The 140,004-nt window shown below is 46.2% G+C and overlaps 1 protein-coding gene and 42 non-coding genes across 43 annotated transcripts; 42 read left to right on the top strand and 1 right to left on the bottom strand.

The window, feature by feature from the left end:
- Positions 1-3,977: 3,977 nt before the first annotated feature.
- On the bottom strand, positions 3,978-32,416 carry LOC122547956 (cathepsin K-like). Its single transcript, XM_087976250.1, has 8 exons — positions 32,352-32,416; positions 27,267-27,443; positions 23,688-23,801; positions 17,393-17,551; positions 13,717-13,941; positions 12,253-12,421; positions 7,329-7,434; positions 3,978-4,077 (listed from the first exon to the last, which is right to left on the bottom strand). The coding sequence occupies exons 2-8, from the start codon at positions 27,411-27,413 to the stop codon at positions 3,978-3,980; spliced, it is 1,020 nt and encodes a 339-aa protein (XP_087832376.1). The 5' UTR covers positions 27,414-27,443; positions 32,352-32,416.
- A 36,021-nt stretch (positions 32,417-68,437) lies between these two features.
- Positions 68,438-68,510, top strand: trnak-uuu (transfer RNA lysine (anticodon UUU)). The gene has a single exon. It is a non-coding gene; the product is annotated as a tRNA-Lys (tRNA).
- A 1,095-nt stretch (positions 68,511-69,605) lies between these two features.
- Positions 69,606-69,678, top strand: trnak-uuu (transfer RNA lysine (anticodon UUU)). Its single transcript has one exon. It is a non-coding gene; the product is annotated as a tRNA-Lys (tRNA).
- A 1,093-nt stretch (positions 69,679-70,771) lies between these two features.
- trnak-uuu (transfer RNA lysine (anticodon UUU)) lies at positions 70,772-70,844 on the top strand. Its single transcript has one exon. It is a non-coding gene; the product is annotated as a tRNA-Lys (tRNA).
- Positions 70,845-71,938: 1,094 nt separating this feature from the next.
- Positions 71,939-72,011, top strand: trnak-uuu (transfer RNA lysine (anticodon UUU)). The gene has a single exon. It is a non-coding gene; the product is annotated as a tRNA-Lys (tRNA).
- A 1,094-nt stretch (positions 72,012-73,105) lies between these two features.
- trnak-uuu (transfer RNA lysine (anticodon UUU)) lies at positions 73,106-73,178 on the top strand. Its single transcript has one exon. It is a non-coding gene; the product is annotated as a tRNA-Lys (tRNA).
- Positions 73,179-74,272: 1,094 nt separating this feature from the next.
- On the top strand, positions 74,273-74,345 carry trnak-uuu (transfer RNA lysine (anticodon UUU)). The gene has a single exon. It is a non-coding gene; the product is annotated as a tRNA-Lys (tRNA).
- Positions 74,346-75,438: 1,093 nt separating this feature from the next.
- trnak-cuu (transfer RNA lysine (anticodon CUU)) lies at positions 75,439-75,511 on the top strand. The gene has a single exon. It is a non-coding gene; the product is annotated as a tRNA-Lys (tRNA).
- Positions 75,512-76,605: 1,094 nt separating this feature from the next.
- On the top strand, positions 76,606-76,678 carry trnak-uuu (transfer RNA lysine (anticodon UUU)). Its single transcript has one exon. It is a non-coding gene; the product is annotated as a tRNA-Lys (tRNA).
- Positions 76,679-77,771: 1,093 nt separating this feature from the next.
- Positions 77,772-77,844, top strand: trnak-uuu (transfer RNA lysine (anticodon UUU)). Its single transcript has one exon. It is a non-coding gene; the product is annotated as a tRNA-Lys (tRNA).
- A 1,093-nt stretch (positions 77,845-78,937) lies between these two features.
- trnak-uuu (transfer RNA lysine (anticodon UUU)) lies at positions 78,938-79,010 on the top strand. The gene has a single exon. It is a non-coding gene; the product is annotated as a tRNA-Lys (tRNA).
- Positions 79,011-80,103: 1,093 nt separating this feature from the next.
- On the top strand, positions 80,104-80,176 carry trnak-cuu (transfer RNA lysine (anticodon CUU)). Its single transcript has one exon. It is a non-coding gene; the product is annotated as a tRNA-Lys (tRNA).
- A 1,094-nt stretch (positions 80,177-81,270) lies between these two features.
- trnak-cuu (transfer RNA lysine (anticodon CUU)) lies at positions 81,271-81,343 on the top strand. Its single transcript has one exon. It is a non-coding gene; the product is annotated as a tRNA-Lys (tRNA).
- A 1,094-nt stretch (positions 81,344-82,437) lies between these two features.
- On the top strand, positions 82,438-82,510 carry trnak-uuu (transfer RNA lysine (anticodon UUU)). Its single transcript has one exon. It is a non-coding gene; the product is annotated as a tRNA-Lys (tRNA).
- Positions 82,511-83,604: 1,094 nt separating this feature from the next.
- On the top strand, positions 83,605-83,677 carry trnak-cuu (transfer RNA lysine (anticodon CUU)). Its single transcript has one exon. It is a non-coding gene; the product is annotated as a tRNA-Lys (tRNA).
- Positions 83,678-84,771: 1,094 nt separating this feature from the next.
- trnak-cuu (transfer RNA lysine (anticodon CUU)) lies at positions 84,772-84,844 on the top strand. Its single transcript has one exon. It is a non-coding gene; the product is annotated as a tRNA-Lys (tRNA).
- Positions 84,845-85,938: 1,094 nt separating this feature from the next.
- trnak-uuu (transfer RNA lysine (anticodon UUU)) lies at positions 85,939-86,011 on the top strand. The gene has a single exon. It is a non-coding gene; the product is annotated as a tRNA-Lys (tRNA).
- Positions 86,012-87,105: 1,094 nt separating this feature from the next.
- On the top strand, positions 87,106-87,178 carry trnak-cuu (transfer RNA lysine (anticodon CUU)). Its single transcript has one exon. It is a non-coding gene; the product is annotated as a tRNA-Lys (tRNA).
- Positions 87,179-88,272: 1,094 nt separating this feature from the next.
- On the top strand, positions 88,273-88,345 carry trnak-uuu (transfer RNA lysine (anticodon UUU)). Its single transcript has one exon. It is a non-coding gene; the product is annotated as a tRNA-Lys (tRNA).
- Positions 88,346-89,439: 1,094 nt separating this feature from the next.
- trnak-cuu (transfer RNA lysine (anticodon CUU)) lies at positions 89,440-89,512 on the top strand. The gene has a single exon. It is a non-coding gene; the product is annotated as a tRNA-Lys (tRNA).
- Positions 89,513-90,606: 1,094 nt separating this feature from the next.
- On the top strand, positions 90,607-90,679 carry trnak-cuu (transfer RNA lysine (anticodon CUU)). The gene has a single exon. It is a non-coding gene; the product is annotated as a tRNA-Lys (tRNA).
- Positions 90,680-91,773: 1,094 nt separating this feature from the next.
- Positions 91,774-91,846, top strand: trnak-uuu (transfer RNA lysine (anticodon UUU)). The gene has a single exon. It is a non-coding gene; the product is annotated as a tRNA-Lys (tRNA).
- A 1,094-nt stretch (positions 91,847-92,940) lies between these two features.
- On the top strand, positions 92,941-93,013 carry trnak-cuu (transfer RNA lysine (anticodon CUU)). Its single transcript has one exon. It is a non-coding gene; the product is annotated as a tRNA-Lys (tRNA).
- Positions 93,014-94,107: 1,094 nt separating this feature from the next.
- Positions 94,108-94,180, top strand: trnak-cuu (transfer RNA lysine (anticodon CUU)). The gene has a single exon. It is a non-coding gene; the product is annotated as a tRNA-Lys (tRNA).
- Positions 94,181-95,274: 1,094 nt separating this feature from the next.
- On the top strand, positions 95,275-95,347 carry trnak-cuu (transfer RNA lysine (anticodon CUU)). The gene has a single exon. It is a non-coding gene; the product is annotated as a tRNA-Lys (tRNA).
- A 1,094-nt stretch (positions 95,348-96,441) lies between these two features.
- Positions 96,442-96,514, top strand: trnak-cuu (transfer RNA lysine (anticodon CUU)). The gene has a single exon. It is a non-coding gene; the product is annotated as a tRNA-Lys (tRNA).
- Positions 96,515-97,608: 1,094 nt separating this feature from the next.
- On the top strand, positions 97,609-97,681 carry trnak-cuu (transfer RNA lysine (anticodon CUU)). Its single transcript has one exon. It is a non-coding gene; the product is annotated as a tRNA-Lys (tRNA).
- A 1,094-nt stretch (positions 97,682-98,775) lies between these two features.
- trnak-uuu (transfer RNA lysine (anticodon UUU)) lies at positions 98,776-98,848 on the top strand. The gene has a single exon. It is a non-coding gene; the product is annotated as a tRNA-Lys (tRNA).
- Positions 98,849-99,942: 1,094 nt separating this feature from the next.
- trnak-uuu (transfer RNA lysine (anticodon UUU)) lies at positions 99,943-100,015 on the top strand. The gene has a single exon. It is a non-coding gene; the product is annotated as a tRNA-Lys (tRNA).
- A 1,094-nt stretch (positions 100,016-101,109) lies between these two features.
- Positions 101,110-101,182, top strand: trnak-cuu (transfer RNA lysine (anticodon CUU)). Its single transcript has one exon. It is a non-coding gene; the product is annotated as a tRNA-Lys (tRNA).
- A 1,094-nt stretch (positions 101,183-102,276) lies between these two features.
- On the top strand, positions 102,277-102,349 carry trnak-uuu (transfer RNA lysine (anticodon UUU)). The gene has a single exon. It is a non-coding gene; the product is annotated as a tRNA-Lys (tRNA).
- Positions 102,350-103,443: 1,094 nt separating this feature from the next.
- Positions 103,444-103,516, top strand: trnak-cuu (transfer RNA lysine (anticodon CUU)). Its single transcript has one exon. It is a non-coding gene; the product is annotated as a tRNA-Lys (tRNA).
- A 1,094-nt stretch (positions 103,517-104,610) lies between these two features.
- Positions 104,611-104,683, top strand: trnak-uuu (transfer RNA lysine (anticodon UUU)). Its single transcript has one exon. It is a non-coding gene; the product is annotated as a tRNA-Lys (tRNA).
- A 1,094-nt stretch (positions 104,684-105,777) lies between these two features.
- On the top strand, positions 105,778-105,850 carry trnak-cuu (transfer RNA lysine (anticodon CUU)). The gene has a single exon. It is a non-coding gene; the product is annotated as a tRNA-Lys (tRNA).
- Positions 105,851-106,944: 1,094 nt separating this feature from the next.
- Positions 106,945-107,017, top strand: trnak-cuu (transfer RNA lysine (anticodon CUU)). Its single transcript has one exon. It is a non-coding gene; the product is annotated as a tRNA-Lys (tRNA).
- A 1,094-nt stretch (positions 107,018-108,111) lies between these two features.
- trnak-cuu (transfer RNA lysine (anticodon CUU)) lies at positions 108,112-108,184 on the top strand. The gene has a single exon. It is a non-coding gene; the product is annotated as a tRNA-Lys (tRNA).
- A 1,094-nt stretch (positions 108,185-109,278) lies between these two features.
- Positions 109,279-109,351, top strand: trnak-cuu (transfer RNA lysine (anticodon CUU)). The gene has a single exon. It is a non-coding gene; the product is annotated as a tRNA-Lys (tRNA).
- A 1,094-nt stretch (positions 109,352-110,445) lies between these two features.
- trnan-auu (transfer RNA asparagine (anticodon AUU)) lies at positions 110,446-110,518 on the top strand. The gene has a single exon. It is a non-coding gene; the product is annotated as a tRNA-Asn (tRNA).
- A 1,094-nt stretch (positions 110,519-111,612) lies between these two features.
- trnak-cuu (transfer RNA lysine (anticodon CUU)) lies at positions 111,613-111,685 on the top strand. Its single transcript has one exon. It is a non-coding gene; the product is annotated as a tRNA-Lys (tRNA).
- A 1,093-nt stretch (positions 111,686-112,778) lies between these two features.
- On the top strand, positions 112,779-112,851 carry trnak-cuu (transfer RNA lysine (anticodon CUU)). Its single transcript has one exon. It is a non-coding gene; the product is annotated as a tRNA-Lys (tRNA).
- Positions 112,852-113,944: 1,093 nt separating this feature from the next.
- trnak-uuu (transfer RNA lysine (anticodon UUU)) lies at positions 113,945-114,017 on the top strand. The gene has a single exon. It is a non-coding gene; the product is annotated as a tRNA-Lys (tRNA).
- Positions 114,018-115,104: 1,087 nt separating this feature from the next.
- Positions 115,105-115,184, top strand: trnak-cuu (transfer RNA lysine (anticodon CUU)). Its single transcript has one exon. It is a non-coding gene; the product is annotated as a tRNA-Lys (tRNA).
- A 1,093-nt stretch (positions 115,185-116,277) lies between these two features.
- Positions 116,278-116,350, top strand: trnak-uuu (transfer RNA lysine (anticodon UUU)). Its single transcript has one exon. It is a non-coding gene; the product is annotated as a tRNA-Lys (tRNA).
- Positions 116,351-140,004: the final 23,654 nt, after the last annotated feature.

Here is a 140,004-nt window from a genome sequence, read left to right on the forward strand (position 1 = left end):
ATGAGCATCATACAGCCATTGCTCCGTAGGTGGGCAAGAGAGGAGGCCACAATATAGGAAAGATATTACTAAATTGGAAAGCGTTCAAAAAAGATTTACTAAGATGTTGCCAGGACTGGAGGGTTTGAGATTTAAGAAGAGGCTGGGACTTTTTTCACTGGAGTGTAGGAGGTTGAGGGGTGATCTTATAGAGTTTTATAATATAATGAGGGGCATTGATATGGTGAAAAACCAAACATATTTCCCTGGGCTGGGGGAGTTCAAAGCTATAAGGCACATTTTTAAGGTGAGAGGAGGAAGATTTAAAAGGGCATGAGGGGCAACCTTTTCACACAGAGGGTAGTTTGTATGTGGAATGAACTGCCAGAGAAGTGGTACACTTGTATAGTCATAGAGTCACAGAGATATACAGCACGGAAACAGATCTTTGTGTTTAACTCATCCATGCCAACCAGATATCATAAATAAATCTAGTCCCATTTGCCACCATTTAACCCACATCCCTTGGAACCCTTCTTCTTCATATACCCATCCAGATGCCTTTGAAACACTGTAATTGTACCAGCCTCCACAATTTCCTCTGGCAGCTCATTGCATACACACACCACCCTCTTCATGAAAACGTTGCCCTTTAGGTCACTTTTAAATCTTTCCCCTCTCACTTTAAACCTATGCCTTCTTGTTTTGGACTCACCCACCCCACTCATGATTTTTTATTGACCTCTATAAGGCCACTCCTCAGCCTCTGACGCTCCAGGGAAAATAGCCCCAGTCTATTCAGCCTCTCCCTATAGTTCACACCCTCCAACCCCGGAAACATTCTCATAAATCTTTTCTGAACCCCTTCAAGTTTCACAAGATCCTTCCTATAGCAGGGAGTCAAGAGTGTGTTGCTGGAAAAGCACAGCAGGTCTGACAGCACCAACTCTGACCTCCAGCATCTGCAGTCCTCAATTTCTCCTATAGCAGTGAGTTAAATCATTTAAAAGACACTTGGACAAGTACAGTATAGGAAAGGTTTGGAGGAATATGGGCTGAATGCAGGCAAATGGGACTAGTTCAGTTTGGGAAAACTGGTTCATCATGAACCGAAGGGTCTGCTTCATGTTACATGACTCTGTGACTCTATGACTCTAGAGCTATGGCAGATAGATATCAATGTAAACAAGTATGGGGTTATCAATTTTGGACCAAAGAAGGATAGATCAGGGCATTTTCTAGATGGTATAAATTTAAACACACTGAATGTCCAAAGAGATTTGGATGGTTCAGTTGCATAGATCCTTAAAATGTCACAAACAAGTGCAGAAAATAATCGAAGAGTTAACAGAATACCGGTCTTTATATATATAGAGGACTGAAGTACCAGGATATAGAAGTTATGCTGCATGTTTTACAAAACCCTGGTTAGACTCCACATACAGTGCTGTGAGCAGATCTGAGCATCACACCTTAGGAAGGATATATTGGCCTTGGAGTGAGTACAACGTAGTTTTTTCAAGAATGATACCAGGACTTCAGCAATTAAGTATTGAGGAGAGATTATACAAAGTAGGCCTATTTTCTCTAGAATTTAGAAGGTAAAGTAGTGATCTACTCAAAGTCTTCAAGATGTTAACAGAAAAAGGCAGGGTAGATGAAGGTAAACTACCCCCATTGGTTGGCAATTCTAGAACTAGGGGACATTGTCTGAGAATTAGGGCCAGGCTGTTTAAGAGAAATGTTAGGAAGCATTCTGCACACAAAGGGTGAGAAAGGTTTGGAACTCTGTTCCACAAGTGGCAGTGGATGCTGACTCGCTTGTTAATTTTAAATCTGAGATTTTTTCACAAAACAAAATTTGAGGCATTAAGGGATGTGGACCATACACAGGTAGATGGACTTAGGCCACAGATCAGCCATGTTCTCACTGGATGGTGGAACAGGCTCGAGGGGCTGAATGGTCTGATCCTATTTTCAAATGTTTAATGAAAGCAAAGTGTTTTTAAAATTGTTTTAAGCATAGCACAGATTTCTGGAGCAAAGGGTCGAGATGAAACAAAGCAGCAGATAGATAAATGCTTACGGAGTCTGAATAAAGGCAGATAAAGAACCATGGCAAGTGGATAAAGGAGTTTGGGAGCTGGCATAAGGAGCTCTGGGGATGGTGTAAGAAGCTCAGTGTTTGGTTTATGGAGCATGGGGGTGATGTAATGAACTCGGGAGATGCAGTAAGGATATCAGGGAGTTGGATGTGGAGTTTGGGTGTGGAATAAGGAGCTCAGGAGATGGTATGTAGAGCTCAGGAGATGGTAAATGGAGCTCAGGATGGTATATAGACCTCCAGGGAGTGGTACATAGAACTCAGTGGGATGGTATAGGGAATGCAGGGGTCAGGAGATGGTATCGAGAACTCAGGGGGATTGTATATAGAGCTCAGGATGGTGAAATACAGACCTCCGGATGTGATATATAAAGGGGATGGTATATGGTGCTCAGTGGGGTGGTATATGGAGCTCAGGGGTGTGGTATATAGAGCTCAGGGGATGATATATGGAGTTTTGTGGGGAGCTGGTATTTGGAGCTCAGGGCATGGTAAATGGAGTTTGGGGGGGTGGTATATGGAAGTCAGAGGGATGATTTGGAGTTCAGCGGATGGTATATAAAGCTCGGAGGGGGATGGTGTACGGGAGTGAGAGTCCCTTGTAGATTCCTGGTCTCGGACACCATACTCTGGATGTCACAAGTGTGAGTGTCTCAATATGGAATAATGATTGATAAAAGGAAAGAGAAAAGATAATAAAAGGAAGAGGAAATCATTTTATGTACAGATATTAAAAGAACAAAATACAACTTTCTTCTGGAATAAATGGCAGATTCGAACGAGTCAATTCAAAACAGCTCCCCCTGGTCGATACAACATCCAGTCTCTGAATAACCTTGCACAGGGTGGATCCCACAACACTAATCTCCCTTTCTCTATAATCGTCAGTGGTTGACTTCTCCACTCCAGCTGCAGCATTGAATGCTGGGTCCTGTGTCCATTTAAATCCAATAACTCGCTCCATTCCAGCCTTCTGAGGTCTCCATTCAGACTTTCAAACAACACAAACCTGACAAGCACAATTTCTTGTCAAATGTTTCGCAGAGGGACTGTGATGCCTCCAGACTGAACAGGACTCATACTGTTTACCCATTTTTGTCTCCATCAGTCAGGCTGCACTGGTCATTGAACTAACAATCTCCCCTGACTCCACATCATCACTGACCAGCCTTTGTGAAAGGTTATCCATTGTCCGAGTTTGTAGTTCAAAGGTCAGTGAATACAATAAGAATTGATTCTTGTTCAGCAATAAAAAAAACACATTGCATTTTTTCAAATCCATTGAGATCTAGAAACAGTGATATAGACAAATCAACAGCCATGGATGTAATCTGCTTTGACCAGCATCAAAACAACGAGGAGTCGTTTGAAATTCCATGGTTTATGATATTACTACTGATTGCATGAATAATTAATTAAAGCAAAGGACAAATTAAAGCAAAATTTTAAATCCTTGTCTACAAAGTAGCATTTTAAAAATTCAATACTGGTTTAACACAGTTTGTATTAATAATAGAAGCAAAGCAAAAATAAAATAGGAAAGTACAAAATTCAAATATTAGTGGTTAAGGGTTGGGCATATATTGAATACAGCATTGGATAAAGGAGTACAGGAGTTGAAAAATGTAATCCAGGGGTTGGATAAAGAAACACAGGGACCTCCACACTAAAACCTCCAAATGAAGTCTTTTACGCAGTAAGTAGTGCATACCAGTCAGAGGTACTGAACTCTTAAATCGGGGAGAGGGTGGAGAATGAGATCTGGGGTAAACTGTAAGGATGTCTTACAGACTGATGCAAGGGATAACATTGCTAAACAGCTTCACTGTCTTACTAATTCTGAAAGGATGGCCTGATATTGAAGTTGCACTTGGACCTTCTGAAGCCTAGCTTCTTAGACAAGAGCATAAATGGGGAAACCTGCAATTCCACAGTTGTTGTTTCTTCCCCTGGCCATCAGGATGTAGCCAGACTGGCCCCAGTGTTGTCCCCAGCTGAAAGAGAAATGTAGACAGAAAGGAATTATAAAGGAAGGATGAAAAAAATCAAACATAAAAAAGTTCACTCTTTGCTATCACAGGTTCGGGATATTTTCTTCTCAGGGAGAATTTCCGCATTTTTTCACAATTTCTGACTGCCTGCTGTAACAATGTGGGATGAAATGGTGACACTCAGTTGCATCAAGATTATGGTACAGAAACAGTTGCTGCAATGTGTCTCATTCTAATTCATCAACAATAACCTTTTATTCCTTTCTCCCTCATATGATTATCTAGCCACAGAGTCATACAGCAAGGAAACAAACCCTTCTGTCCAACTCATCCATGCTGACCATGTTTCCCAAGCTAACTTAGTCCCATTTGCCTGCATTTGTTCAGTATCCTTCTAAACCTTTCTTATTCACGGACCTGTTCAAATGTCTTTTAAATGTTGTAAATGTACTTGTCTCTACCACTTCCTCTGTTAGTTCATTCCACATACAAACCTCCCTCTTTATGAAAAAGTTGCCTCTTTGGTTGCTTTTAAGTCAATCTCCACTCATCTTAAAAATATGCCTCCAGGATTTGAACTGACCCATACTAAGGAAAAGACCTTTGCTATTCACCTTATCTATGCCGCTATTGATTTTATGAAACAGCTGTAAGGTCACTCCCCAATCTCCTATGCTCCAGTGAAAACAGTTTCAGACTATCCAGCCTCTGATTATAACTCAAAACTTCTAGTCCTGACAACATCCTGGTAAATCTTTTCTGAACCCCCACCAATTTAATAACATCCTCCAGTTCCCAAGATGCACAATGCTATTCAGCTTATCTGTTCTGTTTGATAACAAGTTCCACCTTCTCACCACATTCTGTAGTCAGGCTGACCCTCGTGAGGGTCATAGGGGTGTGGGCTGGGTTTGTGGGAGGAGCAAGCATGACTGGGTATGTGGAGATACCTGAAAAAAAGAGGGTATCCCCTGCCTAGATTCATAGAATCATAGAGATGTAGAGCACAGAAATTTAGACCCTTCGGTCTAATCGATTCCCATTTGCCAGCACTTGGCTCATATCCCTCCAAAACCCCGTATTCATGTGCCCATCCAGATGCCTTTTAAATGTTGCAATTGTACCAGCCTCCACCACTTCCTCTGCCAGCTCATTCCATAAACACACCACGCTCTTCATGAAAAAGTTGCCCCTTAGGTCTCTTTTATATCTTTCCCCTCTCACCCTAAACCTATGCCCTCTAGTTCAGATCTCCCTCACCCCAGGGAAAAGACGTTGTCTATTTAGCCTATCCATGTCCTTCATGATTTTATAAACCTCTATAAGCTCACCCCTCAGCTTCCAACAGTCCAGGGAAAACAGTCCCAGCCTGTTCAACCTCTCCCTATTGCTCAAACCCTCCAACCCTGACAACATCCTTGTAAATCTTTTCTGAACCATTTCAAGTTTCACAACATCTTTCCAATTGGAAGGAGACCAGAATTGCATGCAATATTCCAAAAGTGACCTAACCAATGTCCTGTACAGCTGCAACATGACCTCCCAACTCCAATACTCAATACTCTGACCAATAAAGGAAAGCATACCAAATGCCTTCTTCTCTATCCTATCTACCTGCAACTCTATATTCAAGGAACTTTAACCTGCACTCTAAGGTCTGTTTGTTCAGCAACACTCCCTAGGACCTTACCATTAATTGTATAAGTCCAGCTAAGATTTGCTTTCCCAAAATGCAACATCTTGTATTTATCTAAATTAAACTCCATCTGCCACTCCTCAGCCCATTGGCCCATCTGATGGAAGATCTCATTGTAATCTGAGGTAACCTTCTTCACTGTCCACTATACCTCCAATTTTGTGTCATCTTCACACTTACTAACTATACCTCCTATGTTCATGTCCAAATCATTTATATAAATGATGAAAAATAGTGAGCCCAGCACCAATCCTTATGGCTCCACTGGTTACAGGCCTCCAGTCTGAAAAACAACCCTCCACCACCACCCTCTGTCTTCTACCTTCGAGCTAGTACTGTATCCAAATGAGATATTCCATGAGATTTAACCTTGCTAACCAGTCTCCCATTACTGTCAAACACCTTACTGAAGTCCACCTAGATCACATCCACCACTCTGTCCTCATCTTCGTTACTTATTCAAAAAACTCAATCAAGTTTGTGGGACATGATTTCCCACACACAAAGCCATGTTGACTATCCCTAATCAGTCCTTGCCTTTCTGAATATTTGTAAATCCTGTCCCTCAGGATTCCCTCCAATAACTTGCCCACCACCAACGTCAAGCTCACCCTGGCTTGTCCTTACCACTTTTCTTAAACAGTGGCACCACTTTAGCCAACCTCCATCTTCCAGCACCTCACCTGTGACTATTAATGATACAAATTTCTCAGTAAGAGGCCCAGCAATCACTTCCCTAGCTTCCCACAGAGTTTGAGGGTACACCTGATCAGATCCTGGGGATTTATCCACCTTTATGCATTTCAAGACATCCAGCACTTTCTCCTCTGTAATATGGACATTTTCAAGATGTCACCATCTATTTTCCCACATTCTATATCTTCCATGTCCTTTTCCACAGTAAACACTGATGCAAAATACTTATTTATTATCTCCACCATCTCCTGCGGCTTCACACAAAGGCCGCCTTGCTGATCTTTGAGGGGCCCTGCTCTCTCCACAGTTACCCTTTTGTCCTTAATGTATTTGTAAAAGCCTGTAGGATTCTCCTTAACTCTATTTGCCAAAGCTATCTTATGTCCCCTTTCTGCCCTGTTGATTTCCCTCTTAAGTATATTCCTACTGTCTTTACACTCTTCTAGGCATCCACTCAATCTATCCTGTCTATACCTGACATATGATTCCTTTTTTTTCTTAACCAAACTCTCAATGTCTTTAGTCATCCAGCATTCTCTATGCCTACCAGCCTTTCCTTTCACCCTAACTGGAATATACTGTCTCTGGACTCTCGTTACCTCATTTTTGAAGGCTTCCCATTTTCGAGCCATCCCTTTACCTGCGAACATCTGCCCCCAATCAGTTTTTGAAAGTTCTTGCCTAATACCATCAAAATTAGCCTTTCTCCAATTTAGAATCCCAGTGGCAGTGGGAAGAATTCAGGAAGATTTGAGGAGGCAATAGGCCACAATGTCCATTTTACATTCTACCTGCTCCCTAATCCCTACAACCCAACCATATCCACACAGTCTGGGAGAATGTAATGTTCCAGCCACCTTACCTGTTTTTAACAATATAGAACTTCATTCCTGATTGAATGCCGTATCCCACCACAAGTACAGCATGGTTAAAGGTGTTAGTCCTGCATCTGGGATCATAATAAACACCTGGAAAATGAGACATACTGTTATCACCATTGCAAGAATTTAATCAAACTCTCCTCGGAAAGCCTTGGAGATTAATTGATTATCTAATTAACGCATTTAGGAGATTGGTGAGTGCTGAGGTGAAAAGATTTCTTCTCGTAGTAGAATCCAGAAGAAATGGGCTGAATTTTAAAATTATGGGCAGAGGCTATTCAGGAGTAATTTCCAGAAATATTTCTCCATAAGTTGGGGCAAAACGGAAAGTTTAAAAACTAAATGAGGCTGGTCTTTTTTTATGGGAGAAAGTGAGGACGGCAGATGCTGGAGATCAGAGCTGAAAATGTGTTGATGGAAAAGCGCAGCAGGTCAGGCAGCATCCAAGGAGCAGGAGAATCAACATTTCGGGCATGAGCCCTTCTTCAGGAAAGAGGAGAGTGTGCTAATCAGGCTAAGATAAAAGGTATGGAGGAGGGACTTGGGGGAGGGGCATTGGAAATGCGATAGGTGGAAGGAGGTTAAGGTGAGGGTGATAAGAGGAACGTGATAGGCCGGAGTGAGGGTGGGGGTTGGAGGGGTCAGGACGAAGATTGCAGGTTAGGAAGTTGGTGCTGAGTTTGAGGGTTGGGACTGAGGCAAGGTGGGAGGAGGGGAAATGAGGAAACTGGAGAAATCTGAGTTCATCCCTTGTGGTTGGAGGGTTCCCAGGCAGAAGATGAGGCGCTCTTCCTCCAGCCGTCATGTTGCTATGGTCGGGCGATGGAGGAGTCCAAGGACCCACATGTTCTTGGTGGAGTGGGAGGGGGAGTTGAAGTGTTGAGCCACGGCCTGGTTGGGTTGGTTGGTCCTGGTGTCCCAGAGATGTTCTCTGAAACGTTCCGCAAGTAGGCGGCCTGTCTCCCCAATATAGAGGAGGCCACATCAGGTGCAGCGGATGCAGTAAATGATGTGTGTGGAGGTGCAGGTGAATTTGTGGTGGATATGGAAGGATCCCTTGGGGCCTTGGAGGGAAGTAAGGGGGGAGGTATGGGCGCAAGTTTTGCATTTCTTGCAGTTGCAGGAGAAGGTGCCACCCCTCCAATCGCCACCAGGACAGAACCCCACTGGTCCTCACCTACCACCCCACCAACCTCCATATACATCGTATCATCCGTCGTCATTTCCGCCACCTCCAAATGGACCCCACCACCAGGGATATATTTCCCTCCCCTCCCCTATCAGCGTTCCGAAAAGACCATTCCCTCCGCGACTCCCTCGTCAGGTCCACACCCCTTCACCAACCCACCCTCCACTCCCGGCACCTTCCCCTGCAACTGCAAGAAATGCAAAACTTGCGCCCACACCTCCCCCCTTATTTCCCTCCAAGGCCCCAAGGGATCCTTCCATATCCACCACAAATTCACCTACACCTCCACACACATCATTTACTGCATCCACTGCACCTGATGTGGCCTCCTCTATATTGGGGAGACAGGCCGCCTACTTGCGGAATGTTTCAGAGAACACCTCTGGGACACCCAGACCAACCAACCCAACCGCCCGGTGGCTCAACACTTCAACTCCCCCTCCCACTCCACCAAGGACATGCAGGTCCTTGGACTCCTCCATCGCCAGACCATAGCAACACGACGGCTGGAGGAAGAGCGCCTCATCTTCCGCCTAGGAACCCTCCAACCACAAGGGATGAACTCAGATTTCTCCAGTTTCCTCATTTCCCCTCCCTCCACCTTGTCTCAGTCCCAACCCTCAAACTCAGCACCAACTTCCTAACCTGCAATCTTCTTCCTGACCTCTCTGCCCCCACCCCCACTCCAGCCTATCACGTTCACCTTATCACCCTCACCTTAACCTCCTTCCAGCTATCGCATTTCCAATGCCCCTCCCCCAAGTCCCTCCTCCCTACCTTTTATCTTAGCCTGCTTGGCACACTTTCCTCATTCCTGAAGAAGGGCTCATGCCCGAAATGTCGATTCTCCTGCTCCTTGGATGCTGCCTGACTGCTGGTCTTTTTTTATGGCAAGGACATAATGGATTATGGGGTAAAGGGCTAAATTTTATTCTCCCCACCCTGGATCTTTCTATTTGGATGGAAAGATGCAAGATGGAGACTCCACTGCCTTCCTGCAATTGAGACTTTAATCAACTTCAGGGCTTCATCCAATCACCATGACTTTTGTACCAGAGATGGATGGGGATCAACTACGTAACAAACCCTGTCGGGCCTGAGTGGTAAACATGGAGGTCCTTTGTTTTAAGGGACTCGGACCATTCAAATGCTCTGACTTTGGGAAGAGGGTTTCTCAGGAACCTCTACCCTTCCTTTTCTATTTACCTTCAGCCCAACCCTGAAAGTGCCACCCTCCCAAGAATCCCTTCCCTACCCATTTACTTCTCTCCACAGTGTCCAGCATTGGAGGTCACTGGCATTAACAACAGTGCAGTACATGCAGTGGCCTCCCCTCCCAGTGGCACTGTTGATCTTGGACAGCTGCTGATCTCTGGTTGGATTGCAGCTCTTGAAGACTCACTTTCTACCCACTAGTTGGCACAGTGCAGTTTTGTTCTCTTTATCTGAGTAAGGATGTTCTGGCTATGGAGGGAGTGTAATGAAGGCTTACCAGATTGATTCCTGGATTGGCAGGCCTGATGTGTGAAAAGAGATTGGATTGGTTAATTCTATATTCATTGGAGTTTAGAAGAATAACAGCCATGACCATATTGAATGGTGGAGCAGAGACAAACAGCAGAGTGGCCCACACCTGCTCCTATTTTCTATGTTTCTGTTTTGTTTCACAGATCAGGAATGTAGCACCTATATTATTGCTACCCAAGGCATATTTATAGAGTTTGTTATTGACCAGGCCAAACCCCCTCAAAATATTTTATGAAGGTCGCCTAGACTCTAACTTTTTCTTATTTTAAAGGCAAATGTGAAGTGGATATTCCAGGAGTGAGGCAGCTGGTCAACTCACCCGGCTTTGAGCAAAACAGAATTTATTTAAACACTGCAGTTGAAACATAAACAAAGAAAGCAGAATTTAGAATAATTTGACTTTTGGAAAACTTAATTTCTACAGTAACTATTACTAATTAACTGTTCCAATCCAGTAACATTCCATGAATACACCCCTTGGCAAAAAGGTAAACTCAAACACAAATTCTTACAGACAGGAAGGAACAAAATCCAAAGAAAAGTCTGAGAAGAAAATGAGCAGAGTTTTTTTTTTACTAAAGCTTGCAACTCCCCTGGTTTCTCACATTTTGTGACTGCTACAGCTAAAACGAACTAGAAAAAAATCTGAACTGGGAGAACTGGCCACTCTCTTCCTAGATTCTTCAGCATCTCTGCCCTTATGACCTCTCTTCAAAACATCCAAGGGTAAAATAACCTTTTTAAAGTGACAGCATCATCACAAGTTAAAGTGCAGTTGAGCGGTGATCTACTTGACTAGCAGAACAGGCTCAATGGGCTGAATAGTCTACTTTTGTTTCAATGTTGCTATTTACTTCTGCTTTAAGCCTATTGGTGCAGTGGCTCTGAACCCAAAGGTCAAGTTCTACTCCAGGAGTTTATTGTCAGGAAAGGTGCATTTACAACATGGCTAGACATATTCATTTACAAAACTTTCTGAGACAGCCAACAAGAACGGGACTGATTCCTGGTCAGCCATGTGATAAAAAGTCTCCATTATCACTACCTATAACTCCATGCTGCAATGTGCAAAGTGCAGGAGACTAATTCTCAGTTTGAGGAGTCTGAGTTATGAGGAAAAAGCTGGAAAGCGTTAGAATGAACCTCAACATAAATTTATGAAGGTATATAAAGGAATAAACAGCATAGTGAAGGTGGAACACCATTTGAAGTAAGTGATGAATATCAAATTCTAAGGAAAAGGTTCAACAAGTGAATAGTTGCATTAGGAAGCTCCTCTTCATACAGAGGGAGATTAAAGTTTGAGTCATATTGGAGGCTATTACATATTCTGCAATTCTTTAATAAAGAGTCTCTTGATAATACAGAATCAGCATATTGCTGAAGTATAAGGTATATCACTGAAGCTTTCCATCTTGCACTCATCCGGACAGAATTGCAAGAATACCAAATCTCAAAAGGAACAATTTATACTCCATGAGAAGAGTGTGTCGATTGGTTGGCAAGTGGGCTCTGATTGATAAAGCTGTTGTCATAGACAATGCAGTAGGAAACACCTAGCTGCCAAGCATTTGTTTAAAGTTAAGTTGACTCAAATTGTCTCTCAACGACAACCCAGAAGTTGCTGCCAACTTTGGTTTTGTTGAAAAGGCGCAATATGTGGACATCCAAGGATCAAATTAAATTGAGAATTTAACATTCTGAGTATGTTTTGGAACGTTAAACAAATAATTTGATGCACCAATAGGGAGGAAACATAGGGACACATTTCTGATGGTTTTTCATGAAGGAAATATGAGGTCTAGATCCATCACTATTCCACACTCTCCCAGCAGCATTTTAAATTCCAAATCCTTAGACAGACTGTTTGCTTGTCACACTTACTTTCCAGCTTTTACCATGTGTCAGGGAGAGGGCAAGTGATTCACCATAGAAAGGTCAACCATATTGACCCCTTCCATTCAATAGTTCCTGAATCTGCTGATCCAGGAGGTTTTGATTATTTGCGAATGGGTGGTCAATTGAGCTCTATAAGCCAGTGGAAGTCAAACATTGTTCACTTGCATTGTTTATTCAGTAAGGGCCCAGTGATCCACCTCCCAAGTGCCACTTGAAGCACCTGTTGAAATCAGATTGTCTGTTACAGTTAGAGATGTTGTGGTTGGCTGGAAAACTAGTAGGGTCCTCACCTGAGCTGTAAAACTGCCAAGATTCCAGTCCTGCATCAATCACCACAGCTATGGGTCCAATTTCAGCCACTGCTCTGGTCAAAGCTTCTTCATCTCCATAAGGAAGGGTTTTATAGCTCGATACAGAAACCACACTCTTAGAAGTGTTGTATTTGCAAGATTTGCCTTCCTGTGTGGAAGAAAAACAGGCAGGAAAATATACACAGTGGACCAGCTAGCCTTTAGGTTAGTGCAAGCTGTGGATAACACACAAACCTTTGCACAGCACAATGTTGTAACTTAGGATATAAAATTTGGCCTGATACTTCAGTGAGCAGCGCGCTGTTGAGGTGCTGTCTGTTGGATGTGATGTTAAAGCAAGACATTGCCTGCTCTCTTTGGTGATGTAAATGATGTTGAGCAATGGCTAAGAATCTCACTACACCATATAGCCTCAGGACATCTCAAAGCACTTTCCAGACAATGAGTCTTTTTTTTCAAATTTGACCTTCAGCAACACAACCATCTGATTTGCACAGACAAGATCCCAAATGTAACATGGTGATAACAGCACTTTGATCTGGGTGAGGGATAAATATTAGCCAGAAATTAGAGGGAATGAATCTCCTCTTCAGCAACATGGTGCCATGGGATCAGTCATGTCCACCTAATGCGAATCCTCATCTTACATTCTTACAAAGATCGTACCTCAAACAGTGCACCAGTGTTTCCCGTATTGCAGTGAAGCCATAATATTGTATTTCTTGCTCTGTTCTATTTCGCTTATACTCTTTGTATGGCATGATCTGCCTGTACTGCACACAAAACAAAACTTCTCACTGTACTGAGGTACATGGGACTATAATAAATCAAACCAAAAAAAAGGAGAGTCAGAGGTAAGAGTCACAAGTGATACACAGAAAAAAGCAAGTGTTAGATTCCACCTTTACATATTGCTATGTAAAAATGTTTTATTCCACACAGCAACAGGACCACTCCTTGAACAAGCAGATTGGACCTTGATTTAACATTTCTGAGAGACAGCAGCCGTAATGGTGAAATAAATGGGCAGTTTCAGTGAGAGGTTCAAGTACTTGAATGGCCCATAAATTCTGACATTTCTTTGCCTGTGGTGGGATTGAACCAAGTAACAATTATGTCAGTGCTGTCTATGAACCCAGCTATGCTGCATTGGCTGCCTCTTATTTACCTGTGTAACAGATGCTGTAAATCATTGACCTTGAGGCGTTTGAGATAACGAACCTTAAAAATGTCCAATGTTATTACTGACATATTTGAAATTTTAATTGGAGAGACGTTTATTTCATTCAGAATTGCAATGCACAATAAGCAATGTTAACTAAAAGAGGGAGGTGGTGAGCTGAATTTTAATAAATTAATGGAGGTTGAAAAGAGCTACCTATGTTTAACCATATTTGAAGTGTGGCTCAATGACAGAATGGTGAAACCAGGAAGGAGATGTACCTTTGCAGTGTAGACATAGGTGGACTCAGCTTCAATTCCTCCATTCTCATATACGTATTCAAAGGCATTCAAAGACCAGCCTCCATTGCATCCAAAAGCTCCATGACTCCTTGAACAGTCAATGAGGTTCTGTTCACTCAAGGTGATGAGTTTGCCTGTCTTCTTAAACAATTGTCCCTCCAGCACCCCAGTGGCACTGAATGCCCAGCAACTATTGCACTGACCCTGATGAGGAAGATTAAGAGTTTCAGTTTCCACACTGAGACTTGAGCAATTAGTTCAAATTATCTGTACAGCTCAGCACTGAAAGAGAACTATATAAACCCAAGTATCATCTTTCAGATGAGGCATTAAACTAATGTCCTATCTGCTTGTTTTAGAATCATAGAATTCCTATAGTGTGGAAATAGGCCCTTCAGCCCAACAAGTCCACACTGACCATCCCAAGAGTATCCCACCCAGACCCATTCCCCTACCCTATTACTCTACATTTCCCATCACATGCACCTAACCTACATGCCTCTGAACACTAATGTCAATTTAGATTACATTAGATTAGATTCCCTACAGTGTGGAAACAGACCCTTCGGCCCAACAAGTTCACACCGACCCTCCAAAGAGTAACCCACCCAGACCCATTTCCCTCTGACTAATGCACCTAACACTATGGGCAATTTAGCATGGCCAATTCACCTGACCTGCACATCTTTGGACTGTGGGAGGAAACCGAAGCATTCGAAGGAAACACACACAGACGTGGGGAGAATGTGCAAACTCCACACAGACAGTCGCCTGAGGCTGGCATCAAACACAAGTCCCTGGTGTTGTGAGGCAGCAGTGCTAACCACTGAGCCACCGTAACGTTTTTCAGGGAAAATTTAATGAATAAAATCCATGGATGGACAATAGACATGGATGGAACAAAATGAGGTTAATTAGTCCATAATATTTGTGCCGTTGTCTTCTTAGAGAATCCAACGACTTTGTTTTCCTTTTCTACTCCTTCTACTTCAGTTTAATCCCGTGTTCCCTTAAAAGTTGCAATGGTCTCTTCCTTAACCATCCCTCTATCAAAAACTGACAATGACATTTCTTTCTGTATATGTAGAACCTTTATCATATTAAATTGTTTTAAAGTAGTTTTGAAGTCATTCACAGGAGTGTGTTCAAGCAAATTTACACTGAGCTATGTTCAGGAGGTTTATGGAGGTTCTAAGTGGAAGAAAATGATGAAGATCGCTGGACAGGTTTAGAGAGTGAGAGAGATAGAAACAGAGAGAGAGTGAGAGAGGGAGAGAGAGGGAGAGCTGTAGCATTTAGGACCTTAGTAACTAAAGACCTGGATATCAGTGACATTAAAATCAGGGATGCTCAAGAGACCTGAGTTGGTGAAGTTACGTCAAAGGACTGGAACAGGTTATAGCAATCAGGTGAGTTAAGTCCATGGAAAGCTTTTAAAATCAAGGCGTAGTTAAAGTAGGAGTTAATGTGAGTCAGTAAGCATAAGAGCTGTGTAAAGTGATTCCTTGTGATTTAGGACATTGATAACAGAGTTTGGTTGATCTCAAGATTGGATCCAACCTTGAGTGCATTGGAATAATCAAATCTACGAGTAACAAAGGCATGGATGAGAGTTTCAGCAGCAGATCAGCTGAGACAGGAGTAGAATTGAGCAAAGTTACAAAGATTGAAATAAATCATTTTAATGAATGACATGGATATGTGTTCAGGAACTCAATGTGGGATCAAATCTCAGACTTCTTGAATAAGCTGATTCAGATCAGACAATGACCAGGAGAGGGCTCGAGCTGGTAATGGATCTAGTGGCTAGAGAATGAAGTTTGTGGTGGGCACCACACTCGATATTTAAATGTGAAGAAAATGCACTATAATAAGATGGGATGGTGTTCTAGTAGCTTTGTTTAAATCCAACACTCTTGGCATAAGAAGAACAGGGGAAATAGGAGCATGAGAAGTCTCTTCAGCTCCTCAGTCCTGTTTTCCAACAAGATCGGGACTGCCCCGCTTCACAACTCTGTTCCTTTTTCATACCAGCTCCTCATAGATCTCAACTCCCTGATATTTCAAAAATCGACTCACCACCTCTTTCGATACTTTTAGTTCGTTATCTTTGCAGCTCTTTGGACTGCATTCTCCATACATTCTGGGAGAAGAAATGCTTTCACTTCTTAGTTCTACATGAGTGCCTCCCTTATTCTGTAACTGTGTCCACCAGTAGTGGAATCATCTTCTCAACTTTCACCCTTTCAAGCTCCCACAGAATTTGTATGATTCAACAAGATCATCCTTAACTCTAATGAAAGAAGACCTAGCCCATTTAACCGTTCATTATAAATCAACCGCTATATCCCAAGAATCAGCCTTGTGAATCTCTCTTGAGCAGCCTCTCATGCTATACATTAGCTTTTCTGAAACACAAGGGTCAAAACTGTACACAGTTCTCCAGATGCAGCCTGACCAACAGCCTGTACAGTTATAATAAGAATTCCTTAATTTTAATTCCAAGTTACCATCAATAAAAGCCAAATTCTATTTCCCTTTTTAATTTAATTACTTGCTGAACCCAAACACTAACTGCTTTTGTTTTGAGAACTCCAAAATCCTTTTGTGCTGGTCTTTTTAGACTGTCTCTCCATTTAAATAATAGCAGCATTTTGGTTCTTCCGACCAAAGTGCATGGCCTCACACTTTACTAAATTAAAAACAATACCTCCATTATCTCTGCAGCCACTTCCTTTAAAACCCTTGGATGTAAGCCATCAGGTTCTGGCAAATTGTCTGACTTTTATCCAATTCGTTTGTCCAATGCTTTTCTCCTCATGATACAGAGTATTGCCAGATCTTTCCAGAAATTAGCACTTTGCTTATCTGTTAACTTTGGGCTATTTATCGTGTCCTTGATCATGAAGATCAAAATATGGGTTTCAACCATCTGTAGTTTCCCTGTAATTATTTAGTCACATCTTCCACACACTTAGTTCAGTTACTTCCTTGCTTTTTATATGCCCATAAACATTCTTGCTATATATTTTGTTATATTTATCCAATTTACATTCATAGTAAATGTTCTCAACCTTTATTAGCTTAGTCCCAAAGTCTGGTTCAAATGAATCCTGTCCCCACAACACAGCGCTGTCTTTACTCAATACTGGAGCCAGAATCCCATGTACAGAGCCCATTGCTCCCACAACAATCTTTGAATCACATATTTATCTCTTGAAACTTATTTACCCTACACCAATTTGCACTTGGCTCCGATAGTAACCTGACAAAAATTCCATTTGGTTCTGCTCTTTTATTTAGCTTTGAGCAGTTTGCAATCCCTCAGCACAAATCTTTCTCAGTCCTGTCTGTATTGTCAATACCTACATGGACCATGACAACTACAGATTTACAACTACAACCTTCCCCTACCACTGCAAATTGTTATCCAGCCCTGAAGAGTTGTCCTGAATCTTGCTATCAATGTAGCCTTCGGGACTCTACATTTTGTTGCACAGAACAGTATTTCTTCCTCAACTACACTATTCTGCTGTGGAATTTCCCTACTCTTAGAATAAGGACACATTACTGATCCAAACAATAATACAATAATGATTGAGGAATTTTGAAGCAATACTCATGCATGGTAGAAACAAATAAGAAGATTAGGAACCTGGTTCTTTGGTGGGGTAACATAACCAGCTGTGCGCCAGTCCACACTCTCTGGAATACGGTAATAGTGTCGAGCCTTCATTGGCTCTCGTGTCTGGTTATTCATTGGCACAGCTTTCCTCTCATATGTGTTGAATAATTCAGCAAATTCTTTTAGTGTCTGAAGAAAAAGAAAGAATTAGATTTTCTACAGTATGTCTCACAGACTCAGGCCATCTAATGCAATAGGGATTTAGCAAACACAGCTGCCAATTTGTACATAGGAAATTGCATGGACAGTAATGTGGTAAATGACCAGATAGTCTTCTGCTAATGCTATCTGGAAAGTCAACATTTACCAGGAAACTGCCCCAATGCTTTCTGGTGTTTGTACATGATGCTGTTTGGGATGCAGTATTCTATTATAGAGACAGGACAACATTTGTATCTGCGCCTTCATTTTTTTTTTATTTGCACTATGCTATGTCTAAACATTTGAACTCAGGTCAAAATCTAAGCTTGTGTTTCTCTCGCATTTCATCACTCTGGATCATGGTAGCTGTGGGTGGAGGTTGTTGCCTAGTGGTATTATCACTGGACAGTTAATCCAAAGACTCAGGTAATGTTCTGGGGGACTGGGTTTGAAAGTCTTCATGGTCGATGGCAGAATTTGAATTCAACAGAAATTTGGAGTTACAAATTGAATGATGATTATGAAACTATTGTCAGAAAAGAAATGCAACTGGTTCACAAATATCCTTTAGAAAAGAAAACTGCCATCCTTACCTGGTCGGGACTACATATGATTCCAGACTTATAGCAATGTGGCTGACTCTTAACTAGCCTCTGGCAAAACATTCTGGCCTAGCCAGCAATGTCTTCATCTTGTAAATGCATTACAAAAAGCAGATTTTGTGGTGATTTATTACTTGAACATGTGGGCCCTCAAGATATAAACAATGCTGTTAAAACAACATTTGGAGTCAGAAAGTCATAGAGATATACAGAACAGAGACAATTCCTTCAGTCCATTTCATCCATGCCGACCTTATATCATAAATTAATCTCGTCCCATTTGCCAGCACTTGGGCCATATCCCTTAACCCTTTCCTATACATCCAAGTGCCTTTTAAATGTTGTAATTGTACCAGCCTCCACCACTTCCTCTGGCAACTCATTCCATACGTGCACCACTGTCTGCATGAAAATGTTGTCCTTTAGATCCCATTCAAATCTTTCCCCTCTCACCTTAAACCTATGTCCTCTAGTCTTGAACTCTCCCAGCCTGGGGAAAAGACCTTGGCTATTCAAACTATCCATGCCCCTCGTGATTTTATAAACCTCTATAAGATCACCCCTCAGCCTCCGATGCTCCAGGGAAAACAGCCCCAGTCTATTCAGCCTCTCCGTATAGCTCAAACCTCCCAACCCTGGCAACATCCTTATAAATCTTTTCTGAATCCTTTCACGTTTCACAACATTCTTCCTACTGCATGCATGATTCCAAAAGTGGACTAATCAATGTTCTGTACAGCCACAACATGATCTGCCAACTCCTATACTCAATGTACTGACCAATAAAAGCAAGCATACCAAATGCCATCTTCACTATTCTCTCAACCTGGCAGTCCACTTTCAAGGAACTATGAACCTCCACTCCAAGCTGTCTTTGTTCAGCAACACTCCCCAGGACCTTACTATTAAGTGTATAGGTCCTGCCCTGATTTGCCTTTACAAAATGCAACACTTCACAGTTATCTAAATTAAACTCTATCTGACACTCCTCAGCCCATTTGCCTATCTGATCAAGGTCATATTGTACTATGAGGTAACCTTCTTCATTGTCCATTACACCTCCAATTTTGGTGTCATCTGCAAACTTATGAACCTCCTATGTTCGCATCCAAACCATTTATATAAATAATGAAAAGCAGTGGACCCAGCGCCGATCCTTGTGGCATTCCACTTGTCACAGTCCTCCAATCTGACAAGCAACCCTCCACCACCACCATCTGTCTGCTTCCTTTGAGCCAGTCTGTATCCAAATGGCTAATTCTCACTATATTCCATGAGATCTAACCTTGCTAACCAATCTACCATGATCAAAATTGTCGAATGCCATACTGAAGTCTATATAGATCACGTCCACCACTCATCAATCCCCTTAATTACTTCTTCAAAAAACTCAAATCAAGTTAATGAGTTGTGATTTCCCACGCACAAAGCCATGTTGACTATCCCTAATCAGTTTTTGCATTTCCAAATACATGTAAATCCTATCCCTCCAGATTCCCTCCAACAACTTACCCACCACGGACTTTTACTATAAACCCACAGACTCGCATAACTACCTGGACAATACCTCCACCCACCCCAGTAGCCTGCAAGAATGCTATCCCATTTTTCCAATTCCTCTGCCTTTGTTGCATCTCCTCAGACGAGGAGAACTTCCACTCCCAAGCATCCCAGATGTCTACCCATTTTGAACAACATGCTTTCCCCCCTCTGTCATCCAGACAGCCCTCCTCTGCACTTACTCCATTCCCTGCTCCACTGCTTTAAACCCCCACCCTTCCAAACACCATAAAGTAAGAGTCCCCCAGTCCTCGCCTACCACCCAATCAGTCTCTGCATCCAATGTATATCCTTAAACACTTCTGCCAACTCCAACTAGACCCCACCACCAAGAACATCTTCGTCTCCCCACCCATTTCTGCCTTCCGCAAGGACTACTCCCTTTGCCAATCCTTTGTTTGCACCACTCTCCCCACTGACCCCCCGAATCCCCACGGACCTTCCCCTGTAACCGTAAAAGATGCAAAACCTGCTGGTACACCCCCCCCAACAAACCTCCATCCAGGGCCCTAAACAATCCTTCCATGTGAGACAGGGGTTCACCTGCCTCGCCTCCAACCTAGTTTACTGTATCTGGTGCTCCCGATGTGGTTTTCTCTACGTCGAGGACACCAAACGTTAACTAAGGGAACGTTTCGCCGAGCATTTCAGCAGCGCCTGAAGGGGCCAACCTGACCACCCATTTTAATTCTCCTTCCCACTCCCTTTCTGACATGACCATCCTTGGCCTCCTCCATTGCCATCATGAACCAAACCACAAATTGGAGGAACAACACCTCATCTTTTGTCTGGGCAGCCTTCAGCTGGGGGGACTCAACTTTGAATTCTTCAACATGAAGCAACCTCCCTTCTCATCCCCCAACTCTCTTCCCAGCCCCTAACCCCCTTCCATTCCTCTCATTGACCCTTCCTTCCAGCTACAAACAGACTCAATCTTCCTATTGACCAACCAGGTCGTACCCTCTACCTGTGTTCACCTATCACTACCTCACCACCCCGTCCCTCTCCTGCCTGCTCCTCAGATGCTGCCTGACCTGCAATGTTTTTCCAGCACCACTCTAATCTAGACTCTGGTTTCCAGCACCTGCAGTCCTCACTTTTGCTAAGCTCTCCTTACCCCCACCCCCAGTCCTGAAGATGGATTATGCTTGAAGTGTTGACTTCTCTACCTCCTGATGCTGCCTGGCTTGCAGTGTTCTTCCAGTCTCCATCTTGTCTACCTTGGATTCCAGCATCTTCAGTTCTTTTGTCTCTCACCACTGATGTCAGGCTCACCGGTTCCCTCGCTTTTCCTTACCAGCTTTCTTAAATAATGGCATGACGTTAGCCAACCTCCAGTCTTCTGGCACCTCCCCTGTAGCTACTAGTGATACAAATATTTCAGTAAGAGGCCCCGCAATCACTTCCTTAGCTTCCCACAGAGTTTGAAGTACACCTGATCAGGTCCCTAAGGTTTATCCACCTTTATGTGTTTTAAGTAATCCAGCACCTCCTCCTCTGTAATATGGACACTTTTCAAGCTGTTGTTATTTATTTCTCCATGCTTTCTATCTTCCATATCCTTTTCCAGGATGCAAACTACTCATTTAGTATCTCCTGCAGTTCCACTATTAGGAAACTTTGCTAATCTTTAAGGGACTCTATTCTCTCCATTGTTACTCTTCCAGCTTTAGTATATTTGTAGAATCCCTTTGGAGTGTCCTAAACCTATTTGCCAAAGCTACTTCATGTCCCCTTTTTGCCTTCCTGATTTCCCTCTTAAGTCTACTCCTACTGCCTTTATACTCTTCTAGGCATCCACTCTGTCCCTGCTGTCTATACCTGACATAACCTTCCTTCTTTCTCTTAGCTAAAGCCTCAATTTCTCAATTCATCAGCATTCCCTACACCTACCAGCCTTTCCTTTCACCCTAACAGGAATATACTGTCCCTGGACTCTCGTCATCTCATTTATCAAGGTTTCCCAATGTCCTACTGTCCCTTACCTGTGAACATCTGCCCCCATTCAACTTTTGAAAGTTCTTGCCAAATTCCATCAAAATCACCCTTCCTGCAATTTAGAATTTTGACTTTTAGATTCGATCGATCCTTTTCCATCTCTATTTCAAAACTAATACAATTATGGTCATTGGCCCCAAAGTGCTTCCCCACTGACACCTCAGTCACCTGCTCTGCCTTATTGCTCAAGAGTAGGTCATGTTTTGCACCTTCTCGAGTAGGTACATCCACATCCTGACTCAGAACATTTTCTTGTAGACACTTCACAAAGTCTTGTCCATCTAAGCCCTTAACACTATGGCAGACCCAATCTACTTTTGGAAAGTTAAAGCCTCCTACAATAACCACCCTATTATTCTGACAGATAACTGAGATCTCCTTACAAGTTCTTTTCTCAATTTTCCCACTGACTATTGGAGGGTCAATAGTACAATCCCTGTAAGATGATCATCCCTTTTTTTATTTCTCAGTTCCACCAAAATACCTTCCCTGGACATATTCCCTGGGATACCTTCCCTAAGTACAGCTAACTTAACCTTAATCAAGAATGCCACTCCCCCTCGTCTCTTGCCCCCTTTCTATTCTTCCGATAGCATCTATACCTTGGAACATTAAACTGCCAGTCCTGTCCACAACTGAGCCACATGTTAGTAACTGCTATGATGTTCGGTACCAGAAACCTGGCTGTCAGTGCTACATATCCCTGAGAGTCCATCATTCCCTAATTTTCCAAAACAGCATACTTGTTCAAGTTGGGGATAGCCACAGGAGATGCCTGCACTACCTGCCTCCCTCTCCTACCTTTCCTGGAGGTAATCTATCCACCTGAATGTATCTGTGGTTTATCTCCCTTCCTGCAACTACCATCTATCACACCCTCCTTGCTTCTGTAAACTCTTCATTGCCTCCAGCTGCCATTCCAACTGCTCCATGTGATCCAATAGGATTCACAACCAGACACACTTCATGCAGATATAATCATCAGTAACATGGAAACTCTCTCTAATCTTCCACATCCGACAGGAAGAGCACATCACTCTACTAAAGGCCACCTTTGCACATTAACAATCTGCAGACCCAGAAAATAGCCCAGTCTTCCTGCTGTAAAAACACTTCTCCAGGCCAACTTAGTATCTATGTTTTATATTTTTAAAGTTTAATCAAGACACAGACCTCAAGAAAAACACTTAATCAAAAATAAAACCACTCTACTCACTGTTGTAGATTTATATTTTAAAAAAGTGAGGTTACACTTTAAAAACTAGCCACTGAGCTGTTCCCATGCTGTGAGCTCCCCTAAACAGGTTAGCTGTGAACTTCACTCTTTATTTTTCTTAGAAGAACTCTGATGTCCAAAGATACTTGAAACCAAACAGCAGAGGCAGTCAGCTGTGCAGGTTCATTGCTGGGTCAGACAGTTGTGCTGACTGATTTCTCCGATTGTTTCACCTCCCACGTCGTCGTTAGCTGTCTCTCTTCTTTCTTTTACAAGTGCTGTTGTTTTGATCTCTTTTTTTCCAAATTTCTAAAACAATATAACAGCTTATTAAACACTAACTACTGCTCCTAGAATTTGAGGAAATCAGCTCCAACATCGAAAAATCTCATAAAAGGAACAGTTCTTACAGCCACAATTTCTTTCCTGTCCTCCATCTTGGATTAACCACATGGGGTATTTATTGCTCATTGACCTGAGTTGACCTGAGTAGTTGACTTGAGAACATTAAGAGCCAATTATGTAGTATAGGACAGAATGATAGGTGACTCCGTCAGGTTTATGTAGCAGATCCCCATTCTTGTGCTGGGCTTTCACAATAAAACCAGGAATGCATTTATCCGACATTAACCAACAAATACCAGATTCTGTCGAGTTTCATTTCTCAGCTTGTCTTGGTAGAATTTAAGTTCTAAGCACTGGATTATGTATGTAACCAATAGGCCACCTTAACCAAGACATCACTCACCAAATCACCAAAACTATTCATGACCATCATAAACGTTGAATTTTGATGTTCATTATGCTCCTTAATTTTCTTCAGATTTTGCAGCCAGATTCCTTTTCTGAGAGCCTCTGTTTTCTGGACACAGAACAGTGAGAAATTAAAGTGTTGTCATCATGAAGATGTGTCTGCATTTCAATAGCACCTCTGGAGACCTCAGAATGTCCCAAAGTGTTTTACAGCTATTAGTTTTGAAGTGTAGCTGCTTGAATATTGGTGAGGGAATCTTGCTGTGGGAAGTGTCAATGTTTCATGGGCTCTGATCTGGCATTGGTCTGAAATGTACCCAATCTCAGCTCGAAGTGGGTCAAATGACACACACACACACACACACACACACACACACACACACACACACACACACACACACACACACACACACACACACACACACACACACACACACACACTCAAATTGAAATATAGAAGTGTAGCTGCTTCAATAATGGTGAGGGAACATTGCTTCATCTTGGTGCATCTAGTAGGTTTACCCTGACGACACCCCAGGTTATGTGGGATCTGCATGTCAGGAACCAGCAGAAATTGTACTGCACCCCTGGTTTGTTAAAGTTTAATCTGTCCGTCCTTGCAATGTCCATTAATTGCACCTTTTAGGAACTTGGCCAAATAGTGTTGAAAATATGACCTTTTAACCAAGGAGTTGAATCCATGGGAAAATGGATCTGGGAGCAAAAGATGAGAAGGAGTGTCTGTAGCAATCTGTTCCGGATAATAAAAGATAATTTGACGTTCTTGTGATCATGAAACTTCTCACTGACAGAATTCTATTCACCTGAACTCATTGTGGAGTGTGCCTGCTGGATTCCAGTCTTGGGTAAGTTTGACTCAAAGGTGAACTGAAGTCAAGACCACCAGGAAGTTGTGCCCTAGGTCGAAGGCCAAAATTCAGAGACCAATTTCTTAGTAAGTAATTCTGAAAACGCTACTTCTACCTCTATCAAGGAGCTATTCAGAAGGAAGTGAAAGCATTTGGTGAGGTCATGGGTTGTACGGATAAAGCCCCCACCTCCTTGTCGATATGGTTGGAGGTTTCCAAACCTGGGCCCTGGACTCGCTACATTGCAATCTGAGGCATTCAGCTCATCAAGTCCATGCCACTTCTATGGGTATGGTTTACAATTGCAGTCTTTGAGATGGTTTCCATTGTAAACAGTAACCATCTTTAATGTTTCTTTAATTTGGATTGGGATCACATTGGGAAAAGGCTACTGCTGTAAACCAAGGACTGTGGAAGGAGTCACTATTCTTTTAAGAATAAGGTCAAAAATCACACGACATCAGATTATAGTCCAATGGGTTTATTTGAAAACACTAGCTTTTGGAGTGCTGCTCCTTCATCAGGTGTTAGTGAGAGAGGAAGGCCTTAGACACAGAATTTATAAGGAAAGGTTCAAAGGATCATACAACTCATGAGAATGAATTGAACACACATAAGATGACTTTTAAATCTTTAATCAGTTAGAATGGAGTTGCAGGTTTCAGTTGATTAATATGCAATTCCCAGGATTTCTTTCAAGTCAATGCCCTGAGACAACTTAAGGTGTTATCAATATGAAGGAGGTGACACCTCCGGTCAGACAATGTAATTGAGGCGTGAAGTCTTGTTTAGGGTCTGATTAGAGGTGTCACCTCCTTTATATTGAGAAATTTTCTCAGATATTCTGGAATTTGCATATTAATCAATTGACACCCATACCTCCAATCTAACCGATTAAAGATTTAAGAGATATCTTACGTGTGTTCAATTCATTTTCAAGAGTGGTATGACACTTTGATCTTTTCCTTATAAATTCTGTGTCTAAAGTCTTCCTCTCTCACTAACACCTGATGAAAGAGCAGTGCTCTGGAAGCTAATGTTTTCAAATAAACCCATTGGACTATGACCTGGTGTCATGTAATTTTTGACCTTGTCCAATTGAGTCTAACACTGGCACCTCCACATCATGGCTTTTAAAAACAAGAGACTGGAACTCTTTGAGTGTCGCATTTACACTGTTCCTTTATTCACACACTGCATTCATGGGCTTTCGGACTTTTCAGCATAAGTAAAGCTTAGGTTAAGCATGAGGTTAATTACATGAAGCGTTTTATTGTTTACAAGTTAATCTGGGGCAAATTTACCTAAAGACGTAAGTGAAAATGTTCAGAAATTAATCCAAACTTCAGCCAATGATCGGGTGAGATCTTACAATTCAATAAGGACTAAAAGCATCTCAACCTCAAATCCTTGTGAATCCTAGATCTGAGACCTGCCTCATCTCTGCTCATGTACTCTGCTTTGCACATTTTAAACTTTAGCATTCCCCTTTGTAACTCCTCAGATGCCGAAGCAATTTGTGTTCCTTCTGCAAGACCTGGACAAAATCCTATCTTGGGCTGATAAATAGCCTGTAATATGTGCACCACACGGTACCAGGTAATGGCCATAGAAACATAGAATCACTCTGTCAACCCAGCAGCTGAGATTCCAATCATCTCTCCTTCAATGACTTTACCATCATGAATCCTACAGTATTAGCATCGCATGGTTTATCATTGATCAGAAACTGAATTGAACCAGCTCTATAATCACTCTGGCTGAAGCAGTAAGTCAAAGGCTAAAACTTCTGCAGTGAGTAATTAACCTCCTAACTCCTAGATGGCATGGTGGCTCAGTACCAGGGTTCCAGGTTCGATTCTAGCCTCGGATAACTGTATGTGTGGAATTTGCACATTCCACCCGAGTCTGCGTGAGTTTCCTCCGGGTGCTCCAGTTTCCTCCCACAGTCACAAAGATGTGCAGGTTAGGTGAATTGGCCATGTTAAATTGCTCATAGTGTGCAGAGATGTGTCGGCTCGGTCCACTAGTCAGAGGAAATGTAGAGTAATAGGGTAGGGGAAAGAGTCTGGGTGGGCTACTCTTCTGAGGGTCAGTGTGGGCTTCTTGGGCCAAATGGCCTGTTCCACACTGCAGGGATTCAATGAGATATATCCAAAGGCCTGTATAAAAAGGACAATCCAGGAGCCTGAAAGAATACTCTCCCATTGGACAGATGAGTGCAAGATTTCAACAACACTGAGAAAACTTGTCACCTTCCAGAACAAAACAGCCCACTTTAAATTTTGTTTTAGAGTCATAGAGTCACTCAGCATGGAAACATACTCTTATGTCCAATCAATCCATGCCTACCATGCTCCCAAATTAAACTAGTTGCACTTGCCTGCATTTGGGCCTATCCCTTCATACCTTTTCAATCCTTGTACTTATCCAAATGTCCTTTAAATATTAAAACTGTGCATCCACTACTTCTTCTGGCAGTTCATTCCACATATGAGCCAATCTCTGTGTCAAAACATTGCACCTCATGTCCTTTTAAAATCTTTAAAATGCGTGCTAAGTGCCTTCTCGACCACCCTGCCTATATGTGATGCAAACTTCAAAGAATTATGTACCTGAACACTGTTTTGTCAGATATTTATCCAATTCTAAAGGAAAAAGAAGCATCCTGGATAAGTATTCTTCACCTCTGAGACCTTTCTTACCTTACTGTTGTACTTTTTCCCATGGATAGTCTTCCAGGTTTCCCAGTCTATATTTGAACTTGGAGTGGTTGACAAGGCGCATATTGTGATCACGGAACATGCCATGAGCAAGCCCAACTCCAACATCAGGTACTGAGTCGGTGTCATGACACAGTGCAGCCACTCTTATGAAAACCTCTAAAATGAGAGGGTGAAATCAGTGTCTCTCAAATCAAGAACTCAGAAGCTTAATTTCTTTATCTGCTCCTCCTTTCCACTTCTAAATGCCTTATGGTTCTGAGGACATTGTAGTTCATAGGTCCTTCTCTAAGGAAGAAACTGGATGTACAATGTCTGATATAACACTGTATGAAAGCTTCAAATCAGAAAAGACTATTTGGCTGCTTGGACCCTTTAGCACATCATGCAGGACATCCTCGATCATGTAGGCATTCCTAAAATTAAAAATAGTGGGCAATTTATCTGGAATCAAAAGTATCATGAACTTGGTGTTCACCAGCCTCCATCTTCACTGACTTTCTCGAGTTAGTATTAATTTGTTATTGTAAGGGGTTTCCCATAGTTGCCAAGGAGTAAATTCACAGAGGTACTCATTTCTAATTACAGTGTGAAATAAGACCATAAGGGGGTAAGTTGGAATTAATAGATCTGGAGCTGGGAGGTTACATGATGCAAGATCAAAACTTTAATCCACCTAGTGATATTTGGTTGCCCAGCCTGGAAAGAGGGTGTAGCTTGGTACACAAGGCATTCACCCTCCAAGGCTGGGAATAGCAGCCTGCCCAGAGCTGTTGGTCTCCACGTGAGGTCAATCTCAGAATGATACAGAGATATATGCTTCAGTTTATGGACATGACAATGGTAAAGCAGCCTGACAGGGAAATGTACCCAAATTTATCAAGTGCTCTCTGTAATTGCCACTCTGACAAGCCTTCAGGTCATTTGCAGCTGTTGTTGCTGATCTAGCATTTCAATACAAATACAAGATATACATTCATACTGTAACATACAACTCCCATTGACATTATAACTCCTGGGACATTTCATAAATCTTTACACTGACAAGCAGTGTGGGCTAATGTGCACTGCATCAACACTTGAAATCTGAAGAGTAATTCTTTAGGATATTGGAACAGAGCTTGACCATTTAGTCCCTTGAACATATTCCGCTATCCAACAAGATCATGGTTGATCTGTGACTCAACTCAACACATCTACCTATCCCTATATTCCTTAATACCACTGGATAACAAAAACCTAGCAAGTTTACATTTCACATTCACAATATCAATTATTATTTGGGAAAAATGCTCCAATTTCTGACACCATTGATATGAAGGATCAATAGGTGTGGAGCTGGAAAAGCACAGCAGGTCACACAGCATCTGAGGAGCAGGAAAGTCAATGTTTTGGGCCAAAACCCTTTGTCAGGACATACGGTGGCTCAGTGGTTAGCACTGCTGCCTCACAGCACCAGGGTACCAGGTTTGATTCCAGCCTTGGGCGGCTTCCTATGTGGAATTTGCATATTTCTCCCCATGTCTGTGAGGGTTTCCTCCTGCAGGTTAGGTGAATTGGCCTTGCTAAATTAGGTGCATTAATCAGAGGGAAATGGTCTGACTGGGTTACTCTATGGAGGGTCAGTGTGGACTGGTTGGGCCAAAGAGCCTGTTTCCACACTGTAGGGAATCTAATCATTTATGTGAAGATGCATGTCCTGATTTCACTCATACAAAATCAGGCTCTAATCATTTAGACGAGTCTTAAACTTCCAGGAAATAGTTTATCTCCATTGAACTAACCTGTTCCTCCAAACTGCTTGAAAACTCTAAACTATTCATCAAATTCCAGCAAGGCAGGGCCATCTGGTGCAATCACACCTTTTAATTAAACCTTTGCAGTGCAGATATTCACCCATTAAATCTAAACTCTTTCCAAGGCACATTTATCCTTTTTTAAGGATGGTGGCTAAAACTGCTGACCGTAGAAACATAAAGACTCAGAAATATGTGCAAGTGTAGTCCATTTGGCCCGTCAAGCCCACTCTGCATTCAACATGACCACTGCTGATTGTCTATCTCAACACCATACTCTGTGTCTATACCCTTTGACACCTGCAACCTCTAGAAATTTATCTTTTGCTTCAATATATTCAGTGACTTAGGCTCCACAGACTTTTATAGGAGAGACTTCCACGGGTTCGCCACCCTCTGAGTGAAGAAATTTCTCATCATCTCAGTTGGAAAAGGATAGAATTAACGTATATCTTGATACTGTTGCCTCTCCTTCTGGAACACCCCTCCCCACTGCTGGTCAGGGGAAATATCATCCTCACTTCCAGTCTGTCCAGCACCCTTAGAGTTTTCGACATTTTAACAAGATTCCTGTTCATTCCTCTAAACTCCAGTGAATATAAAATCAGTTGACCAATTGCTCCTGATAAGACAAACCTGTCATCCCAGGAATCAATCTGGTCAACTTTAGGCATAGTTTAACACAGGCTTTGCATAACTGGAACATACTCATTAACGAGATGGACCGAAAACAAGGGGTGGACAGGGTTGAGATGCTACATGCATTACATTTCCTCAAAGGAGGTCAACATAGGTTTCTTTACCAATGAGGGCAGGGTGAAGGTAACCTCAGAGTACAACGGGATCTTGATCAGATGGGGCTTAATGCAAATAAATGTGAGGTGCTGCATTTTGGAAAGACAAATCAGGGCAGCACTTCTACACTTAATCATAACGTCCTGGGGAGTGTTACTGAACAAATACATTGAAGAAAGGTTCATAGTTCTTTGACAGTGAAATCATAGGTAGATAGGAGAGTGAAGAAGTCATTTGTATGCTTGTTTTTAATTGGGCAATGCATTGAGTATCGGAGTTGGCAGGTCATGTTGCAGCTGTACAGGACATTGTTTGGGCCACTTTTGTAATATTGTGTGCAATACTGGTCTTGATGCTATAGGAAGGATGTTGTAAAACTGGAAAGGGTTTAGAAAAGATTTACAAGGATGTTACAAAGGTTGGAGGGTTTGAGCTACAAGGAGAGGCTGAATATGCTGTGAATATTTTCCCTGGAGCATTCGAGGCTGAGGGGTGACCATATGGAGGTTTATAAACTCATGAGGGAGGCTGATATAATTACAAAATTTAAAAGGGGTCTGGATAGGTTTATGAATAGGAATGATTTAGAGTGATATGGGCTACATGCTGGCAAATGGGACTAGATTAATTTAGCATATCTGGTCAGCTTGAACAAGTTGGACCAAAGGGTCTGTTTTCGTGCTATGAAATTCTATGACTCTATGATAACTTACAAACACTATTGCTCTGGAAACATAGAAGGGCCTCTCAAATAGAAATGAATAAAGAACCATATGCAAATGAGGTAAGGACCACAAATTTCCTTCCCTAAAAGAATAAATTTCTTTACTATAATTGATAATAGATGGAATGGTCATCACAGACTAGTTTTCAACTTAGATTCTCGATCAAATTCAAACTCTTTGCTATTTGAGCTCATATCCCTGCAGCAATAGTCTGTCTTACTAGCCCAGTACATTTTCATTATGTCACTGGCTCCCTGTCAGTTGGTTTTGAGCCTGGTTTTATTTGCTGTGAGGTGATGCACTGGCAACAGAGTGATAATCTTTGTTGAGGGATAGGATGTTGAAGTCCCTCTCATCCAGCTTCCTAACCCAGGATGGCCAAACATGTTCTGGCAGCCTATTGCCCCCTGTGAAGAAGTTTCTTGGGGTGCCAATCCACTGCCATCTTCTGGCCAACAACAGGAGTGAGGCTGCATAAATAATTTCAAAATTACGTTACAAATATTGTCCTGAGGAGAAAGGAATACAGGACAATAGTGATCCCATGAAAAAAAAGTGGTCCAGTTGATCACCTTGACCTGTGAACTGGTGCAGGTGATCACCTTGATCTGTGAACTGGTGCAGGTGACTGGTCCTATCAGAGACGTATCTCCCATGACTCCCACTTTTAGCCTTCACATCCCTGAGTTCTGCTTCCATACTGCACACTAAATGCTGGAGCTGACTCATGCTGTGCCCTAACCTGTCAGTAGGTAGCAGATTCCTGTCAGTAAAGCAGGTTATGTTTACATTCTAAAAGACAATCTGCACATCTCCATCAATTGGATCCCTTTGCTATAATAGTGTTTCCAGTTAACTTGCCTGATCAACTGCAATATAGCTCCCATCAGACACATCATTCATGTCTTTCACAAAAAGCTGTCTGTGTTGTGTGAAAAATATAAAACCCTCTCAATGCTACAGATAGTAAAACTGTGTCCCCTCTAATGATATAATCAGGTAAATTGTTTGAACAATTCGTTGGTTGGGGAGGCATGGTAGCTCAGTGATAAGACCCACTGCCTCACAGCACTCGTTACCCGCGTTTGATTCCCACCTCATCTATCTGCGTGGAGCTTGCATATTCTCCCTGTGTCTGTGTGGGGTTCCTTTGGGTGCTTCGGTTTCCTCCCACAGTCCAAAGATATACAGATTGCCCATAGCATGGAGAGGTATGCAGGCTAGGTGGGTTAGACCTGGGAAATGCTGGGTTACAGGGATAGCATAGGGGAAGATGGGTCTGGGAGGGTGTTCTTCAGAAGGTCAGTGTGGACTCGATGAGCTAAATGGCTTGTTTCTGCACTGTAGGGATTCTATGAATAGGCATCTTCAGTATTCCATACTGTAGGGAATCTAATCTAATCTAATCTAATCAGTCTTCACAAAATTAGCCCTTGGTTAACCGCTATATTAGTGAGATGACCCTTTAGTTTGGCAACAGAATGAATCTAATGTTTTGAAATAGAACTACAAAGTGAGCGGAAGGACATAAATACACAATGAACATGTCCATTAATTTCTAAACTGCAATTTATCCTCAGCCAGAATATTGCAATAAACCTGCTAGCTCACTTCAGTCTGTTAGGGAAATGAAATGAGGGAACCTAACATTGAAATACAAATGGAGACATTTAATACAGACTGGGAACGTTAAACAGTTTATACACATCATTGGATCTGAATGTAAGTAAACAAAATGACTGTAGCCTCACCTCATTTGCTGAGTCCCGGAGTTTCTTCTAAATTGTTCTGATTGAGGGTTGGGATTTATATACCAGTAACTGTAAGACAGAAGGTTCAGAAGATTCTCAAATAGTTTGGTTATAGCCTTAAGGCAAATGTTAAATTTCTGCTAAGTGAACTAAGATGACCTGAGATTCTGTCATGAGCTGACCATTCATCATCAGTAATCCCATTGTGCATAAATGCCTGAAACCATGTGTTAAGACACTGTTCGTAAACTCAAATTAAGTGAGCAGTTAATGGAAGGGGCCTTAGGCTGCTAGAGTACTGCAGCCTAGTCAGAATGTTTGCCATCTTTCACACCAAGAAAGCATCAGAGAATCTCTGGAAGAAGCATGAACAGTTACAATGCAGCAAAAAGAAAAGCGTCAAGAATTTTCAAATTAGCTTTTGTCCTGTTTTTTGTTTTTAGATTGGATGCTTCAAATGATTGAGCCTTTTAACCTGGTGATTTCCATTTTACTTTTGTGTAGTTATCACAATATAGGAATCAGACAGTATGTGTTAGACTCATCAAACAGTGTTACTCACCAGCTCTTACACTTGTACCCTGTTCATTTTTGTCACCAATATGCCATGTTGAAAGTTACTTCATGCAGTACATATTCTGCAACCTGTGAGAACCTGCTATGTAAAAAGATTTCGCTTCAGCCTCAATCCCTAGATTTTAGGCAAATAATCTCTGATCATCAGTTCTCTCACCAGTGGAAACTATTTCTGCTTATTTACTCAATCAAATCCTTCATGATTTTAATATGTATATTAAATCTTTGCTTTAATCATTAATCAATCCCAACTGTCCATGTGACTGAAGTTCCTCATGCCTCACAATATTCCAGTAAATCTCTTGTGTGGCCTCTTTAAATACTCAATGTTTTTTTCAAGGTATGATGACCCATACTTCAGATGTGGCTAATCCAGTATTGTATATAAGTTCAACATAGCAGTCTTGCTTTTGTATTTTATACCTCTATTTACAGTCATCTATATAATTGTAGAAAGAGGTTTATTCACATGGGTCTTGAAGGCTTGGAATTCTAATATGTTATTTTGGTTCTCTAATAATGGGTGGATACAGTTTCCAGTTGTATTTCCTTTCACTGGGAAGAGTCGGTATTCCTTGTGGATTCCTGCTCACTCCTTGAAATTTTCACCTAGGTCAGCCTGAGGTGGGTCACATGTTAGCTGATGGATGTTTGGCCTGAAGGTCAGACCGAGGGCAACTCCCTCTACCTTTTCAAATAGTCCCATGGGGTCATTCATATTGACTAATGCCTGCCACCTCTTTAATGTCTCAACAAAAAGACAGCACCACTAACAGTGCCTCAGTATGACAGTCAAGTTTTCAGTCTCTGGAGTGGGACTTGAACCAGGAAACTTCTGGAGTTTGTCTGCAGTTTGGGTCTCACCATAGGAAAAGTGTTCTGGTGTAAAGGGAAGATTTATCAGACTGATTCCTGGGATGGCAGATCTGACATATGAAGAGAGACTGGATCATCAGACTGTGTGTGTGTGTGTGTGAGAGACAGAAACCTACAAAATTCTCACAGGGTTATGGGAAAAGTCTGGAAGAATGGCACAAAGCTAAAATGTTCCGAGAGTCAGTCCAGACATGATGGATCAAATGGTCTTCTTCTGTAATAACAATTCTGTGATTCTGTAAAGTTGACATGATCATGACCCCATTCCTGCTGGGCTGGCTGTCCATTGACTTGCATATCCCTCCCTCGAGCTAATCTCTAAAGTATGTCTGTGTCTGAACTGGTTCCTTTGTCATGTCTTGCTCTTGCATCACTGTCAGACAAAATTGCAGTTCTTCACCATCTGAAGGTGTTGCAGTGAAGGGAGTAAATGCTGGAATTATGTTCCTGAATTGACTGGAGAGTCCCAACCCAGGGCTCACAGGTAGGCCATGTTGGATTAAGGAGAAATGTCTTCATCCACAGAGTGGTGAGTTTAAGGGACTCTCTCGTCAAAAAAACGATCGAGGCCAAAACATTGAATGCTTTGAAGAAGGAGTTAGATATAGTACTTAGGACTAAAGGGATCATCGAGTATGAGAAACAGGGCAGTGAATTGGATGAGAGACCATGATCATATTGAAAGATGCAGTAGGGTTGAATGGCCTACTCTGTGCTTCTCCTTATACAAATTGGATTGAATTTGAGGCCAGGACGACCTGTGCAATTTTCGACATTGTCATGCAGATTTCATTGGACTAGAGCTCCCTTCAAAACTGCAACCTCTACCATCTAGAAAGATAAGGGCATTAGGTAGATGGGTCCCCATCACCTGCAAGTTCCCCTCAGACTCACATCCCAACCTGATTTGAAACTATGTCACAGTTCCTTCACTTCCAGCAGGTTAAATTCCTGGAACTCACTTTTAAACTGCACTGTGGGTATACAGTGGGTGTACAGCTACAGTTCAAGAAGGTAAGTGAACTCGACATTCTGAAGGTCAATTAGGGATGGGCAACAAATACTTGCCAATGTGAATTCATAACTAGCTGCATGCCTCAATAGGATGAGAGAAGTCCTGATAGGTTAGCACATGTTCACGGAAGCTATGGCTTAAAAAATAAATAATCCCAAGAAGAAGATGCTTTTGGAAACAGTGCATGCTGTCACTGGGGTGGCCATGCTGAGGCTGTGGCCAGTGACAGGATGAAAATGTCAGAATGTTCTTATCCTTTTTTGCCTCATCCCCCCAATCTCCTCTGATTACAAGCTGCAGACAGTTTAAGGTTTTATTTTTGCATACATTTGTCCACTCCCTTCACTGCAACACCTTCAGATGGTGAAGAACTGCAATTTTGTCTGACAGTGATACAAGAGCAAGACATGACAAAGGAACCAGTTCAGACACAGACATACTTTAGAGATTAGCTCGAGGGAGGGATATGCAAGTCAATGGACTCCCAGCCCAGCAGGAATGGGGTCATGATCATGTCAACTTTACAGAATCACAGAATTGTTATTACAGAAGAAGACCATTTGATCCATCATGTCTGGACTGACTCTCGGAACATTTTAGCTTTGTGCCATTCTTCCAGACTTTTCCCATAACCCTGCACAATGTTTCTATGTAAATAATCATCTGATGCCACTCCCAGGCAGTACATTCCTTGCTTTATGAAAAACATTTTCTTCCCGCATATTGGCTTCTTTTGCAAAACACTTTAAAACCGTTCCCTTTGTGTACTCAATCCACTTATGAGCAGGAACAGGTTTCTGTCTATCCACTCTGTCTAGACCCTCCATGATAAACCTTCTGAAGATTTGACTAGACCCCTGACTGTAGAGGCAATGTTAGAGAAGAGGTTAAAAGGGAAATTAGAGGCACAATGAATAAAGGTACAGCTGTAATTATCAATTATTTTAATCTGTTTTTAGATTGGGCAAATCAAATTAGTAATAATATGGTAGAGGAGAAATTCATGAAGTGTGCACCAGATGGTGTTCTGGCTCTCTACGCTGAAGATTTAATTAGAGAACAGGCTATCCTCAATTTGTTATTGCGTAATGAGAAAGGAGTACTTGGCAAATTAGCTGTGCAGCACCCCTTACGGATGAGTGACCATAATATAATAGAATTCCTCATCAGAATGAGAGGCATGCAAGTGATTCTGAGGCTAAGGTTCTGAATCAAGGTAGAGGAAACTACAATGGTATGAGGCAAAAGCTGGCTATGATAAGTTGAGAAAGTTTATTAAAAGGGATGGGCAATGACAAACATTGAAGAGTGTATGGAGGAATTGGAACAAGTGTTCATCCCTGTTTGGATCAAAAATGCAATGGAAAACAATGGCATGACCATGGTAACAAGGGAAATTAGAGATAATATTAGATCCAAGTAAGAGACACAGACATTAGCCAAAAAAGTAGGAGAGCTAAGGATTGGGAACAGTTTAAATACCAGCAAAGAAGGACAAAACAATTGATTGAGAGAGGGAAAATAGATTATGAATGGAAGCTTGCCAAGGATACGTGTAAGTGAATATGCTTACTACCTTCTTGTAGAGCCATGTGATATTCCTGCTTTAAGTTGTCTAAGTCTCTGAATAGCTTTGGAATTTCATGCTGATAGCATCCCTGAAAGGTCCTTACCCCTTGTGAGAGGTTGAGGATCATAGGACATAATAAAGGGTCAAGAGTTTAAGACAGAGATGAGGAGAAATTTCTTCCCTCATAGGGTTGTGAATCTGTGGAATTCTTTACCACAGAGAATTGCTAAATTGCTTGGTCACTAAGTGTGTTCAAGGCTGAGATAGTCAGGTTTTTAATCAATAAGTGAAGTGAGGGTTCCGGGGAAAAAGCAGAAAAGTGGAGTTGGTGATTATTGGATCTGCCATGATTTTGTTCAATGGTGGGGCAGACATGATGGGCTGAATGGATGATTTCTGCTCCTATGGCTCATGGTCTTACTGTAATAGACAATATAAACCTGTTAAAAATGCCTGTATTTATTCACTCAAATGCTGAGATTACTGACTGAATCTCACCTTTTCGATAAGAAAGTGCTTGTCGGAGCTTAATCTATGAGTTGAATGTTTCAATCAAAAAATCATACTCTGTCATATTTTCTTTCACCTTTGGTTTGACACAACATCATCAGTTATTAGACCTAGGGTTTCCCTTCTTTCTCTGAAAGTGTTTTTGTTTCTGTGTTTTTACCCTTTGGAATATTGCTAGTTGTGGCATGGCAATGAAATTACCGGAAGTTCTTTATTTTGCTGTTTGGAGTCCTTCCACACTGTCACCTTCTGTTCTAAGTTTCCTCCTTTTCCAAGTTTCTACTTGAATGCTTCCAAGATATTTTCCTGACTTCAGAGTCTCCCCTTCTTTAGCTGCATCTTGTGGAACGTCTCATCTCACCATGGATCCTGAATTTGGAGGGCCCTAGTTGCCACTATGCTTAATTTTCTGCTTAAAGTAATGATGCTTCCAGCAGAATTGGATAGTTCTTAGTAGCTCTGAGACGTGGATTTCTCAACATTCCCTTTGTGTGAGGCTGGAGGCCAATGTTCCCTCGAGAGTGTACGGATGTGCTGGAATGGCCCATGCATGACCTCCGTTTCCAGACACAACTGCTTTGGATGTGAGCATAAGACGTATAGTTACTAAGTTTGCAGATGACACCAAAACTGGAGGTATTGTGGACAGCAAAGAAGGTTATCTCAGATTACAACAGGATCTTGAACACATGGGCCAATGGGCTGAGAAGAGGCAGATGGAGTTGAATTTAGATAAATGTGAGTGTTGCATTTTGGGAAAGCAAATCTTGGCAGGACTTATACACTTAATGGTAAGGTCCTAGGGAGTGTTGCTAAACAAAGAGACCTTGGAGTGCATATTCGTAGCTCCTTGAAAGTGGAGTCACAGGTAGATAGGATAGTGAAGAAGGCATTTGGTATGCTTTCCTTTGTTGGTCAGAGTATTGAGTACAGTAATTGGGAGGACATGTTGTGGCTGTACAGGACATTGGTTAGGCCACTGTTGGAATATTGCATGCAATTCTGGTCTCCTTCTTATTGGAAAGATGTTGTGAAACCTGAAAGGGTCCAGAAAAAGTTTACAAGGATATTGCCAGGGTTGGAGGATTTGAGCTATAGGGAGAGGTTGAATAGGCTAGGGCTGTTTTCCCTGCAGTGTCGGAGGCTGAGGGGTGACTTTATAGAGGTTTACAAAATTATGAGGGGCATGGATGGGGTAAATAGGCAAAGTCTTTTCCCTGGGGTCGGGAAGTCCAGAACTAGAGGGCATAGGTTTAGGATGAAAATGGAAAGATATAAAAGAGACCTAAGAGACAACGTTTTCACTCAGAGAATGGTGCATGTATGGAATGAACTGCCAACTCACTGGAGGAGAAAGCTCCACAAACACTCTCATCTCTCAATGCGAAAGATAAAGCTGAATCATTTGCGGCAATCTTCAGCCAGCAATGGTGAATCCAGCAAGAGAGTGGTAAGTGTATGGGATTGAGCTGCCAGAGAAAGTGGTGGAGGCTGGTACAATTGTAACATTTAAGAGGCATTTGGATGGGTATATTAATAGGAAGGGTTTGGAGGGATATGGGCCGGGTGCTAGCAGGTGGGACTAGATTGGGTTGGGATATCTCGTTGGCATGGATGAGTTGATCCAAAGGGTCTGTTTCCATGCTGTACATCTCAATGATTCTATGTTGAATACCAACCCTGGAGATCCACAGAGGAGGAGGAAAAAGAGAGGAAACATTGCAAGTGTCTCCTTATCCTTAGATAATGCCCTTCAACTCCTGATGTATAACATTATAGAGTCATATAACCTCACAGAAACAGAATCTTTGGTCCAATCAGTTCATGCCAATCATAATCATAACCAAACTCATCCCACCTGCCTGCACCTGCTCCAAACATTTCTTATTCATGTAGTTATCCAAATATCATTTAAACTTCATAACTATGCCCGCATCCACCACTTTCCTCTGGAATTTCATTCCACACACAAACCACTCTCTGTGTAAAACCAAATTGCCACATCTTCATAAAATCTTTCTCCTCTCACTTAAAAAAAAACCTTTGTTTTGACATCCCCCGTCCTAGGGAAAATACACCAGCTATTCACCTTATCTGTAACCTCCATGATTTCATAGACCTCTATAAGGTCACTGAAGAAGGGCCATTCCTGAAGAAGGGCCTGTGCCCGAAACGTCGAATCTCCTGTTCCCTGGATGCTGCCTGACCTGCTGTGCTGTTCCAGCAATAAAGTTTCAACTTTGATCTCCAGCATCTGCAGACCTCACTTTCTCCTCTATAAGGTCACACCTCAACCTCCTGTATTCCTGAGAAAAAAAGTCCCAGCCTAAGCAGCCTTCCTTCATAACTCAGACCCTCCATTCCTGGCAACATTGTGGTAAATTTCTTCGGAGCTCCCTCCAGCTTAACAATATAGCTTCCTGTAACAGTTAGTGGGGGTCTGTTTGCTGAATGGCTGGTTTGTAATGCAGAGTGATTTCAACAACATAGATTCAATTCCCGCACCTGCGGAGGTTACCGGGAAAGATTCTCCTTCTCAATTTCACCCCTCACCTGAGGCGTGGTGACCCTTAGGCTAAACCACCACGAGACATTTCTCTCTCTGCAACAACAGAGCAGCCCTTTGGTCTGATAAAACAAAGGGCTGACTTTACCTTACTCTTTTATTACATCTATGCATTGCAGGTTACTAAATACAGTAGTCTGAGACCTCTCTATGTACTTCTTCCAGTTTGATGCTTTATTTCAATCTCTAATACTAATATTAGTTATGCCTTCATCATTTGCATATTATTATGGTACAGATCTACTTTGCTGTAGTCTACGTCTCACATGGCAGTGTCACCTAAGCCCCCTCTCCCCTCTACTGACCCTGAAACACTCTGGCTACCGTGTTAACAATCTCTCCCTCTTCAGAACTAGCTCTGGGAAAGATGTAATGGACTGGATTGCCTTATTTTCACTGTCTGTTTTCTGCTAATGTTCACAATCTCTGTACACCCCTGATCATTCGAACACTGTGTGTATATGACATTGATGTACAGATTTCAGACCAAGTGGGGCATCTTTGGTTTACAGGTTCTCCAAGTGGCAGGTGACTGCAAGGTAAACATTTGCCATGGTGACTGCAGAAAGATATTTTGGGAGTAGGTAGTTTCTAGGTTTTAATTGTGAAAATTATAGATCAGGAACATAAATCACTTCTCACATTGGATAGGCAATAAACATTGGGAGGTTATAGCATCTGAGAGAGAGCACAGGTTAGCAAATCTCCACCAGTAATGGACTGATGAGTTAGGGTTACAACTGAAATCCTGACATAGCTTTGATCCTTGCAGACTCTGATTGATCACTCTTTCCTTTGGGAGTTATTATTCACCTGTTATCTCTATTCAAAGGGTTTTGGTGGCCTCTGAGTTATAAATGTCATTGGAATAGTTCAAAAGCTCTCCATTCAGCCAAAGTATTCCAGCAATCCCACATGTGGTCCATGAAAACGGCATACGAAATTAGCAAGTACGAATTGAAAATCACTTTCTTATCAGAAAGCAGATGATAAAGGAACTATGTCATCTGTTCTGTAAATTTTATGTTAAATTCCCATTGACTACATCACAAATGCATGGGCCTTGCTTTTGTTGACTCCTGTTTAGATTTCCCTGTTCTTCTATGTTTTTGAATGTTGCAAATGTCCTTGAAAAAACCATGATAAAATGAGAGTGTGTCTAATTTAGCCAGCAAATTGTGCCACACAAATGCCAGGCTATGACTATCATCAAGAAGAGATAGTCTAACTACCACCCCTGGATATTCAATGGTGTTTTCATCACTGAATCCCCAACTAACAACATCCTGGGGTTTATCGTTGACCAGAAACTGAAATGGACTCACCACGTAAACACAGCAACTACAAGAGCATGTCAGAGGCAAGGAATACCATAATGTATAACTCACCTCTGATTCACCAAAACCAGTCCACTATTAGCAAAGCACAAGTCAGGAGTATGATGGAATACGCCCCACTTGCCTGAATGAGTGAAGCTCCAACACCAATGCTCAGTAGGAGCAGAGCACACTATCTATAAGATGCACTGTAGAAATTCACCAAAAATCATCACACAGCACCTTCTGAACCCATAACCACTTCCATTTGGAAGGACAAGGCCTGCAGGTGCATGGGGTCACCACCTCTTTCAAGTTCCCATCCGAGCCACTCACCATCCTGACTCGGAAATATATCACTGTTCCTTCACTGCCGCTGGGTCAACACCCTGACATTCACTCCCTCATGGCATTGTGGGTCAACTCACAGCAAGTTGACTGTAGCGGTTCAAGAAGCATGCAGGTTCATAGTTCCTTGAAAGTGGAGTGTCAGGTAGATAGGATAGTGAAGAAGGTGTTTTGTATGTTTTCCTTTATAGATCAGAACATTGAGTTAACATGTCATGTTGCAGCTGTACAGAACAATGGTTAGGCCACTTTTGGAATATTGTGTGCAATTCTGGTTTCCCTCCTATAGAAAGGATGTTGTGAAACTTGAAAGGGACCAGAAAAGAGTTACAAGGATGTTGCCAGGATTGGAGGGTTTGAGCTATAGGGAGAGGCAGAACAGGCTGGCGTTGTTTTCCCTGAAGTGTCAGAGGATGAGGGGTGACCTTATAGAAATTCCCTTGAATGGGGGAGTCCAGAACGAGAGGGTGTAGGTTTAAGGTGAGAGGAGAAAGATTTAAAAGGGACCTAAAGAACAACTTTTTCATGCAGAGGGTGGTGCGTGTATGGAATGAGCTGTCAGAGGAAGTGGTGGAGGCTGGTACAATGACAACATGTAAAAAACATCTGGATGGTTATATGAATAGGAAGGATTTCGAGGGATAGGGGCCAAATGCTGGCAAATGGGACTAGATCAGTTTAGGAAATCTGTTGATCATGGACAAGTTGGACTGAAGGGTCTGTTTGCATTATGTATATTTCTATGACTCTGAGACTCTGAGATAACTCACTACTATCTTCTCAAGGGCAACCAGGGATGGGCAATAAATGCTGTCCAGCCAGCAATACCCACACAGATGAATTTATAAAACTATCGCACTTGCTTCAGTAAGGTAAGGATCGTAGTCAACATGATTCAAACCAATGTGGGGTAGGGTGGTGGTGGAGGTGGGGGGGAGGTGGGGGGCGGGGAGGTGTGGGGAGGTGGTAACACCAAATGATTTTTAATCCATGACCGTAACCACTCAGGTCTGGCATCTCTCTTGCATTGAATGTCATTGGCGAATATCCCTGTTATGATGACACAGGCAAAAATTCTAGCAATTCTGCCTGGACAGTGGCAGGTAAAGGAAGAGGCTTCCAATGGTGGCAGCAACAAAGACAGAATGTGCTGGACACAGCTCCACCCCAGCCCAGGGTCTCCTGGCAAGCAAGTTTGACTCACCTAGCCTGGACACACAGGCTGAGCCAAGGCTCCAGGTTTGAGGCTGGGCCTGGGTACCTGAAGGAGCGGAAGATTTGGAGAAAGGGATGAGGGAGGACCCTGATGGATGTTGGCAACATTGTGAGGGACATTGCATAGGGAATGGGAGGGATGGGACCCCCACATCCCAATGTCTACGGTTCCAGCTCTGATGCGGCAGTTGTGATTGGGGAGGCTGGTAATCCAGAGCCCGTTACAGAGACTCTGGCCACTGCCAAGCATCAATAGGAGGAACAAGAAGAGAGAAAGAAGAACTCTATTGCAGTAAAATCATGCCTTATATTCAGTGTTTCAAGATGGCAGAGGGGCATGGTGACACTTTGCATACAACGCATGATAAAACACTTTTCACTGTATTTTTATATACATATGACAATTAATCTAAATCCAATCTAATCTGCAGCCATCTATCTTCAAAGATACTATTCCTAACTTTTACCTCTTATCGAGGTTTATAAAACCATGAGGGGCATGGATAGGGTGAATAGACAAGTTCTTTTCCCCGGGGTCAGGGAATCCAAAACTAGAGGGCATAAGTTTAAGGTGGGAGGGGAAAAATTTTAAAGGGAGCTAAAGGGAAACATTTTCACGCAGAAGGTGATGCATATATGGAATGAACTGCAAGAGGAAGTGGTGAATACTGGTACAATTACAACATTTGGAAGGCATCTGGATGGGTATAGAATGGGAAAGGTTTAGAGTGATATGGGCCAAATGCTGGCAGATGGGACTAGATTTATTTAGGATTGAAATGGAAATATTGGACCGAAGGGTCTGTTTCCGTGTTGTACATCACTGTGTGACTCAGTGATTCACTGATTCTTGATGACTTATTAACTCTTTCTAAATGTCTCCAACTTGTCACTGCCTATCTCTTATGTCACATCTTTCTGCCATTCACCCCACTCTATCCCTCCCTACACATCCTTATTCCTTCCTCAATTCTTATTGCTTTTCTCATGAACTTTGTGGAGAGATGCGGTGAGTGAAGTAATGAGTGCAAAGTAGTCAGCATCAAGAGGGGTAAGTGGGAAGTGGGGTAGAGTTCAGGGCAAATGAAAGCAGGAGGGAAGGAAGAGGGAGTTGATGTCTTATGTTGTTACCAGTGTATCCTATCCTTACATGGTTTGGGCCCTCAGTCAGTGAATCTGAAATGTTTGCTCATTGTGATCTCATCCCAATACATTTTCTTCATTTTTATAAGTGATTTTGATGTGAATATAGGAGGAATGGTTAGTAAGTTTGCAGATGACACCAAAATAGATGAGATCGTGGACAGTGAAAAAGGTTTTCTCAGAGTACAACGGGACCTTGATCACTTGGGCCCATGGAGTTTACTTTAGATAAATGTGAGGTGTTGCATTTTGGTAAAGCAAATCAAGGCAGGACTTATACACTTAATGGTCAGGCCCTGGGGATTGTTGCCAAACAAGAGATCTTGGGATTCCTTGAAGGTGGAGTCACAGGTAGTCAGGGTGTTGACGAAGGCATTTGTTATGCTTGCCTTTTTTGGTCAGTGTACTGAGTATAGAAGTTGGGATGTCATGTTGCAGCTATAACGGACATAGGTTAGGCCACTTTTGGAATACTGTAATCAGTTCTCGTCTCCCTCCTATAGGAAGGATGTTGTTGAACTTGAAAGGGTGTAGAATAGATTTACAAGGATGTTTTTGGGGTTGTAGAGTTTGAGCAATAGGGAAAGGCTGAATAGGCTGCGGCTTTTCTCCCTGGAGTGTTGGAAGCTGAGGGGTAACATTACAGAGGTTTATGAAATCTTTAGGGGTATGGATACGATGAACAGCGAAGGTCTTTTCCCCAGGGTAGAAGAGTACAAAATTAGAGGGCATAGGTTTAAGGTAAGAGTGGAAAGATTGAGAAGCGACCTAAGGACCACTTCTTTTCACATAGAGGGTGCTATGTGTGTATGGAATGAGCTGGCAGAGGAAGTGATGGAGACAGAGACAATTACAGCATTTAAAATGCACCTGGATGGGTACATCAATAGGAAGGATTTAGAGGGATATAGGCCAAATGCTTGCAAATGGGACGAGATTAATTTTGGATATCTGGTCAGCATGGACAGAAGGGCTCGTTTCTGTGCTGTGCAACAATATGACTCTGTGAATCTATCTTGAAGCTTGAATACAATTGCAAAATCTCCTTGAGAAATGTGAGAGCTGGGAGTTCTTTAGAGTTGGGACACAGCTGTTGTAACTTGGTTCCAACTCTACAGCAGCCAATCATCTCAGATTCAACCTCAAAATTGTAGCTCATGACCCACTTGGGGCCACACCCTCAGCTTTGAGTAGCCCTGGCCGAAATGATGAAATTTATACCCATGATATAAGAAAGTTGATATTTATTGTAACCCAGTTTGTGAATTTAATGCAATCTTTCCTTCAATGCCCCATCCACCATTTTCTTTTTGGCTGCTGAATTTGTCTCTTTTTGTTATTGTGTAATTGCAACATTTCCATGTCTTGATTATTTTTTAGTCTCAATATGAACTTGATTAATTTTTGGATGTAAATCACAGATGGGAACATGCTTCTTGAATAAAATACTTTTGTTAAAATTAAATACCATTATTCTAAAGAAAGAAACACTTGCAGTAATGTTGATTAAACAAAAATATTTGGGGGTTGTCAATGTATAAACTATGTTAAAATAAAAATGTATGATTAGAACTTACTTTGAATGGGGAATATCTGCACTAAGCTCATGGTGAAGCCAGTAAACAAAAGCTGGAACATTCTCACTGTTTTCTGGATTTTTCAAATTCTTTCTTTCCAGGGAGAGCTGAAGATAAAATCACTAGGAACAATAAATACTAGGAGTAAAACAGACATGGAATTTTTATGTCCCTGTGTTTCTGAAGGGCTGTTGATATGATCAAAATTCCACCACATCCTCGCTGCCCTTTGCTCAGTCTCGAAGCTAAACATACTGCTACCTTCATTGTACCATAGGAATAAACGGAGTAAGGTCAATGACTTTAATCACTCAATGCCACCCACAAAGCATAGCCAAAATATTTATGTCTCTCCCTGAACTCACATTGACAAAGACAGTATTTAAGAAAGGAAATGGATATTGTTGGCTATTTTCTCAATCTGGCACTCAAATTCCCTTCTGGTTGTTAAACACATTAATCGTGCACTAAACTAATTTCAATCTAATTTCATTTTCTAATATTGTAACCCAATAAAGGGGCTACCAGGTGTGGAATGCCAGCAGCTCTCTGGTATTTTTCATGAGCTGACATCTTAACATTTACATGGCATTGATCGGGAATCAATACTCAAGATTAGACATCCTACAGTGAATCTGGAGCGGAGCAGCAAACTAAGGAAAAGCTGGTGTTGAAACTTCAATTGATCCCAGTGATATGGACAATTTGCAAGTCCCTCAGCATCAATTTGAAGGAGTATGAAAAAGCATTGGGAACTGACGGTCTTCTGGTGCAGTACCAGTACCTCTACCTATGGGTTAGAAGGCGTGGGTTTAAGTCTGAATACGCTGATTAAAAATAATTTGAGAGTTTTTGTTTCTTTGAGGAGGCCTTCAGCAAACTGTGCAGAATGCATTCCAAAGATGTGCAGGCTAGGCGGATTAGCCATGGGAAATGCAGGTATATGAGGATGGGATGGGATGAGGTCTCGGTGGATGCTCTTTGGAGGTTCAGTCCAGACTCGAATGGCCAAATGACCTCTTCTCTGCATTGTAGAGTTCCTATGAGTCTATGAAATGACAAAGACTAGGCCGGAAAACACAATATCCCAAACAGTAGCTTGGGAGGTGATTACTGGAACCAAAAGGGATAATGTGGCCACACCTTCAAAGAAGGGAAGCAGTCTGAGAAATACACCAAGAGCAAGGAATGGTGATGGCTGGGGAATCTTTTCCCTTTTTTTTGTTATCCATGTTCAATGGGGAGAAGAGTTATTTCAGTGGCTCAATGGTTAGCACTGCCTTGTTAACAATGGTAGACAAATAGATAAGGTGCTGTGAGGATGTAGGTTAAGCCAGATATGCTTGTACAAGCAGTAATTATAAGCGTCTGTTTCCCACTTTTGCAAAAACACAAAAACAAACCCCAATTAAAAGGTCATAAGGATCAATATGGTTGGGGAAAGGGAGGAAATGGCACAGGTGGAGGAAGTAGATAATCATGAAGAAGGATATACCCAACAATGGGCCACAGCAGGACGTGGTGAAATGGCCGAGTAAAGCTTGTGCTTTGTTATGCACAAGGCCGGATAAGGCAAGAGATAAACAATAGTAATGGGCACCGGGTTTGGAGTAGTGAATCCTATATAAGATATGTACTTGCTAAACTCTGTGTGTCAATTCCAGGCACCACGCTTGCAAGCTTTTAATAAACATACTGATTGCTTCAGATCTTGTCTCGGACTGAAATTGTTGAAGTGAGTGTGCTTTGTTTGTCACAATATGGTACAGAGATGATACTGAAATGTTTTGTGTTTGAGGAGTAAGAGAGAACCTCAACTGATACAATTCAGCTCAACACATCTCAAAGTGCTTCACAGCCAATGAAGTACTTTTGCAATGCAAAATTGCATTTAATTCTGGTTGCCACACTACAGGAAGGACATAAAGGCTTTGGAGAGGGTGCAGAAGAGGTTTACCAGGATGTTGCCTGGATTAGAGGGTAAGAGCTATAAGGAAAAGCTAGATAAACTTGGGTTGTTTTCTCTGGAGCAGTGGAGACAAAGGGGAGACTTGATTGAAGTCTGTAAAATTAGGAGATGCTTAGATAAGGATGACAGTCAGAAATACTTTTTTCCCAGAGTTAAAATGTCTTATACTAGGGGACATGTATTTAAGGTGAGAGGGAAAAAATTCAAAGGACATGTGAGAGGCAATGCTTTTACTCAGAGAGTGGTAGATGTCTGTAAGATGTTGCCAGAGGTAATGATGGAGGCAGTTACAATGGGGATGTTTTAGATAAGCACAGGAATATGCAAGAAATAGAAGGATATGGATCAAGGGCAGGCAGAAAGGATTACTTTAATTTTGCGTCAAGTTTGGCACAAAATCGTGGGCGGAAATGCCCGTTCCTGTGCTATACTGTTCTATGTTCTATGTTCTAATGCAATCTCAACTGCATTAAGGAAATGTGACTGTCATTTTGCGGAATCATGGTCACACAAAGAGAAGCCAAATAATGGCCCCAGGGAAATCCGCACAAAATGCTGAGTTAAAACATATGCAAAAATACCTGTTGTTTCCAACAATGGGCTCTCTCAGGTTGTTCTGTTAAAACTGCTCCAGATAAAGTCTAAAACAGTTACTGATGGATTGAGATTGATTAATATCCAAACGGCTTCCAAGAAATATGGTGGCTATGTGCACAATTGACCTGGGTTCGATCCCCACCTATCACCGGAGGATGTGGGGATTTCTGAAAGATTGCAGCCCGCTCCAACAATTAACTCCCAGGAGACGTGTGTGAGTCCAAAATGCCACAAAGGTGTGTTCCCCTTGGTACAATCGATCCATTACATTCTGAAGGGCAACAATGCCATCCCAGCCCAGCTGAGGAGCTCTCAGTACCCAGAGACAGGAGAAAGGAATTAACCTGCAGCGTCTCAGAGGATGGGATATTTGACATCCAGAATAGATTGAGAACTAGAACTGTCCTGGCAACCCAGTCAACCCAACAGTGAATCGAGAGACATCGAAAATGAGAGCAGGGGGAAGTGTTTTGGCCCTTTATTATTGCCGTACCATTCATCGTGATCATAGCTGATCAAATCTACTCATGAAGATAGTGAGAACTGCAAATGCTGGAGAGTCAGAGTCGAAAAGTGGAAAAGCAAAGCAGGTTAAGAAACATCCGAAGAACAAGAGAGTCGACATTTCAGGCACAAGCTTTTCATCAATAATGTGGCGGAGGGATGGGGCGGGTAAGGGAACTGTGAGATAAATAGGAGTGTAGGGGTGGATGAAGGTAGCTGGGAAGGCGATAGGTAGATGCAGGTGGATGGTGATAGTGATAGCTCAGAGGGGAGGGTGGAATGGATAGTTGAGAAGAAAGATGGACAGGTAGGACAGGTCAAGAAAGTGGTGTCAAGTTGGAGGGTTGGATCTGCAATATAGTGGGGAGGGGAGGTTAGGAAACTAGTGAAGTTGATGTTGAAGCTGTGTGGTTGAAGGGTCCCAAGGCGGCAGACGAGGCCTTCTTCTTCCAAACATTGGGTGGCTTGGCTTTGGTGGTGGAAGAGGCCCAGGATTTCCATGGCCTTGGGAGAGTTGGAGGGGGAGTTGAAGTGGTCGGCCACAGAGCAGTGCAGTTGTTTGGTACATGTGTCCCAGTGATGTTCCCTGAAATGTTCCATGAGTTAGTATCCTGTCTCCCTGATATAGAAGAGACCACATCCAACAGAGATTTTCCTGCACATCCAAACATGTTATCTCTGTGTTTGTTGCTTTCGATTTGGTCTCCTTTAGAGAGGGGAAGCCAATTTGTGGAATCTTGCAGAGAATATCTTTGGAAAGCACGCACCAAACAATCCCATAGCCCTGTGGCCAACCACTTCAACACCCCCCCATTCCGCCAAGGACGTGCAAGTCCTGGGCCTCCTCCACCGCCAAATCCAAGCCACCCGACAGCTGGAGGAAGAAGGCCTCATCTGCCGCCTTGGGACCCTCCAACCTGCGGCTCTGCAAACAATTTCTCTTCACATAATTAACTAATTCTCATTTGACAGCAATAATTGAATCTGTCTCGAATACATACTCCAACAGTGCAATTTAGATCCTAACCACAAACTCAACAGAAAGGTCATTCCTCATGAAGTCTGGCCCCTTGGTCAATTTTTTTAAATCAGTGCCCCATATGGCTCAGAAATAATCAACACCAGGAACAGTTTTTCCCTATCCCCTTTGTCCATGCCCCTCGTGTTTTAAATTGCTGATCAAATGTCTTTCTCGAGCTTTTCATTCTTAAGGATAGTCGTCCCGGTTTCCTGAAGCAATCCTTGTGTCTCTCATACCAGAGTCAGTGTAGGAGTAGTGATCTTGCTGAATCAGACTCAATGTGTGGGGTTTTAATTTTGTTAAATGAGACTGATCGTGGGGACAATGATTTCCTGAATCAGAGTAAATGTGGACTCATGATTTTGCTGAGTAGTTGACACTGTATTCAACACTATGGAAAAACAAGTGCTTATAGAGTGACAATCCTCTCTGGGATTTCATTATATTTCAGATGACAGTGAGGGACAAAATATGTGAAAACATTCTCCATACAATCCTGCATGCAACTTGCAAAATTGTTGAAATTGTTTTGCCTGTGAACAGTTTTGTTGAAATGTTCAACCCTTTCCATGGAATTCTTTCCATTTTCTGTCTACCTCAACCCTTTTGTGTGATTATTTCAGTTCAAGGTGCTGCAGGGCAGACTGCAAAATTACTTGGCACTGTATTAGTGTTATTGACAGCTGAGACAGTGGTGCAGTGGTCACTATGGTTGCTTTTTTAGCTGCTGTATAGTATTCAATTCTCAGTCACTACATACTTTCCTTCAGGATGACAAGATCCACTAATGAGTCTGTCTGGAGCCAGTTCTGGCAATTACTAGACGGCAGTTTCTTCTAAATACCTAATTTTCCAAACATCTCACACAAATATTTGCATCAGCAATTTCAATCTTTCTGCAATCCATCACTTTCCAACAGTTTGCACTGTTCCTGAACTCTGTGGGATGACCTCTCACTGCCCAAAGATATCAAAATAGGGCAGGGGCTAGGAAACAGTCAAGTTTCCAAGAAGGAGGTTTTTAACAGCATCAGTGAGGCCTGAGCTGAGGCCTGAAATTTATTCCCCAGAGAACAGCAGGTGATAAAATTAAAAGAGTTCCTGATGCCAAAATCAAACATTACATACCGTCAAATTATTTTATTTTGTGCAAATTTAAATTTTTCCTTGAATTCTTTTGTCTCTCAGTCTCCGCTGACTTTGAAGAGAGAGGCATACGGCTGAATCGTGTGGTTTATGTGCTGCATGAAAATCACATCAAGTTTGGTGGCCTAAGTCTCACCACTGGTCTGAGCAAGTTTTCTCACTGTATCTTTTCAAACTCATCACATCCATTGACGTTTCAGTCCGAATGGTTGGTATCTGATTTTCACCCCTACGTACCATATGCCATTCCTGGAGCAGCTCTCCTCTTGTTGGAGATCACCAACTGACCCAGATTTCTTGGCACAAGTACCATCTTTAAAAGCCCTTTGTGCACCCGGCCAAGCACTGTCAATCTAGAGCTGTCCTGCATGGCTCTTAGCATTTGCCCCAAATATGGAAGACCAGGGGAAAATTGACAAGGTGTTGCAGACACATAATTTCCTCTTCCCCAAGGACCAGCAGTGTAGGCCACCACAGCAGACATACCAGCCTGGTCCAAGGTTGCCAAGTGGGTTAGTGTAAATTCAACCATCTCGAAGGATGTCCAGCACTGTAGGAAGAAAGTCAATGTCGGTCTTTCTCTCCACCAGTGTAAATGCCACCAGCTTCTCTTTGCTACCTCGCACTCTATCGCTGCTTCTGTCGTCACCTCCCACCAAGACTCATGCTCAACCACTTTCATTATGTCCTCTAACACTTTCCCTCTTTTCCATCACAACCTCTGTCACTATTAACCCTGTGTACCATCTGCACTGCCTACTCACTCACAAACTACACATCCCCACCTGCACCATAAGTACCATTGATGCCAGTGTAATGGCTACTGCTCTCTCTCATTCCAGGAGCAAAACTATCCAAAACAGGACAAGATGAGCCAAGCCAGGAGGAGTGCTGCCCATTGTTTAGCTCCGCACTTCTCATGAGGATAGGATCCGGTCTCTAACCACCCCGAGAAGGGCCTCGACTGTATCAGAGGCTGCCTCTGACTAACTGTGCCCACAGCCCCTGAGTGAAGGCCATCCCCTTGACTTCACTGAGGTCTTCTGACAACCATGGCAAGCTTGTTGGCTTTGTGGTTGGCAAGACTTTAGTATTTTGAGCCTGGTATCCCTGGCTGAAGGGGTAATGCCCTAAAAAGGCAAGGCAATGTAAGGTAGGATGCTGCAAGCATTCGGGTAGGCTCAGAGTGAGCGAGCACTATGAGTAAAGAGCCCAGAGGTACAGCCTGCTCCAGTCCAGGGGCTGGGTGTATGTCCCTGAGCACACAGTGTCTTTCCTGCAGCATTACAATGGGAGTTACTGAGGCAGCCTAAGGTACAGTGAAGTGTAGAAGCATCTTCTGAATAGATTGGAGACACGCCATGAGGTTACTGAAAGGCCGGCACATGTCGAAGGTTAATATTCGAGGATCTGGGGTGTGTGTGGCTGGAGCCTGTAAAGTGTCCCCAAGATGCTGGTGCCTGGTGTTCAACATGGGGCTCTCTTGGATTAAGTGGTGAGTTGAACCCACCGAGAAACTGATGAGATTTCCATACTGAGGTATCCTGACACTAGCTTGTATGGTAAGTTTGGTGAGATAGAAAGTCATGGTGAGTTTGGCTCTTGATAAGGCTTTTAGCATGCACCAAAAGAGACTCAGTTGCTGCCTAGTATAAATATTGCTATGTCACTTCTGTAAAGCAAATAGGATGCAATGAGCTGAGCTTCATGTGACTCTACCAATCATCGCACCAGAGCCCATGTTGCTCAGGGCCTGCGAAGATACTATCCATCGAGTGCAAAAGCAAGAAATTATGACAAGAAACAAAAGCAGGAAGAGGCCATTTGGCCCCTCAAGCACAATCCGTCACTCAACTAGATCATGTTACTTCAAGGCTATTTTCCTTTACTATGCCTCAAGCCGTGATATCTTTAATATCCAAAAATGTGTCAATTTCTCTCTTGAACAGAACTCAATGATTGAACCCCCTCCAGGCTTCTGGGATAGAGAATTCCAAAAATTCATTTCGACCTTATCTCAGTCCTAAATGGGCCTGCCTCTTATTGTTATGAAGTCGAAAGAGTGTATGGTCACTTTAAGAGACAAGTATCTTTTCTGAGCTGAGAGATTGTGACAGCACATGTTTGTCTATGTTGAGCATTCCAGGAGCAAAACTATCCAAAACAGGACAAGATGAGTCAAGCCAGGAGGAGTGCTGCCCATTGTTTAGCTCCGCATTTCTCATGAGGATAGGATCCGGTCTCTAACCACCCTGAGAAGGGCCGAGACTGTATCAGAGGCTGCATCTGACTAACTGCGCCCACAGCCCCTGAGTGAAGGCCATCCCCTTGACGTGACTGAGAATGCTGAGAGTTGGATAATATATAACAATCAGCTTGGGATTTGATGTTCAGGCAATTGGATTTGAATTTAACAATTAATTTTAATTATGCCCAGAATACCATAAACCAATTGAGTTTGGATTTATTGTATTGAAAACATCAGACCAATGAGAGGGTACGATGCTGGGGGTTGTAAACGGAAGGGCATTTTGAAAATTGGTCAGCGCTAACTGCTCTCTGAAGCAATAAACATCTTTTTCTCAAAAGAAATATCGCAGAAAGTATCATCTATTTAAGGTACCATGAAATTGTATACAAAGACATTCACAAAAAAATAGATGACCCAGGGAGAAGGCAGCAAAATGGAAAGGAAACAGCAAAATTGGAAGGAAGACAGCATCCAAAGATGTACACATTAGGTGAATTGGCCATGCTAAATTGCCAGTAGTGTTCAGGCATGTGTAGGTTAGGTGCATTAGTCAGGAGTAAATATAGAGTAATAAAGTAGGGGAATGGGTCTGAGTGGGTTGTTCTTTGGTGGGTTGGTGTGCACTTGTTGGCCGAAAAGGCCTTTTTCCACACTGTAGGGGTTATATGATAAGTGACTGTATAGACTTTGAGAGATAAAATTGAGTTAATGTTTAATCATTGTGTTATTGATGCAGCATTTTAATTGCAGTGTGGTCAGAGATTTTCTTTAAGAGAAAGGCTTAACAGGTTTGCTAATAGTTTTTGTTTTGTGTTCATTTTTAGACTTAGAAAAATAAACTGTTATTGTTTTCTTTAAACAATAGAAATCAGAAGGCTTTCTTTCACTCCCTCTGAAAAGATTGAGGTGAGCTTTTCTGTGTGTTTTGGTTTTAAACAGCAGAGGAGTTTGACCTCTATCATAACATTAAACTGAGTGTGCCCCTGTTTGTTTGAATATTTTTATGCTTCAATAAGATGACCTCTCATTTGTCTAAACTGTTATGATTATAGTCAGGGTCAGTGTGGTGCTGGAAAGGCACAGCAGGAAAATCGACATTTCAGGCAAAACCCATTTGTCAGGCTCCTCAAAGGAGGAGCTACACCAGGGATCAGTCTACATTTAGCCTAATTCAAAGGGATATGTGTCTTTGGACAATATCTGGGTTTCCAGTAGATTAATTCATTAAAAAATTGATTATCATGATTTAGCCAATGACTTCATTATCATTCTTCCTAAATGTCTCCCTTTTGATTTTTAATTTGGCAGGAAATTTCAAAGTATTTAAACAAAGAGTTAACACTGATTGGAAAATTATTTTGGTTGGTTTAATGAGAATGCCACAGGATAATAAGCTTTGCCACAGATTGAAGATAGTGTTGGTTATGGGGGTCTTGGCATAGAATGATGCTTCGTGTGGAGTGCAGTACCTGGGTGAGCGGGGGACTGTGGAGGGATTGCTAGCAAAAGAACACAGAACTATACAGCACAGGAATGGGACGTTCGGTCTACAATGTTTTACTGATTGCCCACCAATCATTGTTTAACTGTTTTCCACTTTATAGGAAAATATTTATGGTATTTCTCATGTAACATGTGCCCTTAAGTAACACTGGGAGCCAAATTGTAATTCACTAATTACAGGCAGAAAGTTATTTTCTAAAATACAAGTTTGTTTTTCGGCGTTGCATTAAGTTATGATTGGTAAATCCTTGGAAAAGAAGTATTAGGAAAGAATTGGTCTGAGGACAAATGACTCATTGTAGAAATTGTAAACTGATTGCAAATCTGAAGTGAGGTCTTGTTTATTTATTTTGCCCTCTTTAGTAAGCAGTGGGATGATCTTATCAAGTAGGTAAAAACAAGGACTGCAGATGCTGGAAACCAGAGTCTAGATTAGAGTGATGCTGGAAAAAGCAAAGCAGGTCAGGCAGCATCCGAGGAACAGGAAAATTGACATTTTGGGCAAAAGCTCTTCATCAGGAATAGACGGTTCCTGATGAAGGGCTTTTGCCCGAAACGTCGATTTTCCTGTTCTTCGAATGCTGCCTGACATGCTGTGCTTTTCCAGCACCACCCTAATCTCAACCCTGATCTTATCAGGTCCCCATTTACCTCAGACTGAGGGCTGAGTAACACTGTGTGGTTGCAGATGCTGTTTGGATAACACTGCTTACACTTTTTTAAATTTGACAGTTCTGCTTGGACATGATATGCTTTCTGGAGTCCAGCCCAGAGTGTCTATCTGCTCACATTGGGCTACATTTGTAATGTGTCGTTATCTGTTAATTTGTTAACTTTTGGTCTGCTAATGGTTTTGTTACTGTTTTTCTTGATACTTCTGCATATTTTGGGTTGACTAGAGTTGGCCTTAGCTTTTACTTTTACTCTGGGTGACATTGGAACAAAGGTGACTTATAACAGAAAATCCTAATGCACGTTGCCAAACCTAATAGAATTGAAGCTGATAATCTTCTATACTGAGGGGTTTGGCTGTGTGCTAGCCATCCTCCTGCATTAATAAACTGGGTACTCAGACATTTACCAGAAAATTGGTTCAGTTATCAGCATGGCAATTTGACCTTTTAAAAAATCAATAAATGCCATGAAGCAGTCAGATTACTGTAAAAGAAATTGTCTGGTGTAATGATGGAAACTCACTGTCCTGTTCCTAAATATACAGAGTAACTGAGAGTCTATGGGTTTGGTGGTCTGTGCAGCAAGAGTTAATGTTTGAGTGCAATATGACTGTTCATTAATACTCTTCTTACTGGATTTGAGACGTTATGTCTTTCCTTCTTGACAGATTCTGCCAGACTTGCTGAGTTTTTCCAGTGTTCTCTGTTTGTCTCAGCATCTGCAGTATTTTGCCTTTCTTTGAGTGTTCTTATCCTATCTGCCCCATATGTGGTTCTACTCCACACTTAACACTAACTACATTCTTAAAGAGGTGCAGAACCCTACTCAGTTGTGTGAAATAGTTCAGGTAGAATGCTTAACCCCCGCTTTTCAATAGCTGGAGTCAGACAATAAAAACCCACTTTTCTAATCACATCCATGTCACAAGAAAGCAAATAAGGTCACTCCCCTTGAGCCACACTACCTGATCGTTGACTTTACCTTTTTGTGGATGTGGAGTTGAGAGCAGTTTTATGGAGCTTCTGTTTACTGAAAATGGAATGAAGACATTGTCCCTCTAGGAAGTCAGGCCACCTAGCTGAACCCAGGAGCCTGAGAGTTTGGTAGCAGATCAAGGATTTATGCTCAGTAAAGCTGACTAAAGCTGCCAAAATTGCCCAAGTAGACCAACAACGTAGCTTTTAGGATTAGTTTTATTGTCACATGTATTCACATGAGTGCAGTGAAAAGTTTACAAATCACCTGTAATGCCACTTAGGTACCAAGGTACAAATTAAATATAAATTTTTAGGGGAAAAAGAAAAATAAAGTCCAGCAATAAATTCAAAATAGAGAAGTAAGAGTTCAGATTAACAGTCCTTCCAACCAGATGGCACTGGGCTTCACCATGAGGCTGGGAGTGCTGGGAGACTAAGTCAATGCTCGCTTTCACCGTGGATGATGTCTGAGCTCGGGAGGCAAAAGGGGAAAAAAAACATGTATTGAGAGAAAAGAAACCTATGCAATTTTAAGCATCCAGCTCATTCGGGTACTCAGCCCCCAAGCTCATCCAGAGCTCACTGGAAAGAATCCCAGTTCCCTGTTTCGTAAGTGATGCAGGCTGGATAACTGCTTCATATTGATAACAGCACAGTAAAGCTATGTCCAATGGGGATTCTCAAACCATTGATGGTGTGGACTGTCATTGTAATAATTGAGGCCACAAATAAAATTTGCATTTTTGTGACCAGTATTTGTGCACCTTCAAGTCTATCGCATTGTAATGATTGAAGTGCTACAGGATCACAGCCCACAGGCTATCCCTGTTCTGGGTAGCTGCATAAAAATAGCATTGGTGACAATGCTTCATTTTGTGTTTTTGCAGATTCATCCATCACATGGTGCCTGCAATTACTTTTATTGTTTTTGGTTTGCTGCCCATGCAAATGGCATTTCCATTGCAATTGAGACATGGAAATTTCTGCAGTTTCAGCCACACATTAAAATGATCTTTAAAGTTTCAATATTGATAGAAAGGTTTTAATCTGCACAATTTAGCTGTTTGGGTGTTGAAGTTTTGGTTTCTACTTTCCAACTCCACCAGGTTATGGTGATATGGCTTGCAAATTGAAAAGCTGAATTCCCATTTGAACACAGCCAAAGTAACAATTGAAACATTCTGTGGTCATTTTCCATCTCAGTGCTGTAAGAAATATTATGTGCACAGCCAAAAATGCAAGCAACAATGAAAATGGCAAGGGCACCATACGCTGGCTGAAGAAGAGCTGTGTAAAAAAATCAGGGGAGTTACTTTGAAAATTTGACAAACTTCATCAAAACAGAGCAACTAGTCATCAGTCTTGAGACTGTCCAGACTTTTCAGGCCCTTATAATAAACTACAATCACTACTTGGTGTGCTGAAGTTGGATCCAGCCCTTTGTTCATGTATAATTGTTATAGCTAAACTTATATTGGAACTTAGAGTAATGGTTTGCAAGCTTTTTCCTCCTTGGACCGGTTATGCAGAGAAAAACATCCGGCAGCACACATACCCATCCCAACAAAACATGCTTTAACCTGCGGACAAACTTAATAGGAAGAATGAAGCTGCTTTCAGTAAAGTACCAATGGTGTACTAATATGCCAGAGCTATTAGACTGTAGTAAGTCATGTTATCTTGCACTGTGTCCTAGACTAGAACAATATTATTATTATATTGAGCAAAACCCAAATGGTTTGAATTTTTCAAGACAGTAACAGAATACCAGACTGGTACTTGTATTACCTGAATGTGTATCACTCCTGAGTTGGTCAGATGTTTCATTCTTGTTTGGTGCCAACTTGACAGAATTAGAATATTTTGGTCTCGTTCCTGGAAACTATATACAGAGTGTACTGGGGAAAGGAAACCATGAACTTTCTTAAACATTTCGGTGTGATTTCATCTTGACATGAGACTGCAGGCAAGAGCAAGATCAAACGATTTGCATTACTTCATGTGATATTTAAGTGTCTCATTAAAATATCATACAGTCAGACTGAAACCAGCATCTCCCACCAAGTCTGATTCTACCCATTATGCTACTCATACAACATCCTGACTTCAATTTGTTTTTTAAAATGGGTGATTGCAATGGTGATTTCATCAGTCTACAAACATGTCATCACTTCCTTCTAAAGGTGATGGGAATTTAGGTTCTCCATGTGGACACTTGGATTCAGCTGGACAGAAGGAGAATTTGAATGAGGCAAGACTGTGGATGAGGTGTCTGTTCTAGGATTGCCCATAATAAGCTTAGTCTTGAGTCAGAATCATTGTAGTGGTTGCAACAATGTCAACCGGATGGACTTCATAGAATGAGTTCCCTGCTCAGAGCTGTTTAATTGTGTCCAATCAGGGAGCACTGAGTGACATTGTCAGACATCCTGTTCAGAGAGCTGGCTCTGAGGGAGCTGGGTTATTGTCAAGGATTCTCCACATGTAAGTAAGGGGTAACTTGGTGACTGGATACTGGCCTTTTGTGGAGATACTTCAGAGTTTGCCAGAAGATCCTTGACCCCATACATCCATCTGCCCTTTTTTGCTGCTTTTATTACAAATAAACTCCAATTTTCTTTCCTATAAATAAGAAAATTAGGAACAAAGGGGCAATCACTCTGTCCACTTGTCTTGATTTGGAGATGCCGGTGTTGGACTGGGGTGTACAAAGTTAAAAATCACACAACACCAGGTTATAGTCCAACAGGTTTAATTGGAAGCACACTAGCTTTCGGAGAGTCGCACCTTCATCAGGTGATAGTGGAGGACTCAATCCTAAAACACAAAATTTATAGCAGAAATTTACAGTATGATGTAACTGAAATTATACATTGAAAAATATCTTGATTGTCTGTTGAGTCGTTCATCTGTATGAATACCATCAATATATAATTTCAGTTACATCACACTGTAAATTTTTTGCTATAAATTCTGTGTTTTAGGATTGAGTCCTCCACTATCACCTGACAAAGGAGTGATGCTCCGAAAGCTAGTGTGCTTCCAATTAAACCTGTTGTGTGATTTTAGGAGAAAGTGAGGACTGCAGATGCTGGAGATCAGTGCTGAAAATGTGTGTTGCTGAAAAAGCGCAGCAGGTCAGGCAGCATCCAAGGAGCAGGAGAATCGTCTTTTCGGGCATGAGCCCTTCTTCAGGTTTCCTGAAGAAGGGCTCATGCTCGAAACGTCGATTCTCCTGCTCCTTGGATGCTGCCTGACCTGCTGCGCTTTTCCAGCAACACATTTTCAGTTGTGTGATTTTACACTTGTCTTGAAGCTGCTTTGCAGCTTCCTGACAGCACATGTTCTCATCTAGTTGTGACTCATCCACCAGCTTGGACATAATACCTTTGGTCACCACAGCCATGACATTGCTATGTATTGTGAACAGCTGGTGTTCAAGTACAGACCCCACTAGTCACAACCTGCTGATGCAAGAATGATCCATATATTCTCACTCTGTTTGCCAATTTTTGATCCATGCCAGTTTATTACCTCCTATTTTAATTTTGCTAACGAGCCTTTTGTGGGCACTTCATTAAAATCCTTCTGAAAACCCAAGTATTCTACATCCACCAACACCCTTTATCAGATTTGTTCACAACATCATCAAACACCAACTTTGTCAAACTCCATTTCCCATTTGTAAGTCCATGCCGATTACACTCAATCAGATCTTTTTCCTTCAATCCCACATCCATTTATCACATGCTTTTTGATACATTCTCCACTATTGAAGTAAGGTTAATGGGCTTGGGGTTCCCTGCTTTCTCCTTTTCCTCTCTTGTTTAATAGTGCGCCAGATTTTTTACATTCCAGTCACCAGAACCATTCCAAATCTGTAGATTTTTGCAGGATAGTGGACAGGACAAATATACTGGACACTTTATTCTGGGAGATGGTCACACCCCCTCGGTTTAAGTCTTCTAATTTCATCAATGGTCAGGGAAGGTTGGTGTCACTTCAAGTGAGGTGGGAAAGATGACACAGAGAGCAGGAATACAGGAGCATTTGCCCAACAGGTTTGAATTTTTGGATGGTAATAAGGGCTGCAAGGATGAATGATCTGTGATGGAAGAAGATTCAAGCTGGGAAATAAGAAAGAGTGTAATGGTAGCCGGTGACAGTATAGTGAGGGGGATTGAAAGTGTTCTCAACATTAAATAACAAGTTCAGATAGTAGTGTTTTCCCCCCGTGACAAGCACATCAGATCTGACCCAGAGTAGAATTTGCAGGTTGCAAGGGAGGATCCAGTGGTCCACATTGATACCAATGACACAGATCGAACATAAGAAAGAGGTTCTGCTGCAGGAGCATGAGATACAGTCATACAGTCATAGAGATGTATAGAACAGAAACAGACCCTTCGGTCCAACTCATCCATACTGGCCAGATATCCCAACCCAATCTAGTCCCACCTGCCATCACCTGGCCCATATCTCTCCAAACCCCTCCTATTGTATGCCCATCCTGATGCCTTTTAAATGTTGCAATGTTAGATGATAAATTATAAAACTGGAATGTCAAATGTAATAATCTCTGGATTATTACCTGAGCCATATGCAACTTGGCAAAGGATGAATAAGAGTCAAGAACTGAACATGTGGGAGTAGGGGGTTCTGTATCATGGGGTGATAGCACCAGTACTTACGGAAAGTGGACTCTGTGCCATTAGGATCGTCTACACCTTCACTATGCTGGGACCAGTGGTCCCACATGCAACACAATGACTAAAATGGAGGGGGCTTTAGACTAAGGATGGCATAGTAGCTCATTGGTTAGCACTGCTGCCTCACAGTACCAGGGACCTGGGTTTGATTCCAGCCTCATGATGTGCAAACTCCAAACAGACATTCTCCCCATATCTGTGAGAGTTTCCTCCAGGTGCTCCGGTAACTTCCCACAGTGCCAAATGGTGCAGGTAAGGTGGATTGGCCATGCTAAATTGCCCTGTGTCCAGGGAAGTGCAGGATAGGTTAGCCATGGAAAATACAATGTTACTGGGTGAAAATACAGGGGGAATGGATCTGGGTGGGATGATCTTCGAACAGTCAATGTGCACTTGATGGGCCGAATGGCCTGCTTCCACACTGTTGGTGTTCTATAATTCTAAACAAAGGGGCTGAGGAACCAAGGGAGAAAATGATGACTGCAGATGCTGGAGATCATCAGGAAGGTCTTATGCCTGAAACACCGATTCTCCTACTCCTCAGATGCTGCCTGACTTGCTGTGCATTTCCAGCACCATAGTCTTGGCTGAGGAACCAAGCTTGGTTAAATGTAACAAATCAAGGAATGGAGTCAAGGCAGGACAGAAAAATACTATGTGGAATGCAGGCCAGAGAATGACAGGAAAGGACAGAAATAACATTAAGAAATAAACTTAAGTAGTCAAGACTAGATGCTGCAAATACAACAAAAACAAACTAAGTTAATGGTTCTCTATCCAAATGCTGGCATCATTCATAACAAGCAAAATGAATTGTTGGTACACTGAAGTGAATGAATATGATCTGATTGTTTCATAATCTTGTAGTAGTTACGCCTTTACTGAATAGTAGAGGGGGCTTGAAGAATTCTCCTAATTCATCTGTGTTTGTGTACCTTTATCAAGTTACCAAATGTTTGTGTGGAAATGCTAGCCACTTTTCTGAGTGCATTTCTGTTGCAGCTTGCTGTGGTTTAGGGCACAGGCATTGTGCTCAAAAGAAAGAACTTGATGATGAACTATAAAATAGATAAATTCTGTGTTATGATCGAGCCCTCCACTATCACCTGATGAAGGAGCGTCGCTCCGAAAGCTAGCGTGCTTCCAATTAAACCTGTTGGACTATAACCTGGTGTTGTGTGATTTTTTAACTTTATAAAATAGAGGGCCCAGTTAAAACAGCCTCAGCTCTCACTCTGTGACTCTGACAGTCCAAGATCGCCATCTTCTGGCTAAATACAAGAGACAATTCAGTCTTTTGAGACAGGTTTTGCCTTAGCCACAACATTTTGACAGTTTCGTCATTCTTTGCTGCTTCTTGAAGTCTGTCCAGTCCTCTAATTCAGCACTCATCTTTGCAGAGCTGTAACGTTTTCTTTCTATTTAATGGTCTCCTGGGTTTATGCATTGAGCAATGGATGAAGGCTGTTTCGCAAGGAGCCTTTCGTTCAACAACAATTCTCTACTGGGCTATTAAATATCTTTTTAAAAAATGCCTCAAACTTTACTATGATACATCTTATCCCAGTTTCCCAGTTCACCTGAGTCAGGTCTGCCATCATATTCTCAGTTACCTTTAATTCATTTTAAATCACAAGTAATGGTCAGAGAATTGAGTACGGGAATTGTGACATTGTTTTATGGCTGTGTAAGATATTAATCTAAATGTGGCCTTGGCAATGTGTACAATTCGAGTTGCTTTGCTATATGAAGGATATTATTAAACTGGGAAGGGCAAAAAAGATTTACAAGGATGTTACTGAGACTGGATGAGATGAGCTATAAGGATAGGCTGGAATCTTTCTCCCTGATACAGTTCTGAGGGGTGACCTTATACAGGTTTATAAAATCATGAGGGGCATGGATAATCTGAATAGCTAAGATCTCTTCCCAAGGGAATGAGTCCAAAACTAGAGGTCATAGGATTAAGATGAGAAGGGAAAGACTTAAAAGGGTCCTAAGAGGCAACATTTTCAAAGAAGGGGTGGTGTAAAATGGAATGAATTGACCAAAAACATGGTAGCAGCAGATGCAATTACAACATTTAAAAGACATTAGGATAGGTACATGGGTAAGATAGGTTTAGTGGGATATGGGCCAAACACAAGCTGAAGGGACTAATTTAGTTGAGAAAACCTGGTTGGCATGGACAATTTGGGCTTAAGGGTTTCTGTGCTGCATGACTCTATGACACACAATCCATCATTTCAAACTCAACATTAATTTCCTTATGATCACTGTTGAAACAACTTGAGGCTGGTGTCATGAATTTTCTAATTAAAATATTGAGTCAATCTCAGTGAATCTTTCTCAATCAATTTCATCTCATCAAGCTTGGGCCCAAGCCTTTTACTATAACCAGTGGTCACTGAACCTGCAGCTTCTCAGAGACCAGAGCCAAAGTCATTCATTTAATCTGGAAAGGCTCCCCAATATAGGTTCTCAGTCTAGCTGAGGTCTTGCACTAACTTAAGGGTTGGAGTCCAGAGTGAACTTTGCTTAAAACCGGTTCTGCAATCATTGAAACAGTTGCACCAGCATCAACCTCCATTAGAAGCAGGTGACCATTTAATCAGATGTTTATTTTGATTGACTCTGGTTTGGATGTTGTTAAGCAATTTAACTGTTCTCAGCCAGATGGAAAAGGATTTTCCAGATGTGCACTTACATGGATATAGGTCCATGAGTTCTCTTACTGAATTTAGGTCTAATGGCACCTTTTTACTGGCTTGAGTCCTCAATTGGTAGCAACTACATCAACGTGCCAGCCTGGATCCTGAAGAAAGCTTGATTATTTGGCCAAGGCTTGGCTTTGTTTTCAGGTTTTGCTGTGGGGCAGACCTGCAGTCCCTCTGATCAGGATATGTCTTGAGTGAGGCTATGCAATTGTTTTCACTCAAGTGGTGTTCCCCAAGTTCAGTCTGACTCACAGGGGCGTCCACTTCCATTGGTGTGCACTGCAACTCATAGACTCAATTTGCCATATTTTCCAATGATAAAGCCAATTGTACTGCCCTTTGGAAGTCCTGATTTGGAGATGCTGGTGTTGGAAATCCAGTTGCTATTTAGCTAATAGATTATCTTTCATGGTTACATCATAAATCTCATTCGTGTTGCCCCTGAAATAACTCCAGAGGCCAGTATCCTGTCACCAAGTCACCCTTTATTGACATGTTGTGAGCCCTTGACACTGATCCAGCTGTCAGAGTGAGCAGGAATGTCTGACAATCCTGTTTACTGTATATTTCTCAACCAAGGCTCTCTGACTGGATCAGGTTAACAGCTCCAATTCGGAAACTCATTCTGAGGTCAACCTGGCTGACAACATTGCAAACCCGGCAGCTGTCACCTCGAGGCTCCTTTACCATGAGATTATTGATCATTCCTATCTCCTTGCAAACTGCCACGTCTAAAATAGCTTGGTCACAGAAACACTGACTCATTTTTCCTGCTGTCTTTGTGAATTTTATTTTCCCAGTTTACCTTAAGTTTAAAGTCATCAATAATTATGTTGGTACATTGCTCAATTTTACCTCCTGTATGCTCTGCTCTTTGTCACTACTCTCAAGGACCTTATAAACTGTGACCTCTTATCTTTCCTACTCTTGTCTCCACCCAAGCTGATTTGACAGATGGATTTTTCAAGTTAAGACCATCCCTCAGTATTGAACTAATGTCAAACCTAATTCACAGAGCCAATGCACCAACCTTTCCTAGCTTGGCATGCCTCAAATACCCTTCAACACTCACATCCCAGTCTTTCTTACTTTTCGACTATATTTTTGTAATTCTTTTCAACCCATTTTCACAAACACCAATCACTGACAATTCATCCGAATGTGTTGTGCATTCAGCTACAGTGCCTTAAATTCATTCTCTTGACCATTTTTTTGCAATCAAGGCTCCATTCTACTGCTGCACTCTTATATTTGTATGTTCTGTCCCTATCTGACACACTTTTGAACTCATCACTCAAGATATTACCCTGCTCTATCATTTTGTTGTTTCCCGTCACTTTATGATGTCTCCCCTTCACTTGACCATGGGCCCCACTACTTAGTCATTGTCAGTGGCAACAATATGAGTGCAATTGCCCCCTTGGAAATTCTGTGTCATTGCTACTGGATTCTCTGGGTCCTTGTGCACCTGATGAGCCCAATCCTAGAGTCACATCTCCAAACATACATTTGGCATGTGTTTTTGTAATTTATATGCGTACTTATGTGTGTGTGTGTTTCATTGTGCTGACATATGTCCCTGTGTTTTTGTGTAGGTGTGCGTGTTAGCTTGTGTGTTTGTTTGCATATCTGCCATTATGAAATATGCCATTTCCACTCCTAATGGGGCAGCCTTAACTTGCTATTCCACATGAGTTCTTATAACTTCAGGAAGTGAATTCTTCGAACTCCAAAGTAATCCCTAATACCATCATGTGTTTGATCTATTTTCAATGCCTTTATCCACCGATCAAAATTACTTTGTTTGATTCTTTCAAACTCAACACATGTATATGTTTGATCAGGTTCCCTCCTTAGATTCATGAAATGTTGGCTGGAGGCTTCTGGTGTTAGCTCAAATGTACTTAGGATGGCATTTTTCACTCATCAGGACATTAATAATAGACCAAAACACATGACGCTCTGAGAGACAATTATTTTGGAGGAGTTCAAAAATTCACTTCCTGATGTAGTGAGAACTCACGTGGAAGTGCAGAGGTTTAAAATAGCAGGGTAAACAGCTGAATTTATGATTGAGTTGGGTCATAAATTAATGTTTAGCATCCAACCTCGATTTCATTCTGTGAGGCATAGAAATTGAGGTCAAGAAAAGTACTCACATGGTAAGGAAAAAGTAGATCTCGGTGAAGATGATAAAGATAGCTTACTACAGGTATAAAAAGGAAAGCCAGGAAGGGAAAAGAGAAGTTGAAAACCTCAGGTATTTTCATTGCAATAAGGTAGGCCACATGGAGTCAGTGTTGGTGGGTTAGAAAAGCACTTGGGAAGATTGATGTAGGAAAACAGGATAAGCCAGTAAATTTTGTTAAAGTAGCAAAAAGCACAGTGGCGGCCAAAACGCTGCACCAGAAAGTACAACCTGGTCAGAGGTTGGTTGAGGAGGAAGTGCCAGATTTTCTTAAACTACTTACTTGCAAAGGTAAGATTTATTGCTAGCATTACCAGCAGTAGGTAATAACTTACAGTGTTAACAGATGTGGGATCGTGCCTCTCTTTGTGAGATGAGGAGATACGTAATTCAGAAGAACTATTGCCAGAAAAAACGCCAATTTGTGGAATTCATGGTAAGACAGGAAGTCTTCAATTTATGTAGAGTGAAGTTACAGTCTATCGTGACAAATGGAGAAGTGGTGGTAGGGGTACTGCAGGAACACTCGGTTCCAGGAATACAATTTCTCCTTGGTAACATATTAGCTGGATCACAGAAGTGGGTCTACTGTGGTTGAAAAGCCAGTAGAGAATCAGGCAACTAAGGCATTACAAGAAGTATATCCTAGAAATTTACCTGACTGTAATTACAAGGTCACAAAGCCAACAGTTGAAACAGGAGGACAAGTCAAAGAATACAAAAAGGAAGTTGATGTAGAACTATCAGACCATGTTTGATCAAATGGTTGAGACAAAACAGGAACACGTGGAAGACAAAGTGGATATTTTTCGCTCAAGGAATTTAACTGAATTACAACAAAGATGTAAAATTGATGCAATTACATTAGAAAGTGTACACAGAAGTGGAATCTGAGTTTATTCCCAAATGTTACCATCTAAAAAATGAACTGTTCGTGAGGAAATGGAGACCATCACATAGTCAGGCAGGTGAGAAATGAACAGACGTTCTACAAGTTGTATTACCATGGGTTAGAGAAAGGAGGCACTCCGGAGAGTGCATGAATTATCAGTAGAAGGTTATTTGGGGTAACACAAACTGAAGCTAAAATACAAAAACATTTTTACTGCCCTGGACTGCATAAGGATGTAGATGGATTTTGCCAGATATTTCACACGTGTCAGTTAATTGGAAAACCTCAGGCAAAGATAAAAAGCAGCACCTTTAATACCCATTCCTGCAATTGAGAAACCTTTTAACAAGTGCCATAATCGATTGTGTAGGACCCCAAACTAAAACCAAAAGTGGGAATCAGTATTTGTTAATACTGGACGTGTCCCCTAGATTTCCAAAGGTCATTTTAATAACACAACATCACAGCTAAAATTAGAGACGAGTTACTCAAATTTTTCACTGGGTATGGACAACAACAAAACAATCACATCAAGGGGCAAATTTTACACTAAAACTTTTCGGTAAAGTAATGGATAGATGAGGAATAAAACAATTCAAAACAATGCATATCATCTGGAATTGCAAGGAGTGTTAAGACAATGTTAAGAGTTTACAGTCAAGATTAGACAGACGACTGGGAGAAAGGAATTCCTTTTGTTTTCTTTGCCATTTGCGATGCTCAAAATGAATCGACCAAATTCAGTAGACTTGATTTAGATTTTGCGCATGAGATGAAAGGGCCTCTGAAATTAAAGAAAAATAGGTAAATCAGAATTCAGAGACCACATGTTTGGACTGTGTCAAATTGTAGGGAGCAATTAAATGGAGCAGGAGTTGACTAGGCAGCACTTTAAAAAATCATAGCATGAGATTAAACAGGAGTCAGACAAGAAATCCTAACCTAAATTTTGCGAACAAAGCTGAAGTGTTGGTGTTACTTCCTGTGATAGGTAAACCTTTAAAAGTAAGGTGTAGAGGACGTTTTGTCAAATCAAAAGAAGAGTGAGTGAGGTGAACGATTTGACTCCAGGCAGAGATATCTGAGTGTTTTGTGAAATTGCTCAAAAGCGATTTCGAGATGGAATCAAAGCAAAAGGTCAATGATTTACTGGTTACGCAAAGTGAAGAAACACCATCAGAAAATACTTTGGCGGTGCTGTGTTGTAAGCTTGCTGATGGCTTTGCAAGCACAAGCCACTTTTGCCTGCATTTCCGAAATGTGGCAGTTGCTGCCAAACTCGCGGTGTTTCTCCCGCAAAGCGTGGCTTCTGTTTGAATTGATCTCTTTCAGGTCCTCCAAATGTGCGTATCAGAAATTAGCATCGAATCCCTCGACTGTGGAAACAGGCTCCCGACTCTCCCAGTAGTATCCCCCACACACCCAAACCCCTACCGCATGACTCTATTTACCCCGAACAAATGCACCGAACCTACACATCCCTGAAAACAATGGGCAATTTAGCATGGCCAGAACACCTGACCTGCACACCTTTGGACTGTGGGAGGAAACCGGATCCGTCCGACGAAATCCACGCAGACACGGGTAGAATGTGCAAACTGCACACAGGTAGTCGCCCGAGGCTCGAATCCGACAAGGGTCCGTGGCGCTGGGAGGCAGCAGTGAAATCCTGATTCTATTTGCACGTGCTGAAGCTTCGATTTATGGACACTGCTGTCATCGATGGTCTGCTTTTTTAAAATCAAGTCAGACACTTCAAACGGAACCTTTCATGCACATCTTCCTTGTTTTGGAGCTGATGGTGATGTGGCAGTGCGTGTGGGAGTGTCGGTGCCTGCGGCTTGTGTTCGGGTGGATTGTGTCGAGCAGAGAGTGGATGCTGGGGGTAGGGACTGTGCGTGGTGTTGGAGGGATGATGATGAGGCCGTCTCATGAGCACCGTTCTTACTTTGGCGGTGCTGTGTTGTAAGCTTGCTGATGGCTTTGACGGTGCCAGAGGTGTGTGTTGAGGAGGGTTGTTACAGTAGAGAGAGGTCGGGGCGGCAATGGAATGGGGGTGATGAAGAGAGACAGCGGTTTGGAATCGGCCCTGCACAGTCGGGGCTGCCCGTCTTTCCTACTGAATTGTGTGGATTGTGTCAGAATGGCTGCGCGAGAGTGTGAAGCGCGAACGTCTTTTCCAGCTCAAGCAGGAAAAGCCGCAGCAGGGCGGCGGCTTGCCACGAGCCCGGGTAGCTCAGTCGGTAGAGCATCAGACTTTTAATCTGAGGGTCCAGGGTTCAAGTCCCTGCTCGGGCGGGTCGCTTTTAAATTGCACTGCCACGGGACAACAGCGAAGGCGTAGTGCCGAGCAAATCAGACTGAATGGCCCTCACATTGTGGCGGTGGGAAGCAAGCACAGGCCACTTTTGCCTGCATTTCCGAAATGTGGCAGTTGCTGCCAAACTCGCGGTGTTTCTCCCGCAAAGCGTGGCTTCTGTTTGAATTGATCTCTTTCAGGTCCTCCAAATGTGCGTAATCAGAAATTAGCATCGAATCCCTCGACTGTGGAAACAGGCTCCCGACTCTCCCAGTAGTATCCCCCACACACCCAAACCCCTACCGCATGACTCTATTTACCCCGAACAAATGCACCGAACCGACACATCCCTGAAAACAATGGGCAATTTAGCATGGCCAGAACACCTGACCTGCACACCTTTGGATTGTGGGAGGAAACCGGATCCGTCCGACGAAATCCACGCAGACACGGGTAGAATGTGCAAACTGCACACAGGTAGTCGCCCGAGGCTCGAATCCGACAAGGGTCCGTGGCGCTGGGAGGCAGCAGTGAAATCCTGATTCTATTTGCACGTGCTGAAGCTTCGATTTATGGACACTGCTGTCATCGATGGTCTGCTTTTTTAAAATCAAGTCAGACACTTCAAACGGAACCTTTCATGCACATCTTCCTTGTTTTGGAGCTGATGGTGATGTGGCAGTGCGTGTGGGAGTGTCGGTGCCTGCGGCTTGTGTTCGGGTGGATTGTGTCGAGCAGAGAGTGGATGCTGGGGGTAGGGACTGTGCGTGGTGTTGGAGGGATGATGATGAGGCCGTCTCATGAGCACCGTTCTTACTTTGGCGGTGCTGTGTTGGAAGCTGGCTGATGGCTTTGACGGTGCCAGAGGTGTGTGTTGAGGAGGGTTGTTACAGTAGAGAGAGGTCGGGGCGGCAATGGAATGGGGGTGATGAAGAGAGACAGCGGTTTGGAATCGGCCCTGCACAGTCGGGGCTGCCCGTCTTTCCTACTGAATTGTGTGGATTGTGTCAGAATGGCTGCGCGAGAGTGTGAAGCGCGAACGTCTTTTCCAGCTCAAGCAGGAAAAGCCGCAGCAGGGCGGCGGCTTGCCACGAGCCCGGGTAGCTCAGTCGGTAGAGCATCAGACTTTTAATCTGAGGGCCCAGGGTTCAAGTCCCTGCTCGGGCGGGTCGCTTTTAAATTGCACTGCCACGGGACAACAGCGAAGGCGTAGTGCGAGCAAATCAGACTGAATGGCCCTCACATTGTGGCGGTGGGAAGCAAGCACAGGCCACTTTTGCCTGCATTTCCGAAATGTGGCAGTTGCTGCCAAACTCGCGGTGTTTCTCCCGCAAAGCGTGGCTTCTGTTTGAATTGATCTCTTTCAGGTCCTCCAAATGTGCGTATCAGAAATTAGCATCGAATCCCTCGACTGTGGAAACAGGCTCCCGACTCTCCCAGTAGTATCCCCCACACACCCAAACCCCTACCGCATGACTCTATTTACCCCGAACAAATGCACCGAACCGACACATCCCTGAAAACAATGGGCAATTTAGCATGGCCAGAACACCTGACCTGCACACCTTTGGATTGTGGGAGGAAACCGGATCCGTCCGACGAAATCCACGCAGACACGGGTAGAATGTGCAAACTGCACACAGGTAGTCGCCCGAGGCTCGAATCCGACAAGGGTCCGTGGCGCTGGGAGGCAGCAGTGAAATCCTGATTCTATTTGCACGTGCTGAAGCTTCGATTTATGGACACTGCTGTCATCGATGGTCTGCTTTTTTAAAATCAAATCAGACACTTCAAACGGAACCTTTCATGCACATCTTCCTTGTTTTGGAGCTGATGGTGATGTGGCAGTGCGTGTGGGAGTGTCGGTGCCTGCGGCTTGTGTTCGGGTGGATTGTGTCGAGCAGAGAGTGGATGCTGGGGGTAGGGACTGTGCGTGGTGTTGGAGGGATGATGATGAGGCCGTCTCATGAGCACCGTTCTTACTTTGGCGGTGCTGTGTTGTAAGCTTGCTGATGGCTTTGACGGTGCCAGAGGTGTGTGTTGAGGAGGGTTGTTACAGTAGAGAGAGGTCGGGGCGGCAATGGAATGGGGGTGATGAAGAGAGACAGCGGTTTGGAATCGGCCCTGCACAGTCGGGGCTGCCCGTCTTTCCTACTGAATTGTGTGGATTGTGTCAGAATGGCTGCGCGAGAGTGTGCAGCGCGAACGTCTTTTCCAGCTCAAGCAGGAAAAGCCGCAGCAGGGCGGCGGCTTGCCACGAGCCCGGGTAGCTCAGTCGGTAGAGCATCAGACTTTTAATCTGAGGGTCCAGGGTTCAAGTCCCTGCTCGGGTGGGTCGCTTTTATAATTGCACTGCCACGGGACAACAGCGAAGGCGTAGTGCGAGCAAATCAGACTGAATGGCCCTCACATTGTGGCGGTGGGAAGCAAGCACAGGCCGCTTTTGCCTGCATTTCCGAAATGTGGCAGTTGCTGCCAAACTCGCGGTGTTTCTCCCGCAAAGCGTGGCTTCTGTTTGAATTGATCTCTTTCAGGTCCTCCAAATGTGCGTATCAGAAATTAGCATCGAATCCCTCGACTGTGGAAACAGGCTCCCGACTCTCCCAGTAGTATCCCCCACACACCCAAACCCCTACCGCATGACTCTATTTACCCCGAACAAATGCACCGAACCTACACATCCCTGAAAACAATGGGCAATTTAGCATGGCCAGAACACCTGACCTGCACACCTTTGGACTGTGGGAGGAAACCGGATCCGTCCGACGAAATCCACGCAGACACGGGTAGAATGTGCAAACTGCACACAGGTAGTCGCCCGAGGCTCGAATCCGACAAGGGTCCGTGGCGCTGGGAGGCAGCAGTGAAATCCTGATTCTATTTGCACGTGCTGAAGCTTCGATTTATGGACACTGCTGTCATCGATGGTCTGCTTTTTTAAAATCAAGTCAGACACTTCAAACGGAACCTTTCATGCACATCTTCCTTGTTTTGGAGCTGATGGTGATGTGGCAGTGCGTGTGGGAGTGTCGGTGCCTGCGGCTTGTGTTCGGGTGGATTGTGTCGAGCAGAGAGTGGATGCTGGGGGTAGGGACTGTGCGTGGTGTTGGAGGGATGATGATGAGGCCGTCTCATGAGCACCGTTCTTACTTTGGCGGTGCTGTGTTGTAAGCTTGCTGATGGCTTTGACGGTGCCAGAGGTGTGTGTTGAGGAGGGTTGTTACAGTAGAGAGAGGTCGGGGCGGCAATGGAATGGGGGTGATGAAGAGAGACAGCGGTTTGGAATCGGCCCTGCACAGTCGGGGCTGCCCGTCTTTCCTACTGAATTTTGTGGATTGTGTCAGAATGGCTGCGCGAGAGTGTGAAGCGCGAACGTCTTTTCCAGCTCAAGCAGGAAAAGCCGCAGCAGGGCGGCGGCTTGCCACGAGCCCGGGTAGCTCAGTCGGTAGAGCATCAGGCTTTTAATCTGAGGGTCCAGGGTTCAAGTCCCTGCTCGGGCGGGTCGCTTTTAAATTGCACTGCCACGGGACAACAGCGAAGGCGTAGTGCGAGCAAATCAGACTGAATGGCCCTCACATTGTGGCGGTGGGAAGCAAGCACAGGCCACTTTTGCCTGCATTTCCGAAATGTGGCAGTTGCTGCCAAACTCGCGGTGTTTCTCCCGCAAAGCGTGGCTTCTGTTTGAATTGATCTCTTTCAGGTCCTCCAAATGTGCGTAATCAGAAATTAGCATCGAATCCCTCGACTGTGGAAACAGGCTCCCGACTCTCCCAGTAGTATCCCCCACACACCCAAACCCCTACCGCATGACTCTATTTACCCCGAACAAATGCACCGAACCTACACATCCCTGAAAACAATGGGCAATTTAGCATGGCCAGAACACCTGACCTGCACACCTTTGGACTGTGGGAGGAAACCGGATCCGTCCGACGAAATCCACGCAGACACGGGTAGAATGTGCAAACTGCACACAGGTAGTCGCCCGAGGCTCGAATCCGACAAGGGTCCGTGGCGCTGGGAGGCAGCAGTGAAATCCTGATTCTATTTGCACGTGCTGAAGCTTCGATTTATGGACACTGCTGTCATCGATGGTCTGCTTTTTTAAAATCAAGTCAGACACTTCAAACGGAACCTTTCATGCACATCTTCCTTGTTTTGGAGCTGATGGTGATGTGGCAGTGCGTGTGGGAGTGTCGGTGCCTGCGGCTTGTGTTCGGGTGGATTGTGTCGAGCAGAGAGTGGATGCTGGGGGTAGGGACTGTGCGTGGTGTTGGAGGGATGATGATGAGGCCGTCTCATGAGCACCGTTCTTACTTTGGCGGTGCTGTGTTGTAAGCTTGCTGATGGCTTTGACGGTGCCAGAGGTGTGTGTTGAGGAGGGTTGTTACAGTAGAGAGAGGTCGGGGCGGCAATGGAATGGGGGTGATGAAGAGAGACAGCGGTTTGGAATCGGCCCTGCACAGTCGGGGCTGCCCGTCTTTCCTACTGAATTGTGTGGATTGTGTCAGAATGGCTGCGCGAGAGTGTGAAGCGCGAACGTCTTTTCCAGCTCAAGCAGGAAAAGCCGCAGCAGGGCGGCGGCTTGCCACGAGCCCGGGTAGCTCAGTCGGTAGAGCATCAGACTTTTAATCTGAGGGCCCAGGGTTCAAGTCCCTGCTCGGGCGGGTCGCTTTTAAATTGCACTGCCACGGGACAACAGCGAAGGCGTAGTGCGAGCAAATCAGACTGAATGGCCCTCACATTGTGGCGGTGGGAAGCAAGCACAGGCCACTTTTGCCTGCATTTCCGAAATGTGGCAGTTGCTGCCAAACTCGCGGTGTTTCTCCCGCAAAGCGTGGCTTCTGTTTGAATTGATCTCTTTCAGGTCCTCCAAATGTGCGTAATCAGAAATTAGCATCGAATCCCTCGACTGTGGAAACAGGCTCCCGACTCTCCCAGTAGTATCCCCCACACACCCAAACCCCTACCGCATGACTCTATTTACCCCGAACAAATGCACCGAACCTACACATCCCTGAAAACAATGGGCAATTTAGCATGGCCAGAACACCTGACCTGCACACCTTTGGACTGTGGGAGGAAACCGGATCCGTCCGACGAAATCCACGCAGACACGGGTAGAATGTGCAAACTGCACACAGGTAGTCGCCCGAGGCTCGAATCCGACAAGGGTCCGTGGCGCTGGGAGGCAGCAGTGAAATCCTGATTCTATTTGCACGTGCTGAAGCTTCGATTTATGGACACTGCTGTCATCGATGGTCTGCTTTTTTAAAATCAAGTCAGACACTTCAAACGGAACCTTTCATGCACATCTTCCTTGTTTTGGAGCTGATGGTGATGTGGCAGTGCGTGTGGGAGTGTCGGTGCCTGCGGCTTGTGTTCGGGTGGATTGTGTCGAGCAGAGAGTGGATGCTGGGGGTAGGGACTGTGCGTGGTGTTGGAGGGATGATGATGAGGCCGTCTCATGAGCACCGTTCTTACTTTGGCGGTGCTGTGTTGTAAGCTTGCTGATGGCTTTGACGGTGCCAGAGGTGTGTGTTGAGGAGGGTTGTTACAGTAGAGAGAGGTCGGGGCGGCAATGGAATGGGGGTGATGAAGAGAGACAGCGGTTTGGAATCGGCCCTGCACAGTCGGGGCTGCCCGTCTTTCCTACTGAATTGTGTGGATTGTGTCAGAATGGCTGCGCGAGAGTGTGAAGCGCGAACGTCTTTTCCAGCTCAAGCAGGAAAAGCCGCAGCAGGGCGGCGGCTTGCCACGAGCCCGGGTAGCTCAGTCGGTAGAGCATCAGACTTTTAATCTGAGGGCCCAGGGTTCAAGTCCCTGCTCGGGCGGGTTGCTTTTAAATTGCACTGCCACGGGACAACAGCGAAGGCGTAGTGCGAGCAAATCAGACTGAATGGCCCTCACATTGTGGCGGTGGGAAGCAAGCACAGGCCACTTTTGCCTGCATTTCCGAAATGTGGCAGTTGCTGCCAAACTCGCGGTGTTTCTCCCGCAAAGCGTGGCTTCTGTTTGAATTGATCTCTTTCAGGTCCTCCAAATGTGCGTATCAGAAATTAGCATCGAATCCCTCGACTGTGGAAACAGGCTCCCGACTCTCCCAGTAGTATCCCCCACACACCCAAACCCCTACCGCATGACTCTATTTACCCCGAACAAATGCACCGAACCTACACATCCCTGAAAACAATGGGCAATTTAGCATGGCCAGAACACCTGACCTGCACACCTTTGGACTGTGGGAGGGAACCGGATCCGTCCGACGAAATCCACGCAGACACGGGTAGAATGTGCAAACTGCACACAGGTAGTCGCCCGAGGCTCGAATCCGACAAGGGTCCGTGGCGCTGGGAGGCAGCAGTGAAATCCTGATTCTATTTGCACGTGCTGAAGCTTCGATTTATGGACACTGCTGTCATCGATGGTCTGCTTTTTTAAAATCAAGTCAGACACTTCAAACGGAACCTTTCATGCACATCTTCCTTGTTTTGGAGCTGATGGTGATGTGGCAGTGCGTGTGGGAGTGTCGGTGCCTGCGGCTTGTGTTCGGGTGGATTGTGTCGAGCAGAGAGTGGATGCTGGGGGTAGGGACTGTGCGTGGTGTTGGAGGGATGATGATGAGGCCGTCTCATGAGCACCGTTCTTACTTTGGCGGTGCTGTGTTGTAAGCTTGCTGATGGCTTTGACGGTGCCAGAGGTGTGTGTTGAGGAGGGTTGTTACAGTAGAGAGAGGTCGGGGCGGCAATGGAATGGGGGTGATGAAGAGAGACAGCGGTTTGGAATCGGCCCTGCACAGTCGGGGCTGCCCGTCTTTCCTACTGAATTGTGTGGATTGTGTCAGAATGGCTGCGCGAGAGTGTGAAGCGCGAACGTCTTTTCCAGCTCAAGCAGGAAAAGCCGCAGCAGGGCGGCGGCTTGCCGCGAGCCCGGGTAGCTCAGTCGGTAGAGCATCAGACTCTTAATCTGAGGGTCCAGGGTTCAAGTCCCTGCTCGGGCGGGTCGCTTTTAAATTGCACTGCCACGGGACAACAGCGAAGGCGTAGTGCGAGCAAATCAGACTGAATGGCCCTCACATTGTGGCGGTGGGAAGCAAGCACAGGCCACTTTTGCCAGCATTTCCGAAATGTGGCAGTTGCTGCCAAATTCGCGGTGTTTCTCCCGCAAAGCGTGGCTTCTGTTTGAATTGATCTCTTTCAGGTCCTCCAAATGTGCGTAATCAGAAATTAGCATCGAATCCCTCGACTGTGGAAACAGGCTCCCGACTCTCCCAGTAGTATCCCCCACACACCCAAACCCCTACCGCATGACTCTATTTACCCCGAACAAATGCACCGAACCTACACATCCCTGAAAACAATGGGCAATTTAGCATGGCCAGAACACCTGACCTGCACACCTTTGGACTGTGGGAGGAAACCGGATCCGTCCGACGAAATCCACGCAGACACGGGTAGAATGTGCAAACTGCACACAGGTAGTCGCCCGAGGCTCGAATCCGACAAGGGTCCGTGGCGCTGGGAGGCAGCAGTGAAATCCTGATTCTATTTGCACGTGCTGAAGCTTCGATTTATGGACACTGCTGTCATCGATGGTCTGCTTTTTTAAAATCAAGTCAGACACTTCAAACGGAACCTTTCATGCACATCTTCCTTGTTTTGGAGCTGATGGTGATGTGGCAGTGCGTGTGGGAGTGTCGGTGCCTGCGGCTTGTGTTCGGGTGGATTGTGTCGAGCAGAGAGTGGATGCTGGGGGTAGGGACTGTGCGTGGTGTTGGAGGGATGATGATGAGGCCGTCTCATGAGCACCGTTCTTACTTTGGCGGTGCTGTGTTGTAAGCTTGCTGATGGCTTTGACGGTGCCAGAGGTGTGTGTTGAGGAGGGTTGTTACAGTAGAGAGAGGTCGGGGCGGCAATGGAATGGGGGTGATGAAGAGAGACAGCGGTTTGGAATCGGCCCTGCACAGTCGGGGCTGCCCGTCTTTCCTACTGAATTGTGTGGATTGTGTCAGAATGGCTGCGCGAGAGTGTGAAGCGCGAACGTCTTTTCCAGCTCAAGCAGGAAAAGCCGCAGCAGGGCGGCGGCTTGCCACGAGCCCGGGTAGCTCAGTCGGTAGAGCATCAGACTTTTAATCTGAGGGCCCAGGGTTCAAGTCCCTGCTCGGGCGGGTCGCTTTTAAATTGCACTGCCACGGGACAACAGCGAAGGCGTAGTGCGAGCAAATCAGACTGAATGGCCCTCACATTGTGGCGGTGGGAAGCAAGCACAGGCCACTTTTGCCTGCATTTCCGAAATGTGGCAGTTGCTGCCAAACTCGCGGTGTTTCTCCCGCAAAGCGTGGCTTCTGTTTGAATTGATCTCTTTCAGGTCCTCCAAATGTGCGTATCAGAAATTAGCATCGAATCCCTCGACTGTGGAAACAGGCTCCCGACTCTCCCAGTAGTATCCCCCACACACCCAAACCCCTACCGCATGACTCTATTTACCCCGAACAAATGCACCGAACCGACACATCCCTGAAAACAATGGGCAATTTAGCATGGCCAGAACACCTGACCTGCACACCTTTGGATTGTGGGAGGAAACCGGATCCGTCCGACGAAATCCACGCAGACACGGGTAGAATGTGCAAACTGCACACAGGTAGTCGCCCGAGGCTCGAATCCGACAAGGGTCCGTGGCGCTGGGAGGCAGCAGTGAAATCCTGATTCTATTTGCACGTGCTGAAGCTTCGATTTATGGACACTGCTGTCATCGATGGTCTGCTTTTTTAAAATCAAATCAGACACTTCAAACGGAACCTTTCATGCACATCTTCCTTGTTTTGGAGCTGATGGTGATGTGGCAGTGCGTGTGGGAGTGTCGGTGCCTGCGGCTTGTGTTCGGGTGGATTGTGTCGAGCAGAGAGTGGATGCTGGGGGTAGGGACTGTGCGTGGTGTTGGAGGGATGATGATGAGGCCGTCTCATGAGCACCGTTCTTACTTTGGCGGTGCTGTGTTGTAAGCTTGCTGATGGCTTTGACGGTGCCAGAGGTGTGTGTTGAGGAGGGTTGTTACAGTAGAGAGAGGTCGGGGCGGCAATGGAATGGGGGTGATGAAGAGAGACAGCGGTTTGGAATCGGCCCTGCACAGTCGGGGCTGCCCGTCTTTCCTACTGAATTGTGTGGATTGTGTCAGAATGGCTGCGCGAGAGTGTGAAGCGCGAACGTCTTTTCCAGCTCAAGCAGGAAAAGCCGCAGCAGGGCGGCGGCTTGCCACGCGCCCGGGTAGATCAGTCGGTAGAGCATCAGACTTTTAATCTGAGGGCCCAGGGTTCAAGTCCCTGCTCGGGCGGGTCGCTTTTAAATTGCACTGCCACGGGACAACAGCGAAGGCGTAGTGCGAGCAAATCAGACTGAATGGCCCTCACATTGTGGCGGTGGGAAGCAAGCACAGGCCACTTTTGCCTGCATTTCCGAAATGTGGCAGTTGCTGCCAAACTCGCGGTGTTTCTCCCGCAAAGCGTGGCTTCTGTTTGAATTGATCTCTTTCAGGTCCTCCAAATGTGCGTATCAGAAATTAGCATCGAATCCCTCGACTGTGGAAACAGGCTCCCGACTCTCCCAGTAGTATCCCCCACACACCCAAACCCCTACCGCATGACTCTATTTACCCCGAACAAATGCACCGAACCGACACATCCCTGAAAACAATGGGCAATTTAGCATGGCCAGAACACCTGACCTGCACACCTTTGGATTGTGGGAGGAAACCGGATCCGTCCGACGAAATCCACGCAGACACGGGTAGAATGTGCAAACTGCACACAGGTAGTCGCCCGAGGCTCGAATCCGACAAGGGTCCGTGGCGCTGGGAGGCAGCAGTGAAATCCTGATTCTATTTGCACGTGCTGAAGCTTCGATTTATGGACACTGCTGTCATCGATGGTCTGCTTTTTTAAAATCAAATCAGACACTTCAAACGGAACCTTTCATGCACATCTTCCTTGTTTTGGAGCTGATGGTGATGTGGCAGTGCGTGTGGGAGTGTCGGTGCCTGCGGCTTGTGTTCGGGTGGATTGTGTCGAGCAGAGAGTGGATGCTGGGGGTAGGGACTGTGCGTGGTGTTGGAGGGATGATGATGAGGCCGTCTCATGAGCACCGTTCTTACTTTGGCGGTGCTGTGTTGTAAGCTTGCTGATGGCTTTGACGGTGCCAGAGGTGTGTGTTGAGGAGGGTTGTTACAGTAGAGAGAGGTCGGGGCGGCAATGGAATGGGGGTGATGAAGAGAGACAGCGGTTTGGAATCGGCCCTGCACAGTCGGGGCTGCCCGTCTTTCCTACTGAATTGTGTGGATTGTGTCAGAATGGCTGCGCGAGAGTGTGAAGCGCGAACGTCTTTTCCAGCTCAAGCAGGAAAAGCCGCAGCAGGGCGGCGGCTTGCCACGAGCCCGGGTAGCTCAGTAGGTAGAGCATCTGACTTTTAATCTGAGGGTCCAGGGTTCAAGTCCCTGCTCGGGCGGGTCGCTTTTAAATTGCACTGCCACGGGACAACAGCGAAGGCGTAGTGCGAGCAAATCAGACTGAATGGCCCTCACATTGTGGCGGTGGGAAGCAAGCACAGGCCACTTTTGCCTGCATTTCCGAAATGTGGCAGTTGCTGCCAAACTCGCGGTGTTTCTCCCGCAAAGCGTGGCTTCTGTTTGAATTGATCTCTTTCAGGTCCTCCAAATGTGCGTATCAGAAATTAGCATCGAATCCCTCGACTGTGGAAACAGGCTCCCGACTCTCCCAGTAGTATCCCCCACACACCCAAACCCCTACCGCATGACTCTATTTACCCCGAACAAATGCACCGAACCTACACATCCCTGAAAACAATGGGCAATTTAGCATGGCCAGAACACCTGACCTGCACACCTTTGGACTGTGGGAGGAAACCGGATCCGTCCGACGAAATCCACGCAGACACGGGTAGAATGTGCAAACTGCACACAGGTAGTCGCCCGAGGCTCGAATCCGACAAGGGTCCGTGGCGCTGGGAGGCAGCAGTGAAATCCTGATTCTATTTGCACGTGCTGAAGCTTCGATTTATGGACACTGCTGTCATCGATGGTCTGCTTTTTTAAAATCAAGTCAGACACTTCAAACGGAACCTTTCATGCACATCTTCCTTGTTTTGGAGCTGATGGTGATGTGGCAGTGCGTGTGGGAGTGTCGGTGCCTGCGGCTTGTGTTCGGGTGGATTGTGTCGAGCAGAGAGTGGATGCTGGGGGTAGGGACTGTGCGTGGTGTTGGAGGGATGATGATGAGGCCGTCTCATGAGCACCGTTCTTACTTTGGCGGTGCTGTGTTGTAAGCTTGCTGATGGCTTTGACGGTGCCAGAGGTGTGTGTTGAGGAGGGTTGTTACAGTAGAGAGAGGTCGGGGCGGCAATGGAATGGGGGTGATGAAGAGAGACAGCGGTTTGGAATCGGCCCTGCACAGTCGGGGCTGCCCGTCTTTCCTACTGAATTGTGTGGATTGTGTCAGAATGGCTGCGCGAGAGTGTGAAGCGCGAACGTCTTTTCCAGCTCAAGCAGGAAAAGCAGCAGCAGGGCGGCGGCTTGCCGCGTGCTAGGGTAGTTCAGTCGGTAGAGCATCAGACTCTTAATCTGAGGGTCCAGGGTTCAACTCCCTGCTCGGGCGGGTCGCTTTTAAATTGCACTGCCACGGGACAACAGCGAAGGCGTAGTGCGAGCAAATCAGACTGAATGGCCCTCACATTGTGGCGGTGGGAAGCAAGCACAGGCCACTTTTGCCTGCATTTCCGAAATGTGGCAGTTGCTGCCAAACTCGCGGTGTTTCTCCCGCAAAGCGTGGCTTCTGTTTGAATTGATCTCTTTCAGGTCCTCCAAATGTGCGTAATCAGAAATTAGCATCGAATCTCTCGACTGTGGAAACAGGCTCCCGACTCTCCCAGTAGTATCCCCCACACACCCAAACCCCTACCGCATGACTCTATTTTCCCCGAACAAATGCACCGAACCTACACATCCCTGAAAACAATGGGCAATTTAGCATGGCCAGAACACCTGACCTGCACACCTTTGGACTGTGGGAGGAAACCGGATCCGTCCGACGAAATCCACGCAGACACGGGTAGAATGTGCAAACTGCACACAGGTAGTCGCCCGAGGCTCGAATCCGACAAGGGTCCGTGGCGCTGGGAGGCAGCAGTGAAATCCTGATTCTATTTGCACGTGCTGAAGCTTCGATTTATGGACACTGCTGTCATCGATGGTCTGCTTTTTTAAAATCAAGTCAGACACTTCAAACGGAACCTTTCATGCACATCTTCCTTGTTTTGGAGCTGATGGTGATGTGGCAGTGCGTGTGGGTGTGTCGGTGCCTGCGGCTTGTGTTCGGGTGGATTGTGTCGAGCAGAGAGTGGATGCTGGGGGTAGGGACTGTGCGTGGTGTTGGAGGGATGATGATGAGGCCGTCTCATGAGCACCGTTCTTACTTTGGCGGTGCTGTGTTGTAAGCTTGCTGATGGCTTTGACGGTGCCAGAGGTGTGTGTTGAGGAGGGTTGTTACAGTAGAGAGAGGTCGGGGCGGCAATGGAATGGGGGTGATGAAGAGAGACAGCGGTTTGGAATCGGCCCTGCACAGTCGGGGCTGCCCGTCTTTCCTACTGAATTGTGTGGATTGTGTCAGAATGGCTGCGCGAGAGTGTGAAGCGCGAACGTCTTTTCCAGCTCAAGCAGGAAAAGCCGCAGCAGGGCGGCGGCTTGCCGCGAGCTAGGGTAGTTCAGTCGGTAGAGCATCAGACTCTTAATCTGAGGGTCCAGGGTTCAAGTCCCTGCTCGGGCGGGTCGCTTTTAAATTGCACTGCCACGGGACAACAGCGAAGGCGTAGTGCGAGCAAATCAGACTGAATGGCCCTCACATTGTGGCGGTGGGAAGCAAGCACAGGCCACTTTTGCCTGCATTTCCGAAATGTGGCAGTTGCTGCCAAACTCGCGGTGTTTCTCCCGCAAAGCGTGGCTTCTGTTTGAATTGATCTCTTTCAGGTTCTCCAAATGTGCGTAATCAGAAATTAGCATCGAATCCCTCGACTGTGGAAACAGGCTCCCGACTCTCCCAGTAGTATCCCCCACACACCCAAACCCCTACCGCATGACTCTATTTTCCCCGAACAAATGCACCGAACCTACACATCCCTGAAAACAATGGGCAATTTAGCATGGCCAGAACACCTGACCTGCACACCTTTGGACTGTGGGAGGAAACCGGATCCGTCCGACGAAATCCACGCAGACACGGGTAGAATGTGCAAACTGCACACAGGTAGTCGCCTGAGGCTCGAATCCGACAAGGGTCCGTGGCGCTGGGAGGCAGCAGTGAAATCCTGATTCTATTTGCACGTGCTGAAGCTTCGATTTATGAACACTGCTGTCATCGATGGTCTGCTTTTTTAAAATCAAGTCAGACACTTCAAACGGAACCTTTCATGCACATCTTCCTTGTTTTGGAGCTGATGGTGATGTGGCAGTGCGTGTGGGAGTGTCGGTGCCTGCGGCTTGTGTTCGGGTGGATTGTGTCGAGCAGAGAGTGGATGCTGGGGGTAGGGACTGTGCGTGGTGTTGGAGGGATGATGATGAGGCCGTCTCATGAGCACCGTTCTTACTTTGGCGGTGCTGTGTTGTAAGCTTGCTGATGGCTTTGACGGTGCCAGAGGTGTGTGTTGAGGAGGGTTGTTACAGTAGAGAGAGGTCGGGGCGGCAATGGAATGGGGGTGATGAAGAGAGACAGCGGTTTGGAATCGGCCCTGCACAGTCGGGGCTGCCCGTCTTTCCTACTGAATTGTGTGGATTGTGTCAGAATGGCTGCGCGAGAGTGTGAAGCGCGAACGTCTTTTCCAGCTCAAGCAGGAAAAGCCGCAGCAGGGCGGCGGCTTGCCACGAGCCCGGGTATCTCAGTCGGTAGAGCATCAGACTTTTAATCTGAGGGTCCAGGGTTCAAGTCCCTGCTCGGGCGGGTCGCTTTTAAATTGCACTGCCACGGGACAACAGCGAAGGCGTAGTGCGAGCAAATCAGACTGAATGGCCCTCACATTGTGGCGGTGGGAAGCAAGCACAGGCCACTTTTGCCTGCATTTCCGAAATGTGGCAGTTGCTGCCAAACTCGCGGTGTTTCTCCCGCAAAGCGTGGCTTCTGTTTGAATTGATCTCTTTCAGGTCCTCCAAATGTGCGTAATCAGAAATTAGCATCGAATCCCTCGACTGTGGAAACAGGCTCCCGACTCTCCCAGTAGTATCCCCCACACACCCAAACCCCTACCGCATGACTCTATTTACCCCGAACAAATGCACCGAACCTACACATCCCTGAAAACAATGGGCAATTTAGCATGGCCAGAACACCTGACCTGCACACCTTTGGACTGTGGGAGGAAACCGGATCCGTCCGACGAAATCCACGCAGACACGGGTAGAATGTGCAAACTGCACACAGGTAGTCGCCCGAGGCTCGAATCCGACAAGGGTCCGTGGCGCTGGGAGGCAGCAGTGAAATCCTGATTCTATTTGCACGTGCTGAAGCTTCGATTTATGGACACTGCTGTCATCGATGGTCTGCTTTTTTAAAATCAAGTCAGACACTTCAAACGGAACCTTTCATGCACATCTTCCTTGTTTTGGAGCTGATGGTGATGTGGCAGTGCGTGTGGGAGTGTCGGTGCCTGCGGCTTGTGTTCGGGTGGATTGTGTCGAGCAGAGAGTGGATGCTGGGGGTAGGGACTGTGCGTGGTGTTGGAGGGATGATGATGAGGCCGTCTCATGAGCACCGTTCTTACTTTGGCGGTGCTGTGTTGTAAGCTTGCTGATGGCTTTGACGGTGCCAGAGGTGTGTGTTGAGGAGGGTTGTTACAGTAGAGAGAGGTCGGGGCGGCAATGGAATGGGGGTGATGAAGAGAGACAGCGGTTTGGAATCGGCCCTGCACAGTCGGGGCTGCCCGTCTTTCCTACTGAATTGTGTGGATTGTGTCAGAATGGCTGCGCGAGAGTGTGAAGCGCGAACGTCTTTTCCAGCTCAAGCAGGAAAAGCCGCAGCAGGGCGGCGGCTTGCCGCGAGCCCGGGTAGCTCAGTCGGTAGAGCATCAGACTCTTAATCTGAGGGTCCAGGGTTCAAGTCCCTGCTCGGGCGGGTCGCTTTTTAATTGCACTGCCACGGGACAACAGCGAAGGCGTAGTGCGAGCAAATCAGACTGAATGGCCCTCACATTGTGGCGGTGGGAAGCAAGCACAGGCCACTTTTGCCTGCATTTCCGAAATGTGGCAGTTGCTGCCAAACTCGCGGTGTTTCTCCCGCAAAGCGTGGCTTCTGTTTGAATTGATCTCTTTCAGGTCCTCCAAATGTGCGTAATCAGAAATTAGCATCGAATCCCTCGACTGTGGAAACAGGCTCCCGACTCTCCCAGTAGTATCCCCCACACACCCAAACCCCTACCGCATGACTCTATTTACCCCGAACAAATGCACCGAACCTACACATCCCTGAAAACAATGGGCAATTTAGCATGGCCAGAACACCTGACCTGCACACCTTTGGACTGTGGGAGGAAACCGGATCCGTCCGACGAAATCCACGCAGACACGGGTAGAATGTGCAAACTGCACACAGGTAGTCGCCCGAGGCTCGAATCCGACAAGGGTCCGTGGCGCTGGGAGGCAGCAGTGAAATCCTGATTCTATTTGCACGTGCTGAAGCTTCGATTTATGGACACTGCTGTCATCGATGGTCTGCTTTTTTAAAATCAAGTCAGACACTTCAAACGGAACCTTTCATGCACATCTTCCTTGTTTTGGAGCTGATGGTGATGTGGCAGTGCGTGTGGGAGTGTCGGTGCCTGCGGCTTGTGTTCGGGTGGATTGTGTCGAGCAGAGAGTGGATGCTGGGGGTAGGGACTGTGCGTGGTGTTGGAGGGATGATGCTGAGGCCGTCTCATGAGCACCGTTCTTACTTTGGCGGTGCTGTGTTGTAAGCTTGCTGATGGCTTTGACGGTGCCAAAGGTGTGTGTTGAGGAGGGTTGTTACAGTAGAGAGAGGTCGGGGCGGCAATGGAATGGGGGTGATGAAGAGAGACAGCGGTTTGGAATCGGCCCTGCACAGTCGGGGCTGCCCGTCTTTCCTACTGAATTGTGTGGATTGTGTCAGAATGGCTGCGCGAGAGTGTGAAGCGCGAACGTCTTTTCCAGCTCAAGCAGGAAAAGCCGCAGCAGGGCGGCGGCTTGCCGCGAGCCCGGGTAGCTCAGTCGGTAGAGCATCAGACTCTTAATCTGAGGGTCCAGGGTTCAAGTCCCTGCTCGGGCGGGTCGCTTTTAAATTGCACTGCCACGGGACAACAGCGAAGGCGTAGTGCGAGCAAATCAGACTGAATGGCCCTCACATTGTGGCGGTGGGAAGCAAGCACAGGCCACTTTTGCCTGCATTTCCGAAATGTGGCAGTTGCTGCCAAACTCGCGGTGTTTCTCCCGCAAAGCGTGGCTTCTGTTTGAATTGATCTCTTTCAGGTCCTCCAAATGTGCGTAATCAGAAATTAGCATCGAATCCCTCGACTGTGGAAACAGGCTCCCGACTCTCCCAGTAGTATCCCCCACACACCCAAACCCCTACCGCATGACTCTATTTACCCCGAACAAATGCACCGAACCTACACATCCCTGAAAACAATGGGCAATTTAGCATGGCCAGAACACCTGACCTGCACACCTTTGGACTGTGGGAGGAAACCGGATCCGTCCGACGAAATCCACGCAGACACGGGTAGAATGTGCAAACTGCACACAGGTAGTCGCCCGAGGCTCGAATCCGACAAGGGTCCGTGGCGCTGGGAGGCAGCAGTGAAATCCTGATTCTATTTGCACGTGCTGAAGCTTCGATTTATGGACACTGCTGTCATCGATGGTCTGCTTTTTTAAAATCAAGTCAGACACTTCAAACGGAACCTTTCATGCACATCTTCCTTGTTTTGGAGCTGATGGTGATGTGGCAGTGCGTGTGGGAGTGTCGGTGCCTGCGGCTTGTGTTCGGGTGGATTGTGTCGAGCAGAGAGTGGATGCTGGGGGTAGGGACTGTGCGTGGTGTTGGAGGGATGATGATGAGGCCGTCTCATGAGCACCGTTCTTACTTTGGCGGTGCTGTGTTGTAAGCTTGCTGATGGCTTTGACGGTGCCAGAGGTGTGTGTTGAGGAGGGTTGTTACAGTAGAGAGAGGTCGGGGCGGCAATGGAATGGGGGTGATGAAGAGAGACAGCGGTTTGGAATCGGCCCTGCACAGTCGGGGCTGCCCGTCTTTCCTACTGAATTGTGTGGATTGGGTCAGAATGGCTGCGCGAGAGTGTGAAGCGCGAACGTCTTTTCCAGCTCAAGCAGGAAAAGCCGCAGCAGGGCGGCGGCTTGCCACGAGCCCGGGTATCTCAGTTGGTAGAGCATCAGACTTTTAATCTGAGGGTCCAGGGTTCAAGTCCCTGCTCGGGCGGGTCGCTTTTAAATTGCTCTGCCACGGGACAACAGCGAAGGCGTAGTGCGAGCAAATCAGACTGAATGGCCCTCACATTGTGGCGGTGGGAAGCAAGCACAGGCCACTTTTGCCTGCATTTCCGAAATGTGGCAGTTGCTGCCAAACTCGCGGTGTTTCTCCCGCAAAGCGTGGCTTCTGTTTGAATTGATCTCTTTCAGGTCCTCCAAATGTGCGTAATCAGAAATTAGCATCGAATCCCTCGACTGTGGAAACAGGCTCCCGACTCTCCCAGTAGTATCCCCCACACACCCAAACCCCTACCGCATGACTCTATTTACCCCGAACAAATGCACCGAACCTACACATCCCTGAAAACAATGGGCAATTTAGCATGGCCAGAACACCTGACCTGCACACCTTTGGACTGTGGGAGGAAACCGGATCCGTCCGACGAAATCCACGCAGACACGGGTAGAATGTGCAAACTGCACACAGGTAGTCGCCCGAGGCTCGAATCCGACAAGGGTCCGTGGCGCTGGGAGGCAGCAGTGAAATCCTGATTCTATTTGCACGTGCTGAAGCTTCGATTTATGGACACTGCTGTCATCGATGGTCTGCTTTTTTAAAATCAAGTCAGACACTTCAAACGGAACCTTTCATGCACATCTTCCTTGTTTTGGAGCTGATGGTGATGTGGCAGTGCGTGTGGGAGTGTCGGTGCCTGCGGCTTGTGTTCGGGTGGATTGTGTCGAGCAGAGAGTGGATGCTGGGGGTAGGGACTGTGCGTGGTGTTGGAGGGATGATGATGAGGCCGTCTCATGAGCACCGTTCTTACTTTGGCGGTGCTGTGTTGTAAGCTTGCTGATGGCTTTGACGGTGCCAGAGGTGTGTGTTGAGGAGGGTTGTTACAGTAGAGAGAGGTCGGGGCGGCAATGGAATGGGGGTGATGAAGAGAGACAGCGGTTTGGAATCGGCCCTGCACAGTCGGGGCTGCCCGTCTTTCCTACTGAATTGTGTGGATTGTGTCAGAATGGCTGCGCGAGAGTGTGAAGCGCGAACGTCTTTTCCAGCTCAAGCAGGAAAAGCCGCAGCAGGGCGGCGGCTTGCCGCGAGCCCGGGTAGCTCAGTCGGTAGAGCATCAGACTCTTAATCTGAGGGTCCAGGGTTCAAGTCCCTGCTCGGGCGGGTCGCTTTTAAATTGCACTGCCACGGGACAACAGCGAAGGCGTAGTGCGAGCAAATCAGACTGAATGGCCCTCACATTGTGGCGGTGGGAAGCAAGCACAGGCCACTTTTGCCTGCATTTCCGAAATGTGGCAGTTGCTGCCAAACTCGCGGTGTTTCTCCCGCAAAGCGTGGCTTCTGTTTGAATTGATCTCTTTCAGGTCCTCCAAATGTGCGTAATCAGAAATTAGCATCGAATCCCTCGACTGTGGAAACAGGCTCCCGACTCTCCCAGTAGTATCCCCCACACACCCAAACCCCTACCGCATGACTCTATTTACCCCGAACAAATGCACCGAACCTACACATCCCTGAAAACAATGGGCAATTTAGCATGGCCAGAACACCTGACCTGCACACCTTTGGACTGTGGGAGGAAACCGGATCCGTCCGACGAAATCCACGCAGACACGGGTAGAATGTGCAAACTGCACACAGGTAGTCGCCCGAGGCTCGAATCCGACAAGGGTCCGTGGCGCTGGGAGGCAGCAGTGAAATCCTGATTCTATTTGCACGTGCTGAAGCTTCGATTTATGGACACTGCTGTCATCGATGGTCTGCTTTTTTAAAATCAAGTCAGACACTTCAAACGGAACCTTTCATGCACATCTTCCTTGTTTTGGAGCTGATGGTGATGTGGCAGTGCGTGTGGGAGTGTCGGTGCCTGCGGCTTGTGTTCGGGTGGATTGTGTCGAGCAGAGAGTGGATGCTGGGGGTAGGGACTGTGCGTGGTGTTGGAGGGATGATGCTGAGGCCGTCTCATGAGCACCGTTCTTACTTTGGCGGTGCTGTGTTGTAAGCTTGCTGATGGCTTTGACGGTGCCAAAGGTGTGTGTTGAGGAGGGTTGTTACAGTAGAGAGAGGTCGGGGCGGCAATGGAATGGGGGTGATGAAGAGAGACAGCGGTTTGGAATCGGCCCTGCACAGTCGGGGCTGCCCGTCTTTCCTACTGAATTGTGTGGATTGAGTCAGAATGGCTGCGCGAGAGTGTGAAGCGCGAACGTCTTTTCCAGCTCAAGCAGGAAAAGCCGCAGCAGGGCGGCGACTTGCCACGAGCCCGGGTAGCTCAGTCGGTAGAGCATCAGACTTTTAATCTGAGGGTCCAGGGTTCAAGTCCCTGCTCGGGCGGGTCGCTTTTAAATTGCACTGCCACGGGACAACAGCGAAGGCGTAGTGCGAGCAAATCAGACTGAATGGCCCTCACATTGTGGCGGTGGGAAGCAAGCACAGGCCACTTTTGCCTGCATTTCCGAAATGTGGCAGTTGCTGCCAAACTCGCGGTGTTTCTCCCGCAAAGCGTGGCTTCTGTTTGAATTGATCTCTTTCAGGTCCTCCAAATGTGCGTAATCAGAAATTAGCATCGAATCCCTCGACTGTGGAAACAGGCTCCCGACTCTCCCAGTAGTATCCCCCACACACCCAAACCCCTACCGCATGACTCTATTTACCCCGAACAAATGCACCGAACCTACACATCCCTGAAAACAATGGGCAATTTAGCATGGCCAGAACACCTGACCTGCACACCTTTGGACTGTGGGAGGAAACCGGATCCGTCCGACGAAATCCACGCAGACACGGGTAGAATGTGCAAACTGCACACAGGTAGTCGCCCGAGGCTCGAATCCGACAAGGGTCCGTGGCGCTGGGAGGCAGCAGTGAAATCCTGATTCTATTTGCACGTGCTGAAGCTTCGATTTATGGACACTGCTGTCATCGATGGTCTGCTTTTTTAAAATCAAGTCAGACACTTCAAACGGAACCTTTCATGCACATCTTCCTTGTTTTGGAGCTGATGGTGATGTGGCAGTGCGTGTGGGAGTGTCGGTGCCTGCGGCTTGTGTTCGGGTGGATTGTGTCGAGCAGAGAGTGGATGCTGGGGGTAGGGACTGTGCGTGGTGTTGGAGGGATGATGATGAGGCCGTCTCATGAGCACCGTTCTTACTTTGGCGGTGCTGTGTTGTAAGCTTGCTGATGGCTTTGACGGTGCCAGAGGTGTGTGTTGAGGAGGGTTGTTACAGTAGAGAGAGGTCGGGGCGGCAATGGAATGGGGGTGATGAAGAGAGACAGCGGTTTGGAATCGGCCCTGCACAGTCGGGGCTGCCCGTCTTTCCTACTGAATTGTGTGGATTGTGTCAGAATGGCTGCGCGAGAGTGTGAAGCGCGAACGTCTTTTCCAGCTCAAGCAGGAAAAGCCGCAGCAGGGCGGCGGCTTGCCGCGAGCCCGGGTAGCTCAGTCGGTAGAGCATCAGACTCTTAATCTGAGGGTCCAGGGTTCAAGTCCCTGCTCGGGCGGGTCGCTTTTAAATTGCACTGCCACGGGACAACAGCGAAGGCGTAGTGCGAGCAAATCAGACTGAATGGCCCTCACATTGTGGCGGTAGGAAGCAAGCACAGGCCACTTTTGCCTGCATTTCCGAAATGTGGCAGTTGCTGCCAAACTCGCGGTGTTTCTCCCGCAAAGCGTGGCTTCTGTTTGAATTGATCTCTTTCAGGTCCTCCAAATGTGCGTAATCAGAAATTAGCATCGAATCCCTCGACTGTGGAAACAGGCTCCCGACTCTCCCAGTAGTATCCCCCACACACCCAAACCCCTACCGCATGACTCTATTTACCCCGAACAAATGCACCGAACCTACACATCCCTGAAAACAATGGGCAATTTAGCATGGCCAGAACACCTGACCTGCACACCTTTGGACTGTGGGAGGAAACCGGATCCGTCCGACGAAATCCACGCAGACACGGGTAGAATGTGCAAACTGCACACAGGTAGTCGCCCGAGGCTCGAATCCGACAAGGGTCCGTGGCGCTGGGAGGCAGCAGTGAAATCCTGATTCTATCTGCACGTGCTGAAGCTTCGATTTATGGACACTGCTGTCATCGATGGTCTGCTTTTTTAAAATCAAGTCAGACACTTCAAACGGAACCTTTCATGCACATCTTCCTTGTTTTGGAGCTGATGGTGATGTGGCAGTGCGTGTGGGAGTGTCGGTGCCTGCGGCTTGTGTTCGGGTGGATTGTGTCGAGCAGAGAGTGGATGCTGGGGGTAGGGACTGTGCGTGGTGTTGGAGGGATGATGATGAGGCCGTCTCATGAGCACCGTTCTTACTTTGGCGGTGCTGTGTTGTAAGCTTGCTGATGGCTTTGACGGTGCCAGAGGTGTGTGTTGAGGAGGGTTGTTACAGTAGAGAGAGGTCGGGGCGGCAATGGAATGGGGGTGATGAAGAGAGACAGCGGTTTGGAATCGGCCCTGCACAGTCGGGGCTGCCCGTCTTTCCTACTGAATTGTGTGGATTGTGTCAGAATGGCTGCGCGAGAGTGTGAAGCGCGAACGTCTTTTCCAGCTCAAGCAGGAAAAGCCGCAGCAGGGCGGCGGCTTGCCGCGAGCCCGGGTAGCTCAGTCGGTAGAGCATCAGACTCTTAATCTGAGGGTCCAGGGTTCAAGTCCCTGCTCGGGCGGGTCGCTTTTAAATTGCACTGCCACGGGACAACAGCGAAGGCGTAGTGCGAGCAAATCAGACTGAATGGCCCTCACATTGTGGCGGTAGGAAGCAAGCACAGGCCACTTTTGCCTGCATTTCCGAAATGTGGCAGTTGCTGCCAAACTCGCGGTGTTTCTCCCGCAAAGCGTGGCTTCTGTTTGAATTGATCTCTTTCAGGTCCTCCAAATGTGCGTAATCAGAAATTAGCATCGAATCCCTCGACTGTGGAAACAGGCTCCCGACTCTCCCAGTAGTATCCCCCACACACCCAAACCCCTACCGCATGACTCTATTTACCCCGAACAAATGCACCGAACCTACAAATCCCTGAAAACAATGGGCAATTTAGCATGGCCAGAACACCTGACCTGCACACCTTTGGACTGTGGGAGGAAACCGGATCCGTCCGACGAAATCCACGCAGACACGGGTAGAATGTGCAAACTGCACACAGGTAGTCGCCCGAGGCTCGAATCCGACAAGGGTCCGTGGCGCTGGGAGGCAGCAGTGAAATCCTGATTCTATCTGCACGTGCTGAAGCTTCGATTTATGGACACTGCTGTCATCGATGGTCTGCTTTTTTAAAATCAAGTCAGACACTTCAAACGGAACCTTTCATGCACATCTTCCTTGTTTTGGAGCTGATGGTGATGTGGCAGTGCGTGTGGGAGTGTCGGTGCCTGCGGCTTGTGTTCGGGTGGATTGTGTCGAGCAGAGAGTGGATGCTGGGGGTAGGGACTGTGCGTGGTGTTGGAGGGATGATGATGAGGCCGTCTCATGAGCACCGTTCTTACTTTGGCGGTGCTGTGTTGTAAGCTTGCTGATGGCTTTGACGGTGCCAGAGGTGTGTGTTGAGGAGGGTTGTTACAGTAGAGAGAGGTCGGGGCGGCAATGGAATGGGGGTGATGAAGAGAGACAGCGGTTTGGAATCGGCCCTGCACAGTCGGGGCTGCCCGTCTTTCCTACTGAATTGTGTGGATTGTGTCAGAATGGCTGCGCGAGAGTGTGAAGCGCGAACGACTTTTCCAGTTCAAGCAGGAAAAGCCGCAGCAGGGCGGCGGCTTGCCACGAGCCCGGGTAGCTCAGTCGGTAGAGCATCAGACTTTTAATCTGAGGGCCCAGGGTTCAAGTCCCTGCTCGGGCGGGTCGCTTTTAAATTGCACTGCCACGGGACAACAGCGAAGGCGTAGTGCGAGCAAATCAGACTGAATGGCCCTCACATTGTGGCGGTGGGAAGCAAGCACAGGCCACTTTTGCCTGCATTTCCGAAATGTGGCAGTTGCTGCCAAACTCGCGGTGTTTCTCCCGCAAAGCGTGGCTTCTGTTTGAATTGATCTCTTTCAGGTCCTCCAAATGTGCGTAATCAGAAATTAGCATCGAATCCCTCGACTGTGGAAACAGGCTCCCGACTCTCCCAGTAGTATCCCCCACACACCCAAACCCCTACCGCATGACTCTATTTACCCCGAACAAATGCACCGAACCTACACATCCCTGAAAACAATGGGCAATTTAGCATGGCCAGAACACCTGACCTGCACACCTTTGGACTGTGGGAGGAAACCGGATCCGTCCGACGAAATCCACGCAGACACGGGTAGAATGTGCAAACTGCACACAGGTAGTCGCCCGAGGCTCGAATCCGACAAGGGTCCGTGGCGCTGGGAGGCAGCAGTGAAATCCTGATTCTATTTGCACGTGCTGAAGCTTCGATTTATGGACACTGCTGTCATCGATGGTCTGCTTTTTTAAAATCAAGTCAGACACTTCAAACGGAACCTTTCATGCACATCTTCCTTGTTTTGGAGCTGATGGTGATGTGGCAGTGCGTGTGGGAGTGTCGGTGCCTGCGGCTTGTGTTCGGGTGGATTGTGTCGAGCAGAGAGTGGATGCTGGGGGTAGGGACTGTGCGTGGTGTTGGAGGGATGATGATGAGGCCGTCTCATGAGCACCGTTCTTACTTTGGCGGTGCTGTGTTGTAAGCTTGCTGATGGCTTTGACGGTGCCAGAGGTGTGTGTTGAGGAGGGTTGTTACAGTAGAGAGAGGTCGGGGCGGCAATGGAATGGGGGTGATGAAGAGAGACAGCGGTTTGGAATCGGCCCTGCACAGTCGGGGCTGCCCGTCTTTCCTACTGAATTGTGTGGATTGTGTCAGAATGGCTGCGCGAGAGTGTGAAGCGCGAACGTCTTTTCCAGCTCAAGCAGGAAAAGCCGCAGCAGGGCGGCGGCTTGCCGCGAGCCCGGGTAGCTCAGTCGGTAGCGCATCAGACTCTTAATCTGAGGGTCCAGGGTTCAAGTCCCTGCTCGGGCGGGTCGCTTTTAAATTGCACTGCCACGGGACAACAGCGAAGGCGTAGTGCGAGCAAATCAGACTGAATGGCCCTCACATTGTGGCGGTAGGAAGCAAGCACAGGCCACTTTTGCCTGCATTTCCGAAATGTGGCAGTTGCTGCCAAACTCGCGGTGTTTCTCCCGCAAAGCGTGGCTTCTGTTTGAATTGATCTCTTTCAGGTCCTCCAAATGTGCGTAATCAGAAATTAGCATCGAATCCCTCGACTGTGGAAACAGGCTCCCGACTCTCCCAGTAGTATCCCCCACACACCCAAACCCCTACCGCATGACTCTATTTACCCCGAACAAATGCACCGAACCTACACATCCCTGAAAACAATGGGCAATTTAGCATGGCCAGAACACCTGACCTGCACACCTTTGGACTGTGGGAGGAAACCGGATCCGTCCGACGAAATCCACGCAGACACGGGTAGAATGTGCAAACTGCACACAGGTAGTCGCCCGAGGCTCGAATCCGACAAGGGTCCGTGGCGCTGGGAGGCAGCAGTGAAATCCTGATTCTATTTGCACGTGCTGAAGCTTCGATTTATGGACACTGCTGTCATCGATGGTCTGCTTTTTTAAAATCAAGTCAGACACTTCAAACGGAACCTTTCATGCACATCTTCCTTGTTTTGGAGCTGATGGTGATGTGGCAGTGCGTGTGGGAGTGTCGGTGCCTGCGGCTTGTGTTCGGGTGGATTGTGTCGAGCAGAGAGTGGATGCTGGGGGTAGGGACTGTGCGTGGTGTTGGAGGGATGATGATGAGGCCGTCTCATGAGCACCGTTCTTACTTTGGCGGTGCTGTGTTGTAAGCTTGCTGATGGCTTTGACGGTGCCAGAGGTGTGTGTTGAGGAGGGTTGTTACAGTAGAGAGAGGTCGGGGCGGCAATGGAATGGGGGTGATGAAGAGAGACAGCGGTTTGGAATCGGCCCTGCACAGTCGGGGCTGCCCGTCTTTCCTACTGAATTGTGTGGATTGTGTCAGAATGGCTGCGCGAGAGTGTGAAGCGCGAACGTCTTTTCCAGCTCAAGCAGGAAAAGCCGCAGCAGGGCGGCGGCTTGCCGCGAGCCCGGGTAGCTCAGTCGGTAGAGCATCAGACTCTTAATCTGAGGGTCCAGGGTTCAAGTCCCTGCTCGGGCGGGTCGCTTTTAAATTGCACTGCCACGGGACAACAGCGAAGGCGTAGTGCGAGCAAATCAGACTGAATGGCCCTCACATTGTGGCGGTAGGAAGCAAGCACAGGCCACTTTTGCCTGCATTTCCGAAATGTGGCAGTTGCTGCCAAACTCGCGGTGTTTCTCCCGCAAAGCGTGGCTTCTGTTTGAATTGATCTCTTTCAGGTCCTCCAAATGTGCGTAATCAGAAATTAGCATCGAATCCCTCGACTGTGGAAACAGGCTCCCGACTCTCCCAGTAGTATCCCCCACACACCCAAACCCCTACCGCATGACTCTATTTACCCCGAACAAATGCACCGAACCTACACATCCCTGAAAACAATGGGCAATTTAGCATGGCCAGAACACCTGACCTGCACACCTTTGGACTGTGGGAGGAAACCGGATCCGTCCGACGAAATCCACGCAGACACGGGTAGAATGTGCAAACTGCACACAGGTAGTCGCCCGAGGCTCGAATCCGACAAGGGTCCGTGGCGCTGGGAGGCAGCAGTGAAATCCTGATTCTATTTGCACGTGCTGAAGCTTCGATTTATGGACACTGCTGTCATCGATGGTCTGCTTTTTTAAAATCAAGTCAGACACTTCAAACGGAACCTTTCATGCACATCTTCCTTGTTTTGGAGCTGATGGTGATGTGGCAGTGCGTGTGGGAGTGTCGGTGCCTGCGGCTTGTGTTCGGGTGGATTGTGTCGAGCAGAGAGTGGATGCTGGGGGTAGGGACTGTGCGTGGTGTTGGAGGGATGATGATGAGGCCGTCTCATGAGCACCGTTCTTACTTTGGCGGTGCTGTGTTGTAAGCTTGCTGATGGCTTTGACGGTGCCAGAGGTGTGTGTTGAGGAGGGTTGTTACAGTAGAGAGAGGTCGGGGCGGCAATGGAATGGGGGTGATGAAGAGAGACAGCGGTTTGGAATCGGCCCTGCACAGTCGGGGCTGCCCGTCTTTCCTACTGAATTGTGTGGATTGTGTCAGAATGGCTGCGCGAGAGTGTGAAGCGCGAACGTCTTTTCCAGCTCAAGCAGGAAAAGCCGCAGCAGGGCGGCGGCTTGCCGCGAGCCCGGGTAGCTCAGTCGGTAGAGCATCAGACTCTTAATCTGAGGGTCCAGGGTTCAAGTCCCTGCTCGGGCGGGTCGCTTTTAAATTGCACTGCCACGGGACAACAGCGAAGGCGTAGTGCGAGCAAATCAGACTGAATGGCCCTCACATTGTGGCGGTAGGAAGCAAGCACAGGCCACTTTTGCCTGCATTTCCGAAATGTGGCAGTTGCTGCCAAACTCGCGGTGTTTCTCCCGCAAAGCGTGGCTTCTGTTTGAATTGATCTCTTTCAGGTCCTCCAAATGTGCGTAATCAGAAATTAGCATCGAATCCCTCGACTGTGGAAACAGGCTCCCGACTCTCCCAGTAGTATCCCCCACACACCCAAACCCCTACCGCATGACTCTATTTGCCCCGAACAAATGCACCGAACCTACACATCCCTGAAAACAATGGGCAATTTAGCATGGCCAGAACACCTGACCTGCACACCTTTGGACTGTGGGAGGAAACCGGATCCGTCCGACGAAATCCACGCAGACACGGGTAGAATGTGCAAACTGCACACAGGTAGTCGCCCGAGGCTCGAATCCGACAAGGGTCCGTGGCGCTGGGAGGCAGCAGTGAAATCCTGATTCTATTTGCACGTGCTGAAGCTTCGATTTATGGACACTGCTGTCATCGATGGTCTGCTTTTTTAAAATCAAGTCAGACACTTCAAACGGAACCTTTCATGCACATCTTCCTTGTTTTGGAGCTGATGGTGATGTGGCAGTGCGTGTGGGAGTGTCGGTGCCTGCGGCTTGTGTTCGGGTGGATTGTGTCGAGCAGAGAGTGGATGCTGGGGGTAGGGACTGTGCGTGGTGTTGGAGGGATGATGATGAGGCCGTCTCATGAGCACCGTTCTTACTTTGGCGGTGCTGTGTTGTAAGCTTGCTGATGGCTTTGACGGTGCCAGAGGTGTGTGTTGAGGAGGGTTGTTACAGTAGAGAGAGGTCGGGGCGGCAATGGAATGGGGGTGATGAAGAGAGACAGCGGTTTGGAATCGGCCCTGCACAGTCGGGGCTGCCCGTCTTTCCTACTGAATTGTGTGGATTGTGTCAGAATGGCTGCGCGAGAGTGTGAAGCGCGAACGTCTTTTCCAGCTCAAGCAGGAAAAGCCGCAGCAGGGCGGCGGCTTGCCGCGAGCCCGGGTAGCTCAGTCGGTAGAGCATCAGACTCTTAATCTGAGGGTCCAGGGTTCAAGTCCCTGCTCGGGCGGGTCGCTTTTAAATTGCACTGCCACGGGACAACAGCGAAGGCGTAGTGCGAGCAAATCAGACTGAATGGCCCTCACATTGTGGCGGTAGGAAGCAAGCACAGGCCACTTTTGCCTGCATTTCCGAAATGTGGCAGTTGCTGCCAAACTCGCGGTGTTTCTCCCGCAAAGCGTGGCTTCTGTTTGAATTGATCTCTTTCAGGTCCTCCAAATGTGCGTAATCAGAAATTAGCATCGAATCCCTCGACTGTGGAAACAGGCTCCCGACTCTCCCAGTAGTATCCCCCACACACCCAAACCCCTACCGCATGACTCTATTTACCCCGAACAAATGCACCGAACCTACACATCCCTGAAAACAATGGGCAATTTAGCATGGCCAGAACACCTGACCTGCACACCTTTGGACTGTGGGAGGAAACCGGATCCGTCCGACGAAATCCACGCAGACACGGGTAGAATGTGCAAACTGCACACAGGTAGTCGCCCGAGGCTCGAATCCGACAAGGGTCCGTGGCGCTGGGAGGCAGCAGTGAAATCCTGATTCTATTTGCACGTGCTGAAGCTTCGATTTATGGACACTGCTGTCATCGATGGTCTGCTTTTTTAAAATCAAGTCAGACACTTCAAACGGAACCTTTCATGCACATCTTCCTTGTTTTGGAGCTGATGGTGATGTGGCAGTGCGTGTGGGAGTGTCGGTGCCTGCGGCTTGTGTTCGGGTGGATTGTGTCGAGCAGAGAGTGGATGCTGGGGGTAGGGACTGTGCGTGGTGTTGGAGGGATGATGATGAGGCCGTCTCATGAGCACCGTTCTTACTTTGGCGGTGCTGTGTTGTAAGCTTGCTGATGGCTTTGACGGTGCCAGAGGTGTGTGTTGAGGAGGGTTGTTACAGTAGAGAGAGGTCGGGGCGGCAATGGAATGGGGGTGATGAAGAGAGACAGCGGTTTGGAATCGGCCCTGCACAGTCGGGGCTGCCCGTCTTTCCTACTGAATTGTGTGGATTGTGTCAGAATGGCTGCGCGAGAGTGTGAAGCGCGAACGTCTTTTCCAGCTCAAGCAGGAAAAGCCGCAGCAGGGCGGCGGCTTGCCGCGAGCCCGGGTAGCTCAGTCGGTAGAGCATCAGACTCTTAATCTGAGGGTCCAGGGTTCAAGTCCCTGCTCGGGCGGGTCGCTTTTAAATTGCACTGCCACGGGACAACAGCGAAGGCGTAGTGCGAGCAAATCAGACTGAATGGCCCTCACATTGTGGCGGTAGGAAGCAAGCACAGGCCACTTTTGCCTGCATTTCCGAAATGTGGCAGTTGCTGCCAAACTCGCGGTGTTTCTCACGCAAAGCGTGGCTTCTGTTTGAATTGATCTCTTTCAGGTCCTCCAAATGTGCGTAATCAGAAATTAGCATCGAATCCCTCGACTGTGGAAACAGGCTCCCGACTCTCCCAGTAGTATCCCCCACACACCCAAACCCCTACCGCATGACTCTATTTGCCCCGAACAAATGCACCGAACCTACACATCCCTGAAAACAATGGGCAATTTAGCATGGCCAGAACACCTGACCTGCACACCTTTGGACTGTGGGAGGAAACCGGATCCGTCCGACGAAATCCACGCAGACACGGGTAGAATGTGCAAACTGCACACAGGTAGTCGCCCGAGGCTCGAATCCGACAAGGGTCCGTGGCGCTGGGAGGCAGCAGTGAAATCCTGATTCTATTTGCACGTGCTGAAGCTTCGATTTATGGACACTGCTGTCATCGATGGTCTGCTTTTTTAAAATCAAGTCAGACACTTCAAACGGAACCTTTCATGCACATCTTCCTTGTTTTGGAGCTGATGGTGATGTGGCAGTGCGTGTGGGAGTGTCGGTGCCTGCGGCTTGTGTTCGGGTGGATTGTGTCGAGCAGAGAGTGGATGCTGGGGGTAGGGACTGTGCGTGGTGTTGGAGGGATGATGATGAGGCCGTCTCATGAGCACCGTTCTTACTTTGGCGGTGCTGTGTTGTAAGCTTGCTGATGGCTTTGACGGTGCCAGAGGTGTGTGTTGAGGAGGGTTGTTACAGTAGAGAGAGGTCGGGGCGGCAATGGAATGGGGGTGATGAAGAGAGACAGCGGTTTGGAATCGGCCCTGCACAGTCGGGGCTGCCCGTCTTTCCTACTGAATTGTGTGGATTGTGTCAGAATGGCTGCGCGAGAGTGTGAAGCGCGAACGACTTTTCCAGTTCAAGCAGGAAAAGCCGCAGCAGGGCGGCGACTTGCCACGAGCCCGGGTAGCTCAGTCGGTAGAGCATCAGACTTTTAATCTGAGGGTCCAGGGTTCAAGTCCCTGCTCGGGCGGGTCGCTTTTAAATTGCACTGCCACGGGACAACAGCGAAGGCGTAGTGCGAGCAAATCAGACTGAATGGCCCTCACATTGTGGCGGTGGGAAGCAAGCACAGGCCACTTTTGCCTGCATTTCCGAAATGTGGCAGTTGCTGCCAAACTCGCGGTGTTTCTCCCGCAAAGCGTGGCTTCTGTTTGAATTGATCTCTTTCAGGTCCTCCAAATGTGCGTAATCAGAAATTAGCATCGAATCCCTCGACTGTGGAAACAGGCTCCCGACTCTCCCAGTAGTATCCCCCACACACCCAAACCCCTACCGCATGACTCTATTTACCCCGAACAAATGCACCGAACCTACACATCCCTGAAAACAATGGGCAATTTAGCATGGCCAGAACACCTGACCTGCACACCTTTGGACTGTGGGAGGAAACCGGATCCGTCCGACGAAATCCACGCAGACACGGGTAGAATGTGCAAACTGCACACAGGTAGTCGCCCGAGGCTCGAATCCGACAAGGGTCCGTGGCGCTGGGAGGCAGCAGTGAAATCCTGATTCTATTTGCACGTGCTGAAGCTTCGATTTATGGACACTGCTGTCATCGATGGTCTGCTTTTTTAAAATCAAGTCAGACACTTCAAACGGAACCTTTCATGCACATCTTCCTTGTTTTGGAGCTGATGGTGATGTGGCAGTGCGTGTGGGAGTGTCGGTGCCTGCGGCTTGTGTTCGGGTGGATTGTGTCGAGCAGAGAGTGGATGCTGGGGGTAGGGACTGTGCGTGGTGTTGGAGGGATGATGATGAGGCCGTCTCATGAGCACCGTTCTTACTTTGGCGGTGCTGTGTTGTAAGCTTGCTGATGGCTTTGACGGTGCCAGAGGTGTGTGTTGAGGAGGGTTGTTACAGTAGAGAGAGGTCGGGGCGGCAATGGAATGGGGGTGATGAAGAGAGACAGCGGTTTGGAATCGGCCCTGCACAGTCGGGGCTGCCCGTCTTTCCTACTGAATTGTGTGGATTGTGTCAGAATGGCTGCGCGAGAGTGTGAAGCGCGAACGACTTTTCCAGTTCAAGCAGGAAAAGCCGCAGCAGGGCGGCGACTTGCCACGAGCCCGGGTAGCTCAGTCGGTAGAGCATCAGACTTTTAATCTGAGGGTCCAGGGTTCAAGTCCCTGCTCGGGCGGGTCGCTTTTAAATTGCACTGCCACGGGACAACAGCGAAGGCGTAGTGCGAGCAAATCAGACTGAATGGCCCTCACATTGTGGCGGTGGGAAGCAAGCACAGGCCACTTTTGCCTGCATTTCCGAAATGTGGCAGTTGCTGCCAAACTCGCGGTGTTTCTCCCGCAAAGCGTGGCTTCTGTTTGAATTGATCTCTTTCAGGTCCTCCAAATGTGCGTAATCAGAAATTAGCATCGAATCCCTCGACTGTGGAAACAGGCTCCCGACTCTCCCAGTAGTATCCCCCACACACCCAAACCCCTACCGCATGACTCTATTTACCCCGAACAAATGCACCGAACCTACACATCCCTGAAAACAATGGGCAATTTAGCATGGCCAGAACACCTGACCTGCACACCTTTGGACTGTGGGAGGAAACCGGATCCGTCCGACGAAATCCACGCAGACACGGGTAGAATGTGCAAACTGCACACAGGTAGTCGCCCGAGGCTCGAATCCGACAAGGGTCCGTGGCGCTGGGAGGCAGCAGTGAAATCCTGATTCTATTTGCACGTGCTGAAGCTTCGATTTATGGACACTGCTGTCATCGATGGTCTGCTTTTTTAAAATCAAGTCAGACACTTCAAACGGAACCTTTCATGCACATCTTCCTTGTTTTGGAGCTGATGGTGATGTGGCAGTGCGTGTGGGAGTGTCGGTGCCTGCGGCTTGTGTTCGGGTGGATTGTGTCGAGCAGAGAGTGGATGCTGGGGGTAGGGACTGTGCGTGGTGTTGGAGGGATGATGATGAGGCCGTCTCATGAGCACCGTTCTTACTTTGGTGGTGCTGTGTTGTAAGCTTGCTGATGGCTTTGACGGTGCCAGAGGTGTGTGTTGAGGAGGGTTGTTACAGTAGAGAGAGGTCGGGGCGGCAATGGAATGGGGGTGATGAAGAGAGACAGCGGTTTGGAATCGGCCCTGCACAGTCGGGGCTGCCCGTCTTTCCTACTGAATTGTGTGGATTGTGTCAGAATGGCTGCGCGAGAGTGTGAAGCGCGAACGTCTTTTCCAGCTCAAGCAGGAAAAGCCGCAGCAGGGCGGCGGCTTGCCGCGAGCCCGGGTAGCTCAGTCGGTAGAGCATCAGACTCTTAATCTGAGGGTCCAGGGTTCAAGTCCCTGCTCGGGCGGGTCGCTTTTAAATTGCACTGCCACGGGACAACAGCGAAGGCGTAGTGCGAGCAAATCAGACTGAATGGCCCTCACATTGTGGCGGTGGGAAGCAAGCACAGGCCACTTTTGCCTGCATTTCCGAAATGTGGCAGTTGCTGCCAAACTCGCGGTGTTTCTCCCGCAAAGCGTGGCTTCTGTTTGAATTGATCTCTTTCAGGTCCTCCAAATGTGCGTAATCAGAAATTAGCATCGAATCCCTCGACTGTGGAAACAGGCTCCCGACTCTCCCAGTAGTATCCCCCACACACCCAAACCCCTACCGCATGACTCTATTTACCCCGAACAAATGCACCGAACCTACACATCCCTGAAAACAATGGGCAATTTAGCATGGCCAGAACACCTGACCTGCACACCTTTGGACTGTGGGAGGAAACCGGATCCGTCCGACGAAATCCACGCAGACACGGGTAGAATGTGCAAACTGCACACAGGTAGTCGCCCGAGGCTCGAATCCGACAAGGGTCCGTGGCGCTGGGAGGCAGCAGTGAAATCCTGATTCTATTTGCACGTGCTGAAGCTTCGATTTATGGACACTGCTGTCATCGATGGTCTGCTTTTTTAAAATCAAGTCAGACACTTCAAACGGAACCTTTCATGCACATCTTCCTTGTTTTGGAGCTGATGGTGATGTGGCAGTGCGTGTGGGAGTGTCGGTGCCTGCGGCTTGTGTTCGGGTGGATTGTGTCGAGCAGAGAGTGGATGCTGGGGGTAGGGACTGTGCGTGGTGTTGGAGGGATGATGATGAGGCCGTCTCATGAGCACCGTTCTTACTTTGGCGGTGCTGTGTTGTAAGCTTGCTGATGGCTTTGACGGTGCCAGAGGTGTGTGTTGAGGAGGGTTGTTACAGTAGAGAGAGGTCGGGGCGGCAATGGAATGGGGGTGATGAAGAGAGACAGCGGTTTGGAATCGGCCCTGCACAGTCGGGGCTGCCCGTCTTTCCTACTGAATTGTGTGGATTGTGTCAGAATGGCTGCGCGAGAGTGTGAAGCGCGAACGACTTTTCCAGTTCAAGCAGGAAAAGCCGCAGCAGGGCGGCGACTTGCCACGAGCCCGGGTAGCTCAGTCGGTAGAGCATCAGACTTTTAATCTGAGGGTCCAGGGTTCAAGTCCCTGCTCGGGCGGGTCGCTTTTAAATTGCACTGCCACGGGACAACAGCGAAGGCGTAGTGCGAGCAAATCAGACTGAATGGCCCTCACATTGTGGCGGTGGGAAGCAAGCACAGGCCACTTTTGCCTGCATTTCCGAAATGTGGCAGTTGCTGCCAAACTCGCGGTGTTTCTCCCGCAAAGCGTGGCTTCTGTTTGAATTGATCTCTTTCAGGTCCTCCAAATGTGCGTAATCAGAAATTAGCATCGAATCCCTCGACTGTGGAAACAGGCTCCCGACTCTCCCAGTAGTATCCCCCACACACCCAAACCCCTACCGCATGACTCTATTTACCCCGAACAAATGCACCGAACCTACACATCCCTGAAAACAATGGGCAATTTAGCATGGCCAGAACACCTGACCTGCACACCTTTGGACTGTGGGAGGAAACCGGATCCGTCCGACGAAATCCACGCAGACACGGGTAGAATGTGCAAACTGCACACAGGTAGTCGCCCGAGGCTCGAATCCGACAAGGGTCCGTGGCGCTGGGAGGCAGCAGTGAAATCCTGATTCTATTTGCACGTGCTGAAGCTTCGATTTATGGACACTGCTGTCATCGATGGTCTGCTTTTTTAAAATCAAGTCAGACACTTCAAACGGAACCTTTCATGCACATCTTCCTTGTTTTGGAGCTGATGGTGATGTGGCAGTGCGTGTGGGAGTGTCGGTGCCTGCGGCTTGTGTTCGGGTGGATTGTGTCGAGCAGAGAGTGGATGCTGGGGGTAGGGACTGTGCGTGGTGTTGGAGGGATGATGATGAGGCCGTCTCATGAGCACCGTTCTTACTTTGGTGGTGCTGTGTTGTAAGCTTGCTGATGGCTTTGACGGTGCCAGAGGTGTGTGTTGAGGAGGGTTGTTACAGTAGAGAGAGGTCGGGGCGGCAATGGAATGGGGGTGATGAAGAGAGACAGCGGTTTGGAATCGGCCCTGCACAGTCGGGGCTGCCCGTCTTTCCTACTGAATTGTGTGGATTGTGTCAGAATGGCTGCGCGAGAGTGTGAAGCGCGAACGTCTTTTCCAGCTCAAGCAGGAAAAGCCGCAGCAGGGCGGCGGCTTGCCGCGAGCCCGGGTAGCTCAGTCGGTAGAGCATCAGACTCTTAATCTGAGGGTCCAGGGTTCAAGTCCCTGCTCGGGCGGGTCGCTTTTAAATTGCACTGCCACGGGACAACAGCGAAGGCGTAGTGCGAGCAAATCAGACTGAATGGCCCTCACATTGTGGCGGTGGGAAGCAAGCACAGGCCACTTTTGCCTGCATTTCCGAAATGTGGCAGTTGCTGCCAAACTCGCGGTGTTTCTCCCGCAAAGCGTGGCTTCTGTTTGAATTGATCTCTTTCAGGTCCTCCAAATGTGCGTAATCAGAAATTAGCATCGAATCCCTCGACTGTGGAAACAGGCTCCCGACTCTCCCAGTAGTATCCCCCACACACCCAAACCCCTACCGCATGACTCTATTTACCCCGAACAAATGCACCGAACCTACACATCCCTGAAAACAATGGGCAATTTAGCATGGCCAGAACACCTGACCTGCACACCTTTGGACTGTGGGAGGAAACCGGATCCGTCCGACGAAATCCACGCAGACACGGGTAGAATGTGCAAACTGCACACAGGTAGTCGCCCGAGGCTCGAATCCGACAAGGGTCCGTGGCGCTGGGAGGCAGCAGTGAAATCCTGATTCTATTTGCACGTGCTGAAGCTTCGATTTATGGACACTGCTGTCATCGATGGTCTGCTTTTTTAAAATCAAGTCAGACACTTCAAACGGAACCTTTCATGCACATCTTCCTTGTTTTGGAGCTGATGGTGATGTGGCAGTGCGTGTGGGAGTGTCGGTGCCTGCGGCTTGTGTTCGGGTGGATTGTGTCGAGCAGAGAGTGGATGCTGGGGGTAGGGACTGTGCGTGGTGTTGGAGGGATGATGATGAGGCCGTCTCATGAGCACCGTTCTTACTTTGGCGGTGCTGTGTTGTAAGCTTGCTGATGGCTTTGACGGTGCCAGAGGTGTGTGTTGAGGAGGGTTGTTACAGTAGAGAGAGGTCGGGGCGGCAATGGAATGGGGGTGATGAAGAGAGACAGCGGTTTGGAATCGGCCCTGCACAGTCGGGGCTGCCCGTCTTTCCTACTGAATTGTGTGGATTGTGTCAGAATGGCTGCGCGAGAGTGTGAAGCGCGAACGTCTTTTCCAGCTCAAGCAGGAAAAGCCGCAGCAGGGCAGCGGCTTGCCACGAGCCCGTGTAGCTCAGTCGGTAGAGCATCAGACTTTTAATCTGAAGGTCCAGGGTTCAAGTCCCTGCTCGGGCGGGTCGCTTTTAAATTGCACTGCCACGGGACAACAGCGAAGGCGTAGTGCGAGCAAATCAGACTGAATGGCCCTCACATTGTGGCGGTGGGAAGCAAGCACAGGCCACTTTTGCCTGCATTTCCGAAATGTGGCAGTTGCTGCCAAACTCGCGGTGTTTCTCCCGCAAAGCGTGGCTTCTGTTTGAATTGATCTCTTTCAGGTCCTCCAAATGTGCGTAATCAGAAATTAGCATCGAATCCCTCGACTGTGGAAACAGGCTCCCGACTCTCCCAGTAGTATCCCCCACACACCCAAACCCCTACCGCATGACTCTATTTTCCCCGAACAAATGCACCGAACATACACATCCCTGAAAACAATGGGCAATTTAGCATGGCCAGAACACCTGACCTGCACACCTTTGGACTGTGGGAGGAAACCGGATCCGTCCGACGAAATCCACGCAGACACGGGTAGAATGTGCAAACTGCACACAGGTAGTCGCCCGAGGCTCGAATCCGACAAGGGTCCGTGGCGCTGGGAGGCAGCAGTGAAATCCTGATTCTATTTGCACGTGCTGAAGCTTCGATTTATGGACACTGCTGTCATCGATGGTCTGCTTTTTAAAAATCAAGTCAGACACTTCAAACGGAACCTTTCATGCACATCTTCCTTGTTTTGGAGCTGATGGTGATGTGGCAGTGCGTGTGGGAGTGTCGGTGCCTGCGGCTTGTGTTCGGGTGGATTGTGTCGAGCAGAGAGTGGATGCTGGGGGTAGGGACTGTGCGTGGTGTTGGAGGGATGATGATGAGGCCGTCTCATGAGCACCGTTCTTACTTTGGCGGTGCTGTGTTGTAAGCTTGCTGATGGCTTTGACGGTGCCAGAGGTGTGTGTTGAGGAGGGTTGTTACAGTAGAGAGAGGTCGGGGCGGCAATGGAATGGGGGTGATGAAGAGAGACAGCGGTTTGGAATCGGCCCTGCACAGTCGGGGCTGCCCGTCTTTCCTACTGAATTGTGTGGATTGTGTCAGAATGGCTGCGCGAGAGTGTGAAGCGCGAACGTCTTTTCCAGCTCAAGCAGGAAAAGCCGCAGCAGGGCGGCGGCTTGCCACGAGCCCGGGTAGCTCAGTCGGTAGAGCATCAGACTCTTAATCTGAGGGTCCAGGGTTCAAGTCCCTGCTCGGGCGGGTCGCTTTTAAATTGCACTGCCACGGGACAACAGCGAAGGCGTAGTGCGAGCAAATCAGACTGAATGGCCCTCACATTGTGGCGGTGGGAAGCAAGCACAGGCCACTTTTGCCTGCATTTCCGAAATGTGGCAGTTGCTGCCAAACTCGCGGTGTTTCTCCCGCAAAGCGTGGCTTCTGTTTGAATTGATCTCTTTCAGGTCCTCCAAATGTGCGTAATCAGAAATTAGCATCGAATCCCTCGACTGTGGAAACAGGCTCCCGACTCTCCCAGTAGTATCCCCCACACACCCAAACCCCGACCGCATGACTCTATTTACCCCGAACAAATGCACCGAACCTACACATCCCTGAAAACAATGGGCAATTTAGCATGGCCAGAACACCTGACCTGCACACCTTTGGACTGTGGGAGGAAACCGGATCCGTCCGACGAAATCCACGCAGACACGGGTAGAATGTGCAAACTGCACACAGGTAGTCGCCCGAGGCTCGAATCCGACAAGGGTCCGTGGCGCTGGGAGGCAGCAGTGAAATCCTGATTCTATTTGCACGTGCTGAAGCTTCGATTTATGGACACTGCTGTCATCGATGGTCTGCTTTTTTAAAATCAAGTCAGACACTTCAAACGGAACCTTTCATGCACATCTTCCTTGTTTTGGAGCTGATGGTGATGTGGCAGTGCGTGTGGGAGTGTCGGTGCCTGCGGCTTGTGTTCGGGTGGATTGTGTCGAGCAGAGAGTGGATGCTGGGGGTAGGGACTGTGCGTGGTGTTGGAGGGATGATGATGAGGCCGTCTCATGAGCACCGTTCTTACTTTGGCGGTGCTGTGTTGTAAGCTTGCTGATGGCTTTGACGGTGCCAGAGGTGTGTGTTGAGGAGGGTTGTTACAGTAGAGAGAGGTCGGGGCGGCAATGGAATGGGGGTGATGAAGAGAGACAGCGGTTTGGAATCGGCCCTGCACAGTCGGGGCTGCCCGTCTTTCCTACTGAATTGTGTGGATTGTGTCAGAATGGCTGCGCGAGAGTGTGAAGCGCGAACGTCTTTTCCAGCTCAAGCAGGAAAAGCCGCAGCAGGGCGGCGGCTTGCCGCGAGCCCGGGTAGCTCAGTCGGTAGAGCATCAGACTCTTAATCTGAGGGTCCAGGATTCAAGTCCCTGCTCGGGTGGGTCGCTTTTAAATTGCACTGCCACGGGACAACAGCGAAGGCGTAGTGCGAGCAAATCAGACTGAATGGCCCTCACATTGTGGCGGTGGGAAGCAAGCACAGGCCACTTTTGCCTGCATTTCCGAAATGTGGCAGTTGCTGCCAAACTCGCGGTGTTTCTCCCGCAAAGCGTGGCTTCTGTTTGAATTGATCTCTTTCAGGTCCTCCAAATGTGCGTAATCAGAAATTAGCATCGAATCCCTCGACTGTGGAAACAGGCTCCCGACTCTCCCAGTAGTATCCCCCACACACCCAAACCCCGACCGCATGACTCTATTTACCCCGAACAAATGCACCGAACCTACACATCCCTGAAAACAATGGGCAATTTAGCATGGCCAGAACACCTGACCTGCACACCTTTGGACTGTGGGAGGAAACCGGATCCGTCCGACGAAATCCACGCAGACACGGGTAGAATGTGCAAACTGCACACAGGTAGTCGCCCGAGGCTCGAATCCGACAAGGGTCCGTGGCGCTGGGAGGCAACAGTGAAATCCTGATTCTATTTGCACGTGCTGAAGCTTCGATTTATGGACACTGCTGTCATCGATGGTCTGCTTTTTTAAAATCAAGTCAGACACTTCAAACGGAACCTTTCATGCACATCTTCCTTGTTTTGGAGCTGATGGTGATGTGGCAGTGCGTGTGGGAGTGTCGTTGCCTGCGGCTTGTGTTCGGGTGGATTGTGTCGAGCAGAGAGTGGATGCTGGGGGTAGGGACTGTGCGTGGTGTTGGAGGGATGATGATGAGGCCGTCTCATGAGCACCGTTCTTACTTTGGCGGTGCTGTGTTGTAAGCTTGCTGATGGCTTTGACGGTGCCAGAGGTGTGTGTTGAGGAGGGTTGTTACAGTAGAGAGAGGTCGGGGCGGCAATGGAATGGGGGTGATGAAGAGAGACAGCGGTTTGGAATCGGCCCTGCACAGTCGGGGCTGCCCGTCTTTCCTACTGAATTGTGTGGATTGTGTCAGAATGGCTGCGCGAGAGTGTGAAGCGCGAACGTCTTTTCCAGCTCAAGCAGGAAAAGCCGCAGCAGGGCGGCGGATTGCCGCGAGCCCGGGTAGCTCAGTCGGTAGAGCATCAGACTCTTAATCTGAGGGTCCAGGATTCAAGTCCCTGCTCGGGTGGGTCGCTTTTAAATTGCACTGCCACGGGACAACAGCGAAGGCGTAGTGCGAGCAAATCAGACTGAATGGCTCTCACATTGTGGCGGTGGGAAGCAAGCACAGGCCACTTTTGCCTGCATTTCCGAAATGTGGCAGTTGCTGCCCAACTCGCGGTGTTTCTCCCGCAAAGCGTGGCTTCTGTTTGAATTGATCTCTTTCAGGTCCTCCAAATGTGCGTAATCAGAAATTAGCATCGAATCCCTCGACTGTGGAAACAGGCTCCCGACTCTCCCAGTAGTATCCCCCACACACCCAAACCCCGACCGCATGACTCTATTTACCCCGAACAAATGCACCGAACCTACACATCCCTGAAAACAATGGGCAATTTAGCATGGCCAGAACACCTGACCTGCACACCTTTGGACTGTGGGAGGAAACCGGATCCGTCCGACGAAATCCACGCAGACACGGGTAGAATGTGCAAACTGCACACAGGTAGTCGCCCGAGGCTCGAATCCGACAAGGGTCCGTGGCGCTGGGAGGCAGCAGTGAAATCCTGATTCTATTTGCACGTGCTGAAGCTTCGATTTATGGACACTGCTGTCATCGATGGTCTGCTTTTTTAAAATCAAGTCAGACACTTCAAACGGAACCTTTCATGCACATCTTCCTTGTTTTGGAGCTGATGGTGATGTGGCAGTGCGTGTGGGAGTGTCGGTGCCTGCGGCTTGTGTTCGGGTGGATTGTGTCGAGCAGAGAGTGGATGCTGGGGGTAGGGACTGTGCGTGGTGTTGGAGGGATGATGATGAGGCCGTCTCATGAGCACCGTTCTTACTTTGGCGGTGCTGTGTTGTAAGCTTGCTGATGGCTTTGACGGTGCCAGAGGTGTGTGTTGAGGAGGGTTGTTACAGTAGAGAGAGGTTGGGGCGGCAATGGAATGGGGGTGATGAAGAGAGACAGCGGTTTGGAATCGGCCCTGCACAGTCGGGGCTGCCCGTCTTTCCTACTGAATTGTGTGGATTGTGTCAGAATGGCTGCGCGAGAGTGTGAAGCGCGAACGTCTTTTCCAGCTCAAGCAGGAAAAGCCGCAGCAGGGCGGCGGCTTGCTGCGAGCCCGGGTAGCTCAGTCGGTAGAGCATCAGACTCTTAATCTGAGGGTCCAGGATTCAAGTCCCTGCTCGGGTGGGTCGCTTTTAAATTGCACTGCCACGGGACAACAGCGAAGGCGTAGTGCGAGCAAATCAGACTGAATGGCCCTCACATTGTGGCGGTGGGAAGCAAGCACAGGCCACTTTTGCCTGCATTTCCGAAATGTGGCAGTTGCTGCCAAACTCGCGGTGTTTCTCCCGCAAAGCGTGGCTTCTGTTTGAATTGATCTCTTTCAGGTCCTCCAAATGTGCGTAATCAGAAATTAGCATCGAATCCCTCGACTGTGGAAACAGGCTCCCGACTCTCCCAGTAGTATCCCCCACACACCCAAACCCCGACCGCATGACTCTATTTACCCCGAACAAATGCACCGAACCTACACATCCCTGAAAACAATGGGCAATTTAGCATGGCCAGAACACCTGACCTGCACACCTTTGGACTGTGGGAGGAAACCGGATCCGTCCGACGAAATCCACGCAGACACGGGTAGAATGTGCAAACTGCACACAGGTAGTCGCCCGAGGCTCGAATCCGACAAGGGTCCGTGGCGCTGGGAGGCAGCAGTGAAATCCTGATTCTATTTGCACGTGCTGAAGCTTCGATTTATGGACACTGCTGTCATCGATGGTCTGCTTTTTTAAAATCAAGTCAGACACTTCAAACGGAACCTTTCATGCACATCTTCCTTGTTTTGGAGCTGATGGTGATGTGGCAGTGCGTGTGGGAGTGTCGGTGCCTGCGGCTTGTGTTCGGGTGGATTGTGTCGAGCAGAGAGTGGATGCTGGGGGTAGGGACTGTGCGTGGTGTTGGAGGGATGATGATGAGGCCGTCTCATGAGCACCGTTCTTACTTTGGCGGTGCTGTGTTGTAAGCTTGCTGATGGCTTTGACGGTGCCAGAGGTGTGTGTTGAGGAGGGTTGTTACAGTAGAGAGAGGTCGGGGCGGCAATGGAATGGGGGTGATGAAGAGAGACAGCGGTTTGGAATCGGCCCTGCACAGTCGGGGCTGCCCGTCTTTCCTACTGAATTGTGTGGATTGTGTCAGAATGGCTGCGCGAGAGTGTGAAGCGCGAACGTCTTTTCCAGCTCAAGCAGGAAAAGCCGCAGCAGGGCGGCGGCTTGCCGCGAGCCCGGGTAGCTCAGTCGGTAGAGCATCAGACTATTAATCTGAGGGTCCAGGATTCAAGTCCCTGCTCGGGTGGGTCGCTTTTAAATTGCACTGCCACGGGACAACAGCGAAGGCGTAGTGCGAGCAAATCAGACTGAATGGCCCTCACATTGTGGCGGTGGGAAGCAAGCACAGGCCACTTTTGCCTGCATTTCCGAAATGTGGCAGTTGCTGCCAAACTCGCGGTGTTTCTCCCGCAAAGCGTGGCTTCTGTTTGAATTGATCTCTTTCAGGTCCTCCAAATGTGCGTAATCAGAAATTAGCATCGAATCCCTCGACTGTGGAAACAGGCTCCCGACTCTCCCAGTAGTATCCCCCACACACCCAAACCCCGACCGCATGACTCTATTTACCCCGAACAAATGCACCGAACCTACACATCCCTGAAAACAATGGGCAATTTAGCATGGCCAGAACACCTGACCTGCACACCTTTGGACTGTGGGAGGAAACCGGATCCGTCCGACGAAATCCACGCAGACACGGGTAGAATGTGCAAACTGCACACAGGTAGTCGCCCGAGGCTCGAATCCGACAAGGGTCCGTGGCGCTGGGAGGCAGCAGTGAAATCCTGATTCTATTTGCACGTGCTGAAGCTTCGATTTATGGACACTGCTGTCATCGATGGTCTGCTTTTTTAAAATCAAGTCAGACACTTCAAACGGAACCTTTCATGCACATCTTCCTTGTTTTGGAGCTGATGGTGATGTGGCAGTGCGTGTGGGAGTGTCGGTGCCTGCGGCTTGTGTTCGGGTGGAATGTGTCGAGCAGAGAGTGGATGCTGGGGGTAGGGACTGTGCGTGGTGTTGGAGGGATGATGATGAGGCCGTCTCATGAGCACCGTTCTTACTTTGGCGGTGCTGTGTTGTAAGCTTGCTGATGGCTTTGACGGTGCCAGAGGTGTGTGTTGAGGAGGGTTGTTACAGTAGAGAGAGGTCGGGGCGGCAATGGAATGGGGGTGATGAAGAGAGACAGCGGTTTGGAATCGGCCCTGCACAGTCGGGGCTGCCCGTCTTTCCTACTGAATTGTGTGGATTGTGTCAGAATGGCTGCGCGAGAGTGTGAAGCGCGAACGTCTTTTCCAGCTCAAGCAGGAAAAGCCGCAGCAGGGCGGCGGCTTGCCGCGAGCCCGGGTAGCTCAGTCGGTAGAGCATCAGACTCTTAATCTGAGGGTCCAGGATTCAAGTCCCTGCTCGGGTGGGTCGCTTTTAAATTGCACTGCCACGGGACAACAGCGAAGGCGTAGTGCGAGCAAATCAGACTGAATGGCCCTCACATTGTGGCGGTGGGAAGCAAGCACAGGCCACTTTTGCCTGCATTTCCGAAATGTGGCAGTTGCTGCCAAACTCGCGGTGTTTCTCCCGCAAAGCGTGGCTTCTGTTTGAATTGATCTCTTTCAGGTCCTCCAAATGTGCGTATCAGAAATTAGCATCGAATCCCTCGACTGTGGAAACAGGCTCCCGACTCTCCCAGTAGTATCCCCCACACACCCAAACCCCTACCGCATGACTCTATTTACCCCGAACAAATGCACCGAACCTACACATCCCTGAAAACAATGGGCAATTTAGCATGGCCAGAACACCTGACCTGCACACCTTTGGACTGTGGGAGGAAACCGGATCCGTCCGACGAAATCCACGCAGACACGGGTAGAATGTGCAAACTGCACACAGGTAGTCGCCCGAGGCTCGAATCCGACAAGGGTCCGTGGCGCTGGGAGGCAGCAGTGAAATCCTGATTCTATTTGCACGTGCTGAAGCTTCGATTTATGGACACTGCTGTCATCGATGGTCTGCTTTTTTAAAATCAAGTCAGACACTTCAAACGGAACCTTTCATGCACATCTTCCTTGTTTTGGAGCTGATGGTGATGTTGCAGTGCGTGTGGGAGTGTCGGTGCCTGCGGCTTGTGTTCGGGTGGATTGTGTCGAGCAGAGAGTGGATGCTGGGGGTAGGGACTGTGCGTGGTGTTGGAGGGATGATGATGAGGCCGTCTCATGAGCACCGTTCTTACTTTGGCGGTGCTGTGTTGTAAGCTTGCTGATGGCTTTGACGGTGCCAGAGGTGTGTGTTGAGGAGGGTTGTTACAGTAGAGAGAGGTCGGGGCGGCAATGGAATGGGGGTGATGAAGAGAGACAGCGGTTTGGAATCGGCCCTGCACAGTCGGGGCTGCCCGTCTTTCCTACTGAATTGTGTGGATTGTGTCAGAATGGCTGCGCGAGAGTGTGAAGCGCGAACGTCTTTTCCAGCTCAAGCAGGAAAAGCCGCAGCAGGGCGGCGGCTTGCCACGAGCCCGGGTAGCTCAGTCGGTAGAGCATCAGACTCTTAATCTGAGGGTCCAGGGTTCAAGTCCCTGCTCGGGCGGGTCGCTTTTAAATTGCACTGCCACGGGACAACAGCGAAGGCGTAGTGCGAGCAAATCAGACTGAATGGCCCTCACATTGTGGCGGTGGGAAGCAAGCACAGGCCACTTTTGCCTGCATTTCCGAAATGTGGCAGTTGCTGCCAAACTCGCGGTGTTTCTCCCGCAAAGCGTGGCTTCTGTTTGAATTGATCTCTTTCAGGTCCTCCAAATGTGCGTATCAGAAATTAGCATCGAATCCCTCGACTGTGGAAACAGGCTCCCGACTCTCCCAGTAGTATCCCCCACACACCAAAACCCCTACCGCATGACTCTATTTACCCCGAACAAATGCACCGAACCAACACATCCCTGAAAACAATGGGCAATTTAGCATGGCCAGAACACCTGACCTGCACACCTTTGGACTGTGGGAGGAAACCGGATCCGTCCGACGAAATCCACGCAGACACGGGTAGAATGTGCAAACTGCACACAGGTAGTCGCCCGAGGCTCGAATCCGACAAGGGTCCGTGGCGCTGGGAGGCAGCAGTGAAATCCTGATTCTATTTGCACGTGCTGAAGCTTCGATTTATGGACACTGCTGTCATCGATGGTCTGCTTTTTTAAAATCAAGTCAGACACTTCAAACGGAACCTTTCATGCACATCTTCCTTGTTTTGGAGCTGATGGTGATGTGGCAGTGCGTGTGGGAGTGTCGGTGCCTGCGGCTTGTGTTCGGGTGGATTGTGTCGAGCAGAGAGTGGATGCTGGGGGTAGGGACTGTGCGTGGTGTTGGAGGGATGATGATGAGGCCGTCTCATGAGCACCGTTCTTACTTTGGCGGTGCTGTGTTGTAAGCTTGCTGATGGCTTTGACGGTGCCAGAGGTGTGTGTTGAGGAGGGTTGTTACAGTAGAGAGAGGTCGGGGCGGCAATGGAATGGGGGTGATGAAGAGAGACAGCGGTTTGGAATCGGCCCTGCACAGTCGGGGCTGCCCGTCTTTCCTACTGAATTGTGTGGATTGTGTCAGAATGGCTGCGCGAGAGTGTGAAGCGCGAACGTCTTTTCCAGCTCAAGCAGGAAAAGCCGCAGCAGGGCGGCGGCTTGCCACGAGCCCGGGTAGCTCAGTCGGTAGAGCATCAGACTTTTAATCTGAGGGTCCAGGGTTCAAGTCCCTGCTCGGGCGGGTCGCTTTTAAATTGCACTGCCACGGGACAACAGCGAAGGCGTAGTGCGAGCAAATCAGACTGAATGGCCCTCACATTGTGGCGGTGGGAAGCAAGCACAGGCCACTTTTGCCTGCATTTCCGAAATGTGGCAGTTGCTGCCAAACTCGCGGTGTTTCTCCCGCAAAGCGTGGCTTCTGTTTGAATTGATCTCTTTCAGGTCCTCCAAATGTGCGTAATCAGAAATTAGCATCGAATCCCTCGACTGTGGAAACAGGCTCCCGACTCTCCCAGTAGTATCCCCCACACACCCAAACCCCTACCGCATGACTCTATTTACCCCGAACAAATGCACCGAACCTACACATCCCTGAAAACAATGGGCAATTTAGCATGGCCAGAACACCTGACCTGCACACCTTTGGACTGTGAGAGGAAACCGGATCCGTCCGACGAAATCCACGCAGACACGGGTAGAATGTGCAAACTGCACACAGGTAGTCGCCCGAGGCTCGAATCCGACAAGGGTCCGTGGCGCTGGGAGGCAGCAGTGAAATCCTGATTCTATTTGCACGTGCTGAAGCTTCGATTTATGGACACTGCTGTCATCGATGGTCTGCTTTTTTAAAATCAAGTCAGACACTTCAAACGGAACCTTTCATGCACATCTTCCTTGTTTTGGAGCTGATGGTGATGTTGCAGTGCGTGTGGGAGTGTCGGTGCCTGCGGCTTGTGTTCGGGTGGATTGTGTCGAGCAGAGAGTGGATGCTGGGGGTAGGGACTGTGCGTGGTGTTGGAGGGATGATGATGAGGCCGTCTCATGAGCACCGTTCTTACTTTGGCGGTGCTGTGTTGTAAGCTTGCTGATGGCTTTGACGGTGCCAGAGGTGTGTGTTGAGGAGGGTTGTTACAGTAGAGAGAGGTCGGGGCGGCAATGGAATGGGGGTGATGAAGAGAGACAGCGGTTTGGAATCGGCCCTGCACAGTCGGGGCTGCCCGTCTTTCCTACTGAATTGTGTGGATTGTGTCAGAATGGCTGCGCGAGAGTGTGAAGCGCGAACGTCTTTTCCAGCTCAAGCAGGAAAAGCCGCAGCAGGGCGGCGGCTTGCCGCGAGGAAGGGTAGCTCAGTCGGTAGAGCATCAGACTCTTAATCTGAGGATCCAGGGTTCAAGTCCCTGCTCGGGCGGGTCGCTTTTAAATTGCACTGCCACGGGACAACAGCGAAGGCGTAGTGCGAGCAAATCAGACTGAATGGCCCTCACATTGTGGCGGTGGGAAGCAAGCACAGGCCACTTTTGCCTGCATTTCCGAAATGTGGCAGTTGCTGCCAAACTCGCGGTGTTTCTCCCGCAAAGCGTGGCTTCTGTTTGAATTGATCTCTTTCAGGTCCTCCAAATGTGCGTAATCAGAAATTAGCATCGAATCCCTCGACTGTGGAAACAGGCTCCCGACTCTCCCAGTAGTATCCCCCACACACCCAAACCCCTACCGCATGACTCTATTTACCCCGAACAAATGCACCGAACCTACACATCCCTGAAAACAATGGGCAATTTAGCATGGCCAGAACACCTGACCTGCACACCTTTGGACTGTGGGAGGAAACCGGATCCGTCCGACGAAATCCACGCAGACACGGGTAGAATGTGCAAACTGCACACAGGTAGTCGCCCGAGGCTCGAATCCGACAAGGGTCCGTGGCGCTGGGAGGCAGCAGTGAAATCCTGATTCTATTTGCACGTGCTGAAGTTTCGATTTATGGACACTGCTGTCATCGATGGTCTGCTTTTTTAAAATCAAGTCAGACACTTCAAACGGAACCTTTCATGCACATCTTCCTTGTTTTGGAGCTGATGGTGATGTTGCAGTGCGTGTGGGAGTGTCGGTGCCTGCGGCTTGTGTTCGGGTGGATTGTGTCGAGCAGAGAGTGGATGCTGGGGGTAGGGACTGTGCGTGGTGTTGGAGGGATGATGATGAGGCAGTCTCATGAGCACCGTTCTTATTTTGGCGGTGCTGTGTTGTAAGCTTGCTGATGGCTTTGACGGTGCCAGAGGTGTGTGTTGAGGAGGGTTGTTACAGTAGAGAGCGGTCGGGTGGCAATGGAATGGGGGTGATGAAGAGAGACAGCGGTTTGGAATCGGTCCTGCACAGTCGGGGCTGCCCGTCTTTCCTACTGAATTGTGTGGATTGTGTCAGAATGGCTGCGCGAGAGTGTGAAGCGCGAACGTCTTTTCCAGCTCAAGCAGGAAAAGCCGCAGCAGGGAGAAAGCTTGCCGCGAGCCCGGGTACCTCAGTCGGAAGAGCATCAGACTTTTAATCTGAGGGTCCAGGGTTCAGGTCCATGCTCGGGCGGTTCGCTTTTAAATTGCACTGCCACGGGACAACAACGAAGGCGTAGTGCGAGCAAATCAGACTGAATGGCCCTCACATTGTGGCGGTGGGAAGCAAGCACAGGCCACTTTTGCCTGCATTTCCGAAATGTGGCAGTTGCTGCCAAACTCGCGGTGTTTCTCCCGCAAAGCGTGGCTTCTGTTTGAATTGATCTCTTTCAGGTCCTCCAAATGTGCGTAATCAGAAATTAGCATCGAATCCCTCGACAGTGGAAACAGGCTCCCGACTCTCCCAATAGTATCCCCCACACACCCAAACCCCTACCGCATGACTCGATTTACCCCGAACAAATGCACCGAACCTACACATCCCTGAAAATAATGGGCAATTTAGCATGGCCAGAACACCTGACCTGCACACCTTTGGACTGTGGGAGGAAACCGGATCCGTCCGACGAAATCCACGCAGACAGGGGTAGAATGTGCAAACTGCACACAGGTCGTCGCCCGAGGCTCGAATCCGACAAGGGTCCATGCCGCTTGGAGGCAGCAGTGAAATCCTGATTCTATTTGCACGTGCTGAAGCTTCGATTTATGGACACTGCTGTCATCGATGGTCTGCTTTTTTAAAATCAAGTCAGACACTTCAAACGGAACCTTTCATGCACATCTTCCTTGTTTTGGAGCTGATGGTGATGTGGCAGTGCGTGTGGGAGTGTCGGTGCCTGCGGCTTGTGTTCGGGAGGATTGTGTCGAGCAGAGAGTGGATGCTGGGGGTAGGGACTGTGCGTGGTGTTGCAGTGATGACGATGAGGCCGGGTAGCTCAGTCGGTAGGGCGTCAGACGTTGAATCTGAGGGTCCAGAGTTCAAGTTCCTGCTCGGGCTTCGCATTATGTGAAGAAAGCGTACTACAATCAGATGGGATGGTGTTCTCGTTTCTTTGGTTAAATCCAACACTTTGGGCATCAGATAAACAGGGGAAATAGGAGCGTGAGAAGTCTCCTAAGTCCTCTTTTCCAACAAGATCGGAAGTGCCCTGCTTCACAACTCGGTTCCTTTTTCATACCAGCTCCTCATAGATCTCAACTTCCTGATATTTCAAAAATCGACTCACCACCTCTTTCGATACTTTTAGTTCGTTGTCTTTGCAGCTCTTTGGACTGCATTCTCCATACATTCTGGGAGAAGAAATGCTTTCACTTCTTAGTTCTACATGAGTGCCTCCCTTATTCTGTAACTGTGTCCACCAGTAGTGGAATCATCTTCTCAACTTTCACCCTTTCAAGCTCCCACAGAATTTGTATGATTCAACAAGATCATCCTTAACTCTAATGAAAAAAAACCTAACCCATTTAACCGTTCATTATAAATCAACCGCTATATCCCAAGAATAAACCTTGTGAATCTCTCTTGAGCAGCCTCTAATGCCATACATTAGCTTTTCTGAAACACAAGGGTCAAAACTGTACACAGTTCTCCAGATGCAGCCTTACCAACAGCCTGTACAGTTATAATAAGAATTCCTTAATTTTAATTCCAAGTTACCATCAATAAAAGCCAAATTCTATTTCCCTTTTTAATTACTTGCTGAACACTAACACTAACTGCTTTTGTTTTGAGAACTCCAAAATCCTTCAATGCTGGTCTTTTTCGACTGTCTCTCCATTTAAATAATAGCCAGCTTTTTGGTTCTTCCTACCAAAGTGCATGGCCTCACACTTTACTAAATTAAAAACAGTGCCTCCATTATCTCTGCAGCCACTTCCTTTAAAACCCTTGGATGTTAGCCATCAGGTTCTGGCAAATTGTCTGACTTTTATCCAATTCGTTTGTCCAATGCTTTTTTCCTCATGATACAGAGTATTGCCAGATCTTTCCTCAAATTAGCACTTTGCTTATCTGTTAACTTTGGGCTATTTATCGTGTCCTTGATCATGAAGTTCAAAATATGGGCTTCAACCATCTGTAGTTTCCCTGTAATTATTTAGTCACATCTTCCACACACGTAGTTCAGTTACTTGCTTGCTTATTATATGCCCATAAACATTCTTGCTATATATTTTGTCATATTTATCCAATTTACATTCATAGTAAATGTTCTCTACCTTTATTAGCCGTTTGATCATCTACTGCTGGTTTCTAAAAAAATCCCAATCCTATGGCCTACCACTAGGTTTTGATACTTTATTCCCGCACCTCTGTTGTCTGAAGTTTTTCGACTTTTGAAACTCCCTTACAATTGAAACCACCCTCAACGAATTAGTTAGTTCACACCCTAGTTATACTATTCACTAGGACAGCAGTCCCAAAGTCTGGTTCAAATGAATCCTGTCCCCACAACACAGCGCTGTCTTTACCCAATACTGGAGCCAGAATTCCATGTACAGAGCCCATTGCTCCCATAACAATCTTTGAATCACATATTTATCTCTTGAAACTTATTTACCCTACACCAATTTGCACCTGGCTCCGAGAGTAACCTGACAAAAATTCCATTTGGTTCTGCTCTTTTATTTAGCTTTGAGCAGTTTGCAATCCCTCAGCACAAATCTTTCTTAGTCCTGTCTATATTGTCAATACCTACATGGACCATGACAACTACAGATTTACTTCTACAACCTTCCCCTATCACTGCAAATTGTTATCCAGCCCTGAAGAGTTTTCCTGAATCTTGCTATCAATGTAGCCTTCGGAACTCTACATTTTGTTGCACAGAACAGTGTTTCTTCCTCAACTACACAATTCTGCTGTGGAATTTCCCTACTCTTAGAATTTTGAAGCAATACTCATACATGGTAGAAACAAATAAGAAGATTAGGAACCTGGTTCTTAGGTGGGTAAACATAACCAGCTGTGCGCCAGTCCACACTCTCTGGAATACGGTAAAAGTGTCGAGCCTTCATTGGCTCTCGTGTCTGGTTATTCATTGGCACAGCTTTCCTCTCATGTGTGTTTAATAATTCAGCAAATTCTTTTAGTGTCTGAAGAAAAAGAAAGAATTAGATTTTCTACAGTATGTCTCACAGACTCAGGCCATCTAATGCAATAGGGATTTAGGAAACACAGCTGCCAATTTGTGCATAGGAAATTGCATGGACAGTAATGTGGTAAATGATCAGATAGTCTTCTGCTAATGCTATCTGGAAAGTCAACATTGACCAGGAAACTGCACCAATTCTTTCTGGCGTTTGTACATGATGCTCGAGGAGAAAGTGAGGGCTGTAAATGCTAGAGATCAGAGCTGAAAATGTGTTGCTGGAAGACTTGCTGCGTTTTTCCAGCAACACATTTTCAGCTTTGTAAATGATGCTGTTTGGGATGCAGTATTCTATTATAAAGACTGGACAACATTTGTATCTGCGCCTTAATTTTTTTTTATTTGCACTATGCTATGTCTAAACATTTGAACTCAGGTCAAAATCTAAGCTTGTGTTTCTCTCGCATTTCATCACTCTGGATCATGGTAGCTTTGGGTGGAGGTTGTTGCCTAGTGGTATTATCACTGGTCAGTTTATCCAAAGACTCAGGTAATGTTCTGGGGGCCTAGGTTTGAAAGTCTTCATGGTAGGTGGCAGAATTTGAATTCAACAGAAATTTGGAGTTCCAAATTGAATGATGATTATGAAACCATTGTCAGAAACGAAATGCAACTGGTTCACTAATATCCTTTAGAAAAGAAAACTACCATCCTTACCTGGTCGGGACTACATATGATTCCAGGCTTATAGCAATGTGGTTGACTCTTAACTAGCCTCTGGCAAAACATTCTGGCCCAGCCAGCAATGTCTTCATCTTGTAAATGCATTACAAAAAGCAGATTTTGTGGTGATTTGTTACTTGAACATGTGGGCCCTCAAGATATAAACAATGCTGTTAAAACAACATTTGGAGTCAGAAAGTCATAGAGATATACAGAACAGAGACAATTCCTTCAGTCCATTTCATCCATGCCGACCTTATATCATAAATTAAGCAAGTCCCATTTGCCAGCATTTGGGCCATATCCCTTAACCCTTTTCTATACATCCAAGTGCCTTTTAAATGTTGTAATTGAACCAGCCTCCACCACTTCCTCTGGCAACTCATTCCATACGTGCACCACTATCTGCATGAAAATGTTGTCCTTTAGATCCCATTCAAATCTTTCCCCTCTCACCTTAAACCTATGTCCTCTAGTCTTGAACTCTCCCAGCCTGGGGAAAAGACCTTGGCTATTCAATCTATCCATGCCCCTCATGATTTTATAAACCTCTATAAGATCACCTCTCAGCCTCCGATGCTCCAGGGAAAACAGCCCCAGTCTATTCAGCCTCTCCGTATAACTCAAACCTCCCAACCCTGGCAACATCCTTATACATCTTTTCTGAATCCTTTCACGTTTCACACCATTCTTCCTACTGCATGCATGATTCCAAAAGTGGACTAATCAATGTTCTGTACAGCCACAACATGATCTGCCAACTCCTATGCTCAATGTACTGACCAATAAAAGCAAGCATACCAAATGCCATCTTCACTATTCTATCAACCTCACATTTATCTGAATTAAACTCTATCTGACACTCCTCAGCCCATTGGCCTATCTGATCAAGGTCATATTGTACTATGAGGTAACCTTCTTCATTGTCCACTACACCTCCAATTTTGGTGTCATCTGCAAACTTATGAACCTCCTATGTTCGCATCCAAACCATTTATATAAATAATGAAAAGCAGTGGACCCAGCACCAATCCTTGTGGCATTCCACTTGTCACAGTCCTCCAATCTGACAAGCAACCCTCCACCACCACCATCTGTCTGCTTCCTTTGAGCCAGTCTGTATCCAAATGGCTAATTCTCACTATATTCCATGAGATCTAACCTTGCTAACCAATGTACCATGATCAAAATTGTCGAATGCCTTACTGAAGTCTATATAGATCACGTCCACCACTCGTCAATCCCCTAAATTACTTCTTCAAAAAACTCAATCAAGTTAATGAGTTGTGATTTCCCACGCACAAAGCCATGTTGACTATCCCTAATCAGTTTTTGCATTTCCAAATACATGTAAATCCTATCCCTCCAGATTCCCTCCAACAACTTACCCACCACGGACTTTTACTATAAACCCACAGACTCGCATAACTACCTGGACAATACCTGCTCCCACCCCAGTAGCCTGCAAGAATGCTATCCCATTTTTCCAATTCCTCTGCCTTTGTTGCATCTCCTCAGACGAGGAGAACTTCCACTCCCAAGCATCCCAGATGTCTACCCACTTTGAACAAAATGCTTTTCCCCCCTCTGTCATCCAGACAGCCCTCCTCTGCACTTACTCCATTCCCTGCTCCACTGCTTTAAACCCCCACCCTTCCAAACACCATAAAGAAAGAGTCCCCCAGTCCTCGCCTACCACCCGATCAGTCTCTGCATCCAATGTATATCCTTAAACACTTCTGCCAACTCCAACTAGACCCCACCACCAAGAACATCTTTGTCTCCCCACCCATTTCTGCCTTCCGCAAGGACTACTCCCTTTGCCAATCCTTTGTTTGCACCACTCTCCACACCGACCCCCCGAATCCCCAGGGACCTTCCCCTGTAATCGTAAAAGATGCAAAACTTGCTGGTACACCTCCCCCCAACACACCTCCATCCAGGGCCCTAAACAATCCTTCCATGTGAGACAGGGGTTCACCTGCCTCGCCTCCAACCTAGTTTACTGTATCTGGTGCTCCCGATGTGGTTTTCTCTACGTCGGGGACACCAAACGTTAACTAAGGGAACGTTTCGCCGAGCATTTCAGCAGCGCCTGAAGGGACCAACCTGACCACCCATTTTAATTCTCCTTCCCACTCCCTTTCTGACATGACCATCCTTGGCCTCCTCCATTGCCACTATGAACCAAACCACAAATTGGAGGAACAACGCCTCTTCTTTTGCCTGGGCAGCCTTCAGCTGGGGGGACTCAACTTTGAATTCTTCAACATGAAGCAACCTCCCTTCTCATCCCCCAACTCCCTTCCCAGCCCCTAACCCCCTTCCATTCCTCTCATTGACCCTTCCTTCCAGCTACAAACAGACTCAGTCTTCCTATTGACCAACCAGGTCGGACCCTCTACCTGTGTTCACCTATCACTACCTCACAACCCCTCCCCTCTCCTGTCTGCTCCTCAGATGCTGCCTGACCTGCAATGTTTTTCCAGCACCACTCTAATCTAGACTCTGGTTCCCAGCATCTGCAGTCCTCACTTTTGCTAAGCTCTCCTTACCCCCACCCCCAGTCCTGAAGATGGATTATGCTTGAAGTGTTGACTTCTCCACCTCCTGATGCTGCCTGGCTTGCAGTGTTCTTCCAGTCTCCATCTTGTCTACCTTGGATTCCAGCATCTTCAGTTCTTTTGTCTCTCACCACTGATGTCAGGCTCACCGGTTCCCTCGCTTTTCCTTACCAGCTTTCTTAAATAATGGCATGACGTTAGCCAACCTCCAGTCTTCTGGCACCTCCCCTGTAGCTATTAGTGATACAAATATTTCAGTAAGAGGCCCCGCAATCACTTCCTTAGCTTCCCACAGAGTTTGAAGTACACCTGATCAGGTCCCGAAGGTTTATCCACCTTTATGTGTTTTAAGTAATCCAGCACCTCCTCCTCTGTATTATGGATACTTTTCAAGCTGTTGTTATTTATTTCCCCATGCTTTCTATCTTCCATATCCTTTTCCAGGATGCAAACTACTCATTTAGTATCTCCTGCAGTTCCACTATTAGGCAGCTTTGCTAATCTTTAAGGGACTCTATTCTCTCCATTGTTACTCTTCCAGCTTTAGTATATTTGTAGAATCCCTTTGGAGTGTCCTAAACCTATTTGCCAAAGCTACTTCATGTCCCCTTTTTGCCTTCCTGATTTCCCTCTTAAGTCTACTCCTACTGTCTTTATACTCTTCTAGGCATCCACTCTGTCCCTGCTGTCTATACCTGACATAAGCTTCCTTCTTTCTCTTAGCTAAAGCCTCAATTTCTCAATTCATCAGCATTCCCTACACCTACCAGCCTTTCCTTTCACCCTAACAGGAATATACTGTCCCTGGTCTCTCGTCATCTCATTTATCAAGGTTTCCCAATGTCCAGCTGTCCCTTTACCTGTGAACATCTGCCCCCAATCAACTTTTGAAAGTTCTTGCCAAATTCCATCAAAATCACCCTTCCTGCAATTTAGAATTTTGACTTTTAGATTCGATCGATCCTTTTCCATCTCTATTTCAAAACTAATAGAATTATGGTCATTGGCCCCAAAGCGCTTCCCCACTGACACCTCAGTCACCTGCTCTGCCTTATTGCTCAAGAGTAGGTCATGTTTTGCATCTTCTCTAGTAGGTACATCCACATCCTGACTCAGAACATTTTCTTGTAGACACTTAACAAAGTCTTGTCCATCTAAGCCCTTAACACTATGGCAGACCCAATCTACTTTTGGAAAGTTAAAGCCTCCTACAATAACCACCCTATTATTCTGACAGATAACTGAGATCTCCTTACAAGTTCTTTTCTCAATTTTCCCACTGACTATTGGAGGGTCTTTAGTACAATCCCTGTAAGATGATCATCCCTTTTTTTATTTCTCAGTTCCACCAAAATACCTTCCCTGGACATATTCCCTGGGATACCTTCCCTAAGTACAGCTAACTTAACCTTAATCAAGAATGCCACTCCCCCTCCTCTCTTGCCCCCTTTCTATTCTTCCGATAGCATCTATACCTTGGAACATTAAACTGCCAGTCCTGTCCACCCCTGAGCCACATGTTAGTAACTGCTATGATGTTCGGTACCAGAAACCTGGCTGTCAGTGCTACATATCCCTGAGAGTCCATCATTCCCTAATTTTCCAAAACAGCATACTTGTTCAAGTTGGGGATAGCCACAGGAGATGCCTGCACTACTTGCCTCCCTCGCCTACCTTTCCTGGAGGTAATCTATCCACCTGAATGTATCTGTGGTTTATCTCCCTTCCTGCAACTACCATCCATCACACCCTCCTTGCTTCTGTAAACTCTTCATTGCCCTAGCTGCCATTCCAACTGCTCCATGCGATCCAATAGGATTCTCAACCAGACACACTTCACGCAGATATAATCATCAGTAACATGGAAACTCTCTCTAATCTTCCACATCCGACAGGAAGAGCACATCACTCTACTAAAGGCCGCCTTTGCACCTTAACAATCTGCAGACCCAGAAAATAGCCCAGTCTTCCTGATGTAAAAACACTGCTCCAGGCCAACTTAGTATCTATGTTTTATATTTTTAAAGTTTAATCAAGAGACAGACCTCAAGAAAAACATTTAATCAAAAATAAAACCACTCTACTCACTGTTGTAGATTTATATTTTTAAAAAGTGAGATTACACTTTAAAACCTAGCCACTGAGCTGTTCCCATGCTGTGAGCTCCCCTAAACAGGTTAGCTGTGAACTTCACTCTTTATTTTTCTTAGAAGAACTCTGATGTCCAAAGATACTTGAAACCAAACAGCAGAGGCAGTTAGCTGTGCAGGTTCATTGCTGGGTCAGACAGTTGTGCTGACTGATTTCTCCGATTGTTTCACCTCCCACGTCGTCGTTATCTGTCTCTCTTTTTCCTTTTATAAGTGCTGTTGTTTTGATCTCTTTTTTTCCAAATTTCTAAAACAATATAACAGCTTATTAAACACTAACTACTGCTCCTAGAATTTGAGGAAATCAGCTCCAACATCGAAAAATCTCATAAAAGGAACAGTTCTTACAGCCACAATTTCGTTCCTGTCCTCCATCTTGGATTAACCACATGGGGTATTTATTGCTCATTGACCTGAGTTGACCTGAGTAGTTGACTTGAGAACATTAAGAGCCAATTATGTAGTATAGGACAGAATGATATGTGACTCCGTCAGGTTTATGTAGCTGATCCCCATTCTTGTGCTGGGTTTTCACAATAAAACCAGGAATGCATTTATCCGAATTAACCAACAAATACCGGATTCTGTCGAGTTTCATTTCTCAGCTTGTCCGGGTAGAATTTAAGTTCTAAGCACTGGATTATGTATGTAACCAATAGGCCACCTTAACCAAGACATCACTCACCAAATCACCAAAACTATTCATGACCATCATAAACGTTGAATTTTGATGTTCATTATGCTCCTTAATTTTCTTCAGATTTTGCAGCCAGATTCCTTTTCTGAGAGCCTCTGTTTTCTGGACACAGAACAGTGAGAAATTAAGGTGTTGTCATCATGAAGATGTGTCTGCATTTCAATAGCACCTCTGGAGACCTCAGAATGTCCCAAAGTGGTTTACAGCTATTAGTTTTGAAGTGTAGCTGCTTGAATATTGGTGAGGGAATCTTGCTGTGGGAAGTGTCAATGTTTTATGGGCTCTAATCTGGCATTGGTCTGAAATGTACCCAATCTCAGCTCGAAGTGGGTCAAATGACACACACACACACACACACACACACAGGGTGACACCCTAAAATTGAAATATAGAAGTGTAGCTGCTTGAATATTGGTGAGGGAACATTGCTTCGTCTTGGTGCATCTAGTAGGTTTACCCTGACAACACCCCAGGTTATGTGGGATCTGCATGTCAGAAACCAGCAGAATTTGTACTGCACCCCTGGTTTGTTAAAGTTTAATCTGTCCGTCCTTGCAATGTCCATTAATTGCACCTTTTAGGAACTTGGCCAAACAGTGTTGAAAATACGACCTTTTAACCAAGGAGTTGAATCCATGGGAAAATGGGTCTGGGAGCAAAAGATGAGGAGTGTCTGTAGCAATCTGTTCCGGATAATAAAAGATAATTTGACGTTCTTGTGATCAGTGAACCTTCTCACTGACAGAATTCTATTCACTTGAACTCATTGTGGAGTGTGTCTGCTGGATTCCAGTCTTGGGTAAGTTTGACTCAAAGGTGAACTGAAGTCAAGACCACCAGGAAGTTGTGCCCTAGGTCGAAGGCCAAAATTCAGAGACCAATTTCTTAGTAAGTAATTCTGAAAACGCTACTTCTACCTCTATCAAGGAGCTATTCAGAAGGAAGTGAAAGCATTTGGTGAGGTCATGGGCTGTACGGATAAAGCCCCCACCTCCTTGTCGATATGGTTGGAGGTTTCCAAACCTGGGCCCTGGACTCGCTACATTGCAATCTGAGGCATTCAGCTCATCAAGTCCATGCCACTTCTATGGGTATGGTTTACAATTGCAGTCTTTGAGATGGTTTCCATTGTAAACAGTAAGCATCTTTAATGTTTCTTTAATTTGGATTGGGATCACATTGGGAAAAGGCTACTGCTGTAAACCAAGGACTGTGGAAGGAGTCACTATTCTTTTAAGAATAAGGTCAAAAATCACACGACATCAGGTTATAGTCCAATGGGTTTATTTGAAAACACTAGCTTTTGGAGTGCTGCTCCTTCATCAGGTGTTAGTGAGAGAGGAAGGCCCTAGACACAGAATTTATAAGGAAAGGTTCAAAGGATCATACAACTCATGAGAATGAATTGAACACACATAAGATGACTTTTAAATCTTTAATCAGTTAGAATGGAGTTGCAGGTTTCAGTTGATTAATATGCAATTCCCAGGATTTCTTTCAAGTCAATGCCCTGAGACAACTTAAGGTGTTATCAATATGAAGGAGGTGACACCTCCGGTCAGACAATGTATTTGAGGCGTGAAGTCTTGTTTAGGGTCTGACCAGAGGTGTCACCTCCTTTGTATTGAGAAATTTTCTCAGAAATTCTGGAATTTGCATATTAATCAATTGACACCCATACCTCCAATCTAACCGATTAAAGATTTAAGAGATATCTTACGTGTGTTCAATTCATTTTCAAGAGTGGTATGACACTTTGATCTTTTCCTTATAAATTCTGTGTCTAAAGTCTTCCTCTCTCACTAACACCTGATGAAAGAGCAGTGCTCTGGAAGCTAATGTTTTCAAATAAACCCATTGGACTATGACCTGGTGTCATGTAATTTTTGACCTTGTCCAATTGAGTCTAACACTGGCACCTCCATATCATGGCTTTTAAAAACAAGAGACTGGAACTCTTTGAGTGTCGCATTTACACTGTTCCTTTATTCACACACTGCATTCATGGGCTTTCGGACTTTTCAGCATAAGTAAAGCTTAGGTTAAGCATGAGATTAATTACATGAAGCGTTTTATTGTTTACAAGTTAATCTGGGGCAAATTTACCTAAAGACGTAAGTGAAAATGTTCAGAAATTAATCCAAACTTCAGCCAATGATCGGGTGAGATCTTACAATTCAATAAGGACTAAAAGCATCTCAACCTCAAATCCTTGTGAATCCTAGATCTGAGACCTGCCTCATCACTGCTCATGTACTCTGCTTTGCACATTTTATACTTTAGCATTCCCCTTTGTAACTCCTCAGATGCCGAAGCAATTTGTGTTCCTTCTGCAAGACCTGGACAAAATCCTATCTTGGGCTGATAAATAGCCTGTAATATGTGCACCACACGGTACCAGGTAATGGCCGTAGAAACATAGAATCACTCCGTCAACCCAGCAGCTGAGATTCCAATCATCTCTCCTTCAATGACTTTACCATCATGAATCCTACAGTATTAGCATCGCATGGGTTATCATTGATCAGAAACTGAATTGAACCAGCTCTATAATCACTCTGGCTGCAGCAGTAAGTCAAAGGCTAGAAATTCTGCAGTGAGTAATTAACCTCCTAACTCCGAGATGGCATGGTGGCTCAGTACCAGGTTCCAGGTTCGATTCCAGCCTCGGATAACTGTATGTGTGGAATTTGCACATTCCACCCGAGTCTGCGTGAGTTTCCTCCGGGTGCTCCAGTTTCCTCCCACAGTCACAAAGATGTGCAGGTTAGGTGAATTGGCCATGTTCAATTGCTCATAGTGTGCAGTGATGTGTCGGCTAGGTCCACTAGTCAGAGGAAATATAGAGTAATAGGGCAGGGGAAAGAGTCTGGGCGGGCTACTCTTCTGAGGGTCAGTGTGGGCTTCTTGGGCCAAATGGCCTGTTCCACACTGCAGGGATTCAATGAGATATATCCAAAGGCCTGTATAAAAAGGACAATCCAGGAGCCTGAATGAATACTCTCCCATTGGACAGATGAGTGCAAGATTTCAACAACACTGAGAAAACTTGTCACCTTCCAGAACAAAACAGCCCACTTTAAATTTTGTTTTAGAGTCATAGAGTCACTCAGCATGGAAACATGCCCTTATGTCCAATCAATCCATGCCGACCATGCTCCCAAATTAAACTAGTTGCACTTGCCTGCATTTGGGCTTATCCCTTCATACCTTTTCTATCCATGTACTTATCCAAATGTCCTTTAAATATTAAAACTGTACATCCACTACTTCTTCTGGCAGTTCATTCCACATATGAGCCAATCTCTGTGTCAAAACATTGCACCTCATGTCCTTTTAAAACCTTTAAAAAGCGTGCTAAATGCCTTCTCGACCACCCTGCCTATATGTGATGCAAACTTCAAAGAATTATGTACCTGAACACTGTTTTGTCAGATATTTATCCAATTCAAAAGGAAAAAGAAGCATCCTGGATAAGTATTCTTCACCTCTGAGACCTTTCTTACCTTACTGTTGTACTTTTTCCCATGGATAGGCTTCCAGGTTTCCCAGTCTATATTTGAACTTGGAGTGGTTGACAAGGCGCATATTGTGATCACGGAACATGCCATGAGCAAGCCCAACTCCAACATCAGGTACTGAGTCGGTGTCATGACACAGTGCAGCCACTCTTATGAAAACCTCTAAAATGAGAGGGTGAAATCAGTGTCTCTCAAATCAAGAACTCAGAAGCTTAATTTCTTTATCTGCTCCTCCTTTCCACTTCTAAATGCCTTATGGTTCTGAGGACATTGTAGTTCATAGGTCCTTCTCTAAGGAAGAAACTGGATGTACAATGTCTGATATAACACTGTATGAAAGCTTCAAATCAGAAAAGACTATTTGGCTGCTTGGACCCTTTAGCACATCATGCAGGACATCCTCGATCATGTAGGCATTCCTAAAATTAAAAATAGTGGGCAATTTATCTGGAATCTAAAGTATCATGAACTTGGTGTACACCAGCCTCCATCTTCACTGACTTTCTAGAGTTAGTATTAATTTGTTATTGTAAGGGGTTCCCATAGGTGCCAAGGAGTAAATTAACAGAGGTACTCATTTCTAATTACAGTGTGCAATAAGACCATAAGGGGGTAAGATGGAATTAATAGATCTGTAGCTGGGAGGCAACATGATACAAGATCAAAACTTTAATCCACCTAGTGATATTTGGTTGCCCAGCCTGGAAAGAGGATGCAGCTTGGTACACAAGGCATTCACTCTCCAAGGCTTGGAATAGCAGCCTGCCCAGAGCTGTTGGTCTCCACGTGAGGTCAATCTCAGAATGATACAGAAATATATGCTTCAGTTTATGGACATGACAATGGTAAAGCCTGACAGGGAAATGTACCCAAATTTATCAAGTGCTCTCTGTAATTGCCACTCTGACAAGCCTTCAGGTCATTTGCAGCTGTTGTTGCTGATCTAGCATTTCAATACAAATACAAGATATACATTCATGCTGTAACATACAACTCCCATTGACATTATAACTCCTGGGACATTTCATAAATCTTTACACTGACAAGCAGTGTGGGCTAATGTGCACTGCAACAACACTTGAAATCTGAAGAGTAATTCTTCAGGATATTGGAACAGAGCTTGACCATTTAGTCCCTTGAACATATTCCGCTATCCAACAAGATCATGGTTGATCTGTGACTCAACTCAACACATCTACCTATCCCGATATCCCTTAATAGCACTGGATAACAAAAACCTAGCAAGTTTACATTTCACATTCACAATATCATTTATTATTTGGGAAAAATGCTCCAATTTCCGACACCGTTGATATGAAGGGTCAATAGGTGTGGAGCTGGAAAAGCACAGCAGGTCAAACAGCATCTGAGGAGCAGGAAAGTCAATGTTTTGGGCCAAAACCCTTTGTCAGGACATATGGTGGCTCAGTGGTTAGCACTGCTGCCTCACAGCACCAGGGTACCAGGTTTGATTCCAGCCTTGGGCGGCTTCCTATGTGGAATTTGCATATTTCTCCCCATGTCTGTGAGGGTTTCCTCCTGCAGGTTAGGTGAATTGGCCTTGTTAAATTAGGTGCATTAATCAGAGGGAAATGGTCTGACTGGGTTACTCTCTGGAGGGTCAGTGTGGACTGGTTGGGCCAAAGAGCCTGTTTCCACACTGTTGGGAATCTAATCATTTATGTGAAGATGCATGTCCTGATTTCACTCATACAAAATCAGGCTCTAATCATTTAGACGAGTCTTAAACTTCCAGGAATTAGTTTATCTCCATTGAACTTACCTGTTCCTCCAAACTGCTTGAAAACTTCAAACTATTCATCAAATTCCAGCAAGGCAGGGCCATCTGGTGCAATCACACCTTTTAATTAAACCTTTGCAGTGCAGATATTCACTCATTAAATCTAAACTCTTTCCAAGGCACATTTATCCTTTTTTAAGGATGGTGGCTAAAACTGCTGACTGTAGAAACATAAAGACTCAGAAATATGTGCAAGTGTAGTCCATTTGGCCCGTCAAGCCCACTCTGCATTCAACATGACCACTGCTGATTGTCTATCTCAACACCATACTCTGTGTCTATACCCTTTGACACCTGCAACCTCTAGAAATTTATCTTTTGCTTCAATAATTTCTCATCATCTCAGTTGGAAAAGGATCGAATTAACGTATATCTTGATACTGTTGCCTCTCCTTCTGGAACACCCCTCCCCACTGCTGGTCAGGGGAAATATCATCCTCACTTCCAGTCTGTCCAGCACCCTTAGAGTTTTCGACATTTTAACAAGATTCCTGTTCATTCCTCTAAACTCCAGTGAATATAAAATCAGTTGACCAATTGCTCCTGATAAGACAAACCTGTCATCCCAGGAATCAATCTGGTCAACTTTAGGCATAGTTTGACACAGGCTTTGCATAACTGGAACATACTCATTAACTAGATGGACCGAAAACAAGGGGTGGACAGGGTTGAGATGCTACATGCATTACATTTCCTCAAAGGAGGTCAACATAGGTTTCTTTACCAATGAGGGCAGGGTGAAGGTAACCTCAGAGTACAACGGGATCTTGATCAGATGGGGCTTAATGCAAATAAATGTGAGGTGCTGCATTTTGGAAAGACAAATCAGGGCAGCACTTCTACACTTAATCATAACGTCCTGGGGAGTGTTACTGAACAGATACATTGAAGTACAGGTTCATAGTTCTTTGACAGTGAAATCATAGGTAGATAGGAGAGTGAAGAAGGCATTTGTATGCTTGTTTTTAATTGGGCAATGCATTGAGTATCGGAGTTGGCAGGTCATGTTGCAGCTGTACAGGACATTGGTTAGGCCACTTTTGTAATATTGTGTGCAATACTGGTCTTGATGCTATAGAAGGATGTTGTAAAACTGGAAAGGGTTTAGAAAATATTTACAAGGATGTTACAAGGGTTGGAGGGATTGAGCTACAAGGAGATGCTGAATATGCTGTGAATATTTTCCCTGGAGCATTCGAGGCTGAGGGGTGACCATATGGAGGTTTATAAACTCATGAGGGAGGCTGATATAATTACAAAATTTAAAAGGGGTCTGGATAGGTTTATGAATAGGAATGATTTAGAGTGATATGGGCTACATGCTGGCAAATGGGACTAGATTAATTTAGCATATCTGGTCAGCATGAACTAGTTGGACCAAAGGGTCTGTTTTCGTGCTATGAAAGTCTATGACTCTATGATAACTTACAAACACTATTGCTCTGGAAACATAGAAGGGCCTCTCAAATAGAAATGAATAAAGAACCATATGCAAATGAGGTAAGGACCACAAATTTCCTTCCCTAAAAGAATAAATTTCTTTACTATAATTGATAATAGATGGAATGGTCATCACAGACTAGTTTTCAACTTAGATTCTCGATCAAATTCAAACTCTTTGCTATTTGAGCTCATATCCCTGCAGCAATAGTCTGGCTTACTAGCCCAGTAAATTATCATTATGTCACTGGCTCCCTGTCAGTTGGTTTTGAGCCTGGTTTTATTTGCTGTGAGATGATGCACTGGCAACAGAGTGATAATCTTTGTTGAGGGAAAGGATGTTGAAGTCCCTCTCATCCAGCTTCCTAACCCAGGATGGCCAAACATGTTCTGGCAGCCTATTGCCCCCTGTGAAGAAGTTTCTTGGGGTGCCAATCCACTGCCATCTTCTGGCCAACAACAGGAGTGAGGCTGCATAAATAATTTCAAAATTACGTTACAAATATTGTCCTGAGGAGAAAGGAATACAGGACAATAGTGATCCCATAAAAAAAAGTGGTCCAGTTGATCACCTTGACCTGTGAACTGGTGCAGGTGATCACCTTGACCTGTGAACTGGTGCAGGTGACTGGTCCTATCAGAGACGTATCTCCCATGACTCCCAGTTTTAGCCTTCACATCCCTGAGTTCTGCTTCCATACTGTACACTAAATGCTGGAGCTGACTCATGCTGTGCCCTAACCTGTCAGTAGGTAGCAGATTCCTGTCAGTAAAGCAGGTTATGTTTACATTCTAAAAGACAATCTGCACATCTCCATCAATTGGATCCCTTTGCTATAATAGTGTTTCCAGTTAACTTCCCTGATCAACTGCAATATAGCTCCCATCAGACACATCATTCATGTCTTTCACAAAAAGCTGTCTGTGTTGTGTGAAAAATATAAAACCCTCTCAATGCTACAGATAGTAAAACTGTGTCCCCTCTAATGATATAATCAGGTAAATCGTTTGAACAATTCGTTGGTTGGGGAGGCATGGTGGCTCAGTGATAAGACCCACTGCCTCACAGCACTCGTTACCCGCGTTTGATTCCCACCTCATCTATCTGCGTGGAGCTTGCATATTCTCCCTGTGTCTGTGTGGGGTTCCTTTGGGAGCTTCGGCTTCCTCCCACAGTCCAAAGATATACAAATTAGGTGGATTGGCCATGCTAAATTGCCCATAGCATGGAGAGGTATGCAGGCTAGGTGGGTTATACCTGGGAAATGCTGGGTTACAGGGATAGCATAGGGGAAGATGGGTCTGGGGGGGGTGCTCTTCAGAAGGTCAGTGTGGACTCGATGAGCTAAATGGCTTGTTTCTGCACTGTAGGGATTCTATGAATAGGCATCTTCAGTATTCCATACTGAAGGGAATCTAATCTAATCTAATCTAATCAGTCTTCACAAAATTAGCCCTTGGTTAACCGCTATATTAGTGAGATGACCCTTTAGTTTGGCAACAGAATAAATCTAATGTTTTGAAATAGAACTACAAAGTGAGCGGAAGGACATAAATACACAATGAACATGTCCATTAATTTCTAAACTGCAATTTATCCTCAGCCAGAATATTGCAATAAACCTGCTAGCTCACTTCAGTCTGTTAGGGAAATGAAATGAGGGAACCTAATATTGAAATACAAATGGAGACATTTAATACAGACTGGGAACGTTAAACAGTTTATACACATCATTGGATCTGAATGTAAGTAAACAAAATGACTGTAGCCTCACCTCATTTGCTGAGTCCCGGAGTTTCTTCTAAATTGTTCTGATTGAGGGTTGGGATTTATATACCAGCAACTGTAAGACAGAAGGTTCAGAAGATTCTCAAATAGTTTGGTTATAGCCTTAAGGCAAATGTTAAATTTCTGCTAAGTGAACTAAGATGACCTGAGATTCTGTCATGAGCTGACCATTCATCATCAGTAATCCCATTGTGCATAAGTGCCTGAAACCATGTGTTAAGACACTGTTCGTAAACTCAAATTAAGTGAGCAGTTAATGGAAGGGGCCTTAGGCTGCTCGAGTACTGCAGCCTAGTCGGAATGTTTGCCATCTTTCACACCAAGAAAGCATCAGAGAATCTCTGGAAGAAGCATGAACAGTTACAATGCAGCAAAAAGAAAAGCGTCAAGAATTTTCAAATTAGCTTTTGTCCTGTTTTTTGTTTTTAGATTGGATGCTTCAAATGATTGAGCCTTTTAACCTGGTGATTTCCTTTTTACTTTTGTGTAGTTATCACAATATAGGAATCAGACAGTATGTGTCAGACTCATCAAACAGTGTTACTCACCAGATCTTACACTTGTACCCTGTTCATTTTTGTCACCAATATGCCATGTTGAAAGTTACTTCATGCAGTACATATTCTGCAACCTGTGAGAACCTGCTATGTAAAAAGATTTCGCTTCAGCCTCGATCCCTAGATTTTAGGCAAATAATCTTTGATCATCAGTTCTCTCACCAGTGGAAACTATTTCTGCTTATTTACTCAATCAAATCCTTCATGATTTTGATATGTATATTAAATCTTTGCTTTAATCATTAATCAATCCCAACTGTCCATGTGACTGAAGCTCCTCATGCCTCACAATATTCCAGTAAATCTCTTGTGTGGCCTCTTTAAATACTCGATGTTTTTTTCAAGGTATGATGACCCATACTTCAGATGTGGCTAATCCAGTATTGTATATAAGTTCAACATAGCAGTCTTGCTTTTGTATTTTATACCTCTATTTACAGTCATCTATATAATTGTAGAAAGAGGTTTATTCACATGGGTCTTGAAGGCTTGGAATTCTAATATGTTATTTTGGTTCTCTAACAATGGGTGGATACAGTTTCCAGTTGTATTTCCTTTCACTGGGAAGAGTTGGTATTCCTTGTGGATTCCTGCTCACGTCTTGAAATTTTCACTTAGGTCAGCCTGAGGTGGGTCACATGTTAGCTGATGGATGTTTGGCCTGAAGGTCAGACCGAGGGCGACTCCCTCTACCTTTTCAAATAGTCCCATGGGGTCATTCATATTGACTAATGCCTGCCACCTCTTTAATGTCTCAACAAAAAGACAGCACCACCAACAGTGCCTCAGTATGACAGTCAAGTTTTCAGTCTCTGGAGTGGGACTTGAACCAGGAAACTTCTGGAGTTTTGTCTGCAGTTTGGGTCTCACCATAGGAAAAGTGTTCTGGTGTAAAGGGAAGATTTATCAGACTGATTCCTGGGATGGCAGACCTGACATATGAAGAGAGACTGGATTATCGGACTGTGTGTGTGCGTGTGTGTGTGTGTGTGCGTGTGTGTGTGTGTGACAGAAACCCACAAAACTCTCACAGGATAAGACAGGGTAAATGCTGGAATTATGTTCCTGAATTGACTGGAGAGTCCCAACCCAGGGCTCACAGGTAGCCCATGTAGGATTAAGGAGAAATTTCTTCATTCACAGAGTGGTGAGTTTGTGGGACTCTGCTAAAAAAAAACGATTGAGGCCAAAACATTGAATGTTTTGAAGAAGGAGTTAGATATAGTACTTAGGACTAAAGGGATCATCGAGTATGAGAAACTGGGCAGTGAAGTGGATGAGAGACCATGATCATATTGAAAGATGCAGTAAGGTTGAATGGCCTACTCTGTGCTTCTCCTGATACAAATTGGATTGAAATTGGGGCCAGGTCTACCTGTGAAATTTTCGACATTGTCATGCAGATTTCACTGGACTAGAGCTCCCTTCAAAACTGCAACCTCTATCATCTAGAAAGACAAGGGCATTAGATAGATGGGTCCCCATCACCTGCAAGTTCCCCTCAGACTCACATCCCAACCTGATTTGAAACTATGTCACAGTTCCTTCACTTCCAGCAGGTTAAATTCCTGGAACTCACTTTTAAACTGCACTGTGGGTATATAGTGGGTATACAGCTACAGTTCAAGAAGGTAAGTGAACTCGACATTCTGAAGGTCAATTAGGGATGGGCAACAAATACTTGTATTGCCAATGTGAATTCATAACTAGCTGCATGCCTCAATAGGATGAGAGAAGTCCTGATAGGTTAGCACATGTTCTCGGAAGCTATGGCTTAAAAAATAAATAATCCCAAGAAGAAGATGCTTTTGGAAACAGGGCATGCTATCACTGGAGTGGCCATGCCGAGGCTGTGGCCAGTGACAGAATGAAAATGTCAGAATGTTCTTATCCTTTTTTGCCTCATCCCCCCAATCTCCTCTGATTACAAGCTGCAGACAGTTTAAGGTTTTATTTTTGCATACATTTGTCCACTCCCTTCACTGCAACACCTTCAGATGGTGAAGAACTGCAATTTTGTCTGACAGTGATACAAGAGCAAGACATGACAAAGGAACCAGTTCAGACACAGACATACTTTAGAGATTAGCTCTAGGGAGGGATATGCAAGTCAATGGACAGCCAGCCCAGCAGGAATGGGGTCATGATCATGTCAACTTTACAGAATCACGGAATTGTTATTACAGAAGAAGACCATTTGGCCCATCACATCTGGACTGACTCTCGGAACATTTTAGCTTTGTGCCATTCTTCCAGACTTTTCCCATAACCCTGCACAATGTTTCTATGTAAATAATCATCTGATGCCACTCCCAGGCAGTACATTCCTTGCTTTATGAAAAACATTTTCTTCCCGCATATTGGCTTCTTTTGCAAAACACTTTAAAACCGTTCCCTTTGTGTACTCAATCCACTTATGAGCAGGAACAGGTTTCTGTCTATCCACTCTGTCTAGACCCTCCATGATAAACCTTCTGAAGATTTGACTAGACCCCTGACTGTAGAGGCAATGCTAGAGAAGACGTTAAAAAGGAAATTAGAGGCACAATGAATAAAGGTACAGCTGTAATTATCAATTACTTTAATCTATTTTTAGATTGGGCAAATTAAATTAGTAACAATATGGTAGAGGAGGAATTCATGAAGTGTGCACTAGATGTTTTTCTGGCTCTCGACGCTGAAGATTTAATGAGAGAACAGGCTATCCTCAATTTGTTATTGCATAATGAGAAAGGAGTACTTGGCAAATTAGCTGTGCAGCACCCCTTAGGGATGAGTGACCATAATATAATAGAATTCCTCATCAAAATGAGAGGCATGCAAGTGATTCTGAGGCTAAGGTTCTGAATCAAGGTAGAGGAAACTACAATGGTATGAGGCAAAAGCTGGCTATGATAAGTTGAGAAAGCTTATTAAAAGGGATGGGCAATGACAAACATTGAAGAGTGTATGGAGGAATTGGAACAAGTGTTCATCCCTGTTTGGATCAAAAATGCAATGGAAAACAATGGCATGAGAATGGTAACAAGGGAAATTAGGGATAATATTAGATCCAAGTAAGAGACACAGACATTAGCCAAAAAAGTAGGAGAGCTAAGGATTGGGAACAGTTTAAATACCAGCAAAGAAGGACAAAACAATTGATTGAGAGAGGGAAAATAGATTATGAATCGAAGCTTGCCAAGGATACGTGTAAGTGAATATGCTTACTACCTTCTTGTGGAGCAATGTGATATTCCTGCTTTAAGTTGTCTAAGTCTCTGAATAGCTTTGGAATTTCATGCTGATAGTATCCCTGAAAGGTCCTTACTCCTTGTGAGAGGTTGAGGATCATAGGACATAATAAAGAGTCAAGGGTTTAAGACAGAGATGAGGATGTGAGCATAAGATGTATAGTTACTAAGTTTGCAGATGACACCAAAATTGGAGGTATTGTGGACAGCAAAGAAGGTTATCTCAGATTACAACAGGATCTTGAACACATGGGCCAATGGGCTGAGAAGAGGCAGATGGAGTTGAATTTAGATAAATGTGAGTGTTGCATTTTGGGAAAGCAAATCTTGGCAGGACTTATACACTTAATGGTAAGGTCCGAGGGAGTGTTGCTGAACAAAGAGACCTTGGAGTGCATGTTTATATCTCCTTGAAAGTGGAGTCACAGGGAGATAGGACAGTGAAGAAGGCTTTCCTTTGTTGGTCAGAATATTGAATACAGGAATTGGGAGGTCATGTTGTGGCTGTACAGGATATTAGTTAGGCCACTGTTGGAATATTGTATGCAATTTTGGTCTCCTTCTTATTGGGAAGATGTTGTGAAACCTGAAAGGGTCCAGAAAAAGTTTACAAGGATATTGCCAGGGTTGGAGGATTTGAGCTAAAGGGAGAGGTTGAATAGGCTAAGGCTGTTTTCCCTGCAGTGTCGGAGGCTGAGGGGTGACTTTACAGAGGTTTACAAAATTATGAGGGGCATGGATAGGGTAAATAGGCAAAGTCTTTCCCTGGGTTCGGGGAGTCCAGAACTAGAGGACTCTAGTTTAGGATGAAAAGGGAAAGATATAAAAGAGACCTAAGAGATAACTTTTTCGCTCAGAGAGTGGTGCATGTATGGAATGAACTGCCAACTCACTGGAGGAGAAAGCTCCACAGACACTCTCATCTCTCAATGCGAAAGATGAAGCTGAATCATTTGCAGCAATCTTCAGCCAGCAATGGTGAATCCAGCAAGAGAGTGGTAAGTGTATGGGATTGAGCTGCCAGAGAAAGTGGTGGAGGCTGGTACAATTGCAACATTTAAGAGGCATTTGGATGGGTATATTAATAGGAAGGGTTTGGAGGGATATGGGCCGGGTGCTGGCAGATGTGACGAGATTGGGTTGGGATATCTAGTTGGCATGGATGATTTGGTCCGAAGGGTCTGTTTCCATGCTGTACATCTCGATGATTCTATGTTGAATACAAACCCTGGAGATCCACAGAGGAGTCGCAAAAAGAGAGGAAACATTGCTAGTGTCTCCTTATCCTTAGGTAATGCCCTTCAACTCCTGATGTATAACATTATAGAGTCATATAACCTCACAGAAACAGAACCTTTGGTCCAATCAGTTCATGCCAATCATAATCCTAACCAAACTCATCCCACCTGCCTGCACCTGCTCCAAACATTTCGTATTCATGTAGTTATCCAAATATCATTTAAACTTCATAACTATGCCCGCATCCACCACTTCCTCTGGAATTTCATTCCACACACAAACCACTCTCTGTGTAAAACCAAATTGCCACATCTTCTTAAAATCTTTCTCCTCTCACTTAAAACAAATACCCTTTGTTTTGACATCCCCCATCCTCGGGAAAATACACCAGCTATTCACCCTATCTATGTCCTCCATGATTTCATCGACCTCTATAAGGTTACACCTCAACCTCCTGTATTCCTGAGAAAACAAATCCCAGACTAAGCAGCCTTTCTTTAGAACTCAGACCCTCCATTCGTGGCAACATTGTGGTAAATTTCTTCTGAGCTCCCTCCAGCTTCACAATATCCTTCCTGTAACAGTTAGTGGGGGTCCGTTTGCTGAATGGCTGGTTTGTAATGCAGAGTGATTTCAACAGCATAGATTCAATTCCCACACCTGCTGAGGTTACCAGGAAAGATTCTCCTTCTCAATTTCACCCCTCACCTGAGGCATGGTGACCCTTAGGCTAAACCACCACCAGACATTTCTCTCTCTGCAACAACAGAGCAACCCTTTGGTCTGATAAAACAATATTGACTTTCCCTTACTCTTTTATTACATTTTGCATTGCAGGTTACTAAATACAGTAGTCTGAGACCTCTCTATGTACTTCTTCCAGTTTGATGCTTTATTTCAATCTCTAATACTAATATTAGTTATGCCTTCATCATTTGCATTTTATTATGGTACAGATCTACTTTGCTGTAGTCTATGTCTCAC

This window comes from Chiloscyllium plagiosum, unplaced genomic scaffold (assembly GCF_037043375.1).
Source record: "Chiloscyllium plagiosum isolate Xiang-an unplaced genomic scaffold, Cpla_swu_hap1 HiC_scaffold_28, whole genome shotgun sequence".
NCBI lineage: Eukaryota > Metazoa > Chordata > Chondrichthyes > Orectolobiformes > Hemiscylliidae > Chiloscyllium > Chiloscyllium plagiosum.

Bases quoted from the DNA above. Each gene is read 5' to 3' on its own strand.
- LOC122547956 (XM_087976250.1), bottom strand. From the start codon at position 27,413: ATGACACCGACTCAGTACCTGATGTTGGAGTTGGGCTTGCTCATGGCA. The intron at 7,435-12,252 runs GTGAGGACCCTA...CTCATTTTCCAG, and splicing joins TTGGCAGTTTTACAGCTCAG to GTGTTTATTATGATCCCAGA. The intron at 4,078-7,328 runs GTAAGGTGGCTG...TTTCTCTTTCAG, and splicing joins TTCTATATTGTTAAAAACAG to CTGGGGACAACACTGGGGCC.